Source organism: Amia ocellicauda, unplaced genomic scaffold (assembly GCF_036373705.1).
Source record: "Amia ocellicauda isolate fAmiCal2 unplaced genomic scaffold, fAmiCal2.hap1 HAP1_SCAFFOLD_99, whole genome shotgun sequence".
NCBI classification, from domain to species: Eukaryota; Metazoa; Chordata; class Actinopteri; order Amiiformes; family Amiidae; genus Amia; species Amia ocellicauda.
Window position 1 is genome coordinate 189453 of NW_027103024.1, and position 107542 is coordinate 296994.

The 107542-nt window shown below is 42.3% G+C and overlaps 16 non-coding genes and 7 pseudogenes across 16 annotated transcripts; 13 read left to right on the top strand and 10 right to left on the bottom strand.

Annotated features, from left to right (window-relative positions):
• Positions 1-13682: 13682 nt before the first annotated feature.
• Positions 13683-13759, bottom strand: LOC136746369 (small nucleolar RNA SNORD66). Its single transcript, XR_010816386.1, has one exon. It is a non-coding gene; the product is annotated as a small nucleolar RNA SNORD66 (small nucleolar RNA).
• A 37011-nt stretch (positions 13760-50770) lies between these two features.
• trnay-gua (transfer RNA tyrosine (anticodon GUA)) lies at positions 50771-50859 on the top strand. Its single transcript is given in 2 exon segments — positions 50771-50807; positions 50824-50859. It is a non-coding gene; the product is annotated as a tRNA-Tyr (tRNA).
• A 235-nt stretch (positions 50860-51094) lies between these two features.
• On the top strand, positions 51095-51167 carry trnak-uuu (transfer RNA lysine (anticodon UUU)). The gene has a single exon. It is a non-coding gene; the product is annotated as a tRNA-Lys (tRNA).
• Positions 51168-57464: 6297 nt separating this feature from the next.
• trnay-gua (transfer RNA tyrosine (anticodon GUA)) lies at positions 57465-57553 on the top strand. Its single transcript is given in 2 exon segments — positions 57465-57501; positions 57518-57553. It is a non-coding gene; the product is annotated as a tRNA-Tyr (tRNA).
• A 235-nt stretch (positions 57554-57788) lies between these two features.
• Positions 57789-57861, top strand: trnak-uuu (transfer RNA lysine (anticodon UUU)). The gene has a single exon. It is a non-coding gene; the product is annotated as a tRNA-Lys (tRNA).
• Positions 57862-61112: 3251 nt separating this feature from the next.
• On the top strand, positions 61113-61201 carry trnay-gua (transfer RNA tyrosine (anticodon GUA)). Its single transcript is given in 2 exon segments — positions 61113-61149; positions 61166-61201. It is a non-coding gene; the product is annotated as a tRNA-Tyr (tRNA).
• Positions 61202-61427: 226 nt separating this feature from the next.
• Positions 61428-61500, top strand: trnak-uuu (transfer RNA lysine (anticodon UUU)). Its single transcript has one exon. It is a non-coding gene; the product is annotated as a tRNA-Lys (tRNA).
• A 3251-nt stretch (positions 61501-64751) lies between these two features.
• Positions 64752-64840, top strand: trnay-gua (transfer RNA tyrosine (anticodon GUA)). Its single transcript is given in 2 exon segments — positions 64752-64788; positions 64805-64840. It is a non-coding gene; the product is annotated as a tRNA-Tyr (tRNA).
• Positions 64841-65075: 235 nt separating this feature from the next.
• Positions 65076-65148, top strand: trnak-uuu (transfer RNA lysine (anticodon UUU)). Its single transcript has one exon. It is a non-coding gene; the product is annotated as a tRNA-Lys (tRNA).
• Positions 65149-71449: 6301 nt separating this feature from the next.
• Positions 71450-71538, top strand: trnay-gua (transfer RNA tyrosine (anticodon GUA)). The gene is given in 2 exon segments: positions 71450-71486; positions 71503-71538. It is a non-coding gene; the product is annotated as a tRNA-Tyr (tRNA).
• Positions 71539-71764: 226 nt separating this feature from the next.
• trnak-uuu (transfer RNA lysine (anticodon UUU)) lies at positions 71765-71837 on the top strand. The gene has a single exon. It is a non-coding gene; the product is annotated as a tRNA-Lys (tRNA).
• Positions 71838-77774: 5937 nt separating this feature from the next.
• On the top strand, positions 77775-77863 carry trnay-gua (transfer RNA tyrosine (anticodon GUA)). The gene is given in 2 exon segments: positions 77775-77811; positions 77828-77863. It is a non-coding gene; the product is annotated as a tRNA-Tyr (tRNA).
• A 3381-nt stretch (positions 77864-81244) lies between these two features.
• trnay-gua (transfer RNA tyrosine (anticodon GUA)) lies at positions 81245-81333 on the top strand. The gene is given in 2 exon segments: positions 81245-81281; positions 81298-81333. It is a non-coding gene; the product is annotated as a tRNA-Tyr (tRNA).
• A 235-nt stretch (positions 81334-81568) lies between these two features.
• Positions 81569-81641, top strand: trnak-uuu (transfer RNA lysine (anticodon UUU)). Its single transcript has one exon. It is a non-coding gene; the product is annotated as a tRNA-Lys (tRNA).
• A 1394-nt stretch (positions 81642-83035) lies between these two features.
• Positions 83036-83142, bottom strand: LOC136746366 (U6 spliceosomal RNA). Its single transcript, XR_010816384.1, has one exon. It is a non-coding gene; the product is annotated as a U6 spliceosomal RNA (small nuclear RNA).
• Positions 83143-83737: 595 nt separating this feature from the next.
• LOC136746340 (uncharacterized) lies at positions 83738-83856 on the bottom strand (annotated as a pseudogene).
• Positions 83857-84074: 218 nt separating this feature from the next.
• On the bottom strand, positions 84075-84193 carry LOC136746360 (uncharacterized; annotated as a pseudogene).
• A 215-nt stretch (positions 84194-84408) lies between these two features.
• Positions 84409-84527, bottom strand: LOC136746356 (uncharacterized; annotated as a pseudogene).
• A 217-nt stretch (positions 84528-84744) lies between these two features.
• LOC136746346 (uncharacterized) lies at positions 84745-84863 on the bottom strand (annotated as a pseudogene).
• Positions 84864-85073: 210 nt separating this feature from the next.
• On the bottom strand, positions 85074-85192 carry LOC136746343 (uncharacterized; annotated as a pseudogene).
• A 209-nt stretch (positions 85193-85401) lies between these two features.
• On the bottom strand, positions 85402-85520 carry LOC136746359 (uncharacterized; annotated as a pseudogene).
• Positions 85521-85736: 216 nt separating this feature from the next.
• LOC136746349 (uncharacterized) lies at positions 85737-85855 on the bottom strand (annotated as a pseudogene).
• A 7522-nt stretch (positions 85856-93377) lies between these two features.
• Positions 93378-93492, bottom strand: LOC136746363 (U5 spliceosomal RNA). Its single transcript, XR_010816381.1, has one exon. It is a non-coding gene; the product is annotated as a U5 spliceosomal RNA (small nuclear RNA).
• Between the last annotated feature and the right edge of the window lie 14050 nt (positions 93493-107542).

Below are 107542 nucleotides of genomic sequence, written 5' to 3' on the forward strand. Positions count from 1 at the left end.
CACTTTTAATGTATACCACAATGGGACCATCATGGTGCAGGGCAGCGAGAGCAGCCTGGACCAATTATCTCTCGGCTTCCACACCTCAAAGCAGCAGACTGAGGTAGAGAAACAAGTGCCAGAGCCGGCCACCCTGCAGTCTGCCCCCAGCCACACGGAGCCAGACAGTGCCCAATCTCCCACAGACTGCCCTCCTGTCTACCCAAAACTCTCCAGCAACATTAAAACACTAAAGGAATGCCTATCAGTGCTGGAGCTGGAGTTTGCGCAGCTCCGGGATGAGATGCACAGACTAAAGATGCAGCACAAGGCTGAGATCCATGAGCTGAGAGCAGCAGTGAGAGACCTGGAGGAGCAGAGTCAAACCCTGAGGACGGAGCTGTGCAGAGCGAGGGAGGAGCTGACCAGGACACCCCAGCACAGCCAGCTAAGGAGCCTGCAGAGCCAGCTGGAGGAGCTAAGAGAGGAGCTACACATCACTGGAGCACAGAGACTACACTGCACTGACCCCACAACACCTCCAACCCCTGACACCTCCAACACTGACACACCCACTGATCCACCCACACTCCCCACCACTCCTGACACCCCCACTATCACCAGACCTGCCACTAATACACAAACCCCTGAAACGCCACTCCCCCAAAACACACCCGCTGCCCCCACCACTTCCGACGCAAACCCGGAGTGGCAGGTCAACACAGAGGTGGTCATTCTGAGCGACTCCAATGGGAAGTTCCTGGATGAGAGGTGCCTCTTCCCTGGGTGAAAAGTGAAAAAGCTTTGGTGCCCGACAGCACAGAGAGCCCTGGAGCTGCTCTCCAAGAGGAGGCTGTGCCAGGTCAAACACATCCTCATCCACACCGGCACTAACGACCTGAGTGCCCGCATGGGCGATGTGGCCTCAGCCCTGAGACAGGTGGCAACGAAAGCCACAGAGGAATTCCCAACTGCCAAAATCACCATCTCCACACTGCTGCCCCGCACAGACATGCCCCTGCACATCATCCAGGCCATCAACGCAGATGTGTCCCGAAGATGTGCCCTCCTCCCCAATGTACACCTGGCACACCACTGAGACATCCAGCCACATCACCTGTATGACCACGACCACCTCAACAAGACGGGTGTGAGGATCTTCGCAAAGGTCCTCAAGGACACAACCCTGTGCCGAAACCCCACACACCCCCACCTCGAGACCAGGAGCAAACCCCCCAGCCCCCGGCCACATCCCCAGCCACCGGCCCCACTCCAGCCCCAGCCCCTGAGACCCCGCGGCCCCACCCCCCATCCCAAGAGGGCCCGTCCAGCACAGCAGAGCGGACAGCCGGGGACCAGCACAGCCACACAGCCACGCAGCAGCGGCTTCCAGAGCCTGGAGGCCCAATGCCGCCCAGCTGGCCCAGATAAGGCAACTCCTCAGTGTCATCTGTACCACACTGCTGAGTTAACTGAGCCTCAACACACATATATATGGTTGTGGAGATGGAGAGTAAGAAAAAATGTAATTTAATTATTCTGATATTTTGATGCAAAGATTAAATCTGTGAGTGATAACGCTACCAATAATAATAATAGAATTCTATACATTATGTATATCCATATATAATTATTAATAGTAATATAATATCAGTTGTAGACCACAAATTAAACTTTCTTATGTAGAAGAGACAAGTATAATAAAATATATTAACATGTCCTTTAAAATAAGCAGTTGGAATATCCAGGGTTTACGCTCCTCAACTTTTGGAATGAAGAGCACAGACCCTGAACTGATCAACACTGTAAATAGTTCAGATGTTTTCATTCTTGTAGAGACTTGGTGCTGTGCAGATATGTCTACATCCTGTCCCAATGTATACAGGGAGCTGATTGTGCCCTCCTATAAAAAACCCAAAGTCAGGTGTGGCAGGGCCTCGGGGGGGATTATCGTGTGGTACAGGGAGGAGCTCCGAGCAGCCCTATGCCCAGTACAGAGAGGAGACACACACCTGCGGTTGAAAATCAGAAAAGACACCCTACAAAATAACACAGATATATTCCTATGTGCAATTTATATGCCACCCGCAGACTCCCCCTACTATAATGAGGAAGGCTTTCAAGAGATTCAAAAAGAAATCTGCCACTTCCAGACCCTGGGCTCTGTACTGCTGTGTGGCGATCTCAATGCCAGGACTGGCAGAGAGATGGACTACATCAATGCAGAGGGGAACACACACCTGTTCTGAGACTCCCCGCTGTGCCACACACACACCTCCACACTGAGACACAGCCAGGACAGCGTGGTAAACAAGAGCGGGAAGCAGGTAGTGCGCCTATGTAAAAGCCTGGGTCTATATATCATCAATGGCAGGACCAGGGGGGACTCTCTGGGGAGATTCACATACTGCTCGGCTCTGGGCAGAAGTGTGGTGGACTACGCCATAAGTGACCTGGACCCACAAGCCATCAATGCGTTTATAGTCAGACAACAATCTCCACTATCAGACCACAGCCAAATAACACTTTACCTAAAAAGATCAGCGCAGCCACAAATCAGAGCCAAACTTCCCACAAAACTGGTCTCCCTGCCCCCCAGTTACAGATGGTCAGAGCCCAGCACAGAGAACTACACAAGAGCCCTGAATAGTGATGAGATTGAAAACATGTTAGACAGATATCAATCCTCACACTATCAAATAAACCAAAACGGAATAAACTCAGCCACCAAAACATTGAATGAAATATTTGAAAGACTGGCTTTAAAATGAAACATTAAAACAATTAAAAACCAAAATATAAAATCGTCTAAAAGAAAAAAAGAACAGTGGTGTGACCAGGAGTGTGAAACTTCTAGGAAACACCTGAGACATCTCTCCAACACTAAACACAGAGAGCCCGACAACCAGGCCAGCTACTGCCAGGCCCTGCGGCACTACAAGCAACTCTTCAGGAAGAAAAAAGACCACTATATGGGCAGAATAAATACCCCAAAAACAAAAAATGAAATACCAATTCAAAATGGAGAAATCTGGAAAACACACTTTGAAAAACTTTACCAAAATGTTGAAAACAATCCAAACCCAGAACAGGTTAAAATATTAAAAAACCTAAATAAATTGGAAGAAATCATTAAGAATAATCAAAATCCCTTAGATAACCCAATTACAAAATACAGGACCTAAAACATCAACTCAAAATCCTCAAACCCAGGAAAGCCAGCGGCCCCGACAGCATCAGCCCTGAGATGCTGAAGCACAGCAGCCCGCAGCTGCAGGAGGTTCTGCTCAAACGCTTTAACCTGGTGCTGAGAGCCGGGTGTTTCCCTGAGGTCTGGAATCAAGGATTGATCACCCCGATTTTTAAAAGTGGAGACAAATTAGACCCCAATAACTACCGGGGCATCTGTGTGAGCAGTAACCTGGGGAAGGTGTTCTGCAGTATCATCAACGCCCGGATACTGGCCTTCCTTACCGAGCACAGTGTCCTGAATAAGAGTCAGATTGGCTTCCTACCAATACACCGCACAACCGATCATATTTACACTCTACACTCCCTCATAAATAAATATACCCAAAACAATAAAGGAAAAATATTTGCCTGTTTTGTAGACTTTAGAAAGGCATTTGACTCAATCTGGCACAAAGGACTATTTTATAAACTTCTACAGAGTGGTGTAGGGGGTATAGTTTATGACATCATTAAATCAATGTATTCTGAAAACAAATGCGGAGTTCAAATTGGCAACTCAAGAACAGAGTTCTTCACTCAGAGGCGGGGAGTGAGACAGGGCTGCAGTCTGAGTCCAACACTGTTCAACATCTACATCATCGAGTTGGCCACAGTGTTGGAGCAGTCTGACGCCCCCGGCCTCACTCTCCACGACACAGAGATCAAGTTCCTGCTCTACGCAGACGACCTGGTGCTGCTGTCGCCCACAGAGCAGGGGCTTCAGCAGAACCTGGCTCTGCTAGAGCAGTACTGTCAGAAATGGGCCCTGGCAGTCAATCTGGACAAGACCAGAGTTATGGTTTTCCAGAAAAAAGCCCGATCTCAGGGAAACAGGTACTGCTTCACTCTGGGCAGCACTGTATTTGAGCACTGCACCAGATACAACTACCTTGGCCTGACCATCAGTGTGTCAGGGAGCTTCAGCCTGGATATAAACGCATTAAAAGACAAGGCACGACGGGCATTTTATGCCATAAAGACACGATTTGGGAAAACAACAATACCAATAACTATTTGGATTAAAATATTCAACTCCATCATCTAACCAATCCTGCTATATGGGAGCGAAGTGTGGGGTCCCCTCATGAACCTCAATAACAAAAATTGGGACAAAAGCCCCACGGAAATATTCCACCTAGAATTTATTAAAAACATCTTACACGTACACAGAAACGCCCCCAACATCGCCTGCAGAGCCGAATTAGGACTCTTCACTCTGCACAAGAAAGAGCAGCCAAGTTCTGGCTGCACCTAAACACAGCAGAGACCCAGTCCTAACAATACAAGGCTCCACTGAGCAACCACCTCTCCCCAGACAAGGACCCCCTTGGCCGGCTGGCTCTGAGGCTCACAGAGCCCGAACACACAATGACCAAAACAACAACAATTGGGAAAATTGACATGTACCTGAAAAGCAAATACACAAAAGAATGGAGACACGAATTAGAATTACAAAACAAATTAGAATGCTACCGGGCCCAGAATAGAAACATTACATTGGCTGAATACTTAAAAATCCAAAATATAAAAGAGAGACAAAATCTAACTAAATACAGGCTCACTGACCACAGCCTCGCCATTGAAAAAGGCCGCAACAGAAAATTCTGGGTTGCCAGAGAAGAGCGGCTGTGCAGCCAGTGTGACCTAGGGGAGGTCGAAACAGAGGCGCATTTCCTGCTGTCCTGCCCTAAATACACAAAAATCAGGGAGACATACTTTAAAATATTCAAAATGCAAATCCCTGAGTTCAACATGATCCCCGATTGCTGCAAACTCCCCGTCCTGCTGGGAGAGGAGGAGCGCACTGCCATCTTAGCAGCACAATATGTATCCACCTGCCACAGCCTGCGAGATAGTGTGTAGACACCAGCCTGTGGGACTCCATTTGCAAAACAAAATAAAAACAGTGATTTTTCTGATGTCATGACACAAATTTTGATACAAACAACAAATATGGTTTATATTCTACGTAATTTTATTTCAATGTGTATGATATTTGTTCCACTGAATCTTGTATTGCAATGTTTTGTCTTGTTTGATAGAACATTTGTATCTGCTTTGGCAATATTGTGATAGATCATGCCATTAAAGCACCTTTGAATTGAATTGAAATGAATTGACAGACAGACAGACAGACACACACACACACACACACACACACACACACACACAACACAGAGCCAGCCAGCCCGCCAGCCAGCCAGCTCAGCGATGACATCACGAGCCTCTCTCAGCTGACTGCTATGACATCACAGAGCACGTACATTCCGTTGCTTGCCGTCTGTCAACCACTCAGTCACTGCCAGCCAGAGTGGCTGGCTGGCTGGATGGGGGGGCTGTTTGCTGCTTCTGCGTACCTTAGCAAGCTTATTTGGTTGACCGGCCTTCCTACTCCTCTGCCCACATGCCCACCTATGCCCGATCTGCTGTTCACCTGGATCACAGCTCCGCCCCAACAAGGCAGATCCTCCCAAAAATGGTACAAACTGATTCACGTTCCCCTCCACGGAAAACTTTAGCCCAAAATAAGGGACACATTCTGTAACAACATAATGGATGCCCACCCAACCTGTGACAAAACTGAGAAAAAAGAAAAACGCTCAGTCCTCCTGGGGGAGGGACACACAGCCACCCTGGCTGCCCAATATGTCAGCGCCTACCACAGCCTGAGGGACACAGTGACACATGAGCACCGGCTGTAATTATAATGTAAATACTCGTTTGTAATGCATGTCATTGTATTTCAAAAAAGGAATCTGGAAATAGTAAACCTATTTTCTTTATTTGTATGTATTAAAGATCACCTTTTATTACATTTTCTTTTTCTGTACTTCATTACATCTTATTGTGATTCATAATTCTATTATTTATTTTCTGTATGTATGTATGTTTGTATGTATGTATGTATGTATGTATGTATGTATGTATGTATGTATATATGGAAGGAAAGTTAGAAATTCTTTTCTCACACCTGTTTTTCTCTCTTGCATACTCCAGAAAGATAAGGTCAAGCTAGAAGGTCAGGAGGCCATAAGGTAGTTTGATTTCACTTTGTTATTTTAACGATGAGAACCTTGGAGACAATGTCAAACGGTATGACCTACGTGCCTGTTCCCTAAAACCATGTGTAGACCTATGAACTCTGTTCTATAATGATATATGTTCTGCTTAGTTAGCCTTTAAGATAACATAGTAATGACTTTCTAGCATGTATGAATGTATGTATGTATATATAAATATATATATATATATATATATATATATATATATATGTATATATATATATACGTATATATATATGTATATATACATATATACGTATATATATATGTATATATATATATATACGTATATATATATATATACCCAAAACAATAAAGGAAAAATATTTGCCTGTTTTGTAGACTTTAGAAAGGCATTTGACTCAATCTGGCACAAAGGACTATTTTATAAACTTCTACAGAGTGGTGTAGGGGGTCAAGTTTATGACATCATTAAATCAATGTTTTCTGAAAACAAATGCAGAGTTCAAATTGGCAACTCAAGAACAGAGTTCTTCACTCAGGGGCGGGGAGTGAGACAGGGCTGCAACATCTACATCAATGAGTTGGCCACAGTGTTGGAGCAGTCTGACGCCCACGGCCTAACTCTCCATGACACAGAGATCAAGTTCCTGCTCTACGCAGACGACCTGGTGCTGCTGTCGCCCACAGAGCAGGGGCTTTAGCAGAACCTGGCGCTACTAGAGCAGTACTGTCAGAAATGGGCCCTGGCAGTCAATCTGGACAAGACCAGAGTTATGGTTTTCCAGAAAAAAGCCCGATCTGTTATATATATATGTATGTGTAGAACCGTATGGGAAATAAGTGGAGAAGTCGTGGAGATAAAGCAAATAGAACTTTAATCGAGCCGCTCGGAAGCTCCACGTCAGAAATAATTCCTTCAGTGAGACTTAATGTTTACAAACATGAGTACAACTTTATAGGAAAATGACGTAACATCTTATGGCCGTTCATCCAATCAGAAGATACATGTCCGGGTCCGTTTTATGATCTGTTCTCCCCTGAAGAGGTGATGGATCCAAAGCAGATGTCCGTCTTTGATGTGCACTAGGAAGATGCGATCCCACGGTCGTCATTTACCTAATGTCAATCGCTCGTTAACAGAAACAATTCCTGCCTATCTGGAGAAACGATTAAGTCATAAACAAATTCTCAGCAGACAGCTGTAGGCTATTTCGGCACTGTGTGATCTTTCATTACTGACAGGAGTTTCTAACAAATCGACCTTGTTGACCCTTTACTTGTCCTGCTAAATCGAATCTGCTCAGTCTGTATACAAAACTACTTCTAATGCTAGTATTAATATAAAACATTATATAATAATCACAACACACTTTCTTCAACTTCCTATACAGAGTCTTCAGTCGCTCAGAGATCTCTCTACCTCCTGCAGTCGGCTGCCATACGAATCGACGGAGCCCTGAAGAGTAGCAATAGACTCTCGCGTCTCAGATTGAAACGATTTAATGGAGCTCTGTATTTTGCTCACCGCTGCGACAAGAAAGGCCAGGTCTCCGCCACTCTCTGGTGAGGGATTGCCACCCCCTGTCAGGCCTGAATCTAACTCGGGTTGAGTTGCCTCTGTCGCTGGCCCCTTCTTGCTCTTTTGTTTAGACATGTTTTTAAAACAATAATACACTTATAATATACTGCAGCTTATTGCTTAAAATAAATAAAAGAAAATAACCTGTTTGCTGGAAAAAAAAATCTAAATATCGCAGGAGCTCTCTTCACACGTCTACACCGAAACCATGCTCAACAGCGCCCCATCTAGTCTAGTAATTTAAACGTCAGGAATGAGAAGTCCCATCTGTCCCATCATTTCTGGCAATGACATTCAGTGCTTCTATGTTTTTATATTTTGCAGGATTGGAACATCACCAAACAAAAATTCCAGCAAAGAGGTTTGGTGATTTGCGGAGGGCAGGTCCGTATCTTGATTCCAGACAGCTGCGATGTGTAAGACTGCTCTCTGTGCTTAAGGCAGATGTGCACAACAGAGCATGTTGGCCACTCTGGGCCTCTGGACGTCTGTGTGAGGTCCTGACTGTCCTGATTCTCTCCTCCTCATCTGCAGGAGCCAGGATCCCTTACTCTGGACATCCTAGTGGGGGACAAGCCAGCCTGAACACCTCCTTAGACATGGGTCAATTCTGTCCTAAAATTACACTCTTCAAGTTGAGTGATACCAGGAAATCCATCCCAGGTGACCTTCGAAGTTACAGTGCTTTTCCTGTGAGGGAAAGCAAAAACTCAGGATGAGTCTCTTTTTTTTAACATGTGTCATGCTGACAGATTCAGAGGAAACAGCTGTCACACAATCCTGGTCCTGGGAGGCTGTCTTGGGTTTCATCCAGTCATTCTCAATCCCCTGGTAAGGGGCAGTGTTGTTTAGTTATGGGTTTTCGGATAGTTACACTAATAGTTAACGATTTTTGATCCTAGTTGTATTTAGTTATAGTTATTGGATTTAAGTTAGTTATCTCGTTCTTTCTTGGTTTCTTAATAATTTTTCCGTCTTCTCGTTTCTGACCACTTTTTTAAACGCGTCTCCTCCTTCAGTTTTTCAAACATCACGATAAACACTTTTTGTACAATATCTGAGAATGTATGCTATTGCTCCAGGTCCAGATCCTCTTGAGGCCCCCAAGGACCCTAACATTTTTTACATCTAATAACTGCTGATAGCTTACTTTTAGCACCATACTTACAATTTAACACTAATAGTAAACCATAGATTATCTTTCTGAATATATATCTATCCTTTGACCCACTGAGAGCCAAGTACTGCATGCTGTTTATGTTAGAACTTGTTTTCAGATGTTGAACATCTCATTTCTCCTTCCAGCATGCATTTAAGAGTAATATGAATGGAACATAGATAGAAAAGTGTGTATGAAGCTTCCAAAAATGCTATCTAGCTTGCTATCGGAGCTAAGGATCATGGGATACTGTAAAAAAATTTTTTTTGACATTTGACAGCCTATAACGCTTTACGGGTGGCAGATATAATGTTTGTCACTATAGAACACATATATGTAACCAGATGGGCTCTTTCCAAGCATGACCTTTGAAGAACCCAGTCTGGATGCATAGATGGTACATTTATTTATTTAACATGCCAGGCCTGAAAGGGGCCCAGCATGGAAGCACTCTACCTCAGCAGAGACTTATTGAACAGCACAAGTGGTCAGCCTTATATACATTGCAGGACATGTGGGTCTGTGGCCGGAGTCTGTCACTGGGGGTTTGCCAGAGTGTTATCTTGAGGTCAGATTTCTGACCCTTGTAATGTTCATGGTAGTCTTCCTTGGTAGAGGTGTGGGATTCAAAGAACAGATGTCTTCCTTTGATATACTAGGAAAGGTCCGATCCCACGGATCTTATTTAACAACTGTCAATCGTTCATTAACAAAAACAGTTCCTGCCTATCTGGAGAAAAGATTAAGTCCACAGACTTTTAACAAACATCTGTGGGCCCTCTCTCTCTGCAGTTTGATCTTTTCTATTATTGACAGGAATGTCTAGAGGGTATGCCCTGAACAACTTACAAAATGGTTGTTGCTACCATAATACATTTACTTTGCTTGTCTGCATATTATTATTAATATAAAACATAATACAGTTTATATAAAATATTAATAACGGCTCTTCAACCTTCAACTTCACCTCCGACCTTTCCTTTCAGGTCAAAGGTGATTTTTTGATTTTTGGCTTACAGCTTTCAAAAGTCATCACAGTCATCATACATGTCATAAAGTGCCAAATATGTTCTTCTGAATAAATGCTTGAACTTTGACCCTTCCTTTAGGCTGATGATTGCTACAGAACTCAGATAGTAACTCATATGAGGTCTGTTCACAAATGTCCTCCACTGTGACCATTGACCTCTACTTAAGATCAAAGTGAGAACTAACTCATAACTCCTTTCATAGTGCACTTAGGCTCATACTTACAATGGAGCACATATAGGAACCCATGTATGTACCTGAAAATGCCCTTTCTGATGACCTTTGACCTTCCTGTCAGCTCAAATTCAAAGTCCTCTCATAAATCCTTCCAGAAAAAAGCTATAAAGCTGCTTTGAAGCTACAATTATTTAAAAGGCATTTAACATGCTGAACTGCTTACATTCATTAGATACTATTTGAATTGGTCTTAAAACATCCTTTTTCTAATTTGTAGCAGTTCCTGTCCCCCTGTACATCTATTGAGCTTCTGCTCACAATGGCTTCACAAACACAGTTTAGTACTTGTCTCTGACTATCAGATTTTATATGAGGTAGAGAACTCCGAGACTAGTGCTAACCGAGGTCGGTGAAACTGAGTTTACATCTCTGGCCAGTGATCATCACACTATTTCTGCAAGTCCTGTAGTCTGAACTACATATGTAGCCTGCTTGTATCTGAAACGTTGTTGTACTTGAAATAACTCCACATTATAACACATATTTCACTCCCCACGTACTTCTTTGTACCGAGATTATTTTAAACAGGATTGACCCACCAGCAGCTGGTGCTGTGAAGACAGTCCTCCCTCCACACTCTGATCTACAGTGCACCACCATTCAATATAGTATAGATATAGATATCCATTTTCATTTTATTTTGTAGATTAGACAGAGAAGGGAAAGAAATGTAATGATTGTATGTTGATGCTTTCATCTTCGCCAGAGAAGGACTGGTGCTTCTATTTCTAGTGCTTTCACAAAAGGCCCTCTCTTCCTGGCCTGCTCTGCTCAGGCCTGACCGACGCGTGACAGGACACTTTCGCTGGAGTTCGCTTCACGTCGGTTGTACATCTTGATCATGAGCTTCTGCTGCACCTTGATCTGCTCACGGTGCACCTCCTGCTCTGCATCCTTGTGGACCTGGTCGATTGTCTTAGGACCCTGGTCACCCCTCCTGGGCACCCAGTTATCCTGAAGAAGAGGAGAAAGAGTCAGTGACCATGGTAGAGAGAGAGAACGAGAGGCAGACAGGGATTGGGGGGCTGGGAAGCTGAAAGCAAGGAAGGTTTCTATTCTCCCAACACTCATGACTTACTCTTCTCAGGTCCAAGACGTCCTGCAGCATGAAGCGGATTCAAGAGGAGGTCTTCCTTTCTTTGATGATCTGCTCCATCTGGCTGAAGTACTGGTCCATGCGGGGCTGGTGAAAAGGTCGATTAGAAAACTGAGCAGACAGCAGGTACAAAAGTAACTTTATACCACCAAGTGAAGCAGCATTCCTTCAAGAAGGCGTCTGCAGATGCTCAGAAACACTTATTCAGACCACTGTCAATAGGCCTCATCACGTTGCTGGATGTTTAGCCAGGGCTCAGTCTGGCACGACGGCCGGAACTGCCTTACCTTGGCGGTTTCCAAGTCCAGGTCTTTGCCGATAGTGGAGAGGAGTAGGCACAGGCACTCCAGGGACTCTTCGTGGTTCTTCAACAGCTTGACGATGCAATTGTGCATGGTGGTCTTTATCAGCATCTTCACCTTGAACAGCTCCCCAATGAACCTGATGTTGCCTAGTGAGCGCTGCTGGGCCTTGCACTTGGCCTCCTGCAGCTCGTCACGTAGACGCTGCCACTCCTCACCCTGCGCACACACGGCACTTAATTACATACTATCATAACAGAGGCATGATTCTACAAGCATTTTCAAGCACTGGAAATCAGTTTTTTTTTTTCAGACTTTTTCCAGACATCCAGACTAGCGTACAAACCCTGTTTATATTTAAAATAAATACTTGGGTTGTCAGTCGATTCAAATTACAATAAGTGTTACAGTCTTTAAGTGGTTGTGCCACACAGTTATACTTTAATAAATACTAGTCATTGATAATACAGTAGAACAATGCTGAATGGGAAAGGAGAAAAATATATAAATGAATATTAAATAAAAAACACTAAATCATTATAATTAACACTATACAAGCGCAGGGCTGCTCAGTTTGACTGATTTAATGTTAATTACTCTGGGTTCCTGAATACTCTGTGCAGACCCGTTCTTTACTTTTACTAAATATATGTATCAAATATGCCTAAGAAGCGTTTTAGCTGTCACGATCTCTACCTCACCTACAGTCTACAGTCTTTCATGTGCTTGAAAAACACACGCATTGTATAGCATTACAGGTGTAGTCAGATTGAGTGATTAAACACTTGTTTCTTTAGTTTTGATTGTGCTGTGGACGCCTTCAGAAAACAAAGTGCTTTGATCTTATTTATACCAATCATTTGAATGTTTTATGTTCATATTTAAATGTAAATACTACTTATGCTAGTTTTATTTGATTGTTTGCCTTTCATTATACCACAGCATTTAAAGAGCTATCGGCTGTTGTAGGTGGTTCAAAAACTCTGTGATTCTACTGTTAACCGTATATCACTATTATGACATTTTTGTTTTTTAAATCAGCTCGATTAAATAGAAAAAATGTTGATCGTCAATTCAATTAGTTGATTCATAGACCCAATTAATTGATTAATCGAGGCAGCCCTAAAAATACGTTCAAATGTTCCTACCACCAAGGATGCATCCAGCAACTTCTGCTTCTTCTCCAAGACCTCGTCTCCATCCTCCTCCGTCTCAAACTCCTTCTGGCAGCGGTTCAAAAGCAGAGAGCGGAAAGGCACCGTCTCTCCCGGCTTGTCAACGGCTGGGACTTTGAGCTACAGAAAGGGGAGCAGGAACAACATAAACCCTAAGCAAGATGGTGTGCTAGGCTGGCTTCCAGCTTTAATAGGTATCGGAGTGAAAACTCTTGATATGCGCATCACAAGACAGGCATCTGCTAGTCCATTCAAAACTGAACTCCCACAAATTACAATTCCAGAGCTAAACAAATCTGATCCATGTATTATTATTATTATTATTATTATTATTATTATTATTATTATTATTATTATTATTATTATTATTATTTATTTCCTAGCAGATGTCCTTGTCCAATATAAGAGCAATACAAAGTGCAATAATACAGAGCAGTTCAAGTCGTAATACATTTTACAAGTTCAAATTTACACAAATAGCATCTTCACAATCCTCTACCATTCCCTCCCTCCCTCTTTCACTTCACTCTCCCCGTCACCCTCCTTCTCTCACCCTCAGAAGGCACTGGCACATATTGGCGTATGAGGCGGAGAAGTTGGGTTCGGAGACGGCCTTCTCGAAGATGAGCTCCATGACACCCTGGAGTCGCTGCTCCGTGTCGATGGTCAGCTCGTTCACTTGACGCATCCACGGCTGGAACATCTGTGGGGTCAGCTTGTTCAGAATACCACTCACCCTGCGGAAGAGCTCCTGTTGAAGGGGAAAGGGGGGAGGAGGGAAGGAAGGAAAAAGAGTTAGTTCTGCAAACCTCGGCCAAGTCCGTGTTTTTATTTGTTCTGGAGAGGTGGGTGCATGTGAGCGTACTCAGCCCCTCAGTTCATCTTCTCCATCAGTAGAGGTCAGTGGCCCAGACACCAATGCACTACAAATAGATCATCAGTGGGGCTCCAATTTTACCCACAATCCCCTTTACTAGACTAGCAAATTATTATTCCCACCCCCCCAAACATGAACCGTGTCCTCTGCTCCTACATACCTGGGTCTTAATGACCTCGGGGTCATCACCCACTGTGGGAGCCTTCTTAATTGTAGGCAGGTAACACACATACAGTCATCTAAATAACAATCGCAATTAGACAGCAGTTGACAAAAAGTACAAATGAGACAAATGTCCAAGATCAGCATTAAACAGATCCATCAGAACAATGCAGGTAACCATCTCAATCAGAAGGATTTATATATAAAAACATGAAAATAAAACTCTAGGGTCTCCTAGACAAGCAGGGGGCTGCATACCTTAGCCAGGACCACATCGCTAATGCGGAGTTTCTGCAGCCTGTCACAGATGAACTCTAAGTCCAGCAGGAACTGACGCTCATTTTTCTCCTTCTCATCAGGGACATAATTACACCTGCAACATAATTTGAAAGCAACAACATTTCCACAGGAGTCTTGGTTGTGCCGAGGATTACGAAATAATGAAAGCAATACATTTTAGACGTCGGCTCAAAATCCCTACCATTCGGCGTTGAAATGACCCAGGTTTATTTTGTATTTATACCATATCCAGTTCACCATATTCACATCCTCTCATACAGTAATCAATAAACGAGAATAATGGTTCAATTTGTAGCTACACACCTATGCTTAGGAGCAATTCACACGATCTTGTACTGGTGAAGAACATTATTATTCACAATATGTCATTTAAAAAAATGTAGGCTATACATACCCTGCTGCAATGAAAAGAAAAAGATAGATTAATGAAACGGCCTACCTGAATCTTGCGGAGTCTTCAAGACAAAACTTGAAGTTTGCAATCGCTGCCATGCTTTTGAATTCAATACAACCAAAAGGCTCTCGGGAACACTGAAATTACTCAGAGGTAAAATCAATCAACCGTACGACTCCGTCTCCAAACACACTATCAGCTCTAATTAGGCAATATCCACAGAGCAAACAGAATCGAATTCCAGCAACTGTTACGTATGCAACTGACAACAACTGACGTCATACCCAACACATATCAGAACAACATAATACAGTTCAGAAACGAGAGGCCACTCGACCCATCAGCTCGTTTGGTGTCCATTAATAACTAAATGATCCAAGGATCACATCCAGTCTATTTCTGAATGTTCCCAAATTGTGGCTTCAACCACATCGCTGGGGAGTCTGTTCCAGATTGTAATAACTCTCTGTGTGAACAAGTGTCTCCTGTTTTCTGTCTTGAATGGCTTGAAGCCCAATTTCCATTTGTGTCCAAACACACTGAATCGAGTCACTCAATCGGTTCGCATCGCCCCACAAAAGAATCAGTCCCTCAGCCAGGCTCACACTGCGCACTTTTACAACCCGACCCGAGTCTGAGAGGCGGGCAGCGTGGCTTTCCCTGGATGCTGTCTTTTGCTGGTGAAGAGTCGCACTACTGATCATTAAGGATCAACATTTGATCTGCATGGCTTATCACATCAGCGCCAACACAACAAGCAACGAGCAGCACAAGTGTCCCTCAGTCCAAGTCCACAACACACACGAGTGGCCTGTAACTCCCGATCAACAGCAGAGCTAGTAGGCTGGCACCCCCTCCTGTAAAATGAGCGGAACAACCCTATTCATCAATACAAGGCTGTAAGTCTAGAGAGAGGGCCTACCTTACATGTGTTTTCCTCTGGATTTTCAGGAAGCCAAGTCTTTGATGATGTCACCAAAACCCAGGTGGTGCTTTAAGGGCTTCAGAGTGAGCGCTCAGTCTGTCAGCCCCACTGTAGAGGCGCCCTGTTCTGCACAGGCCGGGTTACACACAGAGCGACCTGCACAGCCACGCAACTGGGAAAGTGACATATATGCGCAATGCAATGTCCACCTTCGGGCCACAGATTGCAGCTTCTTTCACGCAGTGACTGAAGCAAGGCGCTTGCAGTTTTGATATATCCCTTGAAATGAGACATTGCGTCTGTGAAATCCTCTTAGATCAGCGCAGTGTTTCCTCTGAAGCAACAGCACAGGATCGGGGTTCTTGAGATGAGAGCTGATGTCCGTCCTGTTTCCAAACTTCGCTATTACTTTCCCCCGCTTTGTCTTTACAGTAATTGAACCCGTGAAAGGCTCTCTGGATTGTCAGTCTGCTTAGTCCCACCTTCAAGCAGAGAAACCAACTCTGATAGGACAGAACTGCGCCGGTAATCCCATGCATTAAATAGGGCCTGATTGTAGCGCCGTCTCCTGGTCAAGGGTGGACAGTGGTCAGCAGGCACCAACACCAGCCTAGGCACCCACACCGGGCCGCAGACCTCTGCAGGGCCCCAGGGTCCAAAGCAGGGGCCCACACTTCCCCACATCACCCCCTCCACACTCTGTGATCTGGTATATCTACCGCACAGTGCACAATTCATTGAATTGCTGGTAAATTAAATACATTGTGAGCATAAGCGACATATATGTGAACCTTTTCTTGTCCCAAGAGTAGCACTGTTATCATTTCCGTTGCACAGAGCACAAGCATTTCCAAATCTTTTTCAAATATTTAACATAACAACATAAGAAAGTTTACAAACGAGAGGAGGTCATTTGCCACATCGTGCTCGTTTGGTGTCCATTAATAACTAAGTGATCCAAGGATCCTATCCAGTCTGATTTTAATTGTTCCCAAATTTTCAGCTTCAACCACATCACTGGGGAGTAGTGTTTCCAGCCCGGGGACCCGTGGTACCGAAAACCCGGGCAACCCGGACGATTTGTCAATCTCACAAGCCCGGGTTTGGCATGGGTATAAAACCGGGGCTGAGAAACAAACCAACAAAAATCATACTTGCGTGCACAGAGCCTCAGTGAGCTCTTGTGTTTTTTCATTCGGTGAGAAGATTGATGTTCATTCCGTAACCTACAATATAATTGAGCACTGTTGCAAAATACGAGGAGTTCAAAAAAAATGTTCTGATCCAAGCTCGGTTTGGTTCTACTTCCTACAAATGCAAAAAGTATGCAAACAACGTATTGCAAACAGCTGGGGGCTCTACAAGGTCACTTCAGTTCATACAAATGATCAATACATAATAACTCTGTGAATGAACTGAGTTCGTGTTTAATTTTAGCTTCACATAAAATACAGACACAAAAATGACATGTATTATTTTACTTATTTAGAATAACATTGATGATATGGCCAGGTTGTAGTTTAATGATTAAAATAAGGGGGAAAACTAAGATCCGAGGAGTTCAAGCATACGTTTGATGTGTCTAACAGTGTGTTTTTTATTTATTTAATTTTGTTTCCATTTTGATTATTTATTCAATTTATATGCCTATGAGATAATCTGGCTTCAATCACAGATGCCCCGGGGACCCAGGGTTTATGAAATTTAAACTCCAAAAACCCTGGCCTGGAATTTTCCCCCGATTTTGGAAACCCTACTGGGGAGTTTGTTCCAGATTGTGACAACTCTATGTGTGAAGAAGTGTCTCCTGTTTTCCGTCTTGAATGCTTTGAAGCCCAATTTCTTTTTGTGTCTCTGCTGATCTGGAAAAGCTCCTCTGGTTTGATGTGGTCGATGCCTTTCATGATTTTGAAGACTTGAATCAAGTCCCCATGTAGTCTCCTCTGTTCCAGGGTGAAAAGGTTCAGTTCCTCAGTCTCTCAGTAGGACATCTCAGTAGGACATCAGCTCTAACTAGTGCATCGTACAGTCTGAACATCACTGCCCTTGATTTAAAAGCAATGGCCCTAACACTGATCCCTGTGGATCTCCACTAACAACCTCACTCCAGATAGAAGCAACTCCTCTAATCGACACCCTCTGTTTCCTCTACATCAACCAGTTCATAATCTACTACTTACATTACCCTGAATGCCTACAGCTTCCAATTTGAGGATCAGTCTTTGGTGTGGAACCTTATCAGAAGCTTTTTGAAAATGTACGTATATCATATCATGTGTTTTCACATGATCTACAGCTGCAGTTGCATGTTCAAAAAACTCTAATACATTTGTAAGACATGATCTGCCTCGTCTAAACCCATGTTGACTATCTCCAAGAATATGGTTTTCATTAAAATGCTCCTCTATTTCTGTCTAATCATTTTTTCCAACATTTTACAAGTAATGCAGGTGAGACTGATTGGTCTGTAATTTCCTGGCTCAGTTTTGTCCCCTTTCTTGTGGATTGGTATGACATTTGCTATCTTCCAGTCAGTTGGCACATCCCCTGTTCTAAGTGTCTTTTGGAATATTTGAGTTAGCGGCCTGTAAATAATTTCCCACATTTCTTTAAGTACTGTTGGAAATATACCATCTGGCCTAGGTGATTTGTTTGTTTTTAATTCTGCTAGTCCCTGTAGTACCTCCACCTCATTTTTCCTGATCTCTCTTAGGGTTTGACTGGACTGGTTATTATCCTGTGGCATGTTATCTGTTTTTTCTTTTGTAAAAACCTCTAAAATACTCATTTAGAACATTTACCATATCTTGTTCATTTTCCAAAATACTTCAATTTTTGCCCTCTATCTGTTTCACTTCATCCTTTATTGACCTCTTGCTGTTGTAGTATTGAAAAAAGCTCTTTGCATTAGTTATAGAGCTATGTTTCTTTCTATTTCCCTCTTTGCTTTCCTGATCCCTTTCTTAAGATCTATTTGCAGTTCAACATATTCTTTGTATTTTGTTTAGTCTCTATCCCTTTTGTATGCGCTATACCACATTTTCTCTCTCTTCAAATTTTTTTGCATACTTCCATTAAACCATTTTGGCCAATGTTTTTTGGTCCTCAATTTGCTAAGTTTTGGTATAAATTTCTCCTGAGCCTCAAGTAGTATATTCTTAAATATACCCATCCATTTTCAACTGAATCTGATCCAGTGTGCTCCAGTCTACCTCTTCCAAGTGTCGCCAAAATTGTAGACCATTGCTTTAGACTTGGGCCTTGTTTCTAGAAAGAATGCCTCAAAGATGACCATATTGTGATCACAGTTTGCTATTGATTCTATAACTAATGTCCCTCTGACTCTATCAAACATCTCGGTTATTTGAAGGGAAATCTGTCAAGGTCACTGTTAAGGTACAACGCTTCAGTTGAAGCAGCCCTTCGGATCCCAGTGAATCGGGCAGTCAGGTCAGTCAGCATTTCAGCTACAGGGGAGACTTTTCAGCAGGAGACGAGCGCTCGGGAAGAAAAATGCACAGACACAGAAGTAGTCTGTTCGTTTATCTTCAGTTTATTGAAAGTTTCACACAGCCTTTATACAGTCTAACAAACATCTTCAGTGATAGTTACGGGGCAGTCCCGATATGTAGTTACACACCATAATAGTACTGATTTTGCAGTGTTCCCACAAGCAGGTGCACATGTCATGCCTCGTGGGAATGTTATTGTCCGAGGATGTGTGTAACCCATAATATATTTGTGTTTCGGGAAGGGGAAAATGTAGCACATACTGTACGAACAACATGTTTTGTGTCTGCCACAGCTGCTTGGATTACAAGCAGTTCTGCAAGCTATTTCAGCAGTGTGCATAAGACATAGATAATAAGTAAAGTTATGAATAACTCACAGTTCCTAACTAGTAACTTACTGGAAAGTTTCCTATATTTTCTAACAGTTATACAGTGGGTATATACAATACATAGGAGGCAATTTTACCCCAACAGTCACCGTTGACAATTGGAAACAGCTCCTCAGTGGAATATGCCAGTAATGAGGACATAAGTGTACAAACATAAAGAAAGTCCTGCTATTACAAACTGCCAGCAAATGCATGTAATGCATTACTCATCTATTCAAAATACCTAGTTTACTGCATTACTATGATTATTATTATCCAATATAGAAATATATTAACACATTAGTCTCAGTAACGTGCATTTTTCACCTTTAATTTTGTGTAATTTCCAGGAAAATAGTGTTGATACATTTTGAATAGTCAGTGAAACATATCAATTTTCAAAGACTTCATGTCCCTCTTAACAGCCCTAGCAAACAATGCATTTACAGCATATTAATAAATAAAGAATACTTTAAGGGGGATGGTGTAAAACATCCATAGGAACAGCAGAGAAACTGTAAGTTAAACATGAACCTGAGATATTTCCACAATGTTTCTGGGTTCAAAAATAGGATCACCAAATAAATAAGCAAGTAAATCTTAAAGTACAGCTATAGATAATTCATTTTTGTAAGGATATTATACATTATTGACAATGTTTTCTGTATCAGTTGTTAAAACCCCTAAAAAGAGCACATTATAAATGGTCAATGTGATTTATTTCCAGCACACAATCCCCAAAGAAATGACAGGAATTAAGGACTGTGTTGTGGAAATACCATTTTAACTTGTATAAAAGGAAAGCTTTAAAGTTAATCTCTACTTTCTTTGGGTCTCAAATATTTAATTCTTAATTCCCCTAACTGGTCTTGGTTTGTATCGTTGAAATGCAATTTGATCACAGAATTTATCTATTTAACATGTCAAACAGTAGGTGGCAGAGTTTACATTACATTATTTGTCATTTAGCAGACGCTCTTATCCAGGGCGACTTACATTTGTACCCATTTATTATTATTATTATTATTATTAATATTTTTATTTCTTGGCAGACGCCCTTATCCAGGGCGACTTACAACATAACTGCAAAAATACAGTGAAGTACAATCAATCAATCAATCAATCAATCAATTTTTATTTGTATAGCGCCCTTCGCAGGGTAGCCACAGAGTGCTTTACAGACTGGTAAACATACAACAAACGTACAGCAAAATAAAAAACATAAATACAATAAAATCAAATATAGACCTGTAAACATTTTACATGATCTAGAATAAAGTGAGTGAACATTTAAGTAAATAAAGCATTTAGGAACGGAGGAGAGAAAAACAAGAAAACTCCTAAGAATGGCATGTAGGAGAAAATGAATCTCTGGGGGTCCACGGCCTAGGGCCTAGGCCTAATGGTTGCCTCCCCTCCAGGCAGTATACTTATTACAGCAGCAAGGAGATCAGAAAGTTCTTTATCGGTGCTGCTGGCTGTGGTCTTCCCTGTGGAGGAGGCCTCTCGCTGGCCATCGGGGGTGGAGGGTTTGGACCATCAACAGGCTTTGGGTTGCGATGGCTCATCAAACCTTGGGTGTGGATGCCCCGTTGACCCTCCATTGTGAGGTGCTTCTGGGATGGGTTGTGCCTCATCAGACAGGTAGGGAGGTGCCAGTCCCTTTAGTGCTTTACATGTTAATAAGAGCACTTTAAAGTCTATCCTGTAGTGCACGGGCAGCCAGTGAAGAGAAGCCAATACTGGAGTGATGTGTTCATGTTTTTATGTTTTTGTTAGGATTCTTGCAGCAGCATTTTGGACTGAAGTGCACAAATAGCTCTGTTTGTGCTGCCTGACAGAATGGCATTACAGTAGTCCAATCTAGATGTAACAAATGCGTGTATCAATTTCTCAGTGTCCTGTAACGAGAGGAATTGTCTTAGTCTAGCAATGTTTCTAAGCTGGAGGAAGGAAGATCTCGACACATTCTGAATGTGTGATTCAAAAGATAGATTATGATCACAGATGACACCCAGGTTTCATGCCATCCCCTTAGGGGAGAAATTAAAGTTATCATTACTCAGTTTTGTTAGTGAATGATGAACAGTTCGATTTTTGTCTCCTAAAATTATGACTTCTGTTTTGTCAGAATTAAGCATAAGAATTTTTTTTGTCATCCATGTTTTAATCTCAGACAGACAGCAGATTCATTTTTCTAGGTCTATGGTGTTGTTAGGATTTACTGACAGATATAATTGTGTGTCGTCTGCGTAACTGTGAAAGTTAATATTATGTCGTCGAATGATATCACCTAAAGGGAGCATGTACAATGAAAAAAGTACAGGTCCGAGGACTGAGCCCTGTGGGACTCCGTACTTAACCTCAGTTAAATTTGAGTGGTTCTCGTTAATCTGTGCATATTGGAGTCTGTTTGACAGATATGATTTAAACCATGAAAGCACATTGCGAGATAGGCCAATACGGTTTTCTAAGCGGTGTATCAAGATTTTGTGGTCGATTGTGTCAAAAGCCGCACTTAAGTCTAATAAAATAATAACACTGGTGTGCCCTACATTGGAGGACTGAAACACGTCATTCAATACTTTTAACAGGGCCGTTTCTGTACTCAGGCCGGAACGGAAGCCTGATTGAAATTCTTCATAAAGGTGATTATCGGTTAAAAAAGCTTGCAGTTGGTTTGCAACTACTTTCTCTAGAACCTTAGAAAGGAAGGGAAGGTTTGAGATAGGTCGATAGTGTTTAAGTTGGTTAGGGTCGACACTGGGTTTCTTAAGAAGTGGTTTAATTACAGCTATTTTAAATGATTCAGGAACAGATCCTGAGAATAAAGAGACATTGATAATATTGTGTATTCTGTGAATAATTCATGGCAGAGATTGTTTTAGCAGTTTAGTGCGTATAGGGTCTAGTGCGCAGGTTGTTGTTTTCATTTTAGTAATTAAGGAGACCAATTCCTGGTGATTTACTACGTTAAACGAGTCCAAGGTAGGCAGGGGCTGTGAAGGACTGCATGTGTCAGCTATAAAATCTGTGTATGTTTCCTGTTCTATCTGTTTTCTAATGCTGTTAACTTTGCTATTGAAATGATCCACGAAGTCACTACAGGTGAAATTGGGGGGGATGACCTCTGAAGGCTTTACCTTCTGGTTAGTAAGTGTCGCTATTGTATTAAAAAGAAAACGCGGGTTGTTCGTCGAACCACGGTGAGTGTTTTGTTGGTTTTTATTTGTCGTGTCCTTAATGGGGCTACTAAAGCAGTGCTTAGTGTATTGTTGAAATTATTTAATAATTCATCTGCAGATCCTTCTTTTGATAAAGCTAGCATTTGGCAAGAGGATAGTGATTTTATAAATAGCAGTGGGATTTAGGCAGCGAGTTTCTATGTTCCTTTCCGTGTGTCTAATTCTACTCCTCCTACAAGGCAATCAATCATTACAAATTAAATTTAGCTAAAACAGCAATTCAAAATAATACATTTTACAAATTTCAATTTACAATTTACACAAGTACAGTAAGTGACTTCCTACATCCTTGACAGTGAAAGCTAAGTGCTGTCAAGATGTAGGGTCACAGTCAAGGGCTACGGGAAAGGGAGCAAGGAGTAAAACAATCAAGAACGCGAGAAGCATAATAAAACTGTGAAGTGCTATCTAGCAGGGATAGAGGACTAATATTACAAGTGCTGTCGGAAGAGATGCGTCTTGAGTAAGTGCCGGAATGAGGTCAAGGACTCTGCTGTTTTGACTTCGGTGGGCAGGTCGTTCCACCATTTAGGTGCCAGGGATGAGAAGGAGCGGTTCTGGAGGAGGCAGAGTTGGTCTATACAACTGGGTATTTTACTGGAGCAATCTAAGTGAAGTACCTTGCTCAAGGGTACAACAGCACTGCCCCACCTGGGATTTGAACCCAAAACCCACAATATGAGTCCAGAGCCCTAAGCACTACTCCACAGTGTTGCATTAATCACAGACTGTACCAAGGCTCCATGTGATTCTTTATTGCACTTATACTGTTATTATTGTTTATTTGATTTAATTTTAATTATTCACTGATTGAGTCATGTTCTCAAATTGTTTGTTTTCATTGATTGTATTCACTGATTGATTGACTTTTATTGATATTCACTATTATTGAACAGGCAGAAGCTTTGATCCCCGATGCGGCGCACCTGTATCACTGAGCAGCGGCCGCCTTCCCTCACGGCCACTACACCTGTGGACACTCAGCTGGAGATAAAGGCTGCCCTGCCAGAACAAAGGGGCACGGCGGAGCACCAGCAGGGACAGTGACTGCGGGACGGGTTACAGAGGAGAGGATATCGGCTGTGAGGGTGCCAGCCGGTAGGCACTAACTCCTCGCAGGGTCGGAGCGGGTCCCTGCAGATCGGGAGCTGCCTGGAGAAACATTAGCCGCTGGACGCAGTGACTCGACAGCGACAAGAGGATCTAAGGAACTATTACTGGCCAGAGACATTGACTTGGCTTCTACAAGACTGTATTCCTGGACTTGCCTTCTTGGTTCTGCGGTTTCCAGCTTCTCGGCGATAGACGGCACTTTGGGGCTCCGGACCAGCAGCCGGAGGGAGAAGCACATAGCGGACGGGTGAGAGGGACGCACTCAATATCCCTGTGAGCTTGTGATCGCAGCACTTGCCAGTGAGCGAGCGTGTCCTCCTCCTGAGACTGCTCTTTGTCCTGGATTGGGGCTGCTTGTGCGGACGAGCTGCTCGTTTGTGAGGATCTCTAGCCTGGGACGGAACCGGAGGCCGAGCCGGGTTGGGACTGTGTAATTGAGACCATTCTCTCGCCATTCTCCATCGTTTCATACATACGTTTTTTGATTGTGAATATAGGGGGTATTGTCTGGGCTTAGTTTTATTTGGGAATTTAGTATAGTTTATTATATTTTCAGCTTTTGTATAGGTTTCTGTATTTTTATTTTTGCCCAGGTGATTAAAGGCAATTTTAATTGTAAAAAAAACATCGAGGGAACGGTGCCCTGCTAGTTGCCCCTGTTGTATTGTACATGGTGAATTTTATTTAATGGACTAGAATAAGACCTTTCTTATTTACTGGTGGCGTCTGTCCTGGGACCTTACCTGCAGGGGGAAATAAGTGAGTGTAACTCAGTTGGGATGGCATAGCGAGACTTCATGCGACCCAGTCAGAGGTGATTCTAGGGTATGTGGGGGCCCCAGGCAAAATAAATCCTGATGGTGAAGCCAGGGAGAGCATGGTGGGGTTTCCCATTTGCGACACCCCTGGACCCACTGTTCACTGCCACTCGTGACAATTTTCAGGTTTTTCTGAATGCTTAAACACTAACAGTGATTCTTGAAGTACTATCTCTGAAATAATTAACACTTTTAGGCAATGTATTTAACAAGTGAGCAATGGGTTCAATCAAATATGAGCTGTTATACTGTTGCAGGTATAATTGGGATATTTTGAGATGGAAACCGGTAAGTGCTGTAGTCTTACTGGTACAGTAATATGTACTGTACTTTCATAATGAGAAGGATCTCTCACTACAGTTTCTCAGTCGTTTATACACTGTGACCGAAAGCATGCACAGAGTGATCCGAGGTTCAAGCTAACATCCCAGAACCACTTCTGCAGGACTATGCACACCTTCACCTTGCTTCAACTCAATTGGTGAGTCCAGTTCACTCATGTTGCAAAACATTACTCGCAACTCTCAATGTGTTGGCACAATTGTCATTGAGAAAACACCTGTACCTTTTGTGCAATACATGAGTCATCAGACAAAACTCAAAGTGCTAATGTACTACAACACACTTCACGTCTGCAAACCCATCCATCCATTTTCAAAACACACAATTCCTGTGAGGGTCGCGGGGCAGCCAGAGCCGATCCCGGCAGTGATAGGGCACAAGGCAGGAATACAACCAGGACAGGATGCCAGGCCATCGCTGGGCAACATATACACAGCAATTTAACATAACCTAAACTGCATGTCTTTGGACAGTGGGAGGAAACTGCAGAGCCTGGAGAAAACCCACACGGACACGGGGAGAACATGTAAACTCCAAACAGACTAGATCCCATGACCCATGGAGTTGTGAGGTAGCAGCACTAACCACCGCACCACCCTGTGCAAACCCAATTAACCAAATTGTTCACTCAGTTGTCCTCGTTCTCTCAAGTATATAAAAAGGTCACACGAGGACTCATGATTGTACAAGAAAAATGGAGCCACAAAGAGCAGAAAGGGGAAGAGGGAGGGGAAGACACAGAGGACGATGAAGGCGACGGAATATATTGAATGAAATAAGAGCCACACTGGTTGATAGTGTAATCAACCATGGGATGAGTATGCGAAAAGCTGGGCAGTGAGTGCAGCCCAATTTGAGCCTCTTTACTGTGGCTGGAATCATCAGGACATTCAGGACTACGAACCGGTGAGTGGGTATAAATTTACCATGCACAATATTTGGATTTCATATATCAACAAGAGTACTGCAAGTCTGTACATCACATTGTATTGTTTGCATACAGGGCTGAGAAGACCAGCTGCTGGTGGGAGAAACGAGGCTGAAATAGTCAACATGGTGTTGGCAAAAAATGCGATTAGACTCAGAGAAATCCAAACGTGTATAATAGAGGACAATGGGATGTTTCAGAACATAGACCATGTTTCAATATCCACTATTGATCGTTTGCTGAGAAGGCACAGGATGAGCATGAAGCAAATATATCGTGTACCATTTGAGAGGAACTCTGATCGTGTGAAAGAGATGTGCTACTTTTACATGCAAGTGAGTATGAAACTGTTTCCAGTACTATTGTGCACTTGGAAGAGACAGAGGTCCAGGAAGTGCAGTAATGCACCATGTTCTAATCACTGTTCCTACATGGTCAGAGAATACTCAAGCTTGATGCCAGCGATGACCACATTGAGTTCATCTATGTGGACGAGGTAGGATTCAAGAGGCAGTGCTGGGGAAGGAACATCATTGGCCAGCGAGCAGGTCCCTGGCCAAAGGGGTGGAAACATAACCATGTGGGCTGCTATCAGTCATTGCATTTTTATGCTTGTTATATATAAATACATTGATAATTTTTGGGTAGGCAGGATCATCCATGCATCCATCCATTTTCAAAACCACTTAGGGTCGCAGGGAAGCTGGAGCTGATCCTAGCACACATAGGGTGCAAGGCAGGAACACACCCAGGGCAGGATGCCAGGCCAGCACTGGGCAACACACACATACAGGGCAATTTAGTATGGCCAATTAAGCTAACCCACATGTCGTTGGACGGTGGGAGGAAACCCACATGTACCCGGGGAAAACATGCAAACTCCATACAGACAGGCAACCCAAGCTGGGTCTTGAACCTGGGACCCCTAGAGCTGTAAGGCAACACACCACTGTGCCACGCCTGGCCAGGATCAAACATTGTATAATATAAAGTTCTTTACTGTCTGTGTTGATGGATTCTTTTTGTTTTCCTACATGAATCTTCCATTTTGAGGAGAGAGTTTTATTTTTCTAAACACAGTGTATTCTTAATGCTCAGTGTGAGAAACAGATATGATGTATGTGTGTGTGATTCTGACCCAATTCTTTGATTTTGAGGGCTGTGTATATAGTTTTTAGGCCAGAATTTTCCCCTCTGTGTGTTTAGCAGATGTGACTTTTTATTATGGGCATTGTGTTAACAGTTTAGGAGTATTGTGGTATAATAGTGTGTATGCAATTGGGAAAAACTATAAAACCATTCAAATGTTTTTAGAGGACTGCAAGAAAACCAGTATCTGGTCGACTGTTCACCCTAGAGCAGGAGACGCACATTGTAAATATAAAATAACTGCATCACACTCAGAGAACTGCAGGACCACATAATGGCAGATAACACACATTCCACAACATCAACAGAGTGAGTCTCTCTGCACTCTCTCGTCTACTGAAACTTAATAGAATTGGGATGAAGCAGCTATACAGAGTTCCTTTTGAACAAAACTCAGACCGTGTAAAACAACTGAGATATGAATATCTGCACGTAAGATATACTATCCTATCATTGGTACTGGATCTGGAAGTGCATGGTGCTACATCATATTGACTGATCCCTGTCTTTTCATACTGTGCTACATTGTTTTGTCATGGAGCTAGAAGCAGATTCAGTGCATCGTGAGCTAATATATGTGGACGAGGCAGGTTTCAACCTTGCAAAAACAAGCGGCCACGGCAGAAATATCATCGGACACCGTGCAATCATCAACATCCCAGGACAATGTGGTGGCAACGTAACAATGTGTGCGGTCCTTCACCATCATGCAATCCTTGGCCCATACAACACTGCACACATCATCACATTTCTGGACACCCTCCACAAACAGACTAATCCCTAATGACTGGGTGCCAGAACAGCCCAGGTATGTTATCATCTGGGACAATGTTAGTTTCCACCGGGCTGCTGTGGTCCGCAATTGGTTCACAGGTCACCCACTTTTCATCACACTCAATTGCCCCCATAATCTGCGTTCTTGAATCCTATTGAAGAATTCTTCTCTGTATGACGTTGGAAGGTGTATGATCGCCAGCCCCACCAACGCATACCCCTTCTACAGGCAATGGAGGAGGCTTGTGGAGACCTCGATCAGGGGTCATGCCAGGCCTGGATATGGCACTCCAAGTGATACTTTCCATGCTGCCTGGCTCAAGACAACATCGCATGTGATGTGGATGAAGTCTTATGGCCAGACCCACAAAGAAGGTGAGATGTAGACTAATTTTTTCTGTTCTTTTTCCTAGCACAAATGTCTTTTCTTCTACTGCATTTTTGTTGTTTGAGGAGTGTTAGAACATTGAGAGAAAGAAAAAAAAACATTCCCCTTATTTGTATTGATAATGGGTTACAGTGAGGGAAAAAAGTATTTGATTCCCTGCTGATTTTGTACGTTTAAGAGAGTGCTCCCTTTAAGAGAGTGCTCCTAACCTCAGCTCATTACCTGTATTAAAGACACCTGGGAGCCAGAAATCTTGCTGATTGATAGGGGATCAAATACTTATTTCCCTCATTAACATGCAAATCAATTTATAACTTTTTGAAATGCGTTTTTCTGGATTTTTTTGTTGTTATTCTGTCTCTCACTGTTAAAATACACCTACCATTAAAATTATAGACTGATCATTTTTTTGTCAGTGGGCAAACGTACAAAATCAGCAGGGGATCAAATACTTTTTTCCCCTCACTGTATGTTCGGAATACACATTATTAGTATTATTTTTTTTTCTTGGCAGACGCCCTTATCCAGGGCGACTTACAAAATAGAAGCGCAATACAAAGTGCAAGAATACAATTCAGTACAAGGCATCAACCATTACAAATTAAAATTTACATTATACAAGGCAATTCAAAACATAATACATTTTACAACTTCCAATTTACACAAGTAAATACAATAAGTAAAGTCATACATCCTGGAAAGTGAAAGCTAAGTGCTGTCAAGATGTTAGGTCCCAGTCAAGGGCTACGGGAAAGGGAGCAAGGGGGAAATCAATAATACAAGTATTAGTAATACAAGGCAAGAAGCATGGTAAAATGTTGTGAAGTGCTACCTTACAGGAGAGTAAAGGGACTAATATTACAACTAATATATCCTTCCGGCGCTAACTCAAGACATCTTTTCAGACAGTACTTGTAATATTAGTCCCTTTAATCCCCGTTAGATAGCACTTCATAGCATTTTGTCATGCTTCTTGGATTATTGATTGATTTTCCTCCTTGCTCCCTTTCCCGTAACCCTTGACTGTACCTTACATCTTGACAGCACTTAGCTTTACTTTCCAGGATGTATGTCCGCACTTACTGCACTTAACTGTATAAATTGGAAGTTGTAAAATGTATTATATCTTGAATTGCTTTGTTTAATGTAAATTTGAATCTGTAATGTTTGATGCCTTGTATTTAACTGTATTCTTGCACTTTGTATTGCACTTATTTTGTAAGTCGCCCTGGATAAGGGCGTCTGCCAAGAAATAAAAAAAATAATAATAATATTGTGTCGGTATCGGGAGCCAGTGGCGGGAGCGGAGCAGTGGAGTAGTGTGTGCGAGGGAAAGAGATTACCAGGTGAGCCGCAGAGTTCTGGATGAGCTGGAGCAGCGGGTAGTAGTTGCAGGCAGGCCGGCCAGGAGGGAGTTGCAGTAGTCCAGGCGGGAGAGGACCAGTGACTGGACAAGCAGCTGAGTCAAGAAGTTGGTGCGGAAGGGACGGATTCGGCGTATGTTGCTCAGGAAGAATCTGCAGGTGCCTGTCAGTGTGGTGATGTGCTGGGTGTAGGAGAGCGCAGGATCAAGGATGACTCCTAGATTTTTAGCGGAAGAAGCAGGAGAAAGTGTGGTGGATTCCAAGGGGATTGAGATGGGGAGATCAGCAGAAGGTGAGGAAGAGTGGGGGAAAAAGAGGAGATCCGATTTAGAGAGGTTGAGCTTGAGGTGGTGTGACTGCATCCAGGCGGAGATAGCAGACAAACAGGAAGAGATGCGAGAAGGGATGAGAGGGTAAGAAGAGGGAAAAGACAGGAAGATCTGGGCATCATCTGCATAGAAGTGGTAGGAGAAACCATGGGATGCGATGAGGGGGCCCAGGGAGCGAGTGTAGAGAGAGAACAGGAGCGGGCCCAGGATGGAGCCTTGGGGTACGTCTATGAGGAGAGGTTGGGGGGTGGATGAGGAACCTTGCCATGTCACTTGGTAGGTCCAGTCGTTGAGGTAGGAGGAGATCCAGGTGAGAGCAGTTCCAGAGATACCGAGGTCAGCAAGGTAGGAGAGGAGGATGGAGTGATCGACAGTGTCAAATGCTGCAGAGAGATCAAGGAGGATGAGGACTGAGGAGAGGGAGGCCGCCCGAGCACACCGGGGGGAGTCAGTGACTGCCAGGAGAGCCGTCTCGGTGGTGATTCTGAGTCTGAGATGTCCAGGGGTGTCACGAAGAGTTGCGAAGGGGAACAGCCTCTAGACAAGATGAGGTCTAACTGGCAACCTGCACTGTGAGTGGGTGGAGACGAAGAGAGAAGTTAAAGGAGTAAAAGAGAGGAAGAAATCCGGCAGAGTGGGAGGGTTTGGAGAGGATGGTAGGTGAGGACAGCGAGGGGAGGGAGGAGAGAAGAAAGTCGAGTTCATCCAGGAAGGTGGTGAGTGGACCAGGAGGACAGTAGAGAACTAGAAGAAAGAGGTGAGAGGGAATTCAAAGCTGTTGGAGGCGATAGAGGAGAGAGAAGGGGGTGGCACAGAGAAGAGCAGAGAAGGGGAGATCAGGAGCCCTATTCCCCCCCCACCCAGTAAGACAGGGGGAGTGGGACAGGACAAACACAGAGGATAAGGCAGCAGGGGTGGATGAGTTCTCCGGGGAAATCCATGTCTCAGTGAGAGCAAGGAAATCCAGAGAGTGGTGGGAGGCGAAGGCGGAGATGAAGTCGGCCTTGTTGGAAGCATACTTTACACATTTGGATGCCTGTGTGTATGTGTGTTTACTACATGTATGAATAAACTTTATTGCAAACTGCTATGCCCTGTACATGAAAAAGCAAAAGCCACAAGTGTTTTTCATTTATACTATCATTCATGCTTAGTTGGCGCTTTGTGTGCCTATTCAAATAATGGTTTGTGTGTACTGTATTGCATACGCAACCTATCGTTATCTTTCAAGTCGGAAGCACTGCCCAAGGGGGAGGGGTTGCTGTATAACAAAGCTGTCGCAGGGGCAGAGGCAGCGAGCTGATAAGGGAGCCTGCCACGAGGTGCACCGCAAGTGTGCCTAGGCAACACAACTCCAGACAGTTACCTCAGGGATCCCGTAGGGCCGCACCTGAGCCGTCCAGGAGCGAGGACCATAGTCACGCTCTACCGGGAGCTGTCTGCTATCAGCATATACAAAGCGGGGCTACAGAGGTTAACTCTTATGCCCTCCACTTACAAGAACAAGGCCGGCTGCTCTACTAGTGCAGCTAGGAGCGAGGCCGTAATCTACTTGCACAATGTCTGGTGTAGGCAATCAAGCACTTGTGCGGCCTCCGTGCAATATCATGGCAGTGGACCCCTGATCCAATAGGAGCGGGTCACAGACCCAATGAGAAAAATACAATATAATACATAGCTGGCTAATCAGCAGAGTAGCCGAGCTGAACAATATACAATATAAACATATCGCATGACAGGAAGACCTTCATGGATTTTACTGCCGCTGCTAGCACTCCTGCTGTGGAGGAAAAAGCCCTGTGGACAAACAACCAACACAGCAAGCAGTCGGAATATATATAGAACTATATAAATACGACTATTATTTTTTAAAGGGTCTTCTTGTGAACGAAACTGAAACCGAAAGGGGCAGAATTGGGATTAGCTATCAATAATAACTAAACACACACCAGACAGAGACTATGTGTAGTGAAAAACGGTGGTGAACAACACTATGAAGTGAGCCAGCTAGCCAGATGAAATACGCAGTTTGAATGTTTATTACAAACACAGAGAGCTTACATTCCTGAGTCCAGCGAAGAGGCAAAAGAGGATGAACCTCCGCTGACGTCACATTTTATAGAACAGGAAGTGGGAAGGGACCTGTTCTGAGTGACGCGCGCAGGTGCCAATGCCAGCTTTGATAGAGTGATGTTTCGATCGGGTTCCTACGGAAGTGCGCAGAAACCCCTCCCCCTTGGGCAGTGCTTCCGACTTGAAAGATAACATAATGATATGATTATCTGTAACCCACTTTACTCTTATATCTGACAATTGAGATTCACACAGAAATGTTTTTACTTTGATTAACTTTAGTCAATCTCTCAATGAAGCTAAATAAAATGTATTGTGTTTGTTGAACGAAAGTTGTTGATTGATTTTGAAGTCGTGAAAAATGTTTTATAGTCTGTAATTAGTAAGCAAACTTCGGAGGTTTCAGGAGAAGCATGCAATCTGCCTTAATGTTTCTAAATAGCCCTATTGTAAATATAAACCAAAGATATTAAATGTTGTAATTTCCAAAACAGGGCAGTTGCCATAATATCAGGTACTGTCAAATGTTCTCTAGCCGAAAACTGTTTTTTTCAGTTTGTTACGCCATGGCGTCCAACTCGTAACACCTTTTTTCACTATGTCACCATAGAGACATTTCAAGCCAGGCAGTTTATTAGGTTTACAAATAATAATAAATAATCTAGCTGCTGTTTGACGTCTCCCATGTCAGCTTCTCCTTGTACTGCTTCGAGACAGGACAGAAGATTGCTTTAGTTTCTATGTCGCCACAGTTTCAATGAAGGCACTGTTCCTCGGAAGATGTCACAGAAAATATACAGTATCCTCTTGGACTGGGGCTGGTATTGCGAGACCATGACCGTGCAGGCCCCACACCCCCATCTCCACAGCCATACTTCGTCCCAGTCAGCCTCACTGCGGAGAATAAAGGAGTCAAGGAAAAACATCCTTGGCAAGAATTCATGAGCTCGGCAGGATGACACAAAGAAGGAAATACTACAGAGTAACGAAACAATCACCAATCTAGATGTACACGTAATGTCACTTAAGGAAATATTGAAAGTTTAAAGTTTTTAAATACTGATTATCCCCCAGTCCATTATACTGTGGGTGCAAATATTATATTTCCTCATATTTTACATTTGCTTACTATAGTATGTTTTTCCAAGGTTTTGCATGTAAACAATACATTAGCTGTTCTTCTCTTATAATATTATTATTGTTATACTGTTTAAAGTTATTGGATCCTATAGGGTATGAAGTTAAAAGTCACACATGAAAGAAGACAACAACATGCCAAAAAATGCAACGAAGTATCCCATAACCACAATATGTAATCTTTACATGCAAAAGTTAATAGAAACAAGAATATCGAAGTTGCCATGGTAAGAATACATAATGTCTCCGTATAGAATAGTATTCAAAGTTATACAGTATATCTAACCTTTAATTAGTTATTTTAAATCAAACTTATGTGTAATGATTGTAGGCTATTCATATTGCAGATATTAAACCACTAAAAACATGATCCTAAGTCAAACTCACTAACAAGCCATTCAGCGGTGGTTCTAGCCCCTTTCATCTCGGGGGGCATGGCTGGGGCCAGTTGTAATCGTAGCGGGGCCATCATCGGGGGGGTGTATTGTCCATGATGTTAGTGGTGGGGCGGGTGCTGACAGTGTTTTGTCCACGGTGCCAGTTAGGGGGGCCACAGGGGGTATGTGCCAAATTTGAGGTATGTGCCTATCCTGCGTTTTCTTTTTTTTCTTATTTCTTTTTTTTTTTACATACCAAAGTAAAGCTGTGACCTTATTTGGCAAAGTAGGGTTCAGGATTTAAATTCACAGTGGCTACCTGAACTAACAGTAATGGGGCACACAACAAGTAAACAGAGAAAATAACTACACTATTCCTACCCTCCCAAATCTTACAGGACAGGACAGGTGAGATGCCCCTACTCCAAGATACTTATACAATAGAAAAACTATGGTAATAATAATATAGCCCAAGACAAAAAATATTAATCTTTCTAGACTGTATTAAAGTTCAGCACTTCGGAAAAATAGAATTATTTTGTATTTCAATAAAACAAAAATTATTACTGGTATCCACACACCCAACCAATATAAATGTCACGGACGGTGTTAATTAGCTCCTTAATCACCATTACTTATTATATTTATATTTCACTTCACTTTATGCAATATGGCTTGTGTATTTTGTTTGGTTCTATATTGCCATTATTTTGTGTGTTGATTATCTTTCACTTTATTGTTTAATTTGTTATTCACTTAGTATTATTTTGATTGTTTGCACGCGTGCCTTATTATTTGTGTTTCTTTGAGCCAATCACCACCGCACAACTCACCTGGGTCCACCTGCACTCTTCACACGCGTCCCCACTTAATCACCCTGCCCTGGGAGAGGAGAGGAGGGAGCGTCTGATACGAGCCGCAGAGACCTCCCACATTGGAAAGTGGACTACAGCAGACAGGAGGGGAGGTGGCAGACCTGGGAGCAGGACCCAGATCAACACGGCGCACAGGGACAGAATAGTGATGTCGTTCGCGAATGTGCCGGGTCCCGTCTGAGAAAGGATGTCTGTTCTTATGTTTTTATTTCTTATAAATGAATACAAGACAGAAAAAAAGTATGAATGTTGTGTTGATGTGCTGCGTATGATGACATTGTCCCGGTGCTCCCGTTTGGTGCAGCACACACACCTCAACACAAGATTCAGTCAGTGCGAGTGGTGCGGCCGAGCAGTGTGGCGAAAAAAAAATACGATCTTCCAACAGCAATTTCAACTAAAAAAGGAACACAATACAAACTCTTCAATGTAAAGCCAAAATTCACAACAAGCCAAAAAAAAATAAAAAACGGGTTAATTGTTGTTTTAGATCAATTGATTGGAATATAGCTAATAGGATCAGCACAATCCAATCAATCAATCACTCACTCACTTGGCCCTGTTACACAGACTGATTAATAGCAGTATGTTTAAGTCTAACCATAAATTCATAAATTAAAGCAAAGAAACTATTACTATGGGCAAGGACTTGTATAAAATCAAGTTTAAACAATGAAAACATGTAATCAAATACACATAATCCCACAAACAAATACATATAGATTTAAAATAGAGTCAGAGAGCTCCCGTCAACTGAACAGCTCCCCAGCATTTGGCGCACACTGCACACTGCACACTGCACATGTAAAAACAAGCAGCCCCCTATTATCTGCACACAAACCAACACAAGCAATGCTAGCCATAGAAAGAGTCTCTCTTGTGTCTTCTGAGCACTGCTTATATCCCCATCTGCTCCCGGTATGACATCCCGTGATTGGTCGCAATGCTCAGTCCAATTAGGGTTAATAAGAGCCAATTCAATCAGTGACAGAGCCGACTGGCTCATCACAGTACTACTATATTTACAGCATGACATAACAGCGTGGCGCTGGAGCGGGAAAGTGCGCTTCTTTTTGCACATCGTCTACATGCGCGAAAAGCCTGGACACTTGGGCTAAAAAAAAGACAAAAATAGAAAGTGTGAAATATGAACGTTAACATTGTAGCGCAAACATTGGGCTTCGAGCCACGTGTAACAGACAGTGCGATTCAGAACAAAGTCAAAAATAGCTTCTGCACAACAATACAACTCTTAGCTAGTAAATTCATGTGGAAAATGGACGCCCCGTCTACAGGGCTGCGGCAAGTCGTGGCCTATTTGTTGGGGAAGGATGTTGAGCTCGGTTTTCCAAACGAGCCGCTGCATATTGACCTATGTCTATTGTCTAAATGTCTATTTATTTATTGATGTATTCATTTATTTATTTCAACATGTATTGATTCATTGATGATTTTCTCTGTGTATTCATTTTTAATTCTGGCATGGATTATCCTGCATACAAAAGCAAAGGCCCGGGACAGTGCGAGCATGACTTATACAGCGCAGTGCAATCATGGTCGCTGCTTGACATCGTCCTGCAAATAAAAAAACATTGGCTGGATGTCAAGTCACACATTGCCGGGCCAGACCTCGAACCCGGATCCTCCGGATCGTCACCCTGCTGCTCTCCAGCTGAGCTACTCCGGCAACGGAACATCAGCGCGGAAGGGCGCTATTAACTGTGCGCTGTTTCTGCCGTCACTCATCTCCTGCAATGCCGTGTTTATGTGAGAGCTGTGATGCGCTGTAGCAGCAACTACATGTTTACTACATCTCATCTCCTCTGGGGTTTCAGTGTTTGTGAGACGGTGACACTAAACGCTGAAGTATAATGTCGGCCAATAAGCGCACTGGACACCGCCCATTGGCTGTGATTGACACAGCGGGTTTGTATGACGTCATTCACTGCTACAATGATCGAGTCCAGAAATACACCGTGGTCGTGCAAAAATGCTTTTTCTACTCTTGCGGTTTTTATTTTACACTACAGGAATAAATAACTAAACGAATATTAAATACATAGATACATGTCCCTGCCGATTCCAATGTTGGCGATTCATTGAACATGTAGCACTATTTGCACATGCATGTATTTATTGTCTCACATTAGAGATGAGATGTAGAAAACATGTAGTTGCTGCTACAGCGCGTCACAGCTCTCACATAAACACGGCATTGCACATGCCTGTAGCCAAAGTCCGTTTTTTTGTCTTCATTAAAATGATCCTTTACAGGAGTATTACATGCGAAGCCAAGGCCGGCCCTATCGGAATAGGCAAATGCTAGGGGCGCCCGAAACAGTGAACATTTGTACGGAGGTTTGTTGCACTCAGTGCTTGTTATTGTGTGGAACCAAGTCACAGCAATTCCTGGTTATTAGCCAATAGGATGTGAGTGTTAATATGGGATGTCCTGTATAGAGCTGCTGTTAGGGAGTCAGTCAGTGAGTTGCACTGGGCAACAGCGGCACTTTGTACTGTCAAAAACAACACAAAAACAGCTATTGGGTTTTGCTGATTTCTATACATAAGCAGCTAAAATTGGACATTGTCAACCTCGCCTCTAAAATATAAAAGTGCGCACACGACCGGGGGTCACGGTGCCATAGCTTGTGTTCACCTAGAAACTCGTCCGGCAGCGGCGGACACAGCGGATTTCAGTGCAGACGCGTTTCAGCAGCGACACGTTTCCATCACACCCACCGGCACCGCGTCCAGTTTGCATATATAATGTTGCTTGATATGGGATTTTCCGCTGCTGATGTGTGGTTGTGAAGCAAAGATATGTTTGAGTCCAAATCTGCCTGATTTCATGGAGATTTTGAGCTGTTTTTTGACTTGTCTCCAGTTGTTAAAATCTTCCCCAGAACCCGCACCCTGAATTACTCAATCGTCTTCGCCCTCATTTTTCAACACTAATTTTGTGCAGTGCACAGTGGGACAAAGGGAAATGGTACAGACTTTAATCTAATAAGACACAAAATGCTTGAAAGTTTCTATTATGTTTATCTATATGACTACAATAATCTTTAACAAATTAAAATGTAAGTGGTCTGAAACAGTTTTAATACAAATATATACATTTATTTAACCAGTTGATTTTTGTACTTTGTGAAATGAATGTACTAAATATAAGCAACGGGGTAAATGACTAATTCACAGATTTAGTCCATGTCTGGACCTTGACTATACCTTGACCAAGAAATGTGGACCCTGACACAACATAATTGACTACCCCTGCTGTAGAACATTGCTACATTATGCATATTGCACTAAGGTGTCTGTAATATCGTTTTTTCGTGCAATACTTTTTTAATACTGTATTTATAATTCATTTTATGTCACTTGTTTCTTTAAATTATGTTTTTATACTGTTTGTGTGGGGGTTTTGTTTCTAAAATAAAGAAGATCTCAAAGACATAAAGCTATGCAGTCTGTGAGTGTATGAACACAATGACCCTGCGATGCAGGGGGCACCACTTAAAATCTTGCCTAGGGCACCAAATTGGCCCTGTGCGCAGCAACTGACGTTATGCAAACGACATCCAGCTGGATAGTGAGTATGGGGTGAAAAGAGCAGGAGAGACGGGAGAGAAAGCAGGCAGCAGCGTCATTGTCGCAGAATATTGAACATATGTTCAAAAACACTGCCAAACAGGGTAAGGTTGTTATATGTACTACCTAATCTAACAGTTGAGATAGATAACGCTAACTACGTGCTAGCAAACAGTCGTCAACTCCACGCAGAAGGTAGCTAATGTTTTTACTCGTGTGTGTCTGTGTCTGTCAGGATTACACAAAAACTACAAGACCGATTTTCACAAAACTCAGTGGAGGGGTGTAGCATGGGTCAAGGAAGAACACAGTAAATTCTGACCATTATCCATCCAGTGGGACTAGCTAGCTACAGTGACCGATTCAGAAGATTTTTACCCTGAATATGTGTGATGTGTCGGTGCTCCATTCACGTGTGTGTGTGTGTGTGTGTGTGTGCATGTGTCTGTGTGTCTGTGTGCGTGCATGCGTGTGTTTGGACTGAAAAAGGTGGTACATGATCTTGGTAAGCAATTTGACAGCATTGTAGTAAATATTTTCGGTGCATCAAAAAGCGTCCTCGTTAAGATACCAGCAGACAAGCTAATCAGCACAAATTAGTGCATAAAAAGTAACCAAAATGAAGTATTTAAACCTCATAATTGAATACAAAATGAGGGGAAAAACTGCAAAAAGGTCCACTTTTTGAAAAAAAGAACCCCCCTTCCACTAGGCTGGCTACGGGCCTGTTGCAGGAGATGAGTGACAGCAGAAACAGCGCACACTTAATAGCGCTCTTCCGGGTCTTTCCGGAGTTGCCCGAGTAGCTCAGTCGGGAGCGCGTCAGACTGAAGGTATGAAGCCCCAGGTCCGATCCCTGGCTCTGGCAATGAGCTACACTGTTTCCACTTCCACACTTTTACTCTGTACAACAATCTGACGCAGAGCAACCATGATTTTACAGCGAAGTGAAATCATGGTCACTCTGCTTCAGATTGTTCTGCAAAGTAAAAGCTTTCATTACATGTCGTGTAAAAAAAGTGCAAAAGTCCAAAAGTGTCTTGACAAGTGTTGAAATTAAAGCTAGACCCACGCTAACGCGATTCTTTAAATCCCAGACGATATTTAAAATGGTGGGCTGCTCACATTTAATGACAGGCAGGATTTCACGGAATTTAGGTCTTTTGCATCATGATGCCCCAAAACAACTATTGTTATTTGAGGTATTTGAATCAATACTTATGAAAATCAAAATCAAAAACTCAAAATAATGTAACTTGTTTTCGTGGATGTGCTCGACTCTCATTGGCTGCTGCCGGTCTCGGACCCGAGTCGCATCTTTAATATGAATTGTGTTGAATCTACTCGCCTGCCTGGCGAGCTGCAGGTTTGAGCAGAGGGCAGCGGCTCATCGGTTAGGCCCCGACCTGCTGCTTTCTGTTCAACCGGACACTTAATGACTCCATTGAATGAACAACCGGCTTAGATTGTACTTTTCAAATTGTGTAAAAAAGAGTTGGTTCTTTAATATGTTATTCATACAATTCTATGCTTAACTTAAACCCTCTACAGTTAAAAATAATGAAAATGCTCTGATTAAGGTTTAGTTAAGCAATCGAGAGCTCTGTTGGAACAGATACCACAGGCAGTGCCCATCTTGCCCATCTTGCCAAAGACTATCAACATCAATATTATTAGCATTAGTAATGTAACTATTCTCAATTTCCCAGCTGAGCTCACAGACACTTTCACTGACCCCCCCCTCCTTCCTGGGGGGTGAATCCCTTCCTAATTGATAGGGTATTTCTGTTAGTGAAAGGACTATTTCCATACAATTTCATGACTTTAGACTTTAAACTATATCTCATTCAATGATTTATTTATTTTACATTAAGTTATACCTTCAGTAGCTTCCTTATTTTCCCTCATATTCCATTCAACCACCATCACAACTCTCATGCTGAAAGTGGCAGCACATGTCTTTCACACATATCAAACTCCCTTTTTCCAGCTTCCCAAGCCTTATTAACTCTTAAACCCCTCGTCAACTTCCTCAAACCTTCCTCAACATCGCTCAGACCCACTAAATTGCTCTGTATCCTAACAGCTGTTCTTTCTCCTTTTCCTAATTTCTTACAAGAAAATTCAAGTTATATTTATTGACATGTATTATTACTATTTATACACACATTTCACTCCATTATTTTAACTAAAATATTTACTTAACAAAATATCTTTTAGAAAATAAGCCTTTTAATTGATTTCAATAATGATTCCCAGGTACCTCAGGAAAACAAAGTTTCAAAAAATGTGTCCAGTCAATGATTTCCCCAATGAAGAGTTTGCGTGAGCACTAAGACTGTCCACCTGCGCGGCTCATATGTCCTTATTGTGTCAACTTCCTCCTATTGAAGTCCAATCTACACCGGTACATGTTCAGAAGAACTGTTCCCGAAACCAGATTGAACTGATCAATAGTTAATTTCTTACCTACACACTGTATTTAGGGATCTTATATCTGGGAATTTCAAAAACTCTTCATTGTGGAACTCACAGCTACCAAATGACCCTTTAATTTCCTGGAGTATCTGGTTATCTATTGAAGACTCTGTATAGGAAGTTGAAGAAAGTGTTTTGTGATAATTATATAATGTTTTATATTAATACTAGCATTAGAAGTAGTTTTGTATACAGACTGAGCAGATTCGATTTAGCAGGACAAGTAAAGGGTCAACAAGGTTGATTTGTTAGAAACTCCTGTCAGAAATGAAAGATCACCCAGTGCCTAAATAGCCTACAGATGTCTGCTGAGAATTTGTTTATGACTTAATCATTTCTCCAGATAGGCAGGAATTGTTTCTGTTAACGAGCGATTGACACTAGGTAAATGACGACCGTGGGATCGCATCTTCCTAGTGCACATCAAAGACGGACATCTGCTTTGGATCCATCACCTCTTCACGGGAGGACAGATCATAAAACGGACCCGGACCTGTATCTTCTGATTGGATGAACGGCCATAAGATGTTACGTCATTTTCCTATAAAGCTGCACTCATGTTGGTAAACATTAAGTTCTCACTGAAGGAATTATGCCTGACGTGGGGCTTCCGAGCGGCTTGATTAAAGTTCTATTTGCTTTATCTCCACGATTTCTCCACTTATTTCCGAGACGGTTCTACATCTATGTATTCATATCTTCACCATATTTTACTGTTTCCTCAGATTCCCATTTCAGAAATTAGCTCAAATTCAATTTTCAACATTTTATTTTGTAGTTCTGGTTTGTAAAATAGTATTTTATTTTTATTTTCTCCTTTAAATGGTTCAATGTTAATTTAGCTCACTTATTCAATGCTTGTCATTTTATATTTCTATAGTATCCTTCAAATTCGTACCCTTTGACTATTTCACTCATCTTAAATCCAAGGTCTAATTTTAACATTTATTTCAGGTATTTTATGCTGGCCCCAAACATTTTCTGAAAATAAGACTATAATATATAACTATTCTGTTTACATTCTCCTGCCTGGATTTTACATCAGGCTGTCAGGGCTGCACCAGAGTGCTGCTCCTGTGGATTTCAGCCTTTCATTTCCCTTTAATTTGACTTTATAGAATTTGTCCATAATATGATTTTTAACAAACAAATCCTTGTCCTTCTGGGTCTTAGACGACACCATTACTATTTATTTACTTTATTATTACTTTATTTTTATTATTTAGTGTATATTGTGTATTACTTTAACATTATTCTCATAATAGAATATATAATTTATTTATAATTTGTGATGCCTTATGCACTCTATATGCACTCTATATACAGTTAAATGTTTAGATCCAGCCTGGAGCTGAACCTCTGGAGCCACTGGGGAGCTGTTCAGTTGACGGGAGCTCTCTGACTCTATTTTAAATCTATATGTGTTTGTTTGTGGGATTATGTGTATTTGATTACATGTTTTCATTGTTTAAACTTGGTTTTATACAAGTCCTTGCCCATAGTAACAGTTTCTTTGCTTTAATTTATGAATTTATGGTTAGACTTAAACATACTGCTATTAATCAGTCTGTGTAACAGGGCCAAGTGAGTGATTGATTGATTGGATTTTGCTGATCCTATTAGCTATATTCCAATCAATTGATCTAAAACAGCAATTAACCCGTTTTTTTTTTGTTTTTTTTTGGCTTGTTGTGAATTTTGGCTTTACATTGAAGAGTTTGTATTGTGTTTTTTTTTTAGTTGAAATTGCTGTTGGAAGATCGTATTTTTTTTTCGCCACACTGCTCGGCCGCACCACTCGCACTGACTGAATGTTGTGTTGAGGTGTGTGTGCTGCACCAAACGGGAGCACCGGGACAATGTCATCATACGCAGCACATAAACACAACATTCATACTTTTATTCTGTCTTTTTTTTTTTTTGGATTGTTGTGAATTTTGGCTTTACATTGAAGAGTTTGTATTGTGTTCTTTTTTAGTTGAAATTGCTGTTGTAATTGTGGTAACTTATATTGGTGTGTTTATTGTATGGTTTATCTGATGTTTATATTGTGGTTTCTTTTCACTTACATTGGTGTTTATTGTATGTTTTTTTTTAGTATTTCTTTAATGAAGGTCAATTGCGGTTTTATTATAATAATTGGTCGTATGTATTTGAGGGAGAAATTAACTTAACTGTTTAATGGATATTGACTTTTTATGGATTGTTTAGTGATACTGTGATTGTTATTCTATTTGCCTAAATTGCACATTGTGTACCCAGCGTATTAAATTGGTTATTAAAAAGACTTGGTTATATACTTCCTCTTGGCTTTTCACTCTCCCTTTACATCACTAATTTTAGCTTCCAGGGTTATTCGACCGGACCGTCCGGTAAACCAAAGGTGGTGGCAGCTACACGCTCCTCTGTCAAATCCAGTTAGGACACGACCTTACTAGGACAGGTTTCGTTACAGTACATATTGATGATCCTGTACTGTTATCCTTACCAACAAAGGCAGATGTGACAAATGAATGCATAACAATAATATTAGTAAATTGGGTTTGATGTATAAGGTGTTGTAGATTATGCAATAGATCTCAACGTCATTTACTGATAGACATCACTCTTTATCACTTTCACTTTTGAAGGAACTGCTTTGTATTCTGTGTATTGTTTTATTGTAGTGCTGCTTCCTTTCTTGGCCAGGTTTTACTTGCAAAAGTGATTTTATTCTCAATGTAAGCTCAAAGTCAAATAGTTTAAATAAGAAAACAATGTATTGAAATGAGAACATCATGAACCTGTGTAATTATGCTGAAGGACAAGCACTGAAAGCAGAGAGAATTTTGTGTTTGGCATTGAATAGCCTTAAAGAAAACTATGCCGTTTTTGGAAACTTTCATATTTAAGTTGAATGTAGGTAAAAACATTCCAGTCACTCTGAAGAGAGAATACAGTTTACTGTGCGAATAAGTAGCCCCTGAATTGAAGATAAAAATCAAAAGTGCTGTTCGTAATTAGTTTACACTTTTACATCAGATGTCTTGTTTTTGCTTTCCAAATTGAGGAGTTGTGGCATATAATGTAAATGAAGTTACTTCACTAGTAGTGTGATTTCTACGTTGTGTATGTGTGTTTGTATATATGAACTCATACATTTTTTAAAGATTGTATTTGGAAAACAAATTCAGGTATAGCACGTGTCCCCCTTTTGAATGGGTTCTATATATAACATTTTAAAACGAATGATTCTGTATAGAACGCTATGTTTGGGGGTTCTTCATGTAACCCCTTTGAAGGGGTTCTACATAGAGCCATAAAGGGATCCACCAGAGCGATTACTCGAGGAACCCTTTATGGTTCTGTGCAGAACAATTTCTTCTAAGAGTGTGGAGTGTCGCCACACAATTTCTCTCAGAGGGCTTTTGACCAATGGCAATCCAATCCTGAATGACGTCACCACTATCCTGTTGTACTTTATGGGAGAGATGTATTAAGTAGTTTATAATGAGAAGAATAACAATAATCACCTGTTTTTCATAGTTGCCTATAGGTTTTGTAGTTTTGTATCCATTGTCTCCTTCATATTAGGAAAGGAAGTTGATCCATAGCCTACTCAGAGACAACTGAGAGTTGGTCTCTGAGCAGCAGCACAAAGGGGTCGAGTCTCTCAATGTCCGTGTGTTGGAGATATTCCACCATATTGGTCCCAGCCTTTAAAACAATGTTAATGAAAGGTACTCACAGTCATTTTAAATATTACATCCTGTAGTGTTTCCTTTCAAAATATGATCTTATTATGACTTGAACTAAATAAATCCTTTGACCCACTAATACCAAATTACAGTTAGGGGGGCCACAGGTGTGATTTGAAAAAACGATCTTCCATGTCTTTCTGTTGTGTTTTGACCTGGGGATCTGTAATTGTCCAAGTGGCTACTGCACATGTACTTATTTTATATTAAATGTGTTATTTAATTAGGCTTGGTTCTGGTGAGCATGTACAAGACGTCAGCTTTTTAAATAACTGTGTGTATTGGATCATACACATTTTAGAAATACTCTCTCAAACTTCCCGCATTGGTACCTCACCAGGGAGGTAGAAAACAGCAATAGCATTGAAAAAGTGTGATTGTAGTTCTGCTCTTCTGCAATATATTTCTACAAGATCAAGAACGGGCTCTGAAAACACTGAGGGTACAGGACGAGGACAGCGAAGCAATGAGCAACACTTGATACAGGATAAGAGCAACGGATACTTAGAATTTATAGGTGTAGGCCCCGTAGTAAAATATTCCCATCCGTTTTCATGGTACAATACTTTGATAATGACCCCCAATAGTCTTTCAAATGCCAGAATATCTGATAAACATTTTTTTTTCTGAATTGAAAACCCTAGCTGGCTATGCATTCGTTTGGCACCATCTAACATTTCGGAATCTGTGCATTCTTTACCCTTCCACAGGCGGTACACACTGGCAGCAAAACATAAATTGTTACCTTGGTTTATGTCTATTATTTTACTAAATAAAATACCTTTTAAGCGCCTCCGCGCACCACCACCACCTTGCATATTTCTAATCACAGTGACCGTTATTCGCAAACTCCCATGTGTTAGAATTTCGGTGTGACTTTGTAGTAAATTAGCTATGCTCTCTAAGAAATCTGCAGCGTCCAGCTCCCCCACATTTCGCCTCCTCGATTAGAAAGGATTATTTAATGACCCCGAGCTCGGTCTCAGCTGTACAAAATCATTAGGACCCACATTGTGTGATATTTCATTTAGCAATCCTTGCACAGCTCCATGCACAATACGGACAGCATTCATATAAGATTGTACCAGATCCAGGTTCACAAACCTGAATTCTTCATAAAACTCCATATCCCGAAACCTATTAATTTCTCGGTCATAGCGACGAATAATCTCCAAAAACCCCCGAGGAGGGTCCCCGCCAACGCCACCCTCAGCCATTTGTTCATCATTTTCATTATTCATCTCTAACATTGCAGCATCACCACCCCCAATCTGATTATCATTGTTATTAGCTACCGATGCTAGTTCCTTAGATACATCCTGATCTATATATTCCTGAATTTCCAAGTTTACCGGATGGCCTCCCGTCTGGAGAGTGTGCAACAGTGTCTGTGACCGTGCTAATTGTGACACATTTGTTCTAAATTTAAGCCTACGCAGCATTCTTTTCGCAGCATTAATTTTATTTCTCATTACCCCCCTAATTACACAAGCAGACTGACAGTTTTTGTGCTTCTCCTTTTTCATTGTTTGTCAATTGTTGTTTTCAGAATTGGTTGTTTTTTGTAACAACCCTTCTCGATCGTGCAGAGACTGATTGATTCACAGTGTTAATTACAGATTCATCAAACTCTCATCAGAAACGGGGCAATTCCCTATTTGTTTTAACAAATTTGTCAAAACATGTATTTTGCACTGAGCGGTGTTTAACGCCTCCACAAGCTGACTTGCTTGCTTGCTAAACACCAGGGCCCTACAATCACCAGGGGTCTGTATGTCAACACAGGGTGATTGATCACATTTCATCTCAGTATCCCCACTAGTGGTGGCTTTAACCGTGCTTTTACCCCGTTTACCTCTTTTTACAGTAGCGGAGCTCGGTCGGTTCACTTTCACACATTGCACCCCCACATCGGTGGTGTCGTGTGCCACCCGGTTTGTCTTACTCAGGGCTTTTCTGGGCGCTGTGTTTCCCCTTTGTGTGACTGGTGGCTGTCTCCCCCGCTGTAGAACGGACCTCCCTTTATCAGCACGATCGGATCTCTTCAGCTGTTTTCCACTTGACACGCCTCTCAAGCAGGGCAATGCAGGCTGTGCCGCATTTTTAGCTATAATAAAACAAACATGTCAATTACACTTTATACAGTGACTTTTCACTACATTTCGAACAAATACAAAATATAATAATATTATTATTATTATTATTATTAATAACATTGGTAAAAACGGTGAATGTTACACACCTCCATTCAAAGTTTGCTCTGTGACTTGGGGTGGGTGGGGGAGTGCTTAGTTATGTGGGTTAAACAACTGTCAATTCAAAAAACAAACATTGGTCCCATAAATGTACACAATATAATGTTTTAGAAGATGTAATTAATTTATAATATATAACAACTTGTTCTATGGCATACCATGGAATCTGAATAAAACTGGCCATTAAACGGACCCCATCATCATCAAATGGACCCCAGTCAGATGCCATTATGAAGAGTGTGTCCCTTCATATATTATATTGGATGTGTAAAATTAACTGCTTGGAGCGGCTTATTTATGGGGGGGCAAAATGGTATTTCATAATTTTTCTAAGAATCACACAAAATTGTATTCCACATAACATACCAGGAAACCGCCAAAAATGTTGTTCTCATTACAGAATTCAGTTGGGGCGGAATGTTGGGGTGTCTATTTCACTCCGATAAAGTTGATCTCCAACAGACATCTGTATCTATGCATGCTATGGTCATGGTCTCACGTTCAAAACAACGTGTACACACTGGGTGAGGTGACCATTTGGAGAGATAAATTGTTATCACATATTTGTTATGGACACGAGCCTAATGGGTACAAATGACTGTACCCACGTGGCACCCATACACGCACCCAACTCCGTCCACACTCCTCCTCCTCTGTATAGCCACTGCCCCCCATTTACCCACGTGTCCCCACACACGCCCCCAACCCCGCCCACACCCCGCCTCCTCTGTAGAGCCGCCGGCCACCATTTACAGTATAAAGAGCATGCTGGTAAACACAGAAAACATGTCACCCGTTCGGGACAGAACAGGTCTGCGGTAACTGGTGGAAACCCCCATAGCGCACTATGGCTACACCAGCTAAGAAGACACCCCCTAGCGACCACGCTGCTGATGAAGATGCGGGGGCACCTAACACAAAATTAAGATGGTCGGAAGACAGGGACCCAAAAGAGGTAACACTTTATTTTACTTTAAAAACGTGTTTAGAATATTATTATTAATTTTAAACGTATGCCGGTGTTTACATGCTGTTAGGCCGTATGTGTGTATATATGAATTTCAATGCAAAGTGAATTTAAATGCATGTTTTCTTCTTTGTATGTTTATCAAAAGAATAGTGTCAGCGCTCCTCCTCTGAGCCCCAGGGATGCTCTCCCAATGTCTGATGAAGACGAAGGTGTCAACACTGGTGATGAGTCTGAAGATGATGACAAGGACCATGAACATGGCAGGGAGGATAAAACCTCAGACACTGATGATGGAGTTGGACCATCAATGGAAAGAGAGGTAAATATAGAGGTCCTACAACTGTGTTTAGTTGTGTACTTCTTTACTGACCGACACACATTACAGTTTTAAGTGTTATTTTCTTTTCTCTTCATTAGAATAGTGGAGTACCAGACACCAGTGATATTGATTCCTCTGTCAACTCTTTAAGACCCCGAACAAGATTGAACATTGCATGCTTCTGTTCTTGCCTTGCTAGAACCCACAAGAGTTTTGATTCAGACAGGGAAGTTCCGAGATATAATTGTAAAAACTATGATGATCATGTAACACTAGTGATGACACACACCATAAAGGGCATTATTGCGCTAGTGTTACAACATTGTATTGGCCGTGAATTAGTTGATAAGTGTGAGGCCTGTCTGATAGGTGACCCCAGCCAAGCACAGCATCTCTGTCTAACTTTAGATCACGAGCAAGGGAGTGTCTGGAGTAGTGTCGCTCTTATATGTAACAAAATAAGTGTCACCCGCTTTCTAAATGTTGTGTTATGTGTTGCACGTGCCCTATGTGGGCTATGCATCACCAGACAGACTGAGAAACAAGTGAAATCTCTTTTGCATAGCTTAGAAACATGCACAAAGGAATTAATGTTTAGTTCACCCCCCCGCTGTACCGAACCCATAACGAACCGAGACTTCAAAACCGAGGTACGTACCGAACTGTCAGTTTTGTGTACCGTAACGTTACACCCCTAACAAATGCTGTTAAACGGCATATTTGAAACAATACATTTTTGGGAAACAGTCGCGGCTATCTAAGTTTATTTATTCAACGTTGCAGAACCTGAAGGGGAGGGAGTCATATCTCAAAGGAGATCTGATAACACTTTATTTTAAGGGGCCAGAAGTATGCATTAGTTAAGCACAAACACACTCGTAATTAATTTTTAACTTTACATATTAGTCATTATTTATTAAACATTTGAAGGATCCACATTCATGCAATAAATAAACATAAACCTAGTAATTAATGATTAACCGAATGCACAGTAAATGCATTTTAGCCATTATTTACAACTTAGCAAACCATATATTATTGTAGTGTTATGTTGGGTGTATTTTGATAAGAGCATTTTAGCTCTGAGCTGAAGCACTGATCTAAAGAAGACCTCTCCCCCCACCAAAAGTTATCAGATTTCCTTAACTCATCAGCTTGGAACTGGTTTACATCAAAGTGACAGTTTTGGGGAGGATGGCACCGAGAATAGGCCAAATAGTTTGGAATCCTGCTATGAGATAGGAGAAAGGGGCCTGTAGGTAATAAAAACTCTTTGAAGTGGACGAGAGCCGAAATCCCGACATAGAGCTACGAACCCGGGCCAACCGGCATTTCCAAAAGATGGCATGGATTGACATCAGTCATAAATCAAGCCCCCCTCCAATAGGACACTGGGGGCTGAAACCGAAATCCAATCTAAAAAAATCAAGAACCAATCACCTATTGATCTGACAGACTATAAAGAACAGCGCACGGTCTCTCTCTCTTACTCTCTCTCTCACCTGAACCAGAAACTCGCAACCTGTAGCTCTGTTGCCAGAACCGGAACCAGAAACCAACAAAGTCTTTGCCGGCAACAGAAGAATTAAACTGGGAGAAGGAGATTGAGCCGTACGAAGAATTCTTTTAAAGGACTTTATTAAATAAAGAACTTTACAGACCCACCTGATCAGTGGAGTTTTACAGCTGGACAATTGACTAAGTCGACTGAATACGAAAGTGCCAGTCATTTAAATAGCTATTTGAGTCTTAAGAAACTTGACCCTTGGAACAAACAGGGCCCTGCTTTCCTCAAAGACTTTGTCTTCAAGTAACTACGGTGGAACCCTGCTTACAAAGAAGATTTTGTGCACAACCTTGGAGCCTTCAAACCAATGGAAAATCTGTTTGGAAAAGACTCTACATTCGCGAAACCCCAACTTCCAGGTGCATCGACTGAGTGGAAGTTCTTGGACAAAGCTGAACCGGACTGCCTTTGTTCCAACCACACGGACCTCGTGCCGTGTGCTGTTATCTGAGCCCGAAGCCAGAGAGGCCTCTCTGCGACGAAGTTCAGATAAGTTTAACAGTTTGGAGTTTGTGATTCATGACATTTAAGAAATCAATTAGAAATGTTAATCTGTGATTCATAACTCTAGAATGTGTAATATCATTTAGTTTTCTTAAATATAAATGTGTGTTGCATTCAACTGTTTTGTTGATAATTTTAGAAATAAAATCTGTCAACGCCGAGAAATATCTTCTCATTCCTGTTTAACTGTTTAGTCTGAAATTGACACAAGTCAATAGACGTTAGATTATTGGTGGCCCTGCCTATCCTTCATCATTGAATAATAATCAGTTAAGGGAAATTGTGGTAACAAGTAATGATAGGATCTTTCTCGGCACCTAAACGTAAATGAGACTGATATATATATAACGAGAAGTTACCTGACATAAATACTAACCTGCGTAGTTATTTAATGTCTGACTAACAATACTAACGAGAGACTCACCTTCGTCTTACTAACCGGTATTGTAGTTAATGTGTTTATAACCTTTTTTGTTTAACGATTTGTGTGTTATCATATGCGATCCCATGGTCTTTGATTTGGTCACGGAAGTGATTTGTCTTTGATTTGTTGATCTAGAGTTGAATTTTGATTAGCTTTTCCCTTTTGTATAATTAGTGTAGTGCTACATTTAGTCTTTGTTTTTGAATAAATTTAACAATTTATATCTTTGGAATTGGTGTCTGTGTCCAATTATTACAGAAATTGAGTTCTACAAGATTCCAGGATTCGTGATAAGGTGATACTATAAATTCACTTCTTAAATTGAAATTTATAAGTGTACCTTACGATACAACTGATAGCACTGCAACTCAGTGTAGGTGTGCGTTCAGTCCGGCAAACACAACATTTCAGTTATGAAACGCTTTCTACAGGTGATGTATAAATGTAATATTTTCACACATTTGAATAAGTTTGATTTGATACAAGATTTATGAAGTTGACCAAACAAAATGACATAATATTTTTCAGGGGATAAAAATCTCACGACACAATTGGGTAGTCCTCACGGCACACGGGTTGAAAACCACTGAGCCAAGCCACGGTGCTTCTTGGCTTTGCACGGCCACTGAGACTGCCAGGGGAAGACGGTGAGAAGCTTCCCTTCGATAGCTCAGTTGGTAGAGCGGAGGACTGTAGGTTTCAGGCAGCGGGCATCCTTAGGTCGCTGGTTCAATTCCGGCTCGAAGGAAGGCGTGATTATGGTTTGACATCGGTTTTGGACGAGCTCCCAAATGTCAAGCCATTGGAATTGCATGAGGACAAGGAGAAAACACCGGAAATTCGGATTTGCTGTGGAGAACTCGCATTGCCCAAACATCTCATATGCATGTGACCCTTTTCACCCTGAGCCCAGTTTTCTAAACCGGCCAGAAAGCGGTCTGGAACAATCTTGAAGCCAACACATTGTGAAGCACTTCACTGAAGCCCGGGTAGCTCAGCCGGTAGAGCATCAGACTTTTAATCTGAGGGTCCAGGGTTCGAGTCCCTGTTCGGGCGCCTTGTTGACCGAGGGCCATGATGGTGAAAAGCCTGGATGGCCTTCCAGGTGACAATGAAATATGCAGTTGCGTCTAGGCAAGGTGTCTAGTCCTCTTTGCTTCTTTCGGCAAATATCCAGCCTGGGCAAGTGTTGTCTTCCAGAGGCAAGTCAAGCCAGGAACTCTGAGAGATGTTTTTGCCGTTGACGACGTGTCACTTTAGAACAGCACAACATGCATCTCTACTTGACTTGGCACAATCTGTGAGGGTTGGGCCAACACAACGTGTCCACACATTTGCAGGCGTCTTGAAATACTTGGAATGACCTGTGGCCCCATGCCATGCAGAAGTCCACAGCTATGCGTGTCAGCATGCTCTGCTCCTCATCCCCAATGTGCCACTTGTAAGAACTTTGTAAAAAGCGACAGAGAACATGATCAGCAAAGAAACACAATTCTCCTGAGAACGACAATCATCGTGCCGATCGTAATCTCAGTGCATACCTGGATGCCCAACAAGCCAAGCCAGTGGTTCCCAAGCGTTGTAATGCCACGGCACACTTTGCTGAGACCAAAAACCTTCGCGGCGCACCAACATGAAAAAAAAAAAAACGGATTTACTAGGTATTGTCTCACCTGAATGGCAACAGGCTGCTAAAACTATTATCACACGCACATTGCATGTTAAAGTATGTCAGTAAGGGAGTAATTTAAAGGGCAAATGTGTGAAGTGCAAGGAGTGGCCCTTAGTGGTTAGGTAAAAAAGTACACAGACAAACTAAATAATCCCTTGATACAAATCATTTATTTAGTGCAGACAGACCAAGACCAGCCACAATAAACTATTCGCAGTAAATATAAATTCACAGCAAAATAGGTTCAGTTCACAATATCCTATAACAAGCTGTATTTAACGAAGTAGTTAAACGTTACAAAGGGCATTACAATTGTTGAAAAACAATAGCACACGGATCAAACATGCTATCCCCGCCATTTTATTCGATTTGATTAGACGTTTCGCGACCGAAATGTTTTGTGTGCAGACTGAACGCACACCTGAGCCGAGCACGATCACTATACATATCCACAGTTAATCTAAGCAGTATCATATTGTAACCGTTTCGGTCTGTTATCAACCCTTCCGGATCCAAAACCAGGAGTCAGACACCCTTTTCGGTGGACATGCTGTTGACTTCTCACAAGCACCATCTGCCTTCACAAAGGCAGCGCTAGCAGTGGAAAGAACGAAGAACTGCAGGAGAAACGCCGGTGCTATTTAGAGCCCGATTATTCAACACAGAGGGGGAAAACCAAGGCCAAATGAGACTTAGAGGAACAGGAGACATCCAACAACAGTATAAAGATAAAAAGGAATTCACCACATGTCCCTTTAATCAATTGCCTTGCAGTTCCACTGTGTAGCGTTATGTTGGGTGTATTTTGATAAGAGCATTTGGGCTCTGAGCTGAAGCACTGATCTAAAGAAGACCTCTCCACCCCCAAAGTTATCAGATTTCCTTTGCTCATCAGCTTGGAACTGGTTTGCATCAAAGTGACAGTTTTGGGGAGGATGGCACCGAGAAGAGGCCAAATAGGTTGAATCCTGCTATGAGATGTCTGGAGAAAGGGGCCTGTAGGTGATAAAAACTCTTTGAAGTGGACGAGAGCCGAAATCCCGACATAGTGCTACGAACCCGGGCCAACCGGCATTTCCAAAAGATGGCATGGATTGACATCAGTCATAAATCAAGCCCCCCTCCATTAGGACACTGGGGGCTGAAACCGAAATCCAATCTCAAGAACTCAAGAACCAATCACCTATTGATCTGACAGACTATAAGGAACAGTGCACAGTCTCTCTCTCTCTCTCTCTCTCTCTTTCTCTCTCTCTCTCTTTCTCTCTCACCTGAACCAGTAACTCGCTGCCACAGCTCAACCTGTAGCTCTGTTGCCCGAACCGGAACCAGAAACCAACCAAGTCTTTGCCGGCAACAGAAGAGTTAAACTGGGAGAAGGAGATTGAGCCGTACGAAGAATTCTTTTAAAGGACTTTATTAAATAAAGAACTTTACAGACTGCGCATGCCCGCCTGTGCCCACCTGATCAGTGGAGTTTTACAGCTGGACAATTGAGTAAGTCGAATGTATATGAAAGTGTTCAGTCATTTAAATAGCTATTTGAGTCTTAAGAAACTTGACCCTTGGAACGAACAGGGCCCTGCTTTCCTCAAAGACTTTGTCTTCAAGTAACTACGGTGGAACCCTGCTTACAAAGAAGATTTTGTGCACAACCTTGGAGCCTTCAAACCAGTGGAAAATCTGTTTGGAAAAGACTCTAATTTCGCGAAACCCCAATTTCCAGGTGCATCGACTGAGTGGAAGTTCTTGGACAAAGCCGAACCGCACTGCCTTTGTTCCAAACCACACGGACCATGTGCCGTGTGCTGTGATCTGAGCCCGAAGACAGAGAGGCCTCTCTGCGACGAAGTTCAGATAAGTTTAACAGTTTGGAGTTCATGATTCATGACATTTGAGAAATCAATTCGAAATGTTATTCTGTGATTCAAAACTCTAGAATGTGTAATATCATTTAGTTTTCTTAAATATAAATGTGTGTTGCATTAAACTGTTTTGTTGATAATTTTAGAAATAAAATCTGTCAACCCTGAGAAATATCTTCTCATTCCTGTTTAACTGTTTAGTCTGAAATTGACACAAGTCAATAGACGTTAGATTATTGATGGCCCTGCCTATCCTTGATCATTGAATAATAATCAGTTAAGGGAAATTGTGGTAACAAGTAACGATAGGATCTTTCTCGGCACCTAAACGTAAATGAGACTGATATATATATAACGAGAAGTTACCTGACATAAATACTAACCTGCGTAGTTATTTAATGTCTGACTAACAATACTAACGAGAGACTCACCTTCGTCTTACTAACCGGTATTGTAGTTAATGTGTTTATAACCTTTTTTGTTTAACGATTTGTGTGTTAGAGCATCAGACTTTTAATCTGAGGGTCCAGGGTTCGAGTCCCTGTTCGGGCGCCTTGTTGACCGAGGGCCATGGTGGTGAAAAGCCTGGATGGCCTTCCAGGTGACAATGAAATATGCAGTTGCGTCTAGGCAAGGTGTCTAGTCCTCTTTGCTTCTTTCGGCAAATATCCAGCCTGGGCAAGTGTTGTCTTCCAGAGGCAAGTCAAGCCAGGAACTCTGAGAGATGTTTTTGCCGTTGACGACGTGTCACTTTAGAACAGCACAACATGCATCTCTACTTGACTTGGCACAATCTGTGAGGGTTGGGCCAACACAACGTGTCCACACATTTGCAGGCATCTTGAAATACTTGGAATGACCTGTGGCCCCATGCCATGCAGAAGTCCACAGCTATGCGTGTCAGCATGCTCTGCTCCTCATCCCCAATGTGCCACTTGTAAGAACTTTGTAAAAAGCGACAGAGAACATGATCAGCAAAGAAACACAATTCTCCTGAGAACGACAATCATCGTGCCGATCGTAATCTCAGTGCATACCTGGATGCCCAACAAGCCAAGCCAGTGGTTCCCAAGCGTTGTAATGCCACGGCACACTTTGCTGAGACCAAAAACCTTCGCGGCGCACCAACATGAAAAAAAAAAAAACGGATTTACTAGGTATTGTCTCACCTGAATGGCAACAGGCTGCTAAAACTATTATCACACGCACATTGCATGTTAAAGAATGTCAGTAAGGGAGTAATTAAAAGGGCAAATGTGTGAAGTGCAAGGAGTGGCCCTTAGTGGTTAGGTAAAAAAGTACACAGACAAACTAAATAATCCCTTGATACAAATCATTTATTTAGTGCAGACAGACCAAGACCAGCCACAATAAACTATTCGCAGTAAATATAAATTCACAGCAAAATAGGTTCAGTTCACAATATCCTATAACAAGCTGCACAAAGGCAGCGCTAGCAGTGGAAAGAACGAAGAACTGCAGGAGAAACGCCGGGGCTATTTAGAGCCCGATTATTCAACACAGAGGGGGAAAACCAAGGCCAAATGAGACTTAGAGGAACAGGAGACATCCAACAACAGTATAAAGATGAAAAGGAATTTACCACATGTCCCTTTAATCAATTGCCTTGCAGTTCCACTGTGTAGCGTTATGTTGGGTGTATTTTGATAAGAGCATTTGGGCTCTGAGCTGAAGCACTGATCTAAAGAAGACCTCTCCACCCCCAAAGTTATCAGATTTCCTTTGCTCATCAGCTTGGAACTGGTTTGCATCAAAGTGACAGTTTTGGGGAGGATGGCACCGAGAAGAGGCCAAATAGGTTGAATCCTGCTATGAGATGTCTGGAGAAAGGGGCCTGTAGGTGATAAAAACTCTTTGAAGTGGACGAGAGCCGAAATCCCGACATAGAGCTACGAACCCGGGCCAACCGGCATTTCCAAAAGATGGCATGGATTGACATCAGTCATAAATCAAGCCCCCCTCCATTAGGACACTGGGGGCTGAAACCGAAATCCAATCTCAAGAACTCAAGAACCAATCACCTATTGATCTGACAGACTATAAGGAACAGTGCACAGTCTCTCTCTCTCTCTCTCTCTCTCTCTATCTCTCTCTCTCTCTTTCTCTCTCACCTGAACCAGTAACTCGCTGCCACAGCTCAACCTGTAGCTCTGTTGCCCGAACCGGAACCAGAAACCAACCAAGTCTTTGCCGGCAACAGAAGAGTTAAACTGGGAGAAGGAGATTGAGCCGTACGAAGAATTCTTTTAAAGGACTTTATTAAATAAAGAACTTTACAGACTGCGCATGCCCGCCTGTGCCCACCTGATCAGTGGAGTTTTACAGCTGGACAATTGAGTAAGTCGAATGTATATGAAAGTGTTCAGTCATTTAAATAGCTATTTGAGTCTTAAGAAACTTGACCCTTGGAACGAACAGGGCCCTGCTTTCCTCAAAGACTTTGTCTTCAAGTAACTACGGTGGAACCCTGCTTACAAAGAAGATTTTGTGCACAACCTTGGAGCCTTCAAACCAGTGGAAAATCTGTTAGGAAAAGACTCTAATTTCGCGAAACCCCAACTTCCAGGTGCTTCGACTGAGTGGAAGTTCTTGGACAAAGCCGAACCGCACTGCCTTTGTTCCAAACCACACGGACCATGTGCCGTGTGCTGTGATCTGAGCCCGAAGACAGAGAGGCCTCTCTGCGACGAAGTTCAGATAAGTTTAACAGTTTGGAGTTCATGATTCATGACATTTGAGAAATCAATTAGAAATGTTATTCTGTGATTCAAAACTCTAGAATGTGTAATATCATTTAGTTTTCTTAAATATAAATGTGTGTTGCATTAAACTGTTTTGTTGATAATTTTAGAAATAAAATCTGTCAACCCCGAGAAATATCTTCTCATTCCTGTTTAACTGTTTAGTCTGAAATTGACACAAGTCAATAGACGTTAGATTATTGGTGGCCCTGCCTATCCTTGATCATTGAATAATAATCAGTTAAGGGAAATTGTGGTAACAAGTAACGATAGGATCTTTCTCGGCACCTAAACGTAAATGAGACTGATATATATATAACGAGAAGTTACCTGACATAAATACTAACCTGCGTAGTTATTTAATGTCTGACTAACAATACTAACGAGAGACTCACCTTCGTCTTACTAACCGGTATTGTAGTTAATGTGTTTATAACCTTTTTTGTTAAACGATTTGTGTGCTATCATATGCGATCCCATGGTCTTTGATTTGGTCACGGAAGTGATTTGTCTTTGATTTGTTGATCTAGAGTTGAATTTTAATTAGCTTTTCCCTTTTGTATAATTAGTGTAGTGCTACATTTAGTCTTTGTTTTTGAATAAATTTAACAATTTATATCTTTGGAATTGGTGTCTGTGTCCAATTATTACAGAAATTGAGTTCTACAAGATTCCAGGATTCGTGATAAGGTGATACTATAAATTCACTTCTTAAATTGAAATTTATAAGTGTACCTTACGATACAACTGATAGCACTGCAACTCAGTGTAGGTGTGCGTTCAGTCCGGCAAACACAACAATTCAGTTATGAAACGCTTTCTACAGGTGATGTATAAATGTAATATTTTCACACATTTGAATAAGTTTGATTTGATACAAGATTTATGAAGTTGACCAAACAAAATGACATAATATTTTTCAGGGGATAAAAATCTCACGACACAATTGGGTAGTCCTCACGGCACACGGGTTGAAAACCACTGAGCCAAGCCACGGTGCTTCTTGGCTTTGCACGGCCACTGAGACTGCCAGGGGAAGACGGTGAGAAGCTTCCCTTCGATAGCTCAGTTGGTAGAGCGGAGGACTGTAGGTTTCAGGCAGCGGGCATCCTTAGGTCGCTGGTTCAATTCCGGCTCGAAGGAAGGCGTGATTATGGTTTGACATCGGTTTTGGACGAGCTCCCAAATGTCAAGCCATTGGAATTGCATGAGGACAAGGAGAAAACACCGGAAATTCGGATTTGCTGTGGAGAACTCGCATTGCCCAAACATCTCATATGCATGTGACCCTTTTCACCCTGAGCCCAGTTTTCTAAACCGGCCAGAAAGCGGTCTGGAACAATCATGAAGCCAACACATTGTGAAGCACTTCACTGAAGCTCGGGTAGCTCAGCCAGGAGGGCATCAGACTTTTAATCTGAGGGTCCAGGGTTTGAGTCCCTGTTCGGGCGCCTTGTTGACCGAGAGCCATGATGGTGAAAAGCCTGGATGGCCTTCCAGGTGACAATGAAATATGCAGTTGCGTCTAGGCAAGGTGTCTAGTCCTCTTTGCTTCTTTCGGCAAATATCCAGCCTGGGCAAGTGTTGTCTTCCAGAGGCAAGTCAAGCCAGGAACTCTGAGAGATGTTTTTGCCGTTGACGACGTGTCACTTTAGAACAGCACAACATGCATCTCTACTTGACTTGGCACAATCTGTGAGGGTTGGGCCAACACAACGTGTCCACACATTTGCAGGCGTCTTGAAATACTTGGAATGACCTGTGGCCCCATGCCATGCAGAAGTCCACAGCTATGCGTGTCAGCATGCTCTGCTCCTCATCCCCAATGTGCCACTTGTAAGAACTTTGTAAAAAGCGACAGAGAACATGATCAGCAAAGAAACACAATTCTCCTGAGAACGACAATCATCGTGCCGATCGTAATCTCAGTGCATACCTGGATGCCCAACAAGCCAAGCCAGTGGTTCCCAAGCGTTGTAATGCCACGGCACACTTTGCTGAGACCAAAAACCTTCGCGGCGCACCAACATGAAAAAAAAAAAAAGGATTTACTAGGTATTGTCTCACCTGAATGGCAACAGGCTGCTAAAACTATTATCACACGCACATTGCATGTTAAAGTATGTCAGTAAGGGAGTAATTAAAAGGGCAAATGTGTGAAGTGCAAGGAGTGGCCCTTAGTGGTTAGGTAAAAAAGTACACAGACAAACTAAATAATCCCTTGATACAAATCATTTATTTAGTGCAGACAGACCAAGACCAGCCACAATAAACTATTCGCAGTAAATATAAATTCACAGCAAAATAGGTTCAGTTCACAATATCCTATAACAAGCTGCACAAAGGCAGCGCTAGCAGTGGAAAGAACGAAGAACTGCAGGAGAAACGCCGGGGCTATTTAGAGCCTGATTATTCAACACAGAGGGGGAAAACCAGGGCCAAATGAGACTTAGAGGAACAGGAGACATCCAACAACAGTATAAAGATAAAAAGGAATTCACCACATGTCCCTTTAATCAATTGCCTTGCAGTTCCACTGTGTAGCGTTATGTTGGGTGTATTTTGATAAGAGCATTTGGGCTCTGAGCTGAAGCACTGATCTAAAGAAGACCTCTCCACCCCCAAAGTTATCAGATTTCCTTTGCTCATCAGCTTGGAACTGGTTTGCATCAAAGTGACAGTTTTGGGGTGGATGGCACCGAGAAGAGGCCAAATAGGTTGAATCCTGCTATGAGATGTCTGGAGAAAGGGGCCTGTAGGTGATAAAAACTCTTTGAAGTGGACGAGAGCCGAAATCCCGACATAGAGCTACGAACCCGGGCCAACCGGCACTTCCAAAAGATGGCATGGATTGACATCAGTCATAAATCAAGCCCCCCTCCATTAGGACACTGGGGGCTGAAACCGAAATCCAATCTCAAGAACTCAAGAACCAATCACCTATTGATCTGACAGACTATAAGGAACAGTGCACAGTCTCTCTCTCTCTCTCTCTCTCTCTCTCTCTTTCTCTCTCACCTGAACCAGTAACTCGCTGCCACAGCTCAACCTGTAGCTCTGTTGCCCGAACCGGAACCAGAAACCAACCAAGTCTTTGCCGGCAACAGAAGAGTTAAACTGGGAGAAGGAGATTGAGCCGTACGAAGAATTCTATTAAAGGACTTTATTAAATAAAGAACTTTACAGACTGCGCATGCCCGCCTGTGCCCACCTGATCAGTGGAGTTTTACAGCTGGACAATTGAGTAAGTCGAATGTATATGAAAGTGTTCAGTCATTTAAATAGCTATTTGAGTCTTAAGAAACTTGACCCTTGGAACGAACAGGGCCCTGCTTTCCTCAAAGACTTTGTCTTCAAGTAACTACGGTGGAACCCTGCTTACAAAGAAGATTTTGTGCACAACCTTGGAGCCTTCAAACCAGTGGAAAATCTGTTTGGAAAAGACTCTAATTTCGCGAAACCCCAATTTCCAGGTGCATCGACTGAGTGGAAGTTCTTGGACAAAGCCGAACCGCACTGCCTTTGTTCCAAACCACACGGACCATGTGCCGTGTGCTGTGATCTGAGCCCGAAGACAGAGAGGCCTCTCTGCGACGAAGTTCAGATAAGTTTAACAGTTTGGAGTTCATGATTCATGACATTTGAGAAATCAATTAGAAATGTTATTCTGTGATTCAAAACTCTAGAATGTGTAATATCATTTAGTTTTCTTAAATATAAATGTGTGTTGCATTAAACTGTTTTGTTGATAATTTTAGAAATAAAATCTGTCAACCCCGAGAAATATCTTCTCATTCCTGTTTAACTGTTTAGTCTGAAATTGACACAAGTCAATAGACGTTAGATTATTGGTGGCCCTGCCTATCCTTGATCATTGAATAATAATCAGTTAAGGGAAATTGTGGTAACAAGTAACGATAGGATCTTTCTCGGCACCTAAACGTAAATGAGACTGATATATATATAACGAGAAGTTACCTGACATAAATACTAACCTGCGTAGTTATTTAATGTCTGACTAACAATACTAACGAGAGACTCACCTTCGTCTTACTAACCGGTATTGTAGTTAATGTGTTTATAACCTTTTTTGTTTAACGATTTGTGTGTTATCATATGCGATCCCATGGTCTTTGATTTGGTCACGGAAGTGATTTGTCTTTGATTTGTTGATCTAGAGTTGAATTTTAATTAGCTTTTCCCTTTTGTATAATTAGTGTAGTGCTACATTTAGTCTTTGTTTTTGAATAAATTTAACAATTTATATCTTTGGAATTGGTGTCTGTGTCCAATTATTACAGAAATTGAGTTCTACAAGATTCCAGGATTCGTGATAAGGTGATACTATAAATTCACTTCTTAAATTGAAATTTATAAGTGTACCTTACGATACAACTGATAGCACTGCAACTCAGTGTAGGTGTGCGTTCAGTCCGGCAAACACAACATTTCAGTTATGAAACGCTTTCTACAGGTGATGTATAAATGTAATATTTTCACACATTTGAATAAGTTTGATTTGATACAAGATTTATGAAGTTGACCAAACAAAATGACATAATATTTTTCAGGGGATAAAAATCTCACGACACAATTGGGTAGTCCTCACGGCACACGGGTTGAAAACCACTGAGCCAAGCCACGGTGCTTCTTGGCTTTGCACGGCCACTGAGACTGCCAGGGGAAGACGGTGAGAAGCTTCCCTTCGATAGCTCAGTTGGTAGAGCGGAGGACTGTAGGTTTCAGGCAGCGGGCATCCTTAGGTCGCTGGTTCAATTCCGGCTCGAAGGAAGGCGTGATTATGGTTTGACATCGGTTTTGGACGAGCTCCCAAATGTCAAGCCATTGGAATTGCATGAGGACAAGGAGAAAACACCGGAAATTCGGATTTGCTGTGGAGAACTCGCATTGCCCAAACATCTCATATGCATGTGACCCTGAGCCCAGTTTTCTAAAACGGCCAGAAAGCGGTCTGGAACAATCATGAAGCCAACACATTGTGAAGCACTTCACTGAAGCCCGGGTAGCTCAGCCGGTAGAGCATCAGACTTTTAATCTGAGGGTCCAGGGTTCGAGTCCCTGTTCGGGCGCCTTGTTGACCGAGAGCCATGATGGTGAAAAGCCTGGATGGCCTTCCAGGTGACAATGAAATATGCAGTTGCGTCTAGGCAAGGTGTCTAGTCCTCTTTGCTTCTTTCGGCAAATATCCAGCCTGGGCAAGTGTTGTCTTCCAGAGGCAAGTCAAGCCAGGAACTCTGAGAGATGTTTTTGCCGTTGACGACGTGTCACTTTAGAACAGCACAACATGCATCTCTACTTGACTTGGCACAATCTGTGAGGGTTGGGCCAACACAACGTGTCCACACATTTGCAGGCGTCTTGAAATACTTGGAATGACCTGTGGCCCCATGCCATGCAGAAGTCCACAGCTATGCGTGTCAGCATGCTCTGCTCCTCATCCCCAATGTGCCACTTGTAAGAACTTTGTAAAAAGCGACAGAGAACATGATCAGCAAAGAAACACAATTCTCCTGAGAACGACAATCATCGTGCCGATCGTAATCTCAGTGCATACCTGGATGCCCAACAAGCCAAGCCAGTGGTTCCCAAGCGTTGTAATGCCACGGCACACTTTGCTGAGACCAAAAACCTTCGCGGCGCACCAACATGAAAAAAAAAAAAAGGATTTACTAGGTATTGTCTCACCTGAATGGCAACAGGCTGCTAAAACTATTATCACACGCACATTGCATGTTAAAGTATGTCAGTAAGGGAGTAATTAAAAGGGCAAATGTGTGAAGTGCAAGGAGTGGCCCTTAGTGGTTAGGTAAAAAAGTACACAGACAAACTAAATAATCCCTTGATACAAATCATTTATTTAGTGCAGACAGACCAAGACCAGCCACAATAAACTATTCGCAGTAAATATAAATTCACAGCAAAATAGGTTCAGTTCACAATATCCTATAACAAGCTGCACAAAGGCAGCGCTAGCAGTGGAAAGAACGAAGAACTGCAGGAGAAACGCCGGGGCTATTTAGAGCCTGATTATTCAACACAGAGGGGGAAAACCAGGGCCAAATGAGACTTAGAGGAACAGGAGACATCCAACAACAGTATAAAGATAAAAAGGAATTCACCACATGTCCCTTTAATCAATTGCCTTGCAGTTCCACTGTGTAGCGTTATGTTGGGTGTATTTTGATAAGAGCATTTGGGCTCTGAGCTGAAGCACTGATCTAAAGAAGACCTCTCCACCCCCAAAGTTATCAGATTTCCTTTGCTCATCAGCTTGGAACTGGTTTGCATCAAAGTGACAGTTTTGGGGTGGATGGCACCGAGAAGAGGCCAAATAGGTTGAATCCTGCTATGAGATGTCTGGAGAAAGGGGCCTGTAGGTGATAAAAACTCTTTGAAGTGGACGAGAGCCGAAATCCCGACATAGAGCTACGAACCCGGGCCAACCGGCACTTCCAAAAGATGGCATGGATTGACATCAGTCATAAATCAAGCCCCCCTCCATTAGGACACTGGGGGCTGAAACCGAAATCCAATCTCAAGAACTCAAGAACCAATCACCTATTGATCTGACAGACTATAAGGAACAGTGCACAGTCTCTCTCTCTCTCTCTCTCTCTCTCTCTCTTTCTCTCTCACCTGAACCAGTAACTCGCTGCCACAGCTCAACCTGTAGCTCTGTTGCCCGAACCGGAACCAGAAACCAACCAAGTCTTTGCCGGCAACAGAAGAGTTAAACTGGGAGAAGGAGATTGAGCCGTACGAAGAATTCTATTAAAGGACTTTATTAAATAAAGAACTTTACAGACTGCGCATGCCCGCCTGTGCCCACCTGATCAGTGGAGTTTTACAGCTGGACAATTGAGTAAGTCGAATGTATATGAAAGTGTTCAGTCATTTAAATAGCTATTTGAGTCTTAAGAAACTTGACCCTTGGAACGAACAGGGCCCTGCTTTCCTCAAAGACTTTGTCTTCAAGTAACTACGGTGGAACCCTGCTTACAAAGAAGATTTTGTGCACAACCTTGGAGCCTTCAAACCAGTGGAAAATCTGTTTGGAAAAGACTCTAATTTCGCGAAACCCCAATTTCCAGGTGCATCGACTGAGTGGAAGTTCTTGGACAAAGCCGAACCGCACTGCCTTTGTTCCAAACCACACGGACCATGTGCCGTGTGCTGTGATCTGAGCCCGAAGACAGAGAGGCCTCTCTGCGACGAAGTTCAGATAAGTTTAACAGTTTGGAGTTCATGATTCATGACATTTGAGAAATCAATTAGAAATGTTATTCTGTGATTCAAAACTCTAGAATGTGTAATATCATTTAGTTTTCTTAAATATAAATGTGTGTTGCATTAAACTGTTTTGTTGATAATTTTAGAAATAAAATCTGTCAACCCCGAGAAATATCTTCTCATTCCTGTTTAACTGTTTAGTCTGAAATTGACACAAGTCAATAGACGTTAGATTATTGGTGGCCCTGCCTATCCTTGATCATTGAATAATAATCAGTTAAGGGAAATTGTGGTAACAAGTAACGATAGGATCTTTCTCGGCACCTAAACGTAAATGAGACTGATATATATATAACGAGAAGTTACCTGACATAAATACTAACCTGCGTAGTTATTTAATGTCTGACTAACAATACTAACGAGAGACTCACCTTCGTCTTACTAACCGGTATTGTAGTTAATGTGTTTATAACCTTTTTTGTTTAACGATTTGTGTGTTATCATATGCGATCCCATGGTCTTTGATTTGGTCACGGAAGTGATTTGTCTTTGATTTGTTGATCTAGAGTTGAATTTTAATTAGCTTTTCCCTTTTGTATAATTAGTGTAGTGCTACATTTAGTCTTTGTTTTTGAATAAATTTAACAATTTATATCTTTGGAATTGGTGTCTGTGTCCAATTATTACAGAAATTGAGTTCTACAAGATTCCAGGATTCGTGATAAGGTGATACTATAAATTCACTTCTTAAATTGAAATTTATAAGTGTACCTTACGATACAACTGATAGCACTGCAACTCAGTGTAGGTGTGCGTTCAGTCCGGCAAACACAACATTTCAGTTATGAAACGCTTTCTACAGGTGATGTATAAATGTAATATTTTCACACATTTGAATAAGTTTGATTTGATACAAGATTTATGAAGTTGACCAAACAAAATGACATAATATTTTTCAGGGGATAAAAATCTCACGACACAATTGGGTAGTCCTCACGGCACACGGGTTGAAAACCACTGAGCCAAGCCACGGTGCTTCTTGGCTTTGCACGGCCACTGAGACTGACAGGGGAAGACGGTGAGAAGCTTCCCTTCGATAGCTCAGTTGGTAGAGCGGAGGACTGTAGGTTTCAGGCAGCGGGCATCCTTAGGTCGCTGGTTCAATTCCGGCTCGAAGGAAGGCGTGATTATGGTTTGACATCGGTTTTGGACGAGCTCCCAAATGTCAAGCCATTGGAATTGCATGAGGACAAGGAGAAAACACCGGAAATTCGGATTTGCTGTGGAGAACTCGCATTGCCCAAACATCTCATATGCATGTGACCCTTTTCACCCTGAGCCCAGTTTTCTAAACCGGCCAGAAAGCGGTCTGGAACAATCATGAAGCCAACACATTGTGAAGCACTTCACTGAAGCCCGGGTAGCTCAGCCGGTAGAGCATCAGACTTTTAATCTGAGGGTCCAGGGTTCGAGTCCCTGTTCGGGCGCCTTGTTGACCGAGGGCCATGATGGTGAAAAGCCTGGATGGCCTTCCAGGTGACAATGAAATATGCAGTTGCGTCTAGGCAAGGTGTCTAGTCCTCTTTGCTTCTTTCGGCAAATATCCAGCCTGGGCAAGTGTTGTCTTCCAGAGGCAAGTCAAGCCAGGAACTCTGAGAGATGTTTTTGCCGTTTACGACGTGTCACTTTAGAACAGCACAACATGCATCTCTACTTGACTTGGCACAATCTGTGAGGGTTGGGCCAACACAACGTGTCCACACATTTGCAGGCGTCTTGAAATACTTGGAATGACCTGTGGCCCCATGCCATGCAGAAGTCCACAGCTATGCGTGTCAGCATGCTCTGCTCCTCATCCCCAATGTGCCACTTGTAAGAACTTTGTAAAAAGCGACAGAGAACATGATCAGCAAAGAAACACAATTCTCCTGAGAACGACAATCATCGTGCCGATCGTAATCTCAGTGCATACCTGGATGCCCAACAAGCCAAGCCAGTGGTTCCCAAGCGTTGTAATGCCACGGCACACTTTGCTGAGACCAAAAACCTTCGCGGCGCACCAACATGAAAAAAAAAAAAACGGATTTACTAGGTATTGTCTCACCTGAATGGCAACAGGCTGCTAAAACTATTATCACACGCACATTGCATGTTAAAGTATGTCAGTAAGGGAGTAATTTAAAGGGCAAATGTGTGAAGTGCAAGGAGTGGCCCTTAGTGGTTAGGTAAAAAAGTACACAGACAAACTAAATAATCCCTTGATACAAATCATTTATTTAGTGCAGACAGACCAAGACCAGCCACAATAAACTATTCGCAGTAAATATAAATTCACAGCAAAATAGGTTCAGTTCACAATATCCTATAACAAGCTGTATTTAACGAAGTAGTTAAACGTTACAAAGGGCATTACAATTGTTGAAAAACAATAGCACACGGATCAAACATGCTATCCCCGCCATTTTATTCGATTTGATTAGACGTTTCGCGACCGAAATGTTTTGTGTGCAGACTGAACGCACACCTGAGCCGAGCACGATCACTATACATATCCACTGTTAATCTAAGCAGTATCATATTGTAACCGTTTCGGTCTGTTATCAACCCTTCCGGATCCAAAACCAGGAGTCAGACACCCTTTTCGGTGGACATGCTGTTGACTTCTCACAAGCACCATCTGCCTTCACAAAGGCAGCGCTAGCAGTGGAAAGAACGAAGAACTGCAGGAGAAACGCCGGTGCTATTTAGAGCCCGATTATTCAACACAGAGGGGGAAAACCAAGGCCAAATGAGACTTAGAGGAACAGGAGACATCCAACAACAGTATAAAGATAAAAAGGAATTCACCACATGTCCCTTTAATCAATTGCCTTGCAGTTCCACTGTGTAGCGTTATGTTGGGTGTATTTTGATAAGAGCATTTGGGCTCTGAGCTGAAGCACTGATCTAAAGAAGACCTCTCCACCCCCAAAGTTATCAGATTTCCTTTGCTCATCAGCTTGGAACTGGTTTGCATCAAAGTGACAGTTTTGGGGAGGATGGCACCGAGAAGAGGCCAAATAGGTTGAATCCTGCTATGAGATGTCTGGAGAAAGGGGCCTGTAGGTGATAAAAACTCTTTGAAGTGGACGAGAGCCGAAATCCCGACATAGTGCTACGAACCCGGGCCAACCGGCATTTCCAAAAGATGGCATGGATTGACATCAGTCATAAATCAAGCCCCCCTCCATTAGGACACTGGGGGCTGAAACCGAAATCCAATCTCAAGAACTCAAGAACCAATCACCTATTGATCTGACAGACTATAAGGAACAGTGCACAGTCTCTCTCTCTCTCTCTCTCTCTCTTTCTCTCTCTCTCTCTTTCTCTCTCACCTGAACCAGTAACTCGCTGCCACAGCTCAACCTGTAGCTCTGTTGCCCGAACCAGAACCAGAAACCAACCAAGTCTTTGCCGGCAACAGAAGAGTTAAACTGGGAGAAGGAGATTGAGCCGTACGAAGAATTCTTTTAAAGGACTTTATTAAATAAAGAACTTTACAGACTGCGCATGCCCGCCTGTGCCCACCTGATCAGTGGAGTTTTACAGCTGGACAATTGAGTAAGTCGAATGTATATGAAAGTGTTCAGTCATTTAAATAGCTATTTGAGTCTTAAGAAACTTGACCCTTGGAACGAACAGGGCCCTGCTTTCCTCAAAGACTTTGTCTTCAAGTAACTACGGTGGAACCCTGCTTACAAAGAAGATTTTGTGCACAACCTTGGAGCCTTCAAACCAGTGGAAAATCTGTTTGGAAAAGACTCTAATTTCGCGAAACCCCAATTTCCAGGTGCATCGACTGAGTGGAAGTTCTTGGACAAAGCCGAACCGCACTGCCTTTGTTCCAAACCACACGGACCATGTGCCGTGTGCTGTGATCTGAGCCCGAAGACAGAGAGGCCTCTCTGCGACGAAGTTCAGATAAGTTTAACAGTTTGGAGTTCATGATTCATGACATTTGAGAAATCAATTCGAAATGTTATTCTGTGATTCAAAACTCTAGAATGTGTAATATCATTTAGTTTTCTTAAATATAAATGTGTGTTGCATTAAACTGTTTTGTTGATAATTTTAGAAATAAAATCTGTCAACCCTGAGAAATATCTTCTCATTCCTGTTTAACTGTTTAGTCTGAAATTGACTCAAGTCAATAGACGTTAGATTATTGGTGGCCCTGCCTATCCTTGATCATTGAATAATAATCAGTTAAGGGAAATTGTGGTAACAAGTAACGATAGGATCTTTCTCGGCACCTAAACGTAAATGAGACTGATATATATATAACGAGAAGTTACCTGACATAAATACTAACCTGCGTAGTTATTTAATGTCTGACTAACAATACTAACGAGAGACTCACCTTCGTCTTACTAACCGGTATTGTAGTTAATGTGTTTATAACCTTTTTTGTTTAACGATTTGTGTGTTAGAGCATCAGACTTTTAATCTGAGGGTCCAGGGTTCGAGTCCCTGTTCGGGCGCCTTGTTGACCGAGGGCCATGGTGGTGAAAAGCCTGGATGGCCTTCCAGGTGACAATGAAATATGCAGTTGCGTCTAGGCAAGGTGTCTAGTCCTCTTTGCTTCTTTCGGCAAATATCCAGCCTGGGCAAGTGTTGTCTTCCAGAGGCAAGTCAAGCCAGGAACTCTGAGAGATGTTTTTGCCGTTGACGACGTGTCACTTTAGAACAGCACAACATGCATCTCTACTTGACTTGGCACAATCTGTGAGGGTTGGGCCAACACAACGTGTCCACACATTTGCAGGCGTCTTGAAATACTTGGAATGACCTGTGGCCCCATGCCATGCAGAAGTCCACAGCTATGCGTGTCAGCATGCTCTGCTCCTCATCCCCAATGTGCCACTTGTAAGAACTTTGTAAAAAGCGACAGAGAACATGATCAGCAAAGAAACACAATTCTCCTGAGAACGACAATCATCGTGCCGATCGTAATCTCAGTGCATACCTGGATGCCCAACAAGCCAAGCCAGTGGTTCCCAAGCGTTGTAATGCCACGGCACACTTTGCTGAGACCAAAAACCTTCGCGGCGCACCAACATGAAAAAAAAAAAAAAGGATTTACTAGGTATTGTCTCACCTGAATGGCAACAGGCTGCTAAAACTATTATCACACGCACATTGCATGTTAAAGTATGTCAGTAAGGGAGTAATTAAAAGGGCAAATGTGTGAAGTGCAAGGAGTGGCCCTTAGTGGTTAGGTAAAAAAGTACACAGACAAACTAAATAATCCCTTGATACAAATCATTTATTTAGTGCAGACAGACCAAGACCAGCCACAATAAACTATTCGCAGTAAATATAAATTCACAGCAAAATAGGTTCAGTTCACAATATCCTATAACAAGCTGCACAAAGGCAGCGCTAGCAGTGGAAAGAACGAAGAACTGCAGGAGAAACGCCGGGGCTATTTAGAGCCCGATTATTCAACACAGAGGGGGAAAACCAAGGCCAAATGAGACTTAGAGGAACAGGAGACATCCAACAACAGTATAAAGATAAAAAGGAATTCACCACATGTCCCTTTAATCAATTGCCTTGCAGTTCCACTGTGTAGCGTTATGTTGGGTGTATTTTGATAAGAGCATTTGGGCTCTGAGCTGAAGCACTGATCTAAAGAAGACCTCTCCACCCCCAAAGTTATCAGATTTCCTTTGCTCATCAGCTTGGAACTGGTTTGCATCAAAGTGACAGTTTTGGGGAGGATGGCACCGAGAAGAGGCCAAATAGGTTGAATCCTGCTATGAGATGTCTGGAGAAAGGGGCCTGTAGGTGATAAAAACTCTTTGAAGTGGACGAGAGCCGAAATCCCGACATAGAGCTACGAACCCGGGCCAACCGGCATTTCCAAAAGATGGCATGGATTGACATCAGTCATAAATCAAGCCCCCCTCCATTAGGACACTGGGGGCTGAAACCGAAATCCAATCTCAAGAACTCAAGAACCAATCACCTATTGATCTGACAGACTATAAGGAACAGTGCACAGTCTCTCTCTCTCTCTCTCTCTCTCTCTCTCTATCTCTCTCTCTCTCTTTCTCTCTCACCTGAACCAGTAACTCGCTGCCACAGCTCAACCTGTAGCTCTGTTGCCCGAACCGGAACCAGAAACCAACCAAGTCTTTGCCGGCAACAGAAGAGTTAAACTGGGAGAAGGAGATTGAGCCGTACGAAGAATTCTTTTAAAGGACTTTATTAAATAAAGAACTTTACAGACTGCGCATGCCCGCCTGTGCCCACCTGATCAGTGGAGTTTTACAGCTGGACAATTGAGTAAGTCGAATGTATATGAAAGTGTTCAGTCATTTAAATAGCTATTTGAGTCTTAAGAAACTTGACCCTTGGAACGAACAGGGCCCTGCTTTCCTCAAAGACTTTGTCTTCAAGTAACTACGGTGGAACCCTGCTTACAAAGAAGATTTTGTGCACAACCTTGGAGCCTTCAAACCAGTGGAAAATCTGTTAGGAAAAGACTCTAATTTCGCGAAACCCCAACTTCCAGGTGCTTCGACTGAGTGGAAGTTCTTGGACAAAGCCGAACCGCACTGCCTTTGTTCCAAACCACACGGACCATGTGCCGTGTGCTGTGATCTGAGCCCGAAGACAGAGAGGCCTCTCTGCGACGAAGTTCAGATAAGTTTAACAGTTTGGAGTTCATGATTCATGACATTTGAGAAATCAATTAGAAATGTTATTCTGTGATTCAAAACTCTAGAATGTGTAATATCATTTAGTTTTCTTAAATATAAATGTGTGTTGCATTAAACTGTTTTGTTGATAATTTTAGAAATAAAATCTGTCAACCCCGAGAAATATCTTCTCATTCCTGTTTAACTGTTTAGTCTGAAATTGACACAAGTCAATAGACGTTAGATTATTGGTGGCCCTGCCTATCCTTGATCATTGAATAATAATCAGTTAAGGGAAATTGTGGTAACAAGTAACGATAGGATCTTTCTCGGCACCTAAACGTAAATGAGACTGATATATATATAACGAGAAGTTACCTGACATAAATACTAACCTGCGTAGTTATTTAATGTCTGACTAACAATACTAACGAGAGACTCACCTTCGTCTTACTAACCGGTATTGTAGTTAATGTGTTTATAACCTTTTTTGTTAAACGATTTGTGTGCTATCATATGCGATCCCATGGTCTTTGATTTGGTCACGGAAGTGATTTGTCTTTGATTTGTTGATCTAGAGTTGAATTTTAATTAGCTTTTCCCTTTTGTATAATTAGTGTAGTGCTACATTTAGTCTTTGTTTTTGAATAAATTTAACAATTTATATCTTTGGAATTGGTGTCTGTGTCCAATTATTACAGAAATTGAGTTCTACAAGATTCCAGGATTCGTGATAAGGTGATACTATAAATTCACTTCTTAAATTGAAATTTATAAGTGTACCTTACGATACAACTGATAGCACTGCAACTCAGTGTAGGTGTGCGTTCAGTCCGGCAAACACAACAATTCAGTTATGAAACGCTTTCTACAGGTGATGTATAAATGTAATATTTTCACACATTTGAATAAGTTTGATTTGATACAAGATTTATGAAGTTGACCAAACAAAATGACATAATATTTTTCAGGGGATAAAAATCTCACGACACAATTGGGTAGTCCTCACGGCACACGGGTTGAAAACCACTGAGCCAAGCCACGGTGCTTCTTGGCTTTGCACGGCCACTGAGACTGCCAGGGGAAGACGGTGAGAAGCTTCCCTTCGATAGCTCAGTTGGTAGAGCGGAGGACTGTAGGTTTCAGGCAGCGGGCATCCTTAGGTCGCTGGTTCAATTCCGGCTCGAAGGAAGGCGTGATTATGGTTTGACATCGGTTTTGGACGAGCTCCCAAATGTCAAGCCATTGGAATTGCATGAGGACAAGGAGAAAACACCGGAAATTCGGATTTGCTGTGGAGAACTCGCATTGCCCAAACATCTCATATGCATGTGACCCTGAGCCCAGTTTTCTAAACCGGCCAGAAAGCGGTCTGGAACAATCATGAAGCCAACACATTGTGAAGCACTTCACTGAAGCCCGGGTAGCTCAGCCGGTAGAGCATCAGACTTTTAATCTGAGGGTCCAGGGTTCGAGTCCCTGTTCGGGCGCCTTGTTGACCGAGAGCCATGATGGTGAAAAGCCTGGATGGCCTTCCAGGTGACAATGAAATATGCAGTTGCGTCTAGGCAAGGTGTCTAGTCCTCTTTGCTTCTTTCGGCAAATATCCAGCCTGGGCAAGTGTTGTCTTCCAGAGGCAAGTCAAGCCAGGAACTCTGAGAGATGTTTTTGCCGTTGACGACGTGTCACTTTAGAACAGCACAACATGCATCTCTACTTGACTTGGCACAATCTGTGAGGGTTGGGCCAACACAACGTGTCCACACATTTGCAGGCGTCTTGAAATACTTGGAATGACCTGTGGCCCCATGCCATGCAGAAGTCCACAGCTATGCGTGTCAGCATGCTCTGCTCCTCATCCCCAATGTGCCACTTGTAAGAACTTTGTAAAAAGCGACAGAGAACATGATCAGCAAAGAAACACAATTCTCCTGAGAACGACAATCATCGTGCCGATCGTAATCTCAGTGCATACCTGGATGCCCAACAAGCCAAGCCAGTGGTTCCCAAGCGTTGTAATGCCACGGCACACTTTGCTGAGACCAAAAACCTTCGCGGCGCACCAACATGAAAAAAAAAAAAAAGGATTTACTAGGTATTGTCTCACCTGAATGGCAACAGGCTGCTAAAACTATTATCACACGCACATTGCATGTTAAAGTATGTCAGTAAGGGAGTAATTAAAAGGGCAAATGTGTGAAGTGCAAGGAGTGGCCCTTAGTGGTTAGGTAAAAAAGTACACAGACAAACTAAATAATCCCTTGATACAAATCATTTATTTAGTGCAGACAGACCAAGACCAGCCACAATAAACTATTCGCAGTAAATATAAATTCACAGCAAAATAGGTTCAGTTCACAATATCCTATAACAAGCTGCACAAAGGCAGCGCTAGCAGTGGAAAGAACGAAGAACTGCAGGAGAAACGCCGGGGCTATTTAGAGCCCGATTATTCAACACAGAGGGGGAAAACCAGGGCCAAATGAGACTTAGAGGAACAGGAGACATCCAACAACAGTATAAAGATAAAAAGGAATTCACCACATGTCCCTTTAATCAATTGCCTTGCAGTTCCACTGTGTAGCGTTATGTTGGGTGTATTTTGATAAGAGCATTTGGGCTCTGAGCTGAAGCACTGATCTAAAGAAGACCTCTCCACCCCCAAAGTTATCAGATTTCCTTTGCTCATCAGCTTGGAACTGGTTTGCATCAAAGTGACAGTTTTGGGGTGGATGGCACCGAGAAGAGGCCAAATAGGTTGAATCCTGCTATGAGATGTCTGGAGAAAGGGGCCTGTAGGTGATAAAAACTCTTTGAAGTGGACGAGAGCCGAAATCCCGACATAGAGCTACGAACCCGGGCCAACCGGCACTTCCAAAAGATGGCATGGATTGACATCAGTCATAAATCAAGCCCCCCTCCATTAAGACACTGGGGGCTGAAACCGAAATCCAATCTCAAGAACTCAAGAACCAATCACCTATTGATCTGACAGACTATAAGGAACAGTGCACAGTCTCTCTCTCTCTCTCTTTCTCTCTCACCTGAACCAGTAACTCGCTGCCACAGCTCAACCTGTAGCTCTGTTGCCCGAACCGGAACCAGAAACCAACCAAGTCTTTGCCGGCAACAGAAGAGTTAAACTGGGAGAAGGAGATTGAGCCGTACGAAGAATTCTATTAAAGGACTTTATTAAATAAAGAACTTTACAGACTGCGCATGCCCGCCTGTGCCCACCTGATCAGTGGAGTTTTACAGCTGGACAATTGAGTAAGTCGAATGTATATGAAAGTGTTCAGTCATTTAAATAGCTATTTGAGTCTTAAGAAACTTGACCCTTGGAACGAACAGGGCCCTGCTTTCCTCAAAGACTTTGTCTTCAAGTAACTACGGTGGAACCCTGCTTACAAAGAAGATTTTGTGCACAACCTTGGAGCCTTCAAACCAGTGGAAAATCTGTTTGGAAAAGACTCTAATTTCGCGAAACCCCAATTTCCAGGTGCATCGACTGAGTGGAAGTTCTTGGACAAAGCCGAACCGCACTGCCTTTGTTCCAAACCACACGGACCATGTGCCGTGTGCTGTGATCTGAGCCCGAAGACAGAGAGGCCTCTCTGCGACGAAGTTCAGATAAGTTTAACAGTTTGGAGTTCATGATTCATGACATTTGAGAAATCAATTAGAAATGTTATTCTGTGATTCAAAACTCTAGAATGTGTAATATCATTTAGTTTTCTTAAATATAAATGTGTGTTGCATTAAACTGTTTTGTTGATAATTTTAGAAATAAAATCTGTCAACCCCGAGAAATATCTTCTCATTCCTGTTTAACTGTTTAGTCTGAAATTGACACAAGTCAATAGATGTTAGATTATTGGTGGCCCTGCCTATCCTTGATCATTGAATAATAATCAGTTAAGGGAAATTGTGGTAACAAGTAACGATAGGATCTTTCTCGGCACCTAAACGTAAATGAGACTGATATATATATAACGAGAAGTTACCTGACATAAATACTAACCTGCGTAGTTATTTAATGTCTGACTAACAATACTAACGAGAGACTCACCTTCGTCTTACTAACCGGTATTGTAGTTAATGTGTTTATAACCTTTTTTGTTTAACGATTTGTGTGTTAGAGCATCAGACTTTTAATCTGAGGGTCCAGGGTTCGAGTCCCTGTTCGGGCGCCTTGTTGACCGAGGGCCATGATGGTGAAAAGCCTGGATGGCCTTCCAGGTGACAATGAAATATGCAGTTGCGTCTAGGCAAGGTGTCTAGTCCTCTTTGCTTCTTTCGGCAAATATCCAGCCTGGGCAAGTGTTGTCTTCCAGAGGCAAGTCAAGCCAGGAACTCTGAGAGATGTTTTTGCTGTTGACGACGTGTCACTTTAGAACAGCACAACATGCATCTCTACTTGACTTGGCACAATCTGTGAGGGTTGGGCCAACACAACGTGTCCACACATTTGCAGGCGTCTTGAAATACTTGGAATGACCTGTGGCCCCATGCCATGCAGAAGTCCACAGCTATGCGTGTCAGCATGCTCTGCTCTTCATCCCCAATGTGCCACTTGTAAGAACTGTGTAAAAAGCGACAGAGAACGTGATCAGCAAAGAAACACAATTCTCCTGAGAACGACAATCATCGTGCCGATCGTAATCTCAGTGCATACCTGGATGCCCAACAAGCCAAGCCAGTGGTTCCCAAGCGTTGTAATGCCACGGCACACTTTGCTGAGACCAAAAACCTTCGCGGCGCACCAACATGAAAAAAAAAAAAAGGATTTACTAGGTATTGTCTCACCTGAATGGCAACAGGCTGCTAAAACTATTATCACACGCACATTGCATGTTAAAGTATGTCAGTAAGGGAGTAATTAAAAGGGCAAATGTGTGATGTGCAAGGAGTGGACCTTAGTGGTTAGGTAAAAAAGTACACAGACAAACTAAATAATCCCTTGATACAAATCATTTATTTAGTGCAGACAGACCAAGACCAGCCACAATAAACTATTCGCAGTAAATATAAATTCACAGCAAAATAGGTTCAGTTCACAATATCCTATAACAAGCTGCACAAAGGCAGCGCTAGCAGTGGAAAGAACGAAGAACTGCAGGAGAAACGCCGGGGCTATTTAGAGCCCGATTATTCAACACAGAGGGGGAAAACCAAGGCCAAATGAGACTTAGAGGAACAGGAGACATCCAACAACAGTATAAAGATAAAAAGGAATTCACCACATGTCCCTTTAATCAATTGCCTTGCAGTTCCACTGTGTAGCGTTATGTTGGGTTTATTTTGATAAGAGCATTCGGGCTCTGAGCTGAAGCACTGATCTAAAGAAGACCTCTCCACCCCCAAAGTTATCAGATTTCCTTTGCTCATCAGCTTGGAACTGGTTTGCATCAAAGTGACAGTTTTGGGGAGGATGGCACCGAGAAGAGGCCAAATAGGTTGAATCCTGCTATGAGATGTCTGGAGAAAGGGGCCTGTAGGTGATAAAAACTCTTTGAAGTGGACGAGAGCCGAAATCCCGACATAGAGCTACGAACCCGGGCCAACCGGCATTTCCAAAAGATGGCATGGATTGACATCAGTCATAAATCAAGCCCCCCTCCATTAGGACACTGGGGGCTGAAACCGAAATCCAATCTCAAGAACTCAAGAACCAATCACCTATTGATCTGACAGACTATAAGGAACAGTGCACAGTCTCTCTCTCTCTCTCTTTCTCTCTCACCTGAACCAGTAACTCGCTGCCACAGCTCAACCTGTAGCTCTGTTGCCCGAACCGGAACCAGAAACCAACCAAGTCTTTGCCGGCAACAGAAGAGTTAAACTGGGAGAAGGAGATTGAGCCGTACGAAGAATTCTATTAAAGGACTTTATTAAATAAAGAACTTTACAGACTGCGCATGCCCGCCTGTGCCCACCTGATCAGTGGAGTTTTACAGCTGGACAATTGAGTAAGTCGAATGTATATGAAAGTGTTCAGTCATTTAAATAGCTATTTGAGTCTTAAGAAACTTGACCCTTGGAACGAACAGGGCCCTGCTTTCCTCAAAGACTTTGTCTTCAAGTAACTACGGTGGAACCCTGCTTACAAAGAAGATTTTGTGCACAACCTTGGAGCCTTCAAACCAGTGGAAAATCTGTTTGGAAAAGACTCTAATTTCGCGAAACCCCAATTTCCAGGTGCATCGACTGAGTGGAAGTTCTCGGACAAAGCCGAACCGCACTGCCTTTGTTCCAAACCACACGGACCATGTGCCGTGTGCTGTGATCTGAGCCCGAAGACAGAGAGGCCTCTCTGCGACGAAGTTCAGATAAGTTTAACAGTTTGGAGTTCATGATTCATGACATTTGAGAAATCAATTAGAAATGTTATTCTGTGATTCAAAACTCTAGAATGTGTAATATCATTTAGTTTTCTTAAATATAAATGTGTGTTGCATTAAACTGTTCTGTTGATAATTTTAGAAATAAAATCTGTCAACCCCGAGAAATATCTTCTCATTCCTGTTTAACTGTTTAGTCTGAAATTGACACAAGTCAATAGACGTTAGATTATTGGTGGCCCTGCCTATCCTTGATCATTGAATAATAATCAGTTAAGGGAAATTGTGGTAACAAGTAATGATAGGATCTTTCTCGGCACCTAAACGTAAATGAGACTGATATATATATAACGAGAAGTTACCTGACATAAATACTAACCTGCGTAGTTATTTAATGTCTGACTAACAATACTAACGAGAGACTCACCTTCGTCTTACTAACCGGTATTGTAGTTAATGTGTTTATAACCTTTTTTGTTTAACGATTTGTGTGTTATCATATGCGATCCCATGGTCTTTGATTTGGTCACGGAAGTGATTTGTCTTTGATTTGTTGATCTAGAGTTGAATTTTAATTAGCTTTTCCCTTTTGTATAATTAGTGTAGTGCTACATTTAGTCTTTGTTTTTGAATAAATTTAACAATTTATATCTTTGGAATTGGTGTCTGTGTCCAATTATTACAGAAATTGAGTTCTACAAGATTCCAGGATTCGTGATAAGGTGATACTATAAATTCACTTCTTAAATTGAAATTTATAAGTGTACCTTACGATACAACTGATAGCACTGCAACTCAGTGTAGGTGTGCGTTCAGTCCGGCAAACACAACATTTCAGTTATGAAACGCTTTCTACAGGTGATGTATAAATGTAATATTTTCACACATTTGAATAAGTTTGATTTGATACAAGATTTATGAAGTTGACCAAACAAAATGACATAATATTTTTCAGGGGATAAAAATCTCACGACACAATTGGGTAGTCCTCACGGCACACGGGTTGAAAACCACTGAGCCAAGCCACGGTGCTTCATGGCTTTGCACGGCCACTGAGACTGCCAGGGGAAGACGGTGAGAAGCTTCCCTTCGATAGCTCAGTTGGTAGAGCGGAGGACTGTAGGTTTCAGACAGCGGGCATCCTTAGGTCGCTGGTTCAATTCCGGCTCGAAGGAAGGCGTGATTATGGTTTGACATCGGTTTTGGACGAGCTCCCAAATGTCAAGCCATTGGAATTGCATGAGGACAAGGAGAAAACACTGGAAATTTGGATTTGCTGTGGAGAACTTGCATTGGCCAAACATCTCATATGCATGTGACCCTTTTCAATATCCAGCCTGGGCAAGTGTTGTCTTCCAGAGGCAAGTCAAGCCAGGAACTCTTAGAGATGTTTTTGCCGTTGACGACGTGTCACTTTAGAACAGCACAACATGCATCTCTACTTGACTTGGCACAATCTGTGAGGGTTGGGCCAACACAACGTGTCCACACATTTGCAGGCGTCTTGAAATACTTGGAATGACCTGTGGCCCCATGCCATGCAGAAGTCCACAGCTATGCATGTCAGCATGCTCTGCCCCTCATCCCCAATGTGCCACTTGTAAGAACTGTGTAAAAAGCGACAGAGAACGTGATCAGCAAAGAAACACAATTCTCCTGAGAACGACAATCATTGTGCCGATCGTAATCTCAGTGCATACCTGGATGCCCAACAAGCCAAGCCAGTGGTTCCCAAGCGTTGTAATGCCACGGCACACTTTGCTGAGACCAAAAACCTTCGCGGCGCACCAACATGAAAAAATAAATAAAAGGATTTACTAGTTATTGTCTCACCTGAATGGCAACAGGCTGCTAAAACTATTATCACACGCACATTGCATGTTAATGTATGTCAGTAAGGGAGTAATTAAAAGGGCAAATGTGTGAAGTGCAAGGAGTGGCCCTTAGGGGTTGGTAAAATAGTACACAGACAAACTAAATAATCCCTTGATACAAATCATTTATTTAGTGCAGACAGACCAAGACCAGCCACAATAAACTATTCGCAGTAAATATAAATTCACAGCAAAATAGGTTCAGTTCACAATATCCTATAACAAGCTGTATTTAACGAAGTGGTTAAACGTTACAAAGGGCATTACAATTGTTGAAAAACAATAGCACACGGATCAAACATGCTATCCCCGCCGTTTTATTCGATTTGATTAGACGTTTCGCGACCGAAATGTTTTGTGTGCAGACTGAATGCACACCTGAGCCGAGCACGATCACAATACATATCCACAGTTAATCTAAGCAGTATCATATTGTAACCGTTTCGGTCTGTTATCAACCCTTCCGGATCCAAAACCAGGAGTCAGACACCCTTTTCGGTGGACACGCTGTTGACTTCTCACAAGCACCATCTGCCTTCACAAAGGCAGCGCTAGCAGTGGAAAGAACGAAGAACTGCAGGAGAAACGCCGGGGCTATTTAGAGCCCGATTATTCAACACAGAGGGGGGAAACCAAAGCCAAATGAGACAAAGTGACAGTTTTGGGGAGGATGGCACCGAGAAGAGGCCAAATAGGTTGAATCCTGCTATGAGATGTCTGGAGAAAGGGGCCTGTAGGTGATAAAAACTCTTTGAAGTGGACGAGAGCCGAAATCCCGACATAGAGCTATGAACCCGGGCCAACCGGCATTTCCAAAAGATGGCATGGATTGACATCAGTCATAAATCAAGCCCCCCTCCATTAGGACACTGGGGGCTGAAACCGAAATCCAATCTCAAGAACTCAAGAACCAATCACCTATTGATCTGACAGACTATAAGGAACAGTGCACAGTCTCTCTCTCTCTCTCTCTCTCTCTCTCTCTCTTTCTCTCTCACCTGAACCAGTAACTCGCTGCCACAGCTCAACCTGTAGCTCTGTTGCCCGAACCGGAACCAGAAACCAACCAAGTCTTTGCCAGCAACAGAAGAGTTAAACTGGGAGAAGGAGATTGAGCCGTACGAAGAATTCTTTTAAAGGACTTTATTAAATAAAGAACTTTACAGACTGCGCATGCCCGCCTGTGCCCACCTGATCAGTGGAGTTTTACAGCTGGACAATTGAGTAAGTCGAATGTATATGAAAGTGTTCAGTCATTTAAATAGCTATTTGAGTCTTAAGAAACTTGACCCTTGGAACGAACAGGGCCCTGCTTTCCTCAAAGACTTTGTCTTCAAGTAACTACGGTGGAACCCTGCTTACAAAGAAGATTTTGTGCACAACCTTGGAGCCTTCAAACCAGTGGAAAATCTGTTTGGAAAAGACTCTAATTTCGCGAAACCCCAACTTCCAGGTGCATCGACTGAGTGGAAGTTCTTGGACAAAGCCGAACCGCACTGCCTTTGTTCCAAACCACACGGACCATGTGCCGTGTGCTGTGATCTGAGCCCGAAGACAGAGAGGCCTCTCTGCGACGAAGTTCAGATAAGTTTAACAGTTTGGAGTTCATGATTCATGACATTTGAGAAATCAATTAGAAATGTTATTCTGTGATTCATAACTCTTGAATGTGTAATATCATTTAGTTTTCTTAAATATAAATGTGTGTTGCATTAAACTGTTTTGTTGATAATTTTAGAAATAAAATCTGTCAACCCCGAGAAATATCTTCTCATTCCTGTTTAACTGTTTAGTCTGAAATTGACACAAGTCAATAGACGTTAGATTATTGGTGGCCCTGCCTATCCTTGATCATTGAATAATAATCAGTTAAGGGAAATTGTGGTAACAAGTAATGATAGGATCTCTCTCGGCACCTAAACGTAAATGAGACTGATATATATATCACGAGAAGTTACCTGACATAAATACTAACCTGCGTAGTTATTTAATGTCTGACTAACAATACTAACGAGAGACTCACCTTCGTCTTACTAACCGGTATTGTAGTTAATGTGTTTATAACCTTTTTTGTTTAACGATTTGTGTGTTATCATATGCGATCCCATGGTCTTTGATTTGGTCACGGAAGTGATTTGTCTTTGATTTGTTGATCTAGAGTTGAATTTTAATTAGCTTTTCCCTTTTGTATAATTAGTGTAGTGCTACATTTAGTCTTTGGTTTTGAATAAATTTAACAATTTATATCTTTGGAATTGGTGTCTGTGTCCAATTATTACAGAAATTGAGTTCTACAAGATTCCAGGATTCGTGATAAGGTGATACTATAAATTCACTTCTTAAATTGAAATTTATAAGTGTACCTTACGATACAACTGATAGCACTGCAACTCAGTGTAGGTGTGCGTTCAGTCCGGCAAACACAACATTTCAGTTATGAAACGCTTTCTACAGGTGATGTATAAATGTAATATTTTCACACATTTGAATAAGTTTGATTTGATACAAGATTTATGAAGTTGACCAAACAAAATGACATAATATTTTTCAGGGGATAAAAATCTCACGACACAATTGGGTAGTACTCACGGTACACGGGTTGAAAACCACTGAGCCAAGCCACGGTGCTTCTTGGCTTTGCACGGCCACAGAGACTTCCAGAGGAAGACGGTGAGAAGCTTCCCTTTGATAGCTCAGTTGGTAGAGTGGAGGACTGTAGGTTTCAGGCAGCGGGCTTCCTTAGGTCGCTGGTTCAATTCCGGCTCGAAGAAAGGCGTGATTATGGTTTGACATCGGTTTTGGACGAGCTCCCAAATGTCAAGCCATTGGAATTGCATGAGGACAAGGAAAAAACCCCGGAAATTCGGATTTGTTGTGGAGAACTCGCATTGCCCACACATCTCATATGCATGTGACCCTTTTCACCCTGAGCCCAGTTTTCTAAACCGTCCAGAAAGCGGTCTGGAAATATCATGAAGCCAACACATTGTGAAGCACCTCACTGAAGCCCGGGTAGTTCAGCCGGTAGAGCATCAGACTTTTAATCCGAGGGTCCAGGGTTCAAGTCCCTGTTTGGGTGCCTTGTTGACCGAGGGCCATGATGGTAAAATGACAATGAAATCTGCAGTTGCGTCTAGGCGAGGTGTCTAGTCCTCTTTGCTTCTTTCGGCAAATATCCAGCCTGTTGTCTTCCAGAGGCAAGTCAAGCCAGGAACTCTGAGAGGTGTTTTTGCCGTTGACGACGTGTCACTTTAGAACAGCACAACATGCATCTCTACTTGACTTGGCACAATCTGTGAGGGTTGGGCCAACACAACGTGTCCACACATTTGCAGTCGTCTTGAAATACTTGGAATGACCTGTGGCCCCATGCCATGCAGAAGTCCACAGCTATGCGTGTCAGCATGCTCTGCTCCTCATCCCCAATGTGCCACTTGTAAGAACTGTGTAAAAAGCGACAGAGAACGTGATCAGCAAAGAAACACAATTCTCCTGAGAACGACAATCATCGTGCCGATCGTAATCTCAGTGCATACCTGGATGCCCAACAAGCCAAGCCAGTGGTTCCCAAGCGTTGTAATGCCACGGCACACTTTGCTGAGACCAAAAACCTTCGCGGCGCACCAACATGAAAAAATAAATAAAAGGATTTACTAGTTATTGTCTCACCTGAATGGCAACAGGCTGCTAAAACTATTATCACACGCACATTGCATGTTAATGTATGTCAGTAAGGGAGTAATTAAAAGGGCAAATGTGTGAAGTGCAAGGAGTGGCCTTTAGTGGTTAGGTAAAAAAGTACACAGACAAACTAAATAATCCCTTGATACAAATCATTTATTTAGTGCAGACAGACCAAGACCAGCCACAATAAACTATTCGCAGTAAATATAAATTCACAGCAAAATAGGTTCAGTTCAAAATATCCTATAACAAGCTGTATGTAACGAAGTGGTTAAACGTTACAAAGGGCATTACAATTGTTGAAAAACAATAGCACACGGATCAAACATGCTATCCCCGCCATTTTATTCGATTTGATTAGACGTTTCGCGACCGAAATGTTTTGTGTGCGGACTGAACGCACACCTGAGCCGAGCACGATCACAATACATATTCACAATTAATCTAAGCAGTATCATATTGTAACCGTTTCGGTCTGTTATCAACCCTTCCGGATCCAAAACCAGGAGTCAGACACCCTTTTCGGTGGACACGCTGTTGACTTCTCACAAGCACCATCCGCCTTCACAGAGGCAGCGCTAGCAGTGGAAAGAACAAAAACGGAGGGAAAATTCGCTTGCGCCGAACGGGGTCGAGAGATCCGCTGTGACGCAGGAGTGCGAGAGGACTCGACACCACCGAGCACGGGCGCGAGAGGGAGAGATACCCACGGTGTGAGAAACCGCCCGCGACGCAAGCACCAGATGCCCGCAAGGACAATGGGAACCGGCGCGCTACCGAGAAACTGACCAAGATATGGAACGCTTCACGAATTTGCGTGTCATCCTTGCACAGGGGCCATGCAAATCTTCTCTGTATCGTTCCAGTTTTATTATACGTATTGCCGTCGCGAACACAAGGGCTGGGTTAGAGAGCACCCGCCTTTGTACCCAGGTGGGCCGGGGGAGCGAGGCGACTCGCTGTTTGGGGCCGGGAAGCCTGTCCCACTCCCTGCTCGTTGGCGGTGAGGCCGGGGGCCTTCCCTGGAGAGACTCTAGCGCCTCTCTTTCACCAAACGTCCGTACCACCATGGCAGACAGGGACACTTCACCCCATCCCCATGCCGGGCAGAGGCATGCTGGGGGAATGTGCAAATCCGGAGAGGTAATCAATCAACCGTAATCCCAAGTGTCATTGGAAAACGGAGCAGAAATCCACTACAATCCCCGATACGCCGAAGTAGTGGGCAGAGATGCTTCCCCCCTGCCAGACGGGGTGCGTCCAGGACGGTGTAGCCGCAAGCCGAGAGGCCTGGCTGCATGATGTCTCTTTAAGGCAGACGGGTGTTGACGGAACTTCCAGCAAATAAAAAAAGAAAAATGGAGGGAAAAATATCAGTTCAGCAAAGGGTGTTGAAAGTAGCCGGGTACGTGTACATTTCTTCAATTATATCTCCTCCAGACAGAAAGAGAGAATTAAGAGCTACAATGAAGTTACCCAGGAGACATAAAAAGCTTGCAGCACCTGGTATTTCCAGGAGGTCACCCATCCAAGTACTGACCAGGCCCTGCCCCGTTTAGCTTCCGAGATCTGACAAGATCGGTAGCGTTCAGGACGGTGAGGCCGCAAGCCGAGACGCCTGGCTGCATGATGTCTCTTAAAGGCTGGCGGGTATTGACGGAACTTCCAGCAAAAAAAAAAAAAAAAAAAAGAAAAATGGATGGAAAAATATCAGTGCAGCAAAGGGTGTTGAAAGAAGCCGGGTACGTGTACAATTCTTCAATTATATCTCCTCCAGACAGAAAGAGAGAATTAAGAGCTACAATGAAGTTACCCAGGAGACGTAAAAAGCTTGCAGTACCTGGTATTTCCAGGAGGTCTCCCATGCAAGTACTGATCAGGCCCTGCCCCGTTTAGCTTCCGAGATCTGATGAGATCGGGCGTGTTCAGGACGGTGAGGCCGCAAGCCAAGAGGCCAGGCTGCATGATGTCTCTTAATGGCTGGCGGGTATTGACGTAACTTCCAGCAAAAAAAAAAAAAAAATGAAAAATGGAGGGAAAAATATCAGTGCAGCAAAGGGTGTTGACAGTAGCCGGGTACGTGTACAATTCTTCAATTATATCTCCTCCTGACAGAAAGAGAGAATTAAGAACTACGATGAAGTAACCCAGGAGACGTAAAAAGTTTGCAGTACCTGGTATTTCCAGGAGGTCACCCATCCAAATACTGACCAGGCCCTGCCACGATTTGCTTCCAAGATCTCACAAGATTGGGCGCGTTCAGGACAGTGTGGCCGCAAGCAAAGAGGCCTGGCTGCATGATGTCTCTTAAAGGCTGGCGGGTATTGACGGAACTTCCAGCAAAAAAAAATAAAAATAAAGAAAAATGGAGGGAAAAATATCAGTGCAGCAAAGGCTGTTGATAGTAGCCGGGTACGTGTACAATTCCTAAATTATAACACCTCCAGACAGAAAGAGAGTATTAAGAGCTACGATGAAGTTTCCCAGGAGACGTAAAAAGCTGGCAGCACCTGGTATTTCCAGGAGATCACCCATCAAAGTACTGACCAGGCCCTGCCCCGTTTAGCTTCCGAGATCTGTCGAGATCGGGCGCGTTCAGGACGGTGTGGACGCAAGCCAAGAGGGCTGGCTGCATGATATCTCTTAAAGGCTGGCGGGTATTGATGGAACTTCCAACAAAAAAAAAAAAAGAAAAATGAAGGGAAAAATACCAGTGCAGCAAAGGGTGTTGAAAGAAGCCGGGTATGTGAATAATACTTCAATTATATCTCCTTCAGACAGAAAGAGAGTATTAAGAGCTACGATGAAGTTACCCAGGAGACGTAAAAGCTTGCAGCACCAGGTATTTCCAGGAGGTCTCACATTCAAGTACTGACCAGGTCCTGCCCCGTTTAGCTTCCGAGATCTGACGAGATCGGTCGCGTTCAGGATGGTGTGGCCGCAAGCCAAGATGCCTGGCTGCATGATGTCTCTTAAAGGCTGGCGGGTATTGACGGAACTTCCAGCAAAAAAAAAAAGAAAAATAGAGGGAAAAATACCAGTGCAGCAAAGGGTGTTGAAAGTAGCCGGGTACGTGTACAATTCTTCAATTATATCTTCTCCAGACAGAAAGAGAGTATTAAGAGCTACGATGAAGTTCCCCAGGAGACGTAAAAAGCTGGCAGCACCTGGTATTTCCTGGAGATCTCCCATCCAAGTACTGACCAGGTCCTGCCCCGTTTAGTTTCCGAGATCTGACGAGATCGGGCGCGTTCAGGACTGTGTGTCCGCAAGCCGAGAGGCCTGGTTGCATGATGTCTCTTAAAGGCTGGCGGATATTGACGGAACTTCCAGAAAAAAGAAAAAAGAAAAAGAAAAATGGAGGAAAAAATATCAGTGCAGCAAAGGGTGTTGAAAGTAGCCGGGTACGTGTACATTTCATCAATTATATCTCCTCCAGACAGAATGAGAGTATTAAGATCTACGATGAAGTTACCCAGGAGACGTAAAAAGCTTGCAGTACCTGGTATTTCCAGGAGGTCTCCCATCCAAGTACTGATCAGGCGCTGCTCCATTTAGCTTCCGAGATCTGATGAAATCGGGCGCGTTCAGAACGGTGTGGCCGCAAGCCAAGAGGCCTGGCTGCATGATGTCTCTTAAAGGCTGGAGGGTATTGACAGAACTTCCAGCAAAAAAAAAAAAAAAAAGAAAAATACACATACCACGTGGGCAATTCTAGAGCGTCCCCTAGAGTACAAACAGTGTATCGTGCCTACAAAAGTTTTCTTGTTACTAACCTTTGGAATCTGGATTTCTGGACAAAGCTCTCCAATAACTATTACAGAACTTAGTTCTTTTCAGTCTAAGATTCCTCTCACGGGGCACCAATTATGTAGCGTAAGGTACACTTATAAATTTCAATTATAGAAGTGTATTTATAGTATCACCTTATCACGAATCCTGGAATCTTGTAGAACTCAATTTCTGTAATAATTTGACGCAGACACCATTTCCAAAGATATAAATTGTCAAATTTATTCAAAACAAAGACTAAATGTAGCACTACACTAATTATATAAAAGGGAAAAACTAATTAAAATTCAACTCTAGATCAACAAATCAAAGACAAATCACTTCCGTGACCAAATCAAAGACCATGGGATCGCATATGATAACACACAAATCGTTAAACAAAAAAGGTTATAAACACATTGACTACAATACCGGTTAGTAAGACGAAGGTGAGTCTCTCGTTAGTATTATTAGTCACACATTAAATAACTACGCAGGTTAGTATTTATGTCAGGTAACTTCTCATTATATATATATATATATATATATATATATATATATATATATATATATATATATATCAGTCTCATTTACGTTTAGGTGCCAAGAAAGATCCTATCATTACTTGTTACCACAATTTCCCTTAACTGATTATTATTCAATGATTAAGGATAGGCAGGGCCACCACTAATCTAATGTCTATTAACTTGTGTCAATTTCAGAATAAACAGTAAAACAGGAATGAGAAGATATTTCTCGGCGTTGACAGATTTTATTTCTAAAATTATCAACAAAACAGTTTAATGCAACACACATTTATATTTAAGAAAACTAAATGATATTACACATTCTAGAGTTATGAATCACAGATTAACATTTCTAATTGATTTCTCAAATGTCATGAATCATGAACTCCAAACTGTTAAACTTATGTGAACTTCGTCGCAGATAGGCCTCTCTGGCTTCCGGCTCAGATAACAGCACACGGCACGAGTTCCGTGTGGTTGGAACAAAGGCAGTCCGGTTCGGCTTTGTCCAAGAACTTCCACTCAGTCGATGCACCTGGAAGTTGGGGTTTCGCGAAAGTAGAGTCGTTTCCAAACAGATTTTCCACTGGTTTGAAGGCTCCAAGGTTGTGCACAAAATCTTCTTTGTAAGCTGGGGTTCCACCGTAGTTACTTGAAGATGAAGTCTTTGAGGAAAGCAGGGCCCTGTTTGTTCCAAGGGTCAAGTTTCTTAAGACTCAAATAGCTATTTAAATGACTGACACTTTCGTATTCAGTCGACTTAGTCAATTGTCCAGCTGTAAAACTCCACTGATCAGGTGGGCACAGGCGGGCAGTGCAGTCTGTAAAGTTCTTTATTTAATAAAGTCCTTTAAAAGAATTCTTCGTACGGCTCAATCTCCTTCTCCCAGTTTAACTCTTCTGTTGCCGGCAAAGACTTGGTTGGTTTCTGGTTCCGGTTCTGGCAACAGAGCTACAGGTTATGCTGTGGCAGCGAGTTACTGGTTCAGGTGAGAGAGAGAGAGAAAGAAAGGCCGTGTTTGTCCTTTATAGTCTGTCAGATCAATAGGTGATTGGTTCCTGAGTTCTTGAGATTGGATTTCGGTTTCAGCCCCCAGTGTCCTATTGGAGGGGGGCTTGATTTATGACTGATGTCAATCCATGCCATCTTTTGGAAATGCCGGTTGGCCTGGGTTCGTAGCTCTATGTCGGGATTTCAGCTCTCATCCACTTCAAAGAGTTTTTATCACCAACAGGCCCCTTTCTCCAGACATCTCATAGCAGAATAACAAACTATTTGGCCTCTTCTCGGTGCCATCCTCCCCAAAACTGTCACTTTGATGCAAACCAGTTCCAAGCTGATGAGCTAAGGAAATCTGATAACTTTGGGGGGGAGAGGTCTTCTTTAGATCCGTGCTTCAGCTCAGAGCCCAAATACTCTTATCCAAATACACCCAACATAACGCTACACACCACATCCCAAAGATGCTCTATTGGGTTGAGATCTGGTGACTGTGGTTGCCAGTTTAGTACAGTGAACTCATTGTCATGTTCAAGAAACCAATTTGAAATGATTCGACCTTTGTGACATGGTGCATTATCCTGCTGGAAGTAGCCATCAGAGGACGGGTACATGGTGGTCATAAAGGGATGGACATGGTCAGAAACAATGGGCCGTGGCATTTAAACGATGCCCGATTGGCACTAAGGGGCCTAAAGTGTGCCAAGAAAACATCCCCCACACCATTACACCACCACCACCAGCCTGCACAGTGGTAACAAGGCATGATGGATCCATGTTCTCATTCTGTATACACCAAATTCTGACTCTGAAATCGAGACTCATCAGACGTATGTATGTATGTATGCATGTCCAATTGCTTTGACAATACAAATGCACTGAATTGAGAGAGAGAGAGAGAGAGAGGTAGTCCAGACCGCTGCAAAATTCCTGCTGAAGTGATCTGGATCACCACACAATGGCCCAAGGACCACTGCAAACTTGGATTTCAATGTATTTGTGTAATGTGTGTTGCAATAGCACCTACCATGTTCCTTTGTGGTGATCTGGTTAATTCTGATCTGGGAAAACCACAATCCTGCAGGTTTAATAAGTCTCTCTACACATCAGTCCCTGAGTACCTTCAACCAATGGTCATTTTGACCAATTAAGCCCAAGATTTGAGTCAATTAAGTTGTCAAGGACTACCCAGTGAAGACGTGAACTCACGACTAGGTCACACTGTGAGCTCACCAGAGCAGACATTACACTGAGCTCACTGTGAGCTCACTTAGTGCTTTTCCAGCGACATGGTGATGGTGCTGGAGCCGGAGCCGCTGCCCTTACTCGGTGGCTAACCCACCTCTATGTTACAAATGTTCCCTAAACACTTATTTTGCAAGATCAATAAAAATCCTTTAGGAAATTTAAACTTTTACTGACACACATAGTTAATAGCAATGTATTATAACTTTACCAAAAATAATAATCTGTATATCTTTAATTGTTTAGACATTATTAAGATATAATGCATCTTTCACATAGGGAACATTTGTAACATGTTAGGAAAAACAAACAAATGATTTGAAAATATTCATAATTACAGCATACAATTTGTCAGGCTTCATAAGAATGGTATTTATAACATACTCTGTAAAAATCAAGCAAATAGCATTTGTGGTTCACAAGAAAATATATATATATATATATATAATCAAAGCTATCAGACTATAGCAGCCGTTGTATGAAGACACATACGATTATACAGCATTATTTGGCAGCTTCGCAAGACCTAATTTTAAACGTTGTTGGTAAGTTAGATAATTAGTGGGGACCCTCTATTTGCAGTTCTTCCCCTCCATAATTGCTAAAATAAAGTTTTACTGACATTTTATTGACCCTACCACTGCATAGGGCATATCTGTAACATGAACGCTACTGAATGGCACATACATTGAAAACTACAGAGAACTGAGACAAATCCACTTTACACTTCATAAATAATCTTAAAACGTTTCCAACCAAGGCAACACCCACTTGAAATACATTAATTCTCATTTTTGGTAAACAAAAAGAGAGATTGTTACATATGTTCCCTATGATGCATCTACAGAGAGAGAGAGACAGACAGACACTAACACTCTCTCTCTCTCTCTCTCTCAGCTGGGAGTGTGTGGGAGGGGTCTGCAGTGAGCGGGAGTGCTGCTGAGAGCTCTGTCCTTTGGCTGCGTTTTTTTGTTGCTTTACTTTTTTCAGTTTGTTTATTTTGTCTTCTGTTTTCAGTGCTTTTCTTATTGTGGGGGAACAGGGGAGGGGAGGGGGGAGTACCGGTAGTTCTTCCCGGGTCGGGGGGTCGGACCCCCTGAATGCGTCTTTGATAAGAAAAACTGACCCGACGCCATGGAGTCAAGATCGCTCCGGTGCAGTTCTGCCCCCTAGAGCAGTGTGTGTTAGCGGTTGGGGAGGTAGCAGGGTGTGAAAATATCAAGTCTGCTGCCATTGTTATCTTCTTAAAAACCACTGATCTGCTCAATCAGCTAGTGGCTAATGGCACAGTGTTAGACGACACTTTCACCCCGGTGTTGCCGCTCGCTGCTCCTGCCCGGAAGGTAACGCTGTCTAACGTCCCTCTGTTCATCCGCACCGGCTCGGGCAGCTGGCTCGGGCAGCTGATGTCCGGCATTAAGAGGGTCCCGCTGGGCTGCAAAGCCCCGCAACTGAAACACGTCGTGTCCTTCCGAAGGCAGCTGTATATGATCCTCAATAACATCAATGAGGATCTTAATGTCTCCGAAGTTGGATCTCTCTTTCTGCCACCACCACGAAGATTGCTCTTTAGTAATGTTGGAAAGTCAAAGACAGCAACCGTCAGGGTTCTTGCATATGACGTATTCGTGCTGCACCTCTCTGCAAGGATCCAGGACAGTTTGTCAATGTAAACTCCAGTGCCTGGGAATATTTCCACCTAAAAGACAATGGTAAATAAAAAACAAGTTTATCCCCAAACTATTCTTATATTATGTTAAGTGGAATACTCAGACATTATCAGTGAGGCTGTGATTTTGTTACAGAAATGTGTTATTAAAGACCACAGTATGTCTCAATTCTAAGTTTATTAATTTACAGACATAATAAAGTCAGTGAATCTGTGACACCCATAATTCAATTACATTCTTATTATCAACTATAACTATGAATATACCTGATAATGTAGCATCATTAGATTGTTTACAACCAATATTTGTTTTCAATATATATATTTTTACCTTGTCTTTGTAATATTGTAGACCAAGAGTGTTACACCTGTTTTGGTGATTCTTTGTCAGATTCAGAACAATTTGCTGTGGGGCTGTCAGAACCACTTGATGGTGACACACTTTTGTCTTCATTGCTGATAAATGTGGCTTTTGTTACAATTTTTTTCAGATTGTCCAAAATTGATTGATAATCATTTCTAGTAATATATTTAATACAAAGTGAAAACAAAACCATCAATGCCTGCAATTATACTTGAGAGACTTGCTCTATGTTATTGGCAAACTGACCTTTTTGTGGGTCATTAACATTAGCTACGAAAAAAATAAAAAAGATAAAATACAACAATTACCAGGTCTAATGTAATGCATATAGTCATTAATGTAGGATTATGAAGTTATGTTGAAAAACTTTATTTAATAATCAGTATTATTAAACTATTAGACAGTGCACATTACGAGTCTGTATTGTGGTTCTAGATTACTTCAGTATGATCAACTATAATACATTACTCTGGAATCTAAATTACTTAAGAATAACATTTATCAAGGTAAGGAATTATTTGCTATAAATAAAAAAACTTACCATCAACCATACGGTTTCGAAGACATTGGTTTTCATTTTTAAGTCTTGTGTTTTCCTTTTCGAGCTGCTTAACTTTTTGCTGTAGCTCAACTTCACTGGACTCTTTAAATGTCTGTAGAATGTGATGGGATCTAATTCTTGAAGCTCCATCGGTTTTCTTTCTTATTTTGTGCTGTATTCAGAGAGAAAAAGAGTTTAAAATGAATTATATATATATATATATATATGAAAATGATTAAAAAAAAACAATCCTGCAATACATTTATTTAATATTTGCAGTAATTATCTCACCGGTAACTGTGGTTCATCAAGGTCACTATCATCTGAAATTTGAAGTTTTTTGTTTGTTTTAGGTACTCTCTTCATTTTAGGAGAGGGCATTTTTGTTAGGTCATTAAGTTTTCTTCTTAGTTCACCTTCTTTTCCTAAAATAAAAATAAAATAAATAAAACCCTGCATTATGTCCACAGATATTTGGGGATTATATTTATTTGTCATAAAAATACTGTGCTTTGACCATACAAATTAAGATGAACAGCCAACACTGAATCAAAACTGAAGTTAAATTATATCTGGTTTAATTTATTTTGTGATTTGGGGGATTTTATTGTAAAGCACAACACACAATAAATCGTTCTTACAAATGCCAGTCAAGTATGACGAGTTTTTAGTGCCCTCACCACCACCTACCATGTTATAAGAGTATGTTAGAAGTACAACACATTAATAACTTAAACATTCATTTCAAATATACTGTGATTGTATATATCAAATAGCATGTAAAGACTTTAATGTTTTTTTTTTTTAAATAAACATTTTTACCAGTCATAATGATCTGCGCTTCATGGACAGGCCATCCACCTTTTGGAGGTTTGTTCATGTCTCTCCACTCTGCTCTGAAGTTTCGAGTCGTCTCTTCGTCATCATCAGCAATGCTGAATAAATCAAAATTGCGAAAGCAAGCAGTGGGAATCACGCTGTAAGAGTCTTTGTCGACCCCGCTTTCCCACTTCACCAACGCGTGCATCACCGCCATACTACCTTCACCTTCTCATCCGTTTTTTCTGCGCGTTTTTCCCCCGACAAGTCACGGCACAAAAAACAGTCCCGCTCTGCATTCTGGTACTTGGCGTTCTTAATAACACCAACAGGGTGTAATCGCATAGACCACTCGAGTATAAAGTACTACATATCCCATCAGTTACAGTTTTTTTTCATCTTCTGAAACTGCAATTTAGCACTTTCAACTGTTTCTTAGTGATTCCTAGAATTACTAACCGGTATTGTAGTCAATGTGTTTATAACCTTTTTTGTTTAACGATTTGTGTGTTATCCTATGTGATCCCATGGTCTTTGATTTGGTCACGGAAGTGATTTGTCTTTGATTTGTTGATCTAGAGTTGAATTTTAATTAGTTTTTCCCTTTTGTATAATTAGTGTAGTGCTACATTTAGTCTTTGTTTTTAAATAAATTTGACAATTTATATCTTTGGAATTGGTGTCTGCGTCCAATTATTACAGAAATTGAGTTCTAAAAGACTCCAGGATTCGTGATAAGGTGATACTATGAATTCACTTCTTTAATTGAAATTTATAAGTGTACCTTACGCTACATATATATATATGTATGTATGTATGTCCAATTGCTTTGACAATACAAATGAATTGAATTGAGAGAGAGACAGACAGACAGACAGACTGACAAACAGAAAAACAGACAGACACAGATACACACACACACACACACACACACAGAGCCAGCCAGCCAGCCAGCTCAGCGATGACATCACGAGCCTCTCTCAGCTGACTGCTATGACATCACAGAGCATGTACATTCCGTTGCTTGCCGTCTGTCAACCACTCAGTCACTGCCAGCCAGACTGGCTGGCTGGCTGGATGGGGGGGCTGCTTGCTGCTGCTGTGTACCTTAGCAAGCTTATTTGCTTGACCGGCCTTCCTCCTCCGCCCACATGCCCACCTATGCCCGATCTGCTGTTCACCTGGATCACAGCTCCGCCCCAACAAGGCAGAGCCTCCCAAAAATGGTACAAACTCACCCACGATCCCCTCCACGGAAAGCTTTAGCAAAAGGCAAAAGCGTTATACGTAATGAAGAGGAACCCGAGTCCAAGACGCATCCGACCAGCCATACATATTTGTGTGTATTAAAGATCACATTTTCTTACATTTAGTTTTTCTGTACTTTATTACATCTTATTGTGATTTATAAATGTATTGTTTCTTTTCCATATGTATGTATGTATGTATGTGTGTGTGTGTGTGTCTGTCTCTGTGTGAAAGTTAGTGTGTGTGTCTGTACGTGTGTGTGTGTATGTCTCTCTGTGAAAGTGTGTGTGTGTGGGGGTGTGACAGTGTGTGTGAGTGTCTGTCTGTCTGTCTGTCTTGTTGTCTGTCATATAACTCGCACATCTGTGAGGGCACCATTTTTGCAGAAGAGATGTACACATTTTGGAGCAACATATGCTGCCATCCAGACCTCATCTTTTCCAGTGACGTCCCTGCATTTTCAAAAAGATCACATTTTATTACATTTTGTTTATCTGTACTTTATTACATCTTATTGTGATTTATACTTGTAATGTTTCTTTTCCATATATATGTATGTACAGTGGGGGAAAAAAGTATTTGATCCCCTGCTGATTTTGTACGTTTGCCCACTGACAAAGAAATGATCAGTCTATAATTTTAATGGTAGGTGTATTTTAGCAGTGAGAGACAGAATAACAACAAGAAAATCCAGAAAAATGCATTTCAAAAAAGTTATAAATTGATTTGCATGTTAATGAGGGAAATAAGTATTTGACCCATTTTCAATGCCCTGGCTTAGGGAAGGAGGTTCTCACCCATGATTTGACGGTACATGGCCCCGTCCATCGTCCCTTTGATGCGGTGCAGTTGTCCTGTCCCCTTAGCAGACAAACAGCCCCAAAGCATAATGTTTCCACCTCCATGTTTGATGGTGGGAATGGTGTTCTTGGGGTCATTCCTCCTCCTCCAAACACGGCGAGTTGAGTTGATGGCAAAGAGCTTGATTTTGGTCTCATCTGAGACCACTTTCACCCAGTTCTCCTCTGAATCATTCAGATGTTCATTGGCAAACTTCAGACGGGCCTGTATATGTGCTTTCTTGAGCAGGGGGACCTTGCGGGCGCTGCAGGATTTCAGTCCTTCATGGCATAGTGTGTTACCAATTGTTTTCTTGGTGACTATGGTCCCAGCTACCTTGAGATCATTAACAAGATCCTCCCATGTAGTTCTGGGCTGATTCCTCACCGTTCTCATGATCATTGAAACTCCACGAGGTGAGATCTTGCATGGAGCCCCAGACTGAGGGAGACTGACAGTTATTTTGTGTTTCTTCCATTTGCGAATAATCGCACCAACTGTTGTCACCTTCTCACCAAGCTGCTTGGTGATGGTCTTGTAGCCCATTCCAGCCTTGTGTAGGTCTACAATCTTGTCCCTGACATCCTTGGACAGCTCTTTGGTCTTGGCCATGGTGGAGAGTTTGGAATCTGATTGATTGATTGCTTCTGTGGACAGGTGTCTTTTATACAGGTAACGAGCTGAGATTAGGAGCACTTCAACAGAGTATGAAAGACACCTGGGAGCCAGAAATCTTGCTGATTGATAGGGGATCAAATACTTATTTCCTTCATTAACATGCAAATCAATTTATAACTTTTTTGAAATGCATTTTTCTGGATTTTTTGGCTGTTATTCTGTCTCTCACTGTTAAAATACACCTACCATTAAAATTATAGACTGATCATTTCTTTGTCAGTGGGCAAACGTACAAAATCAGCAGGGGATCAAATACTTTTTTCCCCCACTGTACATACATATATATGGAAAAGAAACATTACAAGTATAAATCACAATAAGATGTAATAAAGTACAGATAAACAAAATGTAATAAAATGTGATCTTTTTGAAAATGCAGGGACGTCACTGGAAAAGATGAGGTCTGGATGGCAGCATATGTTGCTCCAAAATGTGTACATCTCTTCTGCAAAAATGGTGCCCTCACAGATGTGCGAGTTATATGACAGACAAACAGACAGACAGACAGACAGACACTCACACACACTGTCACACCCCCACACACACACACTTTCACAGAGAGACATACACACACACACACTCACTTTCACACAGAGACAGGCACACACACGTACAGACACACACACTAACTTTCACACAGAGACAGACACACACACACACACACATACATACAGGATAACGCCAAACCACATTCTGCCCAGATTTCAAGCGCATGGTTGCATAGGCAGAGAGTGCGGGTGCTAGCATGGCCTGCCTGCAGTCCTGACCTGTCTCCAAATTGAGAATGTGTGGCGCACTAGTGCAAATTAAGACAACGAAGGCCCTGTGCAGTTGCGCAGCTGAGGAAATGCATAATGGATGAATGGGGGAAAATCCCGCTTGCTAAACTTAACCAAGTGGTGTCTTCAGTGCCCAAGTGCTTAATAAGTGTTATTAAAAGAAAAGGTGATGTTACATAGTGGTAAACAGTCGACTGTCCCAACTTTCTTGGTTTCTTTTCACTGCTAATGAGATGCTGTAGAGTGAGTTAGTTATATTGCTTTCAGGAGCTCTAATCGTATTGATGAGTTCATGCAGCATTTTTAATTGAATTTCAAAAAGAAATCCTTGCTGTCTGGCCTGTGTGTATGAGATGTACTCTGTCAATCTTTGGCTAACAACTGAAACATTGGTAGAACAGAAATGGCAACATAAAAAAGAAAAGTACATTTTAAAAGAGCACATTAAATAGGATGAATATACAGTTTTTTACAATCACTTTGTCACTAATTTCAGAACCTTGATGTCATTTTTCAAAACTCTAGACACAAAACTCAAAACGGTCATCACTTGTAACACAGGCTGTCCAATGTTCAAGACATTGCATTGTGCATTCATATCTTTAAAGAAACCTTGCACTTGCAGACTTGTTGGTTCAAATAACTCATTTATCATGAAATACCATAGTAACATAGTAAAACAGAAGATACCGATAGTTTCACTGTGTAGTTGTTCGTACAATCATTAAATATTGTAGTACAAAATATGTGATACATGTTTCATTATGGTACTACACATAAATACATCACTGTAAAAGGACTAGTAGAGAGAATACTACAGACACAGTGGAATCATTGAACAAAATCTGAAATACAATACAATACAATACAATCAAATCACACCATAGGTTTCTTTGAATCCATGCAACAATAATTAGCTACAAAAAAGAACAAAACTACAGTAAAATGTCAACTGCAGTGTTCCTCACCTGGCTTAGTGTAAAAAGCAAAACAAAGGATTGATTACCGTACTTCTAAATTTCCATCAGCCCTGTGTTCAGGTTCAGGTTCTCACAACCATTTTTCACAAGAGGCATCTTGAAACTGAACATACCTGAACATATTCAGTCATCAGCTGCTTCACTCTGTCTGCATTTCTTTCAAAAGGCACACTATACTCTGTGCTACACATTGGTATGCAGTATACAGTCATTTGACAATTGAGAGTAGCCTAATGTTTTGTGCATGCTGAAGACTTGCCGCTTCTCAGTACGGAAATTTCTGATGATTGAGGCCACAGTTGATCCTGAGTTGATTCTGAGGTTTGATTGAATCATTGTAGCTGCCTCAGTCATGGTCATGCCATGATTTACAACATGCTCTACAACTATTTCTCGGATTTCACTGGACACTATTTGCTGTTGCTGCCGCTGTCTGGTCCGTGGCCTTGTCCTCTACCACGTTCCCCCAACACCTCTCAAATGAGGCCCATGGCTGCCTCTCTGGTGAGCCCTAAGCCCTCCTCTATGACGAGGCCCATGACCACCTCTCAGAAGGGGTGCATGTCCCCTTCCATTCCTTTGACCACCACGTCTTCCTCCTCCCACTGCTTTACCTCTATTGTGACCTGGATGACCTGCCGGCTCCATGTTATCACTGTGTTGCTGGGGTGGATAGCACTCATTTCACTCGATACTCGTACCACAATGTGAAATCAATCATCAATAACCAGTTGGCAGTATTGGAAAAGCAATTACAAGGGCCTGCATACATACAGTAATGTCAAATCTGATGTGGAAGAACAATCATCTTCAACCAGGTTGGAGCGTTAGTTGCAATGCCTTTAATACACGCAGCGTGGAGAGGAACAGTGACTCAAGAAGATCCCAAAGTCACTCTGCCTTCATTTTAACAGTCAGAGCTTTTATACACAAAAATCAAAGAGCTGGTTATAATCAGAAAGTCATTACTATGTTATCTTAAAAGTTAGCTAAGCAGAATTTATATCATTATAGGACAGAGTTCATAGATCAACACATGGATTAGGGAGCAGGCACTTCAATCATACTGTTTGACATTGTCTCCAAGATTCTCATCGTAAATAAAAAACAGAAATCAAACTACCTTCTGGCCTGACCTTCTAGCTTGACCTTATCTTTCTTAAGTATACAAGAAAGAAAAACAGGTATTAGAGAAAGAATTTCCAACTTTCCTTCCACACTGAAAACATGGTGTGGAAAAGTGCTACATGATGATGAATGATGATGAAATATTACATCCATAGATAATGTAGTCCAACTGGTTCATGCTCCTCGGTTATTGGTGTCAATGGATCTCATTATCCTGAAACTTTCATTATCGAAACATGGAATACTCTTCGTCAGTTTCCATAAAACTATGAATTAAGAGTAATGCAACAGTCACTTATCATTTTGAGCAGCTGTATCAATTGATAGTTAGATCTTTGTAATGAAATGAATAGACAGTGATCTCAGATGTAATGTGTGAATTGCATTTTGAAATGGTAATTCTTTGATGTTAAGTTGTGTCATTTTAGTTCAATGAACAAATGATCTGAGGTTGATGTGTATTGTATCCAAGCAATTGAAAAATGTGCATTTTGATCATTGGGTGTGAGTTTTGTGTCTAGAGTTTTGAAAAATGACATCAAGGTTCTGAAATGAGTGCCAAAGTGATTGTAAAAAAGTGTAATATCAGGGGACAGTGGCTATTACTGATCTGGCCTTCCATGGCCTCTGTATTAATGTAACAGGTCACATTGTATGTGTACACTGATACTTGATAGTATAATATAGTACAAGTAAAAAACATACATAGGTATCATAGAAGTATTTTGCAGAAATGATTAAGGATACTTATCAAAATGGAGAGGAAATGCTAAATCCAGTCTCCCCAGGCTGAGCTTCTATTGCTACACCTGCTAAGTGGCTGCTGGCCCCACTATATGGATAGAGCCACACCAAGTACAAGAGTCTCCCCGTTGCTATTTATATCTCCCTATCCAGTCTTCTATACGTGTCAGGGTGGGGTGCCTATTCCCCTGTGTGTGTGTGAAAGTGTGTCTGTGTGTGTGTCTGTAAGTGTGTGTGTCTGTCTGTGATAGTGTGTGTGTGTGTCTGTCTGTCTGTCTGTCTGTCTGTCTGTGAAAGTGTGTGTGTGTGTGTGTGTGTGTGAAAGTGTGTGTGAGTGTTTGTCTGTCTGTCTGTCATGTAACTTGCACATCTGTTAGGGCACCATTAATGCAGAGATGTACACATATTGTTTATTTTCCATATATATGTATGTATGTATGTATGCATGTCCAATTGCTTTGACAATACAAATGCACTGAATTGAGACAGAGAGAGAGAGAGAGAGAGAGAGAGAGAGAGAGAGAGAGAGACAGAGAGAGAGAGGTGCTAAGGCACATTTGTAACATAAATTAGGGAACATTTGAAACATGCTTAGGGAACATTCATAAGAACATAAGAACATAAGAACATAAGAAAGTTTACAAACGAGAGGAGGCCATTCGACCCATCATGCTCGTTTGGTGTCCATTAATATCTAAGTGATCCATGGATCCTATCCAGTCTATTTTTAAATGTTCCCAAACTTTCAGCTTCTACCACTTTCCATCTTGAATGCCTTGAAGCCCAATTTCCATTTGTTCTCCCCTGGTGTGTGTGTCCCTGCTGATCTGGAAAAGCTCCTCTGGTTTGAGGAACCTTTCATGATTTTGAAGACTTGGATCAAGTCCCCACGTAATCTCCTCTGTTCCAGGGTGAAAAGGTTCAGTTCCCTCAGTCTCTCCGAGTAGGACTTTCCCTTCAGATCTGGAATAAGTCTGGTTGCTCTCCTCTGAACTGCCTCTAAAGCAGCAATATCCTTCTTGAAGTGTGGTGCCCAGAACTGTACACAGTATTCCAGATGAGGTTTAACTAGCGCATTGTACAGTCTTAACATTACTTCCCTTGTTTTAAATTCTACACTTTTGACGATATACCCTAGCATTCTGTATGCCTTTTGTATTGCTTCCCCACATTGTTTGGATGGAGAAAGTGAATCCACATAGATTCCTAGGTCTTTCTCATGCATTACTTCATCTAGATCTGTACCTCCCATAGTGTAATTATAGTGGACATTTTTGTTTCCTGCATGTATTACCTTGCACTTGTCCACATTGAATTTCATTTGCGAGGTGTCAGCCCACAACTGAATTTATCTAAGTTCCTCTGAATAGCATGTGCTGCCAAGATTGTATCTGCTGAGCCACCTATTTTAGTATCATCTGCAAATTTGACAAGGTTGCTAAGTATCCCAGAGTCCAGATCATTAATATAGATTAGAAAAAGCAAAGGCCCTAGTACTGATCCCTGTGGAACTCCACTAACAACCTCACTCCAGTTAGAAGTGACTCCTCTAATCTGTTTCCTATACATCAACCAGTTCATAATCCATCTACTTACATTACCCTGAATGCCTACAGCTTCCAATTTGAGGATCAGTCTTTGGTGTGGAACCTTATCAAAAGCTTTTTGGAAATCTAAGTATATCATATCATATGCTTTCACGTGATCTACAGCTGCAGTTGCATGTTCAAAAAAATTTATTAAGTAAGTAAGACATGATCTGCCTCGTCTAAACCCAAGTTGACTATCTCCAAGAATATGGTTTTCATTGAGATGCTCCTCTTATTTTCTGTCTAATCATTTTTTCCAACATTTTACAGGTGATGCAGGTGAGACTGATTGGTCTGTAATTTCCTGGCTCAGTTTTGTCCCCTTTCTTGTGGATTGGTATGAAATTTGCTGTCTTCCAGTCAGTGGGAACATCCCCTGTTCTAAGTGTCATTTGGAATAATCGAGTTAGCAGCCTATACATAATTTCCCTCATTTCTTTAAGTACTGTTGGAAATATCCCATCTGGCCCAGGTGATTTGTTTGATTTTAATTCTGCTAGTCCCTTTAGTACCTCCTCCTCATTTATCCTGATCTCTCTTAGGGTTTGACTGGATTGATTGTCAACCTGTGGCATGTCATCTGTTTCTTCTTTTCTAAAAACCTCTGTGAAATACTCATTTAGAATATTTGACACATCTTGTTCGTTTTCCAAGATACCTCCATTTTTGCTCTTTATCTGTTTCACCTCCTCCTTAATTGACCGCTTGCTGTTGTAATTTTGAAAAAAGCTCATTGCATTGGTTGTAGCTCCAAGAGCTATGTTTCTTTCTATTTCCCTCTTTGCTTTCCTGATCCCTTTCTTAAGATCTCTTTGCAGCTCAACATATTCTATGTATTTTGTTTCATCACCATCCCTTTTGTATGTGCTATACAACATTTTCTTCCTCTTTATATTTTTTTGCATGCCTCTGGTTTGTATGTATGTATGTATGTATGTATGTATGTATGTGTGGAAGGAAAGTTAGAATTTCTTTTCTCACAACTGTTTTTCTTTCTTGTATACTTAAGAAAGATAAGGTCAAGCTAGAAGGTCAGGAGGCCATAAGGTAGTTTGATTTCTCTTTGTTATTTACAATGAGAACCTTGGAGACAATGTCAAACAGAATGACCTACGTGCCTGTTCCCTAATACCATGTGTAGACCTATGAACTCTGTTCTATAATGATATATGTTCTGCTTAGTTAGCCTTTAAGATAACATAGTAATGACTTTCTAGCATGTATGTATGTATGTATATATATATATATATATATATATATATATATATATATATATATATATGTATGAATGTATGTATGTCCAATTGCTTTGACAATACAAATGAATAGAATTGAGAGGGAGAGAGAGAGAGAGACAAACAGACAGACTGACAAACAGAAAAACAGACAGACACAGACACACACACACACACACACACAGAGCCAGCCAGCCAGCCAGCTCAGCGATGACATCACGAGCCTCTCTCAGCTGACTTCTATGACATCACAGAGCACGTACATTCCATTGCTTGCCGTCTGTCAACCACCCAGTCACTGCCAGCCAGACTGGCTGGCTGGCTGGATGGGGGGGCTGCTTGCTGCTTCTGCGTACCTTAGCAAGCTTATTTGCTTGACCGGCCTTCCTACTCCTCTGCCCACATGCCCACCTATGCCCGATCTGCTGTTCACCTGGATCACAGCTCCGCCCCAACAAGGCAGATCCTCCCAAAAATGGTACAAACTGATTCACGTTCCCCTCCACGGAAAACTTTAGCCCAAAATAAGGGACACATTCTGTAACAACATAATGGATGCCCACCCAACCTGTGACAAAACTGAGAAAAAAGAAAAACGCTCAGTCCTCCTGGGGTAGGGACACACAGCCACCCTGGCTGCCCAATATGTCAGCGCCTACCACAGCCTGAGGGACACAGTGACACACGAGCACCGACTGTAAATATAATGTAAATACTCGTTTGTAATGCATGTCGTTGTATTTCAAAAAAGGAATCTGGAAATAGTAAACCTATTTTCTTTATTTGTATGTATTAAAGATCACATTTTATTACATTTTCTTTTTCTGTACTTGATTACGTGATTCATAATTCTATTATTCATTTTCCGTGTATATGTATATATGTATGTATGTATGTGTGTATATATATATATATATATATATATATATATATATATATATATATGTCCAATTGCTTTGACAATACAAATGAATTGAATTGAGAGGGAGAGAGAGAAAGAGAGAGAGAGAGAGAGAGAGAGAGGAATATGAGCTCCTAAAAAACATTTGTTTTTATACATAAGCAGATTTAATTTGTCATTTACAAATGAATATATAGCACTATAAACATACACAGAAGACATGGAATAGAAATTCAGAAGAAAAAGTATTCAAAAAATAATAATTTTAATAAAAACACAAAAAGTAGAAAGCAGAGAGACAGTTCAGGAAGAAAAGTCAGAAAAGAAAAGCTGAAGACAAGAATTGGAGGTAAGACCTTTCACCTATAGACACAAATTATTAAACAAAACAATATATATAAATAAAATAAATAAGCATTCTCAGTAGTTGACTCAGCTAATGAAAATGCAGAGCTCACTTTGAATAGAGTGACAGTAGGAGAGAGCCCAACTGCCACTGAGACTGATACAAATCTATCGAACAGCAGTCTGACTGCAGAGCTGCCTTTTGAAATCCGATACCCTGAAGACATTCGCTCTACACAGGCTAAGAAGGACTACAAACAAGCTGTGATGAGAGCATCTCCTGAGACCCTCATCCTAGACTACACCGGTAAAGGAGAAAACAGGGTCAAGAACAATCTACTGTTCTACACCGCCTTTCACAAAACCCTGTGCCAGACATACCCCAATAACAACAAGAGGGGCATTAGCAGAGGCAGGCAGATCTCAGTGCTGGTAGAGAAAGACACAGACAGTGTGATGCTCACTTTTAATGTATACCACAATGGGACCATCATGGTGCAGGGCAGCGAGAGCAGCCTGGACCAATTATCTCTCGGCTTCCACACCTCAAAGCAGCAGACTGAGGTAGAGAAACAAGTGCCAGAGCCGGCCACCCTGCAGTCTGCCCCCAGCCACACGGAGCCAGACAGTGCCCAATCTCCCACAGACTGCCCTCCTGTCTACCCAAAACTCTCCAGCAACATTAAAACACTAAAGGAATGCCTATCAGTGCTGGAGCTGGAGTTTGCGCAGCTCCGGGATGAGATGCACAGACTAAAGATGCAGCACAAGGCTGAGATCCATGAGCTGAGAGCAGCAGTGAGAGACCTGGAGGAGCAGAGTCAAACCCTGAGGACGGAGCTGTGCAGAGCGAGGGAGGAGCTGACCAGGACACCCCAGCACAGCCAGCTAAGGAGCCTGCAGAGCCAGCTGGAGGAGCTAAGAGAGGAGCTACACATCACTGGAGCACAGAGACTACACTGCACTGACCCCACAACACCTCCAACCCCTGACACCTCCAACACTGACACACCCACTGATCCACCCACACTCCCCACCACTCCTGACACCCCCACTATCACCAGACCTGCCACTAATACACAAACCCCTGAAACGCCACTCCCCCAAAACACACCCGCTGCCCCCACCACTTCCGACGCAAACCCGGAGTGGCAGGTCAACACAGAGGTGGTCATTCTGAGCGACTCCAATGGGAAGTTCCTGGATGAGAGGTGCCTCTTCCCTGGGTGAAAAGTGAAAAAGCTTTGGTGCCCGACAGCACAGAGAGCCCTGGAGCTGCTCTCCAAGAGGAGGCTGTGCCAGGTCAAACACATCCTCATCCACACCGGCACTAACGACCTGAGTGCCCGCATGGGCGATGTGGCCTCAGCCCTGAGACAGGTGGCAACGAAAGCCACAGAGGAATTCCCAACTGCCAAAATCACCATCTCCACACTGCTGCCGCGCACAGACATGCCCCTGCACATCATCCAGGCCATCAACGCAGATGTGTCCCGAAGATGTGCCCTCCTCCCCAATGTACACCTGGCACACCACTGAGACATCCAGCCACATCACCTGTATGACCACGACCACCTCAACAAGACGGGTGTGAGGATCTTCGCAAAGGTCCTCAAGGACACAACCCTGTGCCGAAACCCCACACACCCCCACCTCGAGACCAGGAGCAAACCCCCCAGCCCCCGGCCACATCCCCAGCCACCGGCCCCACTCCAGCCCCAGCCCCTGAGACCCCGCGGCCCCACCCCCCATCCCCAGAGGGCCCGTCCAGCACAGCAGAGCGGACAGCCGGGGACCAGCACAGCCACACAGCCACGCAGCAGCGGCTTCCAGAGCCTGGAGGCCCAATGCCGCCCAGCTGGCCCAGATAAGGCAACTCCTCAGTGTCATCTGTACCACACTGCTGAGTTAACTGAGCCTCAACACACATATATATGGTTGTGGAGATGGAGAGTAAGAAAAAATGTAATTTAATTATTCTGATATTTTGATGCAAAGATTAAATCTGTGAGTGATAACGCTACCAATAATAATAATAGAATTCTATACATTATGTATATCCATATATAATTATTAATAGTAATATAATATCAGTTGTAGACCACAAATTAAACTTTCTTATGTAGAAGAGACAAGTATAATAAAATATATTAACATGTCCTTTAAAATAAGCAGTTGGAATATCCAGGGTTTACGCTCCTCAACTTTTGGAATGAAGAGCACAGACCCTGAACTGATCAACACTGTAAATAGTTCAGATGTTTTCATTCTTGTAGAGACTTGGTGCTGTGCAGATATGTCTACATCCTGTCCCAATGTATACAGGGAGCTGATTGTGCCCTCCTATAAAAAACCCAAAGTCAGGTGTGGCAGGGCCTCGGGGGGGATTATCGTGTGGTACAGGGAGGAGCTCCGAGCAGCCCTATGCCCAGTACAGAGAGGAGACACACACCTGCGGTTGAAAATCAGAAAAGACACCCTACAAAATAACACAGATATATACCTATGTGCAATTTATATGCCACCCGCAGACTCCCCCTACTATAATGAGGAAGGCTTTCAAGAGATTCAAAAAGAAATCTGCCACTTCCAGACCCTGGGCTCTGTACTGCTGTGTGGCGATCTCAATGCCAGGACTGGCAGAGAGATGGACTACATCAATGCAGAGGGGAACACACACCTGTTCTGAGACTCCCCGCTGTGCCACACACACACCTCCACACTGAGACACAGCCAGGACAGCGTGGTAAACAAGAGCGGGAAGCAGGTAGTGCGCCTATGTAAAAGCCTGGGTCTATATATCATCAATGGCAGGACCAGGGGGGACTCTCTGGGGAGATTCACATACTGCTCGGCTCTGGGCAGAAGTGTGGTGGACTACGCCATAAGTGACCTGGACCCACAAGCCATCAATGCGTTTATAGTCAGACAACAATCTCCACTATCAGACCACAGCCAAATAACACTTTACCTAAAAAGATCAGCGCAGCCACAAATCAGAGCCAAACTTCCCACAAAACTGGTCTCCCTGCCCCCCAGTTACAGATGGTCAGAGCCCAGCACAGAGAACTACACAAGAGCCCTGAATAGTGATGAGATTGAAAACATGTTAGACAGATATCAATCCTCACACTATCAAATAAACCAAAACGGAATAAACTCAGCCACCAAAACATTGAATGAAATATTTGAAAGACTGGCTTTAAAATGAAACATTAAAACAATTAAAAACCAAAATATAAAATCGTCTAAAAGAAAAAAAGAACAGTGGTGTGACCAGGAGTGTGAAACTTCTAGGAAACACCTGAGACATCTCTCCAACACTAAACACAGAGAGCCCGACAACCAGGCCAGCTACTGCCAGGCCCTGCGGCACTACAAGCAACTCTTCAGGAAGAAAAAAGACCACTATATGGGCAGAATAAATACCCCAAAAACAAAAAATGAAATACCAATTCAAAATGGAGAAATCTGGAAAACACACTTTGAAAAACTTTACCAAAATGTTGAAAACAATCCAAACCCAGAACAGGTTAAAATATTAAAAAACCTAAATAAATTGGAAGAAATCATTAAGAATAATCAAAATCCCTTAGATAACCCAATTACAAAATACAGGACCTAAAACATCAACTCAAAATCCTCAAACCCAGGAAAGCCAGCGGCCCCGACAGCATCAGCCCTGAGATGCTGAAGCACAGCAGCCCGCAGCTGCAGGAGGTTCTGCTCAAACGCTTTAACCTGGTGCTGAGAGCCGGGTGTTTCCCTGAGGTCTGGAATCAAGGATTGATCACCCCGATTTTTAAAAGTGGAGACAAATTAGACCCCAATAACTACCGGGGCATCTGTGTGAGCAGTAACCTGGGGAAGGTGTTCTGCAGTATCATCAACGCCCGGATACTGGCCTTCCTTACCGAGCACAGTGTCCTGAATAAGAGTCAGATTGGCTTCCTACCAATACACCGCACAACCGATCATATTTACACTCTACACTCCCTCATAAATAAATATACCCAAAACAATAAAGGAAAAATATTTGCCTGTTTTGTAGACTTTAGAAAGGCATTTGACTCAATCTGGCACAAAGGACTATTTTATAAACTTCTACAGAGTGGTGTAGGGGGTATAGTTTATGACATCATTAAATCAATGTATTCTGAAAACAAATGCGGAGTTCAAATTGGCAACTCAAGAACAGAGTTCTTCACTCAGAGGCGGGGAGTGAGACAGGGCTGCAGTCTGAGTCCAACACTGTTCAACATCTACATCATCGAGTTGGCCACAGTGTTGGAGCAGTCTGACGCCCCCGGCCTCACTCTCCACGACACAGAGATCAAGTTCCTGCTCTACGCAGACGACCTGGTGCTGCTGTCGCCCACAGAGCAGGGGCTTCAGCAGAACCTGGCTCTGCTAGAGCAGTACTGTCAGAAATGGGCCCTGGCAGTCAATCTGGACAAGACCAGAGTTATGGTTTTCCAGAAAAAAGCCCGATCTCAGGGAAACAGGTACTGCTTCACTCTGGGCAGCACTGTATTTGAGCACTGCACCAGATACAACTACCTTGGCCTGACCATCAGTGTGTCAGGGAGCTTCAGCCTGGATATAAACGCATTAAAAGACAAGGCACGACGGGCATTTTATGCCATAAAGACACGATTTGGGAAAACAACAATACCAATAACTATTTGGATTAAAATATTCAACTCCATCATCTAACCAATCCTGCTATATGGGAGCGAAGTGTGGGGTCCCCTCATGAACCTCAATAACAAAAATTGGGACAAAAGCCCCATGGAAATATTCCACCTAGAATTTATTAAAAACATCTTACACGTACACAGAAACGCCCCCAACATCGCCTGCAGAGCCGAATTAGGACTCTTCACTCTGCAC